Raw genomic sequence first — 113,807 nt, forward strand, 5'->3', positions numbered from 1 at the left:
CTTACATTTGTTCAGTTTCACAAGGTTTATTCTTAGTTTGTTGGCATTTTTTTTAAACTTCAACACATTTTACCTGTTGAGTGTTTCATTTCGTCATGGTTTCCAGAAAATAAAACATTGTGGCATATTTGAACAGAATCATGTGTGTGTTGTGTTTGCCTTGGATTCTAATCGAAAGGTTTGTGAATTGAATATTGATCATAGTTGTCGGAACAATACAGTTACATATGGATATTTATCAGCCTCAAAGTGCTGTGCAACACTCGGCAATAGGGTTGAATTCATCCTCTGCCAGGAACAGAGTGGAGGCAGGGTCAACCGGAGCTACGTACCGAGGGGAGATAAATCACAACCATTATCATGTGTAATGCCCGATGTCGTTCAGTTCGGAGGCAGGGTATGATTATTCGTTAGCATTGGGATTTGGTTGAAATTTTATGATCGATGATCACAGTTTTGTTGAACCAATCAATGATCAATTAAAATAGATTATATTTGACCGCATATGTTTTCCAGGAAAATTGTATAAACTTTCTTCTATAGGCTCACATGTTGCCATGTTCCAAGGTCGCTTATGTTTTCACAAATAAAATCATACTCCTCTGAACGTTTACATTAATTACTACATAGTGCTTATGTGCTCTTCAATTCCTTTAGACGCTTGACATTTGAAATGATATGAGCAACAACATACACAAGCGATTGATTGCGACAAGTTTTCTATGACTTTTCTTGCTTGTTTTACTGACTGGCTACTTAAACATTCTCGTTTATCATGATATCGGGCAATTTCGACGAAACTCGATTATAGATTTCTTAATCGATTAATTTTATAGTTCAAACACCCCAAACAAACGATGCTTGATGAACTCGATAAATCGGAACACCACTATTACGGTATTCGTTCTAGTTGACATTTATCTGTAAAAGAAATGCAGTATTGCCAACCTCTGATGAGGTCAAATCGGGTGATCACCCTTAAAAAAAACGTGTGAAAGGGTCAAAACAAGAGTCATGTGCGGAACCACATTTTAGTATAATTCTTACACATTTAAAACCCTAAAATATGCATATATTTAATATCTTAATATTTTTATTCAATAATATTTATGACATTTTTTGTAATGATATAATTAATATCTGAAAATTAATAAAAAAAAAATGTCTTTTTCAAAATATTAAATGAATAAAATCCTGATTTTTTTTTTGGTCTACACATATCCGGTTTCACTATTATCTTTGACTAAACAAAATACTGCAACAGGATATATACTGTTCATGTTGACTATGTTTTATTCATGTGAGTAAATCTTTGTCTGAAATCATAATTGTTTGTATTTTTGAAGAGTTTTGAAGAGATTATTTCTGATTTTGAACAGTATTAATTGGCCATGTCTGATTTTGCTAGCTGGCTCTGGCTAAAAACGATCATGGACATCGTGATGCATGACTGAACAGATTAATTGCTACAATTTCACACCTTTATGAAAGTTTTTGTAAACACAAACATAGCTACCTGCATTATTCAGTGGCCTGATATGAGTCTTAAGCCCTGAGGTGTTATTAAAATTGCACTTATGGCTTTATCCGGCGTAATTTTTGTAAGCTTTTTAACACTTTGGTACAAGTGCTGAAAATTGGGTTATTTGATGAAACGACGGGTCAATCGGGTTACGCATTCTAAAATGTCTAAAAAAAACGGGTCAACCCGGGGAAATCGGGTGAGTTGGCAATACTGGAAATGGTTACTGGTTGCGAATCCTGTGAAATATCAGTTTTAGCTGATGAAAACTGCTTTGATTTTTCATGTATTTAAAGGGACAGTCTTAAGACTATAGAGTGCTTTGATTTTTTACATCGTATCAAGTATTCGCCGTAATTAGCGCTCAGGCTATTAAAAAAAAGTAAAAGCCAAAGGGTGCTTATTGGGTATTATATTGTTACATAATTAAATGCTAAGTTGTAGACCTAAAAATCAACATATTCTTGTGATTCGTTACATTTTCACTGCAGCGCCCCACTATATAGTATATAACCTTAATACAGTGTTATAATTTCTTCACAAATGATACATATGCACTACATTAATATGCCTTTTTAGGTCATCTGACCCGAAGGGTCAGGATGACCTATTGTCATCATGCACCGTCCGTCGTCGTCCGCCGTCCGCCGTCCGCCGTGCGTAAACTTTTTATTCAAACGACTTCTTCTCAAGAACCAGAAGGCCCAGGGTACTCATATTTGGCGTGTAGGTTGCTGGGATGGAGGGCTACCAAGTTTGTTCAAATGAATGACCTTGACCTTCATTCAAGGTCACAGGGGTCAAAAAGGCTAAAAAATTTAAACAACTTCTTCTCAAGAACCAGAAGGCCCAGGGTACTGATATTTGCCCTGTAGGATGCTGGGATGAAGGGCTACCAAGTTTGTTCGAATAAATGACCTTGACCTTCATTCAAGGTCACGAGGGTCAAATAGGCTAAAATCCTTTAAACAACTTCTTGTGAATAACTAAGAGGCCTAGAGACCTGATATTAGGCCTGTGGCATGCTGGGATGAAGGGCTACCAAGTTTGTTCAAATAAATGACCTTGACCTTCATTCAAGGTCACAGGGGTCAAATAGGCTAAAAAATTTAAACAACTTCTTCTCAAGAACCAGAAGGCCCAGGGTACTGATATTTGCCCTGTAGGATGCTGGGATGAAGGGCTACCAAGTTTGTTCAAATAAATGACCTTGACCTTCATTCAAGGTCACAGGGGTCAAATAGGCTAAAATCATTTAAATAACTTCTTGTGAATAACTAAGAGGCCTAGAGACCTGATATTAGGCCTGTGGCATGCTGGGATGAAGGGCTACAAAGTTTGTTCAAATAAATGACCTTGACCTTCATTCAAGGTCTCGAGGGTCAAATAGGCTAAAATCTTTAAACAACTTCTTCTCAAGAACCAGAAGGCCCAGGGTACTGATATTGGGCCTGTGACATGCTGGGATGAAGTGCTACCAAGTTTGTTCAAATAAATGACCTTGACCTTCAATCAAGGTCACAGGGGTCAAAAAGGCTAAAATCTTTAAACACAACTGCTTCTCAAGAACCAGAAGGCCCAGGGTACTGATATTTGCCCTGTAGGATGCTGGGATAAAGGGCTACCAAGTTTGTTCAAATAAATGACCTTGACCTTCATTCAAGGTCACACTGGTCAAATAGGCTAAAATCCTTTAAATAACTTCTTGTGAATAACTAAGAGGCCTAGAGACCTGATATTAGGCCTGTGGCATGCTGGGATGAAGGGCTACCAAGTTTGTTCAAATAAATGACCTTGTCCTTCATTCAAGGTCACGAGGGTCAAATAGGCTAAAATCTTTAAACAACTTCTTCTCAAGAACCAGAAGGCCCAGGGTACTGATATTTGCCCTGTAGGATGCTGGGATGAAGGGCTACCAAGTTTGTTCGAATAAATGACCTTGACCTTCATTCAAGGTCACGAGAGTCAAAAAGGCTAAAATCTTTAAACAACTTCTTCTCAAGAACCAGAAGGCCCAGGGTACTGATATTTGCCCTGTAGGATGCTGGGATGAAGGGCTACCAAGTTTGTTCGAATAAATGACCTTGACCTTCATTCAAGGTCACAGGGGTCAAATAGGCTAAAATCCTTTTAAACAACTGCTTGTGAATAACTAAGAGGCCTTGAGACCTGATATTAGGCCTGTGGCATGCTGGGATGAAGGGCTACCAAATTTGTTCAAATAAATGACCTTGACCTTCATTCAAGGTCACGAGGGTCAAATAGGCTAAAATCTTTAAACAACTTCTTCTCAAGAACCAGAAGGCCCAGGGTACTGATATTTGCCCTGTAGGATGCTGGGATGAAGGGCTACCAAGTTTGTTCAAATAAATGACCTTGACCTTCATTCAAGGTCACAGGGGTCAAATAGGCTAAAATCATTTAAATAACTTCTTGTGAATAACTAAGAGGCCTAGAGACCTGATATTAGGCCTGTGGCATGCTGGGATGAAGGGCTACTAAGTTTGTTCAAATAAATGACCTTGACCTTCATTCAAGGTCTCGAGGGTCAAATAGGCTAAAATCTTTAAACAACTTCTTCTCAAGAACCAGAAGGCCCAGGGTACTGATATTGGGCCTGTGACTTGCTTGGATGAAGGGCTACCAAGTTTGTTCAAATAAATGACCTTGACCTTCAATCAAGGTCACAGGGGTCAAAAAGGCTAAAATCTTTAAACAACTTCTTCTCAAGAACCAGAAGGCCCAGGGTACTGATATTTGCCCTGTAGGATGCTGGGATGAAGGGCTACCAAGTTTGTTCAAATAAATGACCTTGACCTTCATTCAAGGTCACACTGGTCAAATAGGCTAAAATCCTTTAAATAACTTCTTGTGAATAACTAAGAGGCCTAGAGACCTGATATTAGGCCTGTGGCATGCTGGGATGAAGGGCTACCAAGTTTGTTCAAATAAATGACCTTGTCCTTCATTCAAGGTCACGAGGGTCAAATAGGCTAAAATCTTTAAACAACTTCTTCTCAAGAACCAGAAGGCCCAGGGTACTGATATTTGCCCTGTAGGATGCTGGGATGAAGGGCTACCAAGTTTGTTCGAATAAATGACCTTGACCTTCATTCAAGGTCACGAGAGTCAAAAAGGCTAAAATCTTTAAACAACTTCTTCTCAAGAACCAGAAGGCCCAGGGTACTGATATTTGCCCTGTAGGATGCTGGGATGAAGGGCTACCAAGTTTGTTCGAATAAATGACCTTGACCTTCATTCAAGGTCACAGGGGTCAAATATAGGCTAAAATCCTTTAAACAACTGCTTGTGAATAACTAAGAGGCCTAGAGACCTGATATTAGGCCTGTGGCATGCTGGGATGAAGGGCTACCAAATTTGTTCAAATAAATGACCTTGACCTTCATTCAAGGTCACGAGGGTCAAAAAGGCTAAAATCTTTAAACAACTTCTTCTCAAGAACCAGAAGGCCCAGGGTACTGATATTTGCCCTGTAGGATGCTGGGATGAAGGGCTACCAAGTTTGTTCAAATATAATAAAATGTCTTTTCTTTTAAAATGGTGTTTAAAGCTTGATGTTGCTTGTTATGTTCATGTCGTTGTAGTTGTAGATGTAGAGTTGAATGATGATGGAGGCGTTAATTTTCAGTTGCATGGTTTTTATTTGGTTCCATATGCATATTTAGTACAGTGGATAAAGGACCATATAGTCCTATACATCCTGACGGGAATTACAATCATAACTTCTCCGTCTACTAAAATACATGTACAAAATTATTTCCATGTTTCCTAATGTTGGTATCTGTAGAAGTGTCCTGGTGTGAAGTGTGCCATGTCTGTAGTGTCTGTGGAGTGTAGAGTGTCTATGGAGTGTCTGTGGAGTGTGTTTAAAGAATATCTCGAGTCTCTTATATATTCGATACCAGGAAGCAGGAATGGCGTAAAGGTCACGATTTCCTAAAATTATGCCAGGCAATGATTCAATAACAACTTCCTAGTTATGAACTGGCTTCCTATATGGGCTTAATTCTTAGACGATGTTCCTGAATCAACTGCCTGAAGACATATGCACATTGGTCAATCAAATTATCAAGTTATATATAGCTTACTTTCACTTAAATCTTTAAATTAAATTTCCATTCCAAGGCATCGTTATACTACATTCGCCATATACTCATATATGATTTCAAATTAGCTAAAATTTGAAATCATTATGCTACAAAAGTAAAATTAAATTTCCATATTAAGGCATCGTTTATACTAAAAACATCTGAAGAAAGTTCACTGTGAAATGTGCAAAAAAAAAAAATAAAAGATATTGTCAAAATTAACATAACTGTACACTATTCTTTTGCCATACAATGTAAAATATTTCAACAAAACACATTAAAATAAATTTTCGGGTAAATGTACAATGTAACAATGATGTTTGGATTGACATATGTTGATGATATTAAGTGGTATGTAAATTAATGATGTTATCAATAAAAAAAATCCTAACTTCTGTATGACTTTTAAGGTTCATGATATGCTGTTATCAGAAGGAACAAATGAAAATGAAATTGGAAGTTCTTTGTTATTGTGTAAAAAAAAATGTTGTGAATTGTGCGTGATATGTTATTAGAACGTCGGAGCAACAACAATTAAATGTGTGTGTTATATCACATCACTACTCCGCCTCTAACATAAAAAATGGGAAGTTTATGAATACGTTTCATTCTCCATGCATTAGCACGTGAGAGAAACTTCCCATAAGTATATATAATATGTAAAATGTGTAAAAGTGTCAACAAATAAAGTAAGATATAAATTGTTAAAAGAACTTCCATATAAATATTAAGTATATAACAACAGCATAATCATGAACAAGTCATTGTAAAAAAAATTAATGCGACTTGGATGAGTTTTTTTTTAAAAGTAAGATGTAACGTGTATTAGTTGTTTTTTAAAAATAAAATGTTATAAAACTTTAAACAAAAATTGTACTGTTAATATGAACAGTTAAGCTACCGTAATTATCAAATATATATTGATAAGATATCTATAAGTACTATTTGACCTGGGGCACAATTTGTCATAGCGGAAGCAGATATGTCTTCAGGCAGATACCTGACCAACCATTACAAAATGTGTTAACTGAAATGAATAACGTAATTGTTCCATATTGAAATGTCTTGATTTTGTAAAATATAGGATGATAACAGTTCGTAAGCAAAAATAAAAATCAATTATAAATAGTTATTAAATCCAAAAGAAAATAAAACAATTTATCCTGATCTAGTAATGTTAAGACTTGTGCTGTATAAAAAATGACGTTAAATGAGAAAAAAAAAATATTGTTTGAATTTGACGTTGAATCGTCTTAAAAACAAACGGATGAAATATCGCTTTCCAATTAAAGCTGATATCTTTAATAATAAAAATGAAATGAAAATCATTTTGCAAAGAAAGTTCCATTATTGTGTATTTGTGTATGTACACGTTGAAAGAAACATAAAAACTTGTGTGTGTGCCCGGCATTGAACTGCATCGGGTATTCCTCCCAACGTGAAATAATATATATAAACGTAAATATGTCATAAATAACGAGACAATGGGCCTTAATGAGATAGCTCACCACCCTATTGTACTCAAGACATACTGGTTGTTCCAATTTACATTTTAATACTGCATGTTAACCATGTCAGCAGAACAAACCAGACGTTTTAAATATATATTGTGTAAAAAATGTATTCGTGTAAATGAAAAATAATAATTTAAAACAAAAAGGTATTTTGAGGAACTTTCTCTGTAAATGACATTAACGAATAGCACAAGTCATAAACATATTAATAGAAATGAAATTAACTAAACATTATTTATCAAAAAATCTCAAAAATCTGTTAGCTCAGGAAAAAAATATAAAATTGAAATTGATAGTATGGTAATATTAAATATTTAAGTGTAATGAAGTAAATTATATTTACCATATTGAATTTTAAAAAAAAAGTATCACATTACTACAAAACGTTTTGCTTAGAACAATTATCATCCTGTTATATGTATGTAAAAAAAATAATGATAAACTTACTTATACGTTGTACTTTAAAACATATGATATTTAGATGGAAACTAATTTTTTTAAATGTATAATTATATCAGTTTAGAAAACAATAAAACACTATACATTACCAAAAAGTAAATTCCAATATATAAAACACATTTATAAATGTCAAAAATTTTAAGAAGTAATTACAGTTCCATTTTGTTTGTCTTCTGTCTTCGATCTTCTGTCTTTTAACTTTATGGCTCATTCACGGTGCTGGTTGTGTAGTGGTCAGTAGGGTGTTGTTGGTGGTCTCTGCATTTTGGTTCCTCTTGTTTCGTTCATTGTGTGGTTTGTGGTGATGGGTTTGGTTGGCTGTGTTCTTGTGGCACTGATGATTGTATAGTGGCGTAGCTCCGTTGGTGATATCCGCGAAACCCAAAATTCCATCGCATTGTCACGGCATCAGTATAATAAAATGTCTTTTCTTTTAAAATGGTGTTTAAAGCTTGATGTTGCTTGTTATGTTCATGTCGTTGTAGTTGTAGATGTAGAGTTGAATGATGATGGAGGCGTTTAATTTTCAGTTGCATGGTTTTTATTTGGTTCCATATGCATATTTAGTACAGTGGATAAAGGACCATATAGTCCTATACATCCTGACGGGAATTACAATCATAACTTCTCCGTCTACTAAAATACATGTACAAAATTATTTCCATGTTTCCTAATGTTGGTATCTGTAGAAGTGTCCTGGTGTGAAGTGTGCCATGTCTGTAGTGTCTGTGGAGTGTAGAGTGTCTATGGAGTGTCTGTGGAGTGTGTTTAAAGAATATCTCGAGTCTCTTATATATTCGATACCAGAAAGCAGGAATGGCGTAAAGGTCACGATTTCCTAAAATTATGCCAGGCAATGATTCAATAACAACTTCCTAGTTATGAACTGACTTCCTATATGGGCTTAATTCTTAGACGATGTTCCTGAATCAACTGCCTGAAGACATATGCACATTGGTCAATCAAATTATCAAGTTATATATAGCTTACTTTCACTTAAATCTTTAAATTAAATTTCCATTCCAAGGCATCGTTATACTACACAAATGAATTACCTTGACCTTCAATCAAGGTCACAGTGGTCAAATAGGCTAAAATCTTTAAACGATTATGTTGCATTGTACTAATAGTCAGATGACCGTTAAGGCCCATGGGCCTCTTGTTGTTTTTTTTAACAGTTATGTGGCAAGTTATTTAAAATGGACAAACTTTCAAAAAGCACCAAACGATTATTATATAACAAATTATGGATATCTGGGAAGAGGAAAAGGTTAAACGAACAATACAATCAGAAAGAATATGATAACATTACTTGTGAGTCTGATTCTTCAAGTTGTGACACTGACAATAATAAATATTATATGTCAAAAAGTTCTGAAAGTATACAATCTATTGAAGAAGCTGTACCTGCTGATCACACTCCTATTACTAGTGAAAAGGATAATAATTATGACGGTGATTCCAGATCTTCTCAATATTGTGATGAATGCAGTGATGAAGAAAGCTTAAATTCATTGGACATTTCTTCCGAGTCAATTATTAGTATTTCTGACAGTGACAGTAAATCTGACACTGAAAATTTGTCGGAAGATTTAAGGTCATGGGCAAAAAGTTATGAAATCAAACATAATAGTTTGGATTCACTTTTGCATGTTTTGAAATCACATGGCCACACAAACTTACCAAGCTGTGCAAAGACCTTACTTAAAACACCAAGAAATATAAACATGAGGATGGTATCTGATGTAGCATTTTATCATTTTGGACTGGAAAATATGCTTGGGCACAAGTTATCACAGATGCCTGCTCAGGCCCTTGAAGACGTTCAACGTTTTGTCTTGGCTCTGAATATCGATGGATGTCCTTTGTTCAAGAGCACAGGGTTGTCAGCTTGGCCAGTGTTAGCATGTGTTACAAATATAAAACCAAGAGTGATATTCCCCATATCTATTGCAGTAGGAGTATCAAAGCCTAAAGATTTAAATTTTTTAGTAGAGGCAATATCTGATTTAGACAAAGCTTTGCGTGAAGGTTATGTTTTCAATGACAAACAATTTACAGTTCATTTACAATGTGTAATATGTGATGCACCAGCAAAAGCATTTGTGAAATGTACTAAACAATATTCCGGATATTATGGTTGTGATAAGTGTTGCCAGAAAGGATTCTATATTGGAAGGATGACATATCCATTAATTTCACTATTCAACATGAGGACCAATACCTCATTTCGAAACACGTCTCAACCAGAACACCATAAAGGTCTCTCACCATTTACCAGATTGCCAATAGACATGATTGAGGATTTTCCGATAGATTATATGCACCAAGTTTGTCTTGGTGTAGTGAAAAAACTGATTTTGAGATGGATTAGAGGACCAATTGGAGATGGAAGATTATCAGCTACACAAGTTTCGCTGATCAGTTCCAATCTTCAAAGTTTACGGCCATGTATACCAAGGGAATTTGCACGTAAACCAAGAAAACTTGAAGACATTGATAGATGGAAGGCTACTGAATTGCGTCAATTCTTGCTATATACGGGACAGTTTGTCTTGAAAGATGTGCTAAGTCATCCATATTACAATAATTTCATGGTGTTGAGTGTTGCAATTTGCATTCTGGTGAGTGAGGAAATGGCTTTCAACTACCGTGATTATGCCCACCAACTATTACAACACTTTGTAAGCAAGTGTAAGGATATTTATGGTAGGGAATTTTTAGTATATAATGTACATAGCTTAGTTCATCTCAAAAAGGAAGTGGAGAAGTTTGGATGTCTGGACAAATGTGCAGCATGGCCATTTGAAAGTTATATGCAGACTTTGAAGAGAAAAGTCCATTGCGGTCAAAATCCTGCCAGCCAGATTGTAAAAAGGGTCCTTGAAGAAAATGAGTGCAAATCAGAATATAGTTACAAGTTGAACAATCAAATTTATACCAAAAAACCAGATAATGCATATAAGATAGCATCAGGAAAATACTGCGAAGCTGTGCGTAGAGTAACGGAAAACTCTTTTATGTGCAGAGTTTACCACTCTTCAGAAGCTTTGTTTGAAAGACCTTGTGACTCGCGAACTCTAGGATTTTGTATGTTTAACAAACATAACTATGCCATGAAGACAATACTAAGAAAGGATTTAGTGAAGAGGTGTTTGAAGTTTGAAATGGAAAATCAAAGTGTATTTCTTCCTTTACTTCATGACTTTTCACAGCAGAACCGTTAACCAACTTCATGTCAACTTGTATACATTATAACATACAAGCTAGACTATGGCAGGGTACGTTACACACTAAACAATACCACATTTACTTAAGCATGCGTAAGTATAAATATTTACAGTTTGCACTAGCGACATTGTTTCAATAACCATACTTTTGAAAAATATCATGATCACACTTTATCACACCTCTGACAGAAATGTCTCCATATGATTGGCGGAAAGCCGTCACGCGGTGACCCCGTAACACTTTATAGGTCAGTAAATGCAATATGGCGGCTTTCGTCCTCACTTCAAAATTGAAACACATTACTCTTCAACTAAATATACCGTTTCATTGTGGTATAAAATATATATATATATTACTTGTTATTTTTTTGTGTTTAATTACCAGGATTTGTTTTTACTTTAACACAAAGTGAATCCCAATTTCTAAATGCGTGTTGCTTCCCCTGGCTACACCATTTTCAAAGCCGGTGATGCTTCACTATACAAATTAACAAAGTCAGTTAGAGTCAGTCTGATGTTGTCTGATGTTGTCTGACTGTAAACTGACTTTTACTCTGTTAAAGTCAGTTTACAGTCAGTCTGATGTTGTATTAAATTGAGGTAGGCCAACTGTTGATTTATGAATTATTTATTATTAAAGTTGTATTTCTTGTAATTTCACTGAAACGACATGTCGTTTTAACATTTGATATTTGAACGTGGACATGTATCTTGATGATTTAGCTCCCCGAAACCATATGTCAGCCTATAAGAGAGCCGAAATCTAGGGATAATATATTCCTTGTTTTGAACAAAACGCCTTCAATCATCGCCATGTTCAGTACCTTCGGGTTTTGTCGGAATTCCGAATCGTATCACGTGACTGACGTCCACACGTCCTGCACGTGGTGATCCAGGTAACTAGCGTAAGCGCACATGTGTTTGTTTACGTTTTCCTTCTGGCTAATATGAGCAAATCGTGCTGGTATATGTCCACAGAGCGAGTATTTGAAACATCTAATTCACACATAGCCGTAATTCAATATTGTGTGTATCAAATATTGTAATGTGCTAGCATTATTTTCTTTGTAGATCCAGTCTGCTGAGGTCGACCACATGTTTTGTTTACGAAAAATAGTTGACATTTCTCTTGGTTTCACAACTCTCGTGTTACTTCGAGATTGTCGCGACAATGTTCGGAAGAATTCGGAATTATTCGGCCTCTTTCGAGCCTATTTTTCACGTGTACACGTTAAAAAGATTTTTTACTTTTATAATTAATAATACTTCCAGTGCTGCAACTTTATTATAAAAATTGGTAAAAAGTTTAAAACTCAGACAAACGGAGAAAAATATGTATAACACTTAAACAGTTTTTACTATGACAAAAAGAGCGAAAGTGATAGACCATACAACTTTAATACTCATTTTGCAGGTTCCTTAATACATACAGTGTAAACAAATATGTAGGCCTTACTTTTTAGCTCACCTGGCCCGAAGGGCCGGTGAGCTTATGTCATGGCGCGTCGTCCGTCGTCCGTCTGTCCGTCAACATTTCCTTTAAATCGCTATTAGTCATAGAGTTCTGCATGGATTGTAACCAAATTTGGCCACATACATCCTTGGGGGAGGGGGAACAGAACTTGTATAAATTTTGGCTCTGACCCCCCGGGGGCAGGACGGGCGGGGCCCAATAGGGGAAATAGAGGTAAATCCTTTAAATCGCTACTAGTCATAGAGTTCTGAATGGAATGTATCCAAATTTGGCTATAAACATCCTTGGGGGAGGGGGAACAAAACTTGTATAAATTTTGGCTCTGGTCCCCCGGGGGCAGGAGGGGCGGGGCCCAATAGGGGAAATAGAGGTGAATGCTTTAAATCGCTACTAGTCATAGAGTTCTGATTGGAATGTAACCAAACTTGACCACAAACATCCTTGGGGGGGGGGAACAGAACTTGTATAAATTTTGGACCTGTCCCCGGGGGGCAGGAGGGGCGGGGCCCAATAGGGGAAATAGAGGTAAATGCTTTAAATCGCTACTAGTCATAGAGTTCTGATTGGAATGTAACCAAATTTGGCCACAAATATCCTTGGGGGAAGGGGAACAGAACTTGTATAAATTTTGGCTCTGGTCCCCCGGGAGCAGGAGGGGCGGGGCCCAATAGGGGAAATAGAGGTAAATCCTTTAAATCGCAACTAGTCATAGAGTTCTACATGGATTGTAACCAAATTTGGCCACAAACATCCTTGGGGAAAGGGGAACAGAACTTGTATAAATTTTGGCTCTGATCCCCCGGGGGCAGGGGGGGAGGGGCCCAATAGGGGAAATAGAGGTAAATCCTTTAAATCGCTAATAGTCATAGAGTTCAACATGGATTGTAACCAAATTTGGCCACAAACATCCTTGGGGGAAGGGGAACAGAACTTGTATAAATTTTGGCTCTGACCCCCAGGGGGCTGGAGGGGTGGGGCCCAATAGGGGAAATAGAGGTAAATTCTATATAAATCACTACTTGTCCTAGAGTTCTGCATGGAATGTAACCAAATTTGGCCAGAAATATCCTTGGGAGAATAAGAACTGAGTTTGTATAAATTTCGGCTCTGGTCCCGGGGGTCAAGAGGGGCGGGGCCCAATAGGGGAATTATAGGTAAATCCTATAAATCGGTACTTGTCCTAGAGTTATGCATGGAATGTAACCAAATTTGGCCATAAACATCCATGGGAGTAGGAGAACAGAACTTGTATAAATTTTGGCTCTGACACTCCGGGGGCAGGAGGGGTGGGGCCCAATAGGGGAAATAGAGGTAAATGGTTTAAATCACTACTTGTCCTAGAGTTCTGCATGGAATGTAACCAAATTTGGCCACAAACATCATTTTTGGATGGGGAACAGAACTTGTTTAAATTTTGGCTCTGGCCCCCTGGGGGCAGGAAGGGTGGGGCCCAATAGGGGATTTAGAGGTTAATATTAAAATTGCTTCAGAAAAGAAACAATGAACCTGTATTCAGAACATTACTTGGCATTACAAACCAGGTGAGCGATACAGGCCCTCTGGGCCTCTTGTTTGTATCGTTTGCCAACATGATTCAAGTTTGATTTCCGATTCTTGACAAAATAAATTGTAACCTTTATATACTTATACTGTATAATGAATCAAACCTGTCCTCAATGCATACCGGGGGTAAATTCTTTAGTCATGCAGTTACTGACCACCTATAAAGGCATATAGAAGAGGGTCAGTAAGAAGTATAGGCCAGGGCTCAATTCCTGGTTGGGGCTGGCCGACAGGAAACATATCTGCATTTTCTACACTTATAATAACTTCATGATATGTTCTCTTTAAATTATTACTTCATGTAGCAGCCAATTGTTCAAGTTTTCTTTGAAGCTTAAGGCAATCCCTAATTTTGACTTAACTTAAAAGCATTGACCTTAAATGGTTTGTCCAAAATAGGGTGACATTAGCTCAATGACTTTTCATTTTGTCTGTGCCATCTTTGCAAGTCACAAGTTTCATTAGATCGGAACTACAGTACCAAACTTCTAGGTGTTCAGAAGAAAAATCTGCCAAAAATGTGTTTGCTTGTATTGTTTAGTACATTAAGAATCAAAGCTATCTTATGAGCTAAAATTGATATTTCACAGAATTCAGTAACTTATTATTTTAACAGACAGATCAAGGATCAGACGGCTATATTTGATTCTTTTAATTGCAAATGATATTAGCAATTAAACAGCTGTTTATCAAATAACCAAAAATCATTTAAAGGCCCTTAGTCTCGAACTACCTTTCCGAAACAAAAAAAAAATACCGGTAATGTTTCTTAAAAGAAAGTTATATTGATGGCCTAAAATGTGGTTACAACACTAACAAATGCACAATTGTCTTCATAATCCATTAATAGTAAATATTTATTTTGCTGTTTTATCATCTGGCGCAGTGCACGTGGTAGTCAACTAATGTGCGGTAATTAGGATGAAGGCGGGAAACGTAAGACGACCTGCGTTATGAAAATAAACATTTAATTTATTTTAATTAAATGGTTTAGAAGGTGATATGATAAGTATAGTATTAGCTAGTAGTGTATGCTATAAACTTCTGTGACGACAAAATTATCAATCTCGTTTCCGTCATTTGACATTTCCGTTTTAAAAATTAAATGCCGTTTCGGAAAGGTAGTGGACCTTTAAACACTAGACTAGAGGAGAGTATATACATTGTACCTAGTAGTCTGTAGTAATATTCAATACATATTGAGATGAACTTATCTAAAATTATAATTTATTATTCACTATTGCACTTAACTACTAGAAACTGTGAAATCTATATTCAAATGTTGCCTTTCAGATTTGTGTTATGGCATTTAGGATTGTCCATTTTGTTCGAGACGATTCCGTGGAATGTGTGCCAAAATCATGGCTAGAAGACACAGCAAATGGGGTAGATATATCTAAGTTGACTTATTGTAGTATCCTCAGTTGGAGTAAAACACAGCTAATTTCAACAATTGATAACATGATAAGCCTGTATACTGTTGTATCATTATTTATGCATACTTGGCTTATAATATCCATTGCGGGTCAATTTGGCTATTTCCATAAAAATTACTTCTTTTTGAAACTAAGCATGGGATAGCACTCATTATGCAATAGTAGCATCCTTATAAATAGTGGGGCTGACCCCCTGGGGGCCTGAGGAGCGGGGTCAAAAATGTCAAATTAGCTGTTTTCATATATAAACGACTTCTTCTCTAAAACTAAGCATAGTTTAGCGCATACTTATAGGGTGGGGATTCAAAATTGTACAAATCAGGGGGCTGACGTCCTGGGGGCCTGAGAGCCGGGGCCAAAGGGGTCTATATGATGACATTCATATAAACAACTTCTTCTGAAACATAACTTTGAATAACACTTGTAGACTGTCATATGATATCAAATAGCATCGTTATGTGGTTGGGATTCAAAATTAAACAAATTGTGGAGTCAATTTTGCTATTTCTTAGTTTTTTTTATAATTAATAAAAAAAAAACCAACCAGGTGAGCGATACCGGCCCTCTGGCCCTCTTGTTTACGTACCTCTTTTTAGGTTACCTGAGACGTAGTCTCATGTGACCTATTCTGATCGCCTTTTGTCCATCGTGCGACGATTAAACAATTTAAATTTTCAACTTCTTGTCCTAAACTGCTGAAGAAATTTCAATGAAATTTGTAATACTTAAAAGTAAAATTTGTGTAAAACATAATCCAGATGAAACATTTACTTATTAAGATATAGTTCTTCAAAAACTAAAGTGAGACATTTCTGTAGAATGTCTTGTTACAGGTATTTGTAATTATAGATGCATCTGTAACTAGGCCACATTTAGAGGAAGTAATGCAGCCGTGCCGTAATTCAGTCAAATGAGTCTATAAGATTGGCCTATTACAAATAATTTACAACTTACTGGGTATCTATATACGTAGTTGGAAGGTTTATATCTTTATTTATAAACATACAAAATGTTTTGTTTTTAGACTATGTGCTACTGGCCAGCAAAAGATAAAAAAAGATTGATAAAAAGCTTAGCTGAGCCAGATAGAGAACTTTGGAAGAAATATTCCATTAGGTGTCTGGGAAGAAAAGGTGAGTATAATTAATTTGTAAAAAATGTATGTATTAGAGGATCTTAAATGATTGTTCATTTCATATGAAATGTTATAAAATAAGTCTTTAGAAGTTTTTTTCACAAATTCTCGTATGAAAATGAAAACGGATGCAAGGTGTTATACAATAAGATACATTTTGTGACATAACTACATTAAACAACCTACATTTCAAAGAATCTCAGGTATTTTTAACTACTATTTTTAACCACTATTTTGTCCAGTTGTCCTCGCAGTCCTAACATCTTTATATTTTTTCTGTCGTCTGACATCACAATGAATTTCCAGCCAATAACTCCACATTAGATTAATACACTAATGACACATTCAAAAGTTTACATGGGCAAAATCAGACGAATTATGTGATAAATAGGAGTATTTCAGTTTAGGCCTATTATGTTTTGAGAAAGATTGGTTTTTGAAAAGTTAGACTGTATATTATAGAAACACAATTTTATTAGTCTATTAAATATAAGCTTCAGTTAGGTAAAAACAAAAATTGCCTGTTTCCGTTGACTTAGACTTTGTGATTAACTGACACATTTACTCATTTGTATTTGAATAACAGGCTATGAGGACTACAATACAGCACGATACTATCTAAAGAAAGCTGAGGAAACTTCAAATATTGACAGTGAACAAGAAGAAGTCAATCGCAAACGAAAGAAACCACATAGATTTTTGGAAGAATGTTCTTCGGAATCTGATGAATTCGAACCAAAAAGACCAGGTATTTCATACATTCTTGAATCTTGAGATTCTATCATTGAATTCCATGCTTTTAACTCACCTGGCCAAAAGGACTAGTGAGCTTTAAATACAGTTGTATATCAGGCAAAAAAAATTTTATTAGTTTCTCAGGCCCCGCCTGATTTTTTACGCGCCCACACCACATATTTTTATTGCTAAAATAAATAAAAATTAAAAAATGACCGGCGCATTAAAATTCCGGATTTTGCAGGTCCGGAAAGTCGTAAGTTTTACTCTCGTTTTTGCCGCCGGTTTAGCTAAGTTATACATGAAAATAATCTTGGTAAAAGTGTTTTAAAGAAATAATATGTACCCGAAATATAATAAAGATGAAAACTAAAAATATGTCTGTTAGACATTAAGTACTTGATAAATACTTCCTAACCTTATAATTAATTTCCTCTATGAAATCATCCTCTGCAACAGGTGTACGTAGCATTTTCGCTCATTATCCTTGGGACTATTGCAAGGAGATGGTTTACGTCCTTGGTGCATTGTATAAATACTTTCCTTTACTTCATCAGAACTTTCAATGTGAAGTTACTTTGAAGTTCTTTGTTACATTAAAGTGTGTTTATTATCATATTGATATTGATACGATACACTTGTTTCGCTGTTCAAAATAGTCGTCCACTAGAACACCGTCCACCGTCTGTACACGTGGTGACTTACCCGTGTCGTGCTTGAACGCCTTTCTTGGGTACATTAGATCTAGAGCTCAGACACACAGACTGATATTTTATAATGTGTTTTTTATTCTGTTTCTCTTACGCAAAGCTGTGTAATTTTATAGATATCAATTAGAACTGCAGCAAATGCGGTCTATGGTCACTAGTGGTGTTCCGATTAATCGATTTAGTCGACGTCGCCTCGTTTGCTCTGGAAAATCGATTAATCGATTAATGATTTCTGTAGTCGATTTCAAAATGACTAAAACGAGAGAAAAAAAATACGAGGCACAGATAAAAGATGAGAAATACTTCGAGGCACGCCGCTTTCTGGTGTGCAGCAATTATAGTGTTTACAATGTATCTGTCACATGATGTAACACGGTTTCTGATTGGTTACTGGATACGTTTCCGCTGTCGCTGCAAGCGCTTCAGCTTCCAGTAGCAACAAGCGATGATGAATGTACGACAGACGATCATCCGGGGGCAAAACGTTCCCGTGTGTGGAATTTTTTTGGATTCAAAAGAATAAAGGACATGTACAGCTGTCCTCCGAAACTCGACATGGAATTTGTCTTCTGCATAAAGTGTGGAAACAAATAAAAATTCAACAGTAAGTTGAATCGTCGGAACATTTTTTGCCCGGAGTTTTTATAATTACTGTATATTTGAAATTTTAAAACGTGTTAATGTATTGCCGAAATTCTGTATTCTTCACAAAATAGTCAATAATTTTGCTGTCTAGTGGTGAACTTCAGTGACATCATAAATATCCTATATTAAGATTAAGGAAGATGAAAGTAGAACCACGTTGTTGTTTTCGGTGGCTAGCATCGCTTTAAGTTTTATATATTAAACATTAAATTTAGATATGTAAAACGAAGTAATATCTGTTAAATCAGTCATAAGGTCATAAGTCTTAAACTCACTGAAAAAATATCAAATTTCTTTTGTGGAAATAGTTAATGTTAATTTCATTAAAATGACAAGTCATTAACTTTCTTTAGAGTTGATCTTGTTATGTCAATTTGTCAACAAATTCATAGTAAAATAATTAACACAAATATCTTGAAATATTTTGAAAACAATTTATTCAATGAATAATTAATTCATTATAGAATAAAAAAACAAAACAAACAAAAACAAAGCACATAGAAATTATCGGATACAAAATGGCATAAAAGAACACATATTGGAAACAGTATACAATTTAAAAAAGAAAAGAAAAAAGCAAACAAGAAATTTGATTTTTGTAACCTGGAAGCCCTACAAAGGACACACAATTAATCGATCATTAGTCGATGATCGATCGTTTTAAAAAGATGATGATCGATTGTGAATTTATGAAGTGATTCCCAACACTAATGGTCACAGGGTTTAGTAAGCGACAGTGCAACGTACACCTAGGACCTAGGATGATGTGAAATAAATTAAATATGTGGCGGTACTAAAGAGTATCCGTTTTGTCACTTTTTATTGACTGTATAAACCTGAATTGCATTGTATTGTTCCTGAAGTTTCCAAAGTCGAGCAGATGCTAAAAAAAAAAAATATTCAGACCGATGCAAGAGTTTGTATGATACGCCGCTTGAAGTTTACACAAAACAAATGCATTTAGCACTGTGTAATGTCACTGTTGTTAATTTATAGTAGATTATCGCTGACAAGTATATCTTAATATATGTTTTTGAAAGTTTGGTGTCACTAAATCATGGCGATATCTATTAAATGGTAAAAGACACTGACTTCCGGGACACTGACTTCCAGACTCGCGTGCGCAGTTGGAATCTGCGCATAGCGGATGTACACAGACTCTACACAGACAAGGAAAATAATAGTACGAGTACACTCGCACTAAAAATCACGTACCAGATGCATGTTGAACCATAAACTGGTTTAATTCACGGAAAATCGGCCAACTGAACTGTGGTTGTTTACAATCGTAACACAATGGCGGACTGATTTTCTGCGATATTGTTAATGAGAAAATAATAATAAAATTGTCAAAAATTATAAAATATCAAACAATAAGCTTAAAGTATATTATTTAAATATTATGTATGTGCAAGAAATGTCCACAGACAGTGGAAAAACGATCTTCTGAATGACTGCTATCTGCACACGTGTTGCACATAATGTTGTTCAACAGGTGTATTTCTCAGGATTCTGTCAAACAGTTCGCTGTATTTTCATCGCGAAAACATAATATGTACTTTGTACTTTATTACTATGAATATTGGAAAATATACTGCAGTAATTAGGGTTTAATTGAAATAGTTTTAAGTGTTTCACAATTATGAATAATGTACTTATTTTCATCACAACAGAAATACTTATTAATAAAATATTTTTAAACCTGCTTGTTACCGCAGTAGTCAAAATGTATCTTAATCTGATCTTGAGAGAGAAAACAAAACTAAATTTCTTTGAAATTTGATCAGTGATTTTCTTACTCAATAATTTCAGGGGCCTGTACTTTGACATCACGCTTGTCCGTCGGACGAGTGAAAAATTCTGACAATGACTATATGACCTACACCTTATTAATTATATCGTTTCTCGGTAAATTTATATAGGGTCTGACATTCGTAACGGTTTCTTAAAAATACGACGAAGCAATGATAAGCTTTCGTTTTCTGCATCATTCTAGGAATTCCCGACTTTCGTTTTCAATGCGCATGCGCATGTACAGCATTGTAACATGAATAAATCCGAGGTCTATTGATATCGTAATCAAGAGTCTAGAGGTGTATCGAAAAACAAGATGTCACAGCGAAATTTGCTTCAGTTTTTAGCGACATTCGCCTCAAAAAAATCTTACCAGTAAGCTAATGGAGTTAAAAATAATATATACCTACTACATTGGAAAGTAAGTTAAAATATCGACCCTTTAAAAAGATATCTTTTTTATAACACTTGCATACAAAATTGTTTGGGAATTAAATGTTTTGTCGGTCTTCTTGTAAAACTGTCTGTTAGTCATGTTATCCCGAATCGGCAATCAATGTACATCAACTTATTTTTGACAATATTGCAGCACTTGGGAGTACATTTCAAAAAAAATTTTCATTGTATGTTTTCTTGTAATATGTATATTTTAGAGAATTTTTCTTTATATGTGAAAATATTTACATAAAATTGGGAAAATACAATAAAATTTCTCTAGGGAAAGGTGCCTTTATTCTGCCCCAAATGTACTTAAAAAAATCACTGTTGGTTTATTTAAATTTTTAATTAATTATTAAATACTGTTAAAAATATCATAATGTAATTATTAATTACTATTGAAAAATATATTTTTTCATTTAGATCTTTTTTGAATTTACACCAAAATTTTGGAAAATAATGGATGGATCTTAATCATCAGGACCTGACAATATACATCTGAGATTTGCCAAGGAAACACTAAACCTACTACTTTTACCATTAAGCCTACTCTTCAACTTATCATTAGAAGAAGGCACACTACCAGCTGACTGGAAACAAGCCAACATCACACCAATCTTTAAAAAAGGGGATAAGCAGAAGTGTTCTAAATACATACTGACTCCTAAGTTTGACTTTTGTAATTGGAAAATTACTACAAAGGATAATGCGCAACAGAGTTGTAAATGATACGAAACAACTATAATTGTAACTGCCAAAACCCTGAACTCATTTAAATCTCGTCTGGATACAGCTTGGAAACAACACCTTCAAAATTCAGCCCATCATGCTACAATACAGGAACCATCCGAGTAACCTGGTATGATACCAGTGAAACCAGTGTATATGGGCTTCATTACTTTAACGTCCTACATGTATTAACACAGTCATTTAAGGACATGCCAGGTTTGTTGGTCGAGGAAAGCCGAATTACTCGGAGAAACACCATCGACCACCGGTCAGTACCTGGCAACTGCCCCACATGGGATTCCAACTCACGACTCTTGAGGTGAAGGGCATGTGGTAATATGTCAAGACATCTTAACCACTCGGCCACCACGGCCCCACAACTAGTAGTAGAAGAAATGTCAATAGTAGTCACAGTCTTTAATGGCATGATGTCAACAATGGTGAGTTTCGATTTTTCCAAACATGATTATTAGTGAGATCGATATCCTGAAATTGTATACCAATCTTGAACCCCTATTATAATTACCCAAAACGGCAGCCATTGCAAAGCATGTGACTTTCATCGAGTAGATATAAAGTTAGGCCTATTTAACATTAAAAAAAGTGGGTAAATCATTTTGATGTATTGTAATGCTCACTAGATGAAATCACAGAATATTGCTTCCTAAGCGGCTGGCCGATCGACTTCAGCTGCAATACACATTATACATGTACATGCACATGTGAAAGTGATACCACCAAGCCAAATCAGAAAATACAGCCCAGGGCTGCTTGCTAATTAATTAGGACCAGTTGGGTGCCGGTCAAGAAGTGTTCACATCTCTTTTGTTTGCTTTATTTATATATATATTCTGCCTGGAATGCAGGCAAGGCTAGGATTGGCAATTAAATGACACATTATACAGGTCTTGAATGGTATGTGAAATATGTGCAAAAAATGTGTCACGCAGATGCGTTATGCAGTTTTGTAACCAGTTATGTAGTTGACTTCCTGAGTTTCCGACGGAGTAAGTGCTTAAGTGTTGACAACCCTGGTTTAAAGGGCTGTAAATATTTGTCTAATTGCATTAGAAATTAAGGTACCATGTTTAATGCAGATTTTAATTTTGCTGTGCATTCTCATGTTATAATTTAAAAGTTGTGGTCTTTCAGGATCACATTTCTTTCCCTGTCTACTTTCTACCATGACCTTACAAGTTAGAACATTATACTGGAATCAGTTTGCCTTTTGGTCTGTCCACTGGCAGCCATCTTGGATTTTGATAATTGAAGTTTAAGATCCAGTGTCTTTCAATTGTCAGACATACATTTGTACATATAGATTAATCTTTGGTGGCTGCCAAGATCCCTCTTAGCCAAAATTATGTTTGTTATATGGAAACCAGGTCACTAGGTTTTTAAAATAAATAATAGCTCATTAGCTTCTGGATAAATTTTGTTCAAACTTTATCAATTGATGTAACACATATGTTTGTCATATAATTTAACACATCAAATTCTTTTCAATAAACATGTAAACATAATGGAGGTACTTTTAATTGTCCTGGTCTAGTTCAATTAGGCTTTGGCTTAATTGTTCTTGTTCAATTTCAACTTCAACTTCGAATTACCTTAATTATTGTAGAAGTATGGTATCTGGCTATTATTGAGTTACTGATACAAAAGTAATATAACAAGAATATAGGGAAGACAAATCTTGATGATGCTTACAGTTTTATTAATGCCAGTTGTAATAATTTCATATATATAGTCAATTCTAATGACAGCTTTACTTTAATTTTGATAAAGTTTCAGGTGCAAAACACTCAAATGACAACACGGAGAGATTTCCATTACCGCTGTCGCCCACTATAAGGATAAGGTCATCCCCACAATGTGGAACATCTTCCCCTACAACCACACCACACAGAATGACAACACCCAATAGAACACAGGTGACAACACCCAATAGACCATCGGTGACAACACCCAATAGACCATTGGTGACAACATGTACACCCAATAGAGCTTTGTCACCATTGCCCCAAGACAACAACATGCTTACACAAGGTATCTATGTTAATAATAAAGGGTAAAGTATAAAACATTACTCTCCATTTGAATTTCAGGTACCATATTTATTCCATTAGCCGTCCTGTCTCTAATAAATGCCCTCCCCTATTTTCACATACCTCCATGTGCACTGCATCAAGTGTAAACATATTGCATCATGGCGCCTTTGTTACCGACATGGCCTCCGACATGCTGATTAGCAAGGCAGTGATATATATGTTAGGAATTAAATTGACTGATGCTTGATTTTATCATTTTGTGGCAAAATACAAGTGATTTAGGAGAACAGAGTCATGAGCTAATTACTATTTTGTCAACCTCATGTCATTTCCTACACACATTAAAGGATGTTCAAGTGAATGCTTTTTCAAACATCCAGGCCAATTACTCTTTTGATAAATGTTTAACAATGTTTCAAATAGTGTTGTCCTGATGATCAATTATAATCAAAGTCTAATAAAAAAAGACAACCAATTTTGATTACCCGGGTAATCAATTATGATGTATCAACATCGATGATCGATATCAATACAGGAATGGGGAATTCTACTTTCATAACTTGGCTTCAGAGAGTACAGAGTTTATGCTGTTTCTCTTTAGCAATACCTTTTTACCAAACCTGCTGTTAAAACAAATATGATAACAAAATATATAGGCACTATTGGTTCATCAATAAAGATGTTACATCTGTTACCAATTGGTTTGCTGGGGTTTTGGGTATTTTCCCCATTCCTATAGTTTGGAGGTCCATCAGGATGCGGCTATTCAGTTTGGGGGAATTAGCGTGGTATCGCATACAAATTAAGGCACACCCTTCTGAAACCTCCGTGTTGGTCAACTCACTTGGTGAACTGTTATTTGTTGATGATTAAACAAAACACCATAAAATTATTATTGTCATTCAAACACATATTACATCTGTTTAAGTTGGGGTGCTGACCCATACTATAAATTGGTATAATGTCCATGGATCCTCTCAGGCCAGCACCTCCATTCACTCTTGGGTCCACCACTTTCTCTCTCCAACTGACTAACACACTCTGTATCATTATCCCATATATTTCAATTAATTACTAAGTTAGACTTTGATACAATTAATTAGTGGGCGGATCCCGGAGTTACCCCTAAAAATCCTACATTACTGTGATAATATAATATGCTCTAACAGTAAATGCCTATGGTCAACATTGTACAATAGAACCCAAATTAAATGGACATGTTTATTTTACTTATTAAAAATTAAACCTGGCTGAGCAAGCTTAGGGGCTTGTCACCTGTCGACTCCCTTTACATGCCAAGACTGGTCACTGGTCAACTCGGACTAATGAACACTATTCAAATCCAATTATCTAATCTTAGCTCCAAAATCTTGAATGTAAACCAATTATAATAATTTCCTATATTTGAAATACAATTTATACTGAAATGTTTGAAATATAAAAATGACTATTTTTGTACCGTGACACATCGACTAGTAGTGTCAATCTGATAATAAATTAGGATATGAAACTATGCAGAATAAAGTCGGTATAAAAATAAAATGCCTTAATGGTGGCCATTGATATCGTGAAGCTTTTTATTTCATATAGGCCTACATTTATATTGTTTCACTCATATTGAATTTTAAAAATTAACGTATCAAAGTATGTATATTGAATTTGAAGATTACTGGATTTTTGCTTTTTGTCAAAAATTTTGTTAATAATTCTTTTATTGGTTAACATCTTAAGCAATAGAAAACATAAAAAGGTTAAAAAAGACAACTAAAACCTGTTAAAGGAATGTTCAAATATGACACTTCTAAGAAATTACATAACAAAAGAGTAACCAATTAATAAGGGCTGTTCCAGAAAAGCATATATATATATATATGGTAGGGGGGGGAAGGCACTTTGAAATAGGGAGACTTCCTGATAGAAGCAATTTTCCATTTTGTTGACCCCTCCACATATCTATTTTTGTGAATGATACTTTGGCATAGAAGAGATTTAATTTTTTGTTTTGCTCCAAAATCTTTTTGAATATACATATTTTGATTTCTAGCATCACCGAAGAGTCCCAGGACAAAATTGTGCCGTATATGGCACAGGGACCAAGAGAAAAATGAAAATGGCGGTGATGGTTAAAGTAAAGGAGCTACACAATGTTTAAATGGAGATTCTACAAAGTACGGGTCATGACACCTCCAAAGGAGATTGTGGATGAACACAGTTATGGGTAGTGTTTACAGCCACAAGCGTAGATTTTGGCTTAGTTTTTTGAGGTACCCATTAGAGCCGAGACAACATTTCGACCGGACAGGGAAATGTCTACCTAGCATATTTTTCGTAAATTTCCCGATTCACCAAGCCATAACTTCGTCAATACTTGGCCAATTTTGTTCATCAAGCACTCAATGGAAAGATAAATTTTTTTCTCTTTAAGGTAAGATATACGCCAATGTTGTATAGAACCCATTTATTGAAATAATCACGGTTTTAAAAAAATAGGCCCGTTTTTCTCGGCCGCCAAGTTCATACCCTTGATACTATAATACATATATGTATACTGTTGGTTAAAAAATTTCGTGGTATTTGGTGCAGTGAAATATTGTTTGATGTGTTTACATCAATTACTAGATTTGTATAAAGGTACAATCTTCCTAGAATCAGAGGAAAATCTACTCAAGATACCGAAGTGTTGCACAAGTGTAATGCAAGAGTAGACATCTGGACATTCACACCTAAGCTTGTGAACTGCCACTTTCTCCACGACTTAATACCAGTGAATTAAAATAAAGATCTATTAATGACAACAGTATTTTGCCCATACTAATCCATTGTTTCTCTGTACCATTGCCAAGTTTGATTGAATATAATATGTTTTAGATAAATATTCTGTCATTATTATATTAAAACATCCAGAAAATAAAACTTTTTTTATTGAAGATGAACAACACATTGCTATTGTTTTCTCAACAGTTATTTTTGTAGTCAGGATGACTGACAACAACATTATAAAACACAAATTTTGCATTTTATTTCAAAAGGTTACAAATGCTTTTGATAGACCCACCCACAGAAGTGATCTTATTGAAATGCCACCCTGGCACAAAATTGATTTTATTTTGAACCTACCATGGCACATAGTATTTTTAAAGTGCCTTCCCTCGGTGCCATATATGTTTTGCTGGAACAGCCCTAATCGAAAATTGATCAGTTGACACTAACAGATTTTGTCTGATCATCGATGATGAAATTTTAAGCTATTCCCAACACAAGTTTCAAATATGAATTACATTTTTTGTCAAAGGTCACAGGGGTTATGGTCCTTAATCCCAAAAACCAAAAGGGTAAATACACCTCCAGTTGTGTATTCATATATAAACTTTATATATTTATTTTAAATTGTTTTGCATTGATTGCGAAACAAAGTTATATCTATATAAACTTATACATGTTATCTATATGTATGTTTTAGTTCTTGATCACCTTAAGCGTCTCGAGGCGAGTGTTAATGATATAAAGAAGGCCTTGAACTTGGATGATAAAGAAGAAACTACAATGGAGGATTTTTCTTCCAAATGGAAAACTAGATTCTCCACAAGAAATGGGGACCTTCAGTGCCAAATTTGAAAGCACTGAATCTAGGAAGGGTTTGGTGAGATTTATTTCTTTGAACTTTTTAGGTGACCTGTATATATATCGTACAAGTGCCATAGTTGTACCTTTTGCTATCGCAGACCTTCCTTTTTGGGAATTTTTTCTGTTACCATGGAAACTTAGTCAATATTGCCAAATACCTGAACTCCTTTTGTTTTTGGGCTATAACTCCAAAACCATTTAACACAGCTCCTTGAAACTTTCTGTATGTATCAGATAAGTGCCCTAGTTGTTGCAGATCTTCAATTTTTGGATTTTTTTCTGTTGCCATGGAAACTGTCAAAAAAAAACCAAATTACTGTTTCTTTCTCTTACCAGCTTTTGTTTTTTTTAACCCATTATCATCAGATGGTGAGCTTTTCAAATTGTTTTTTGTCCATGGTCCATCCTTTCGTCCGTTAACAATTCTTGTTATCTCTATTTCTCAGAAAGTATTGAAGGGATTCATATGTAGGTCCCCCTAGGGCCCTAGTTGTGCATATTGCATTTTGGGACCAATCGGTTCACAAGATGGACGCCAGGCAGCCATCTTGGATTTTGATAATTAAAGTTTGTTATCACTATTTCTCAGAAAGAACTGAAGGGATCTTTCTCAAATTTCATACGTAGGTTTCCCTAGGGCCCTAGTTGTGATTAGAAAGTACTGAAGCGATCTGTCTCAGATTTTATATGTAGTATGTTTGAAAAAGTTTGAAAAGCAGAGAAAAGATCCATTTTTCCATTGTCAGACATCGATCATTATCCCTCTGGGATATCTTCTTTAGTTTTACAATACTCACATACATTTAAAGTTATAATTCAATAATTGTTACTTTGACCTTGATGTATTTGGGTTATTATAACAACTGCATGGCGCGATGGATAATGCCACTCTTAGCGGCTCCTTGTTGTGATAGTTTTTTTTGTCTGTCTTGGTCTGTATTTTGCATTACATTTCCTTTTGAACGTGGTAACTTGTCAATTATATTAACCTAGTTATTGCCCTTTCTTAGAAAATCATTGTAGGATATTTCGGGGTCCAAAGGTCAGTTAAACAGGTCACTATAGCTAAAAGTAGATTGTTTTTCGCAAATGATATTGGTTTCTAAATGATATATAGGGGTTTTAAGGGATGGCAAAAACGTGCAAATATTTTCGTAAAGATTTTGGTATTCCAAGATGAAATGGGGCCTCTGATTGGTTAGCTATGAAGAGTCGACTTTTATAGTACTGCAATACAATTGTGATCAATTTGCCAAATCAATTCCTCTGAAAATAGCCTTGTATTAGGTATGCTCATTTTAGAAGACCCAGAATTCCAATAAAAAAGTACATCAAAATCTCTCCTCAAGATGTTCATACACTGTGCAACTGCATTTTTGATGTGTTGCAGGTGGGAATGGGGAGGGAAAGGGAGGTGGTCGTTTGGGGGACTAAGTAATTGTGTCCATTACAATGAGTACTTGTTTTATAGGTGAGATGGCTTGCAAGTCTGCAAGGAGGAGAAGACATAGGGCTTATTTGCCGGACTACAATGCGAGCTTTCATGACAAATAAGCTCATGAGCTTCTACAGTGTCAAAGGCCAGAAGGGAAAGCTTCCCTTCAATAAAACAACGGCATATTCCATTGTATTGAGTAAGTAAATGAATGATGTGACATTGCAAATTTTGATGTAACATTTTCTGCTATCTCTTTTCATGTGCATATGTGACATTTTAGAACAGTTTTAACTTCTAAAAGTAAATGTTTATTAAAAATTTATAATTATATAGATCAATCAAATAGAAATTACTCCAAAAGTTGTAAGTGCAAAAATTACTTTGGTGTAGAGTTGGAAAATATTTTTAAAACGATCTTCATTCACATAAATAGGAGTTCTTTTCGGTGGTAATTTTTGCTATATAAGATTTCTTTTTGTCTGAACTACAGAATCTGTAAAACGAGCATGCCGGGGGAAAGTCTCTCTCTCTGATGTCATGTTGGAGGTGGGAGATGTGCTCAGAAACGCTCCCAATAAGCCAGGAGGCATAAATTATATAAAGGTAGGTACATGAAGGTGACCTTTACCTCAGGATAACTTTTGATATATTAAGTTTAAGGAAATAGTATGAGGTGAAATTTTTGCAGTTAGAGTGTAAATAATGTATCTGGTTTATTACTATAGTCATCATGTTTCATCTGTTGTTGTCCATCGTGCGTTAGCTTTCACATTTTGAAGTTCTACCTTTGCGATTATTAAGCTGAAACTTGCATGATATGCTCCTGACATGGTTCTGGCAAAGTGTTGTTATTTTTCAGGCCAATCTGAAATCCAAAATGGCTGTCACAGCCGCCATCTTGAAAATACATTTTGAATTTCTTTTTAAGTTCTACAGGTGCAATTTGCCTGAAATGATCTAGACAAAATGTTGTTACATATCTTGTTGATCATACGTCAAAAATAGCTACTGTGAAACCATATCTAATCTATTTCCTATATGACTATTGTCAAGGTAGTCAGAGGACCGTTAAGGGCCTTTTGTTTGATTTATTATGATAATATATCATAGAAAGATGATCAAGCATGACATTGTATATTATATATGATGGAAGTTAGATGGTAAATAATTGTAAATATAAGTAAAACATTCTTTGCTCATGTATGACTGCTACTAGTGTTCCTATAATTCATTTTGTTTTCAGAAGCAACATCAAAACAAACAGAATAAAGAGTTTGAGAGGACCACGGAGATGGAGGGAGATGATTCAGATGCCAGTATCAGTGATTAGTGACTATATACACAATATATATATATACAAATGTATATTAGAAGTGATCTTTTGCATACATGTAGATCGTGATTATCTTCCAAACACAGTACTTATTCCATTAATTACTCAGATCATTAATTACTCAGATGGATTAGGACTGTGAAGATCAGATATTAGCAGTGACAGAAACATACATAGAGATTGGAAACTCCTTCTTTGTCTTAGTTGACAGGCAGCAGGACCTCCAGTTTATAAGCATTTTCCCTTGGCTAACTTCTTTTAAGTATATTTGGTTTGATGTGACTGGTTTTCCCGATTGATATGATTAATATGATTTTAGAAAGCATGAAAATAGGCAATTTTACCTGGTTTTTCAAAAATCCCACATTTAAAACCGGAAGTGCATTTTGTTTTATTAATACATAAGTTAAAATATTATTTTTTTCTATCCAAAATCGTACTCAAGCCATCTTAAAATTACTGAACTTTCATAACATATTAAAGTTATTCTGCTGTATTTAACTATTTAAAAGTTTATATCTAAAAACCCCTAAGCACATGCAGAGGTACATCTGCTGTTCGTGAAAATGGCGGAGTTGCCAATCTCTCTATATATATGTTTCTGGCAGTGATAGTTTGTGTATAGATCATTATTATCTTAAAAAATGCAGCGACTTTTCCATTAATTCCATGAAGTGGGGGGACATATTGTTTTTGCTCCGTTTCTTCTTCTTCTTATTATTATTTCTTCCACTTTCTTCCGCCACGCGGGTTTCCGCAGGTTTTTCTTAGAAACTACTGGGCCGATTATCACGAAACTTCACATACATACTCATTAGGGTGTGGGATTCTGCATAAAGGTTGTTTTTTTTTCCCAACCAGTCCCTGTTTTCAGGTTTCAGTCTCCGATCTCAATGAAAATTGGTCTATGGGGGTTTTAAGGGATGGCAAACATCATGAAAACATTTTCGTGAAGATTTTTGGTATTCCAAGATGGCTGCTGGCCCACTTCCTGTTTTCAGGTTTCGGTCTCCAATCTCAAAGAAAATTGGTATGTACGGGTTTTAAGAGATGGCGAACAACATGCAAATATTTTCGTTTAGATTTTTGTATTCCAAGATGGCCGCTGGCCCACTTCCTGTTTTCAGGTTTCGGTCTCCAATCTCAAAGAAAATTGGTATGTAGGGTTTTTAAGGGATGGCGAACAACATGCAAAAGTTTTCGTTAAGATTTTAGTATTCCAAGATGGCCGTTGGCCCACTTCCTGTTTTCAGGTTTCGGTGTCCGATCTCAAAGAAAATTGGTATGTAGGGGTTTTAAGAGATGGCGAACAACATGCAAACATTTTCGTTAAGATTTTAGTATTCCAAGATGGCCGTTGGACCACTTCCTGTTTTCAGGTTTCGGTGTCCGATCTCAAAGAAAATTGGTATGTAGGGGTTTTAAGGGATGGCGAACAACATGCAAACATTTTTTTCATAAATTATCAAGTGAAAAGTTGGGGTGGTCACTATACGCAGGTACAAGGCATGGCCAGGTCCTGGGTCATGATCACCAAGTTATGTAGTTATGTACATTTTAGGAGAACTTGATTTCCTAATAAAAGTACATCAAAATTCTTCCAAGATGTTTTATATACACTGTGCAACTGCATTCTTGATTTGTTGCAATTGGGGATGCGTTGGGGGAATATGTAATGGTGTCCATTACAATGAGTACTTGTTACTCGTATGAGTTGGACTGTGAAGATAATTAAGGCTAAAGTCTCAGTACTTTTAGTACTTTGATTTGACTCGTTTTTATTATCAAAGGTGTTTCTTAAATAACTAATAAAAAATCCACTTCATTCATCTTGTGATGTTCATGTACTGTATGAATAAAGACTTCCATCCTTTTGAAAAAAGCCACTGCCTCAATGTTTTAGTACTTTGGCACATTTGTGAAGAAAGAAAAGTAACAAGATATTGTGGAGAACATTAAGACATTTTTCCTACATTTTGAAGTATCAACTTTGAAATTTACAATGCCATGACAACATTTTAAGAATGTTAATCAAAACATTTGATTGTAATATTTTCAAAATGTTGTGCTTTGATGTTTTCCGAAAATGTTAAAAAAACAAATAAAAAACCATACAAAAAAATGTTATCTCAACATTTTTTACAATGTTTGCGAAACATGGGATTGTAATATTTTCAAAACGTTGTGCTTTGATGTTTTCCTAAAATGTTAAGAAAACAAATTGAAAAACCATACAAAATAATGTTTTCATAACATTTTTTATAATATTTCCAAAACATTACTAAAAACGTTTTAATTATATCATGAAAATTGAGAACCTTTCGCTACAGCTACAGACTTAGAATGTCGGTTGTAGAAGGCCTGCGTAACATGTACTACGACTATGCCCACCAAAAAGCTGAAGACATATCCGGATTACGAAGAGACCTGTATGGCGAAATTGTAGACGTTGTTTCCGGATCCGAAGACGATGATGAAGAGTGACCAAGAATCGAAGCAGTCTTGAATCCTATAGCAACGGCTCTTTTCAGAGCCAAACACTTTTCTCGAAAAGTGCCCATTAACCTCGAAAATATACGCAAAATAGTTGTGTTTTGTTGTTATTTATTTCTATCTATCGAAAACAAATAGTTGTATATATCTAAATATAAGCCGGGGTAGCTCGGTGATTTAGTCGCTAAGTAATAAGTACATGTATCTTATACGAGAATATGAGTTCGAATATTGCTAAAATGTTTTTCTCTTCAATTTATCAACGTCTTAAGATAATTTCAATAGTACAAAATAATACATATCAATTAAATTTCTGATTATTTCCTTAATCATAGCTACAAATGCGTGTAGACCCATGTTTATTCCTTGTGATCAAATGTATATTGGTAAATGTATAATGAACATGATAACACGAGTTACGTCCCTTGAATCAAGCTGGTATACATGTATAATTACTCGACAACAAAATCATTCGTATAATATGCTTAAATATACCACATACAGAGGTATAACTAAAGACGCGTCTTCACCTTTTTGTGCGTAAATACTCCTTTGTTTATGACAATGAAATAGCTTTTTGTGCGTAAATACTCCTTTGTTTATGACAATGAAATAGCCCCCCCCCCCCAACCCACCCCCGTTGTCACGATTCCGTTGATATAAATTAGATTTGATACATACACGTATAAGAGGCGCCCGACCAGTATAAAATACTGCTTTTCGATACATGCGACGGTATGTTGTAAATCGAACCGTCTCGCCCGGCGTACATTTTCATAATTAGCCGCGTGTAATTAACGGAAGTTCACTGCCTATAGTGTTCGGTTACAACCGTTAACTTCCGAAGACTGCCGACGAGATGTTGCGATTGTATCCCATTGTTCTATGACGTCATCAATAACGTTACCATGGAGCGTCACAATATCTTTCTCGGCAATTCTAAGTTATGTGGCTTATATATATATCACTAGTATACCATACAGTTATTTCTACTGTCCAGTGTCTGGTCAAGCCTGCAGTCGAGCGCACAGACCGTGACCGCGTAACGGTAAATGGTGTGTTTTTACAAGAGTCGGGCAGGTCGCCTTTCACTCAATATACTAAATGCGCTGACACGCGTCAGAATGTGTACTGGCAATGTGTACACGAGTTTCTCATTATGGCCTATGACACTTGAAGTCAGGGGTATAAATACCCGACGACAATCTACTGTCATCACTTAATCTTGAGACAATCATGAAGACGAAAGCAAGAAACTCCCGACTCGATCAACGATTCACTCTGCTGAATAGCGAACGTCGATTCCGAAGAGCCTGTGAACAGATCGTACAACTGAATTACAAGCTAGACGAGTTGCAGTCCCGTTACCTCGGTGCCAAGAGAGACGGACTGAGAACCTTTCGCTACAGCTACAGACTTAGAATGTCGGTTGTAGAAGGCCTGCGTAACATGTACTACGACTATGCCCACCAAAAAGCTGAAGACATATCCGGATTACGAAGAGACCTGTATGGCGAAATTGTAGACGTTGTTTCCGGATCCGAAGACGATGATGAAGAGTGACCAAGAATCGAAGCAGTCTTGAATCCTATAGCAACGGCTCTTTTCAGAGCCAAACACTTTTCTCGAAAAGTGCCCATTAACCTCGAAAATACGCAAAATAGTTGTGTTTTGTTGTTATTTATTTCTATCTATCGAAAACAAAAGTTGTATATATCTAAATATAAGCCGGGGTAGCTCGGTGATTTAGTCGCTAAGTAATAAGTACATGTATCTTATACGAGAATATGAGTTCGAATATTGCTAAAATGTTTTTCTCTTCAATTTATCAACGTCTTAAGATAATTTCAATAGTACAAAATAATACATATCAATTAAATTTCTGATTATTTCCTTAATCATAGCTACAAATGCGTGTAGACCCATGTTTATTCCTTGTGATCAAATGTATATTGGTAAATGTATAATGAACATGATAACACGAGTTACGTCCCTTGAATCAAGCTGGTATACATGTATAATTACTCGACAACAAAATCACTCGTATAATATGCTTAAATATACCACATACAGAGGTATAACTAAAGACGCGTCTTCACCTTTTTGTGCGTAAATACTCCTTTGTTTATGACAATGAAATAGCTTTTTGTGCGTAAATACTCCTTTGTTTATGACAATGAAATAGCTTTTTGTGCGCACGATTCCGTTGATATAAATTAGATTTGATACATACACGTATAAGAGGCGCCCGACCAGTATGAAATACTGCTTTTCGATACATGCGACGGTATGTTGTAAATCGAACCGTCTCGCCCGGCGTACATTTTCATAATTAGCCGCGTGTAATTAACGGAAGTTCACTGCCTATAGTGTTCGGTTACAACCGTTAACTTCCGAAGACTGCCGACGAGATGTTGCGATTGTATCCCATTGTTCTATGACGTCATCAATAACGTTACCATTGAGCGTCACAATATCTTTCTCGGCAATTCTAAGTTATGTGGCTTATATATATATATCACTAGTATACCATACAGTTATTTCTACTGTCCAGTGTCTGGTCAAGCCTGCAGTCGAGCGCACAGACCGTGACCGCGTAACGGTAAATGGTGTGTTTTTACAAGAGTCGGGCAGGTCGCCTTTCACTCAATATACTAAATGCGCTGACACGCGTCAGAATGTGTACTGACAATGTGTACACGAGTTTCTCGTTATGGCCTATGACACTTGAAGTCAGGGGTATAAATACCCGACGACAATCTACTGTCATCACTTAATCTTGAGACAATCATGAAGACGAAAGCAAGAAACTCCCGACTCGATCAACGATTCACTCTGCTGAATAGCAAACGTCGATTCCGAAGAGCCTGTGAACAGATCGTACAACTGAATTACAAGCTAGACGAGTTGCAGTCCCGTTACCTCGGTGCCAAGAGAGACGGACTGAGAACCTTTCGCTACAGCTACAGACTTAGAATGTCGGTTGTAGAAGGCCTGCGTAACATGTACTACGACTATGCCCACCAAAAAGCTGAAGACATATCCGGATTACGAAGAGACCTGTATGGCGAAATTGTAGACGTTGTTTCCGGATCCGAAGACGATGATGAAGAGTGACCAAGAATCGAAGCAGTCTTGAATCCTATAGCAACGGCTCTTTTCAGAGCCAAACACTTTTCTCGAAAAGTGCCCATTAACCTCGAAAATACGCAAAATAGTTGTGTTTTGTTGTTATTTATTTCTATCTATCGAAAACAAATAGTTGTATATATCTAAATATAAGCCGGGGTAGCTCGGTGATTTAGTCGCTAAGTAATAAGTACATGTATCTTATACGAGAATATGAGTTCGAATATTGCTAAAATGTTTTTCTCTTCAATTTATCAACGTCTTAAGATAATTTCAATAGTACAAAATAATACATATCAATTAAATTTCTGATTATTTCCTTAATCATAGCTACAAATGCGTGTAGACCCATGTTTATTCCTTGTGATCAAATGTATATTGGTAAATGTATAATGAACATGATAACACGAGTTACGTCCCTTGAATCAAGCTGGTATACATGTATAATTACTCGACAACAAAATCACTCGTATAATATGCTTAAATATACCACATACAGAGGTATAACTAAAGACGCGTCTTCACCTTTTTGTGCGTAAATACTCCTTTGTTTATGACAATGAAATAGCTTTTTGTGCGTAAATACTCCTTTGTTTATGACAATGAAATAGCCACCCACCCCCGTTGTCACGATTCCGTTGATATAAATTAGATTTGATACATACACGTATAAGAGGCGCCCGACCAGTATGAAATACTGCTTTTCGATACATGCGACGGTATGTTGTAAATCGAACCGTCTCGCCCGGCGTACATTTTCATAATTAGCCGCGTGTAATTAACGGAAGTTCACTGCCTATAGTGTTCGGTTACAACCGTTAACTTCCGAAGACTGCCGACGAGATGTTGCGATTGTATCCCATTGTTCTATGACGTCATCAATAACGTTACCATGGAGCGTCACAATATCTTTCTCGGCAATTCTAAGTTATGTGGCTTATATATATATCACTAGTATACCATACAGTTATTTCTACTGTCCAGTGTCTGGTCAAGCCTGCAGTCGAGCGCACAGACCGTGACCGCGTAACGGTAAATGGTGTGTTTTTACAAGAGTCGGGCAGGTCGCCTTTCACTCAATATACTAAATGCGCTGACACGCGTCAGAATGTGTACTGACAATGTGTACACGAGTTTCTCGTTATGGCCTATGACACTTGAAGTCAGGGGTATAAATACCCGACGACAATCTACTGTCATCACTTAATCTTGAGACAATCATGAAGACGAAAGCAAGAAACTCCCGACTCGATCAACGATTCACTCTGCTGAATAGCGAACGTCGATTCCGAAGAGCCTGTGAACAGATCGTACAACTGAATTACAAGCTAGACGAGTTGCAGTCCCGTTACCTCGGTGCCAAGAGAGAGACGGACTGAGAACCTTTCGCTACAGCTACAGACTTAGAATGTCGGTTGTAGAAGGCCTGCGTAACATGTACTACGACTATGCCCACCAAAAAGCTGAAGACATATCCGGATTACGAAGAGACCTGTATGGCGAAATTGTAGACGTTGTTTCCGGATCCGAAGACGATGATGAAGAGTGACCAAGAATCGAAGCAGTCTTGAATCCTATAGCAACGGCTCTTTTCAGAGCCAAACACTTTTCTCGAAAAGTGCCCATTAACCTCGAAAATACGCAAAATAGTTGTGTTTTGTTGTTATTTATTTCTATCTATCGAAAACAAATAGTTATATATATCAATATATAAGCCGGGGTAGCTCGGTGATTTAGTCGCTAAGTAATAAGTACATGTATCTTATACGAGAATATGAGTTCGAATACTGCTAAAATGTTTTTCTCTTCAATTTATCAACGTCTTAAGATAATTTCAATAGTACAAAATAATACATATCAATTAAATTTCTGATTATTTCCTTAATCATAGCTACAAATGCGTGTAGACCCATGTTTATTCCTTGTGATCAAATGTATATTGGTAAATGTATAATGAACATGATAACACGAGTTACGTCCCTTGAATCAAGCTGGTATACATGTATAATTACTCGACAACAAAATCACTCGTATAATATGCTTAAATATACCACATACAGAGGTATAACTAAAGACGCGTCTTCACCTTTTTGTGCGTAAATACTCCTTTGTTTATGACAATGAAATAGCTTTTTGTGCGTAAATACTCCTTTGTTTATGACAATGAAATAGCCACGATTCCGTTGATATAAATTAGATTTGATACATACACGTATAAGAGGCGCCCGACCAGTATGAAATACTGCTTTTCGATACATGCGACGGTATGTTGTAAATCGAACCGTCTCGCCCGGCGTACATTTTCATAATTAGCCGCGTGTAATTAACGGAAGTTCACTGCCTATAGTGTTCGGTTACAACCGTTAACTTCCGAAGACTGCCGACGAGATGTTGCGATTGTATCCCATTGTTCTATGACGTCATCAATAACGTTACCATGGAGCGTCACAATATCTTTCTCGGCAATTCTAAGTTATGTGGCTTATATATATATCACTAGTATACCATACAGTTATTTCTACTGTCCAGTGTCTGGTCAAGCCTGCAGTCGAGCGCACAGACCGTGACCGCGTAACGGTAAATGGTGTGTTTTTACAAGAGTCGGGCAGGTCGCCTTTCACTCAATATACTAAATGCGCTGACACGCGTCAGAATGTGTACTGACAATGTGTACACGAGTTTCTCGTTATGGCCTATGACACTTGAAGTCAGGGGTATAAATACCCGACGACAATCTACTGTCATCACTTAATCTTGAGACAATCATGAAGACGAAAGCAAGAAACTCCCGACTCGATCAACGATTCACTCTGCTGAATAGCGAACGTCGATTCCGAAGAGCCTGTGAACAGATCGTACAACTGAATTACAAGCTAGACGAGTTGCAGTCCCGTTACCTCGGTGCCAAGAGAGACGGACTGAGAACCTTTCGCTACAGCTACAGACTTAGAATGTCGGTTGTAGAAGGCCTGCGTAACATGTACTACGACTATGCCCACCAAAAAGCTGAAGACATATCCGGATTACGAAGAGACCTGTATGGCGAAATTGTAGACGTTGTTTCCGGATCCGAAGACGATGATGAAGAGTGACCAAGAATCGAAGCAGTCTTGAATCCTATAGCAACGGCTCTTTTCAGAGCCAAACACTTTTCTCGAAAAGTGCCCATTAACCTCGAAAATACGCAAAATAGTTGTGTTTTGTTGTTATTTATTTCTATCTATCGAAAACAAATAGTTGTATATATCTAAATATAAGCCGGGGTAGCTCGGTGATTTAGTCGCTAAGTAATAAGTACATGTATCTTATACGAGAATATGAGTTCGAATATTGCTAAAATGTTTTTCTCTTCAATTTATCAACGTCTTAAGATAATTTCAATAGTACAAAATAATACATATCAATTAAATTTCTGATTATTTCCTTAATCATAGCTACAAATGCGTGTAGACCCATGTTTATTCCTTGTGATCAAATGTATATTGGTAAATGTATAATGAACATGATAACACGAGTTACGTCCCTTGAATCAAGCTGGTATACATGTATAATTACTCGACAACAAAATCACTCGTATAATATGCTTAAATATACCACATACAGAGGTATAACTAAAGACGCGTCTTCACCTTTTTGTGCGTAAATACTCCTTTGTTTATGACAATGAAATAGCTTTTTGTGCGTAAATACTCCTTTGTTTATGACAATGAAATAGCCACGATTCCGTTGATATAAATTAGATTTGATACATACACGTATAAGAGGCGCCCGACCAGTATGAAATACTGCTTTTCGATACATGCGACGGTATGTTGTAAATCGAACCGTCTCGCCCGGCGTACATTTTCATAATTAGCCGCGTGTAATTAACGGAAGTTCACTGCCTATAGTGTTCGGTTACAACCGTTAACTTCCGAAGACTGCCGACGAGATGTTGCGATTGTATCCCATTGTTCTATGACGTCATCAATAACGTTACCATGGAGCGTCACAATATCTTTCTCGGCAATTCTAAGTTATGTGGCTTATATATATATCACTAGTATACCATACAGTTATTTCTACTGTCCAGTGTCTGGTCAAGCCTGCAGTCGAGCGCACAGACCGTGACCGCGTAACGGTAAATGGTGTGTTTTTACAAGAGTCGGGCAGGTCGCCTTTCACTCAATATACTAAATGCGCTGACACGCGTCAGAATGTGTACTGACAATGTGTACACGAGTTTCTCGTTATGGCCTATGACACTTGAAGTCAGGGGTATAAATACCCGACGACAATCTACTGTCATCACTTAATCTTGAGACAATCATGAAGACGAAAGCAAGAAACTCCCGACTCGATCAACGATTCACTCTGCTGAATAGCGAACGTCGATTCCGAAGAGCCTGTGAACAGATCGTACAACTGAATTACAAGCTAGACGAGTTGCAGTCCCGTTACCTCGGTGCCAAGAGAGACGAGACTGAGAAACCTTTCGCTACAGCTACAGACTTAGAATGTCGGTTGTAGAAGGCCTGCGTAACATGTACTACGACTATGCCCACCAAAAAGCTGAAGACATATCCGGATTACGAAGAGACCTGTATGGCGAAATTGTAGACGTTGTTTCCGGATCCGAAGACGATGATGAAGAGTGACCAAGAATCGAAGCAGTCTTGAATCCTATAGCAACGGCTCTTTTCAGAGCCAAACACTTTTCTCGAAAAGTGCCCATTAACCTCGAAAATACGCAAAATAGTTGTGTTTTGTTGTTATTTATTTCTATCTATCGAAAACAAATAGTTGTATATATCTAAATATAAGCCGGGGTAGCTCGGTGATTTAGTCGCTAAGTAATAAGTACATGTATCTTATACGAGAATATGAGTTCGAATATTGCTAAAATGTTTTTCTCTTCAATTTATCAACGTCTTAAGATAATTTCAATAGTACAAAATAATACATATCAATTAAATTTCTGATTATTTCCTTAATCATAGCTACAAATGCGTGTAGACCCATGTTTATTCCTTGTGATCAAATGTATATTGGTAAATGTATAATGAACATGATAACACGAGTTACGTCCCTTGAATCAAGCTGGTATACATGTATAATTACTCGACAACAAAATCACTCGTATAATATGCTTAAATATACCACATACAGAGGTATAACTAAAGACGCGTCTTCACCTTTTTGTGCGTAAATACTCCTTTGTTTATGACAATGAAATAGCTTTTTGTGCGTAAATACTCCTTTGTTTATGACAATGAAATAGCCCCCCCCCAACCCACCCCCGTTGTCACGATTCCGTTGATATAAATTAGATTTGATACATACACGTATAAGAGGCGCCCGACCAGTATGAAATACTGCTTTTCGATACATGCGACGGTATGTTGTAAATCGAACCGTCTCGCCCGGCGTACATTTTCATAATTAGCCGCGTGTAATTAACGGAAGTTCACTGCCTATAGTGTTCGGTTACAACCGTTAACTTCCGAAGACTGCCGACGAGATGTTGCGATTGTATCCCATTGTTCTATGACGTCATCAATAACGTTACCATGGAGCGTCACAATATCTTTCTCGGCAATTCTAAGTTATGTGGCTTATATATATATCACTAGTATACCATGCAGTTATTTCTACTGTCCAGTGTCTGGTCAAGCCTGCAGTCGAGCGCACAGACCGTGACCGCGTAACGGTAAATGGTGTGTTTTTACAAGAGTCGGGCAGGTCGCCTTTCACTCAATATACTAAATGCGCTGACACGCGTCAGAATGTGTACTGACAATGTGTACACGAGTTTCTCGTTATGGCCTATGACACTTGAAGTCAGGGGTATAAATACCCGACGACAATCTACTGTCATCACTTAATCTTGAGACAATCATGAAGACGAAAGCAAGAAACTCCCGACTCGATCAACGATTCACTCTGCTGAATAGCGAACGTCGATTCCGAAGAGCCTGTGAACAGATCGTACAACTGAATTACAAGCTAGACGAGTTGCAGTCCCGTTACCTCGGTGCCAAGAGAGACGGACTGAGAACCTTTCGCTACAGCTACAGACTTAGAATGTCGGTTGTAGAAGGCCTGCGTAACATGTACTACGACTATGCCCACCAAAAAGCTGAAGACATATCCGGATTACGAAGAGACCTGTATGGCGAAATTGTAGACGTTGTTTCCGGATCCGAAGACGATGATGAAGATAGTGACCAAGAATCGAAGCAGTCTTGAATCCTATAGCAACGGCTCTTTTCAGAGCCAAACACTTTTCTCGAAAAGTGCCCATTAACCTCGAAAATACGCAAAATAGTTGTGTTTTGTTGTTATTTATTTCTATCTATCGAAAACAAATAGTTGTATATATCTAAATATAAGCCGGGGTAGCTCGGTGATTTAGTCGCTAAGTAATAAGTACATGTATCTTATACGAGAATATGTGTTCGAATATTGCTAAAATGTTTTTCTCTCTTCAATTTATCAACGTCTTAAGATAATTTCAATAGTACAAAATAATACATATCAATTAAATTTCTGATTATTTCCTTAATCATAGCTACAAATGCGTGTAGACCCATGTTTATTCCTTGTGATCAAATGTATATTGGTAAATGTATAATGAACATGATAACACGAGTTACGTCCCTTGAATCAAGCTGGTATACATGTATAATTACTCGACAACAAAATCACTCGTATAATATGCTTAAATATACCACATACAGAGGTATAACTAAAGACGCGTCTTCACCTTTTTGTGCGTAAATACTCCTTTGTTTATGACAATGAAATAGCTTTTTGTGCGTAAATACTCCTTTGTTTATGACAATGAAATAGAAATAGCCCCCCCCCCCCAACCCACCCCCGTTGTCACGATTCCGTTGATATAAATTAGATTTGATACATACACGTATAAGAGGCGCCCGACCAGTATGAAATACTGCTTTTCGATACATGCGACGGTATGTTGTAAATCGAACCGTCTCGCCCGGCGTACATTTTCATAATTAGCCGCGTGTAATTAACGGAAGTTCACTGCCTATAGTGTTCGGTTACAACCGTTAACTTCCGAAGACTGCCGACGAGATGTTGCGATTGTATCCCATTGTTCTATGACGTCATCAATAACGTTACCATGGAGCGTCACAATATCTTTCTCGGCAATTCTAAGTTATGTGGCTTATATATATATCACTATATACCATACAGTTATTTCTACTGTCCAGTGTCTGGTCAAGCCTGCAGTCGAGCGCACAGACCTTGACCGCGTAACGGTAAATGGTGTGTTTTTACAAGAGTCGGGCAGGTCGCCTTTCACTCAATATACTAAATGCGCTGACACGCGTCAGAATGTGTACTGGCAATGTGTACACGAGTTTCTCATTATGGCCTATGACACTTGAAGTCAGGGGTATAAATACCCGACGACAATCTACTGTCATCACTTAATCTTGAGACAATCATGAAGACGAAAGCAAGAAACTCCCGACTCGATCAACGATTCACTCTGCTGAATAGCGAACGTCGATTCCGAAGAGCCTGTGAACAGATCGTACAACTGAATTACAAGCTAGACGAGTTGCAGTCCCGTTACCTCGGTGCCAAGAGAGACGGACTGAGAACCTTTCGCTACAGCTACAGACTTAGAATGTCGGTTGTAGAAGGCCTGCGTAACATGTACTACGACTATGCCCACCAAAAAGCTGAAGACATATCCGGATTACGAAGAGACCTGTATGGCGAAATTGTAGACGTTGTTTCCGGATCCGAAGACGATGATGAAGAGTGACCAAGAATCGAAGCAGTCTTGAATCCTATAGCAACGGCTCTTTTCAGAGCCAAACACTTTTCTCGAAAAGTGCCCATTAACCTCGAAAATACGCAAAATAGTTGTGTTTTGTTGTTATTTATTTCTATCTATCGAAAACAAATAGTTGTATATATCTAAATATAAGCCGGGGTAGCTCGGTGATTTAGTCGCTAAGTAATAAGTACATGTATCTTATACGAGAATATGAGTTCGAATATTGCTAAAATGTTTTTCTCTTCAATTTATCAACGTCTTAAGATAATTTCAATAGTACAAAATAATACATATCAATTAAATTTCTGATTATTTCCTTAATCATAGCTACAAATGCGTGTAGACCCATGTTTTATTCCTTGTGATCAAATGTATATTGGTAAATGTATAATGAACATGATAACACGAGTTACGTCCCTTGAATCAAGCTGGTATACATGTATAATTACTCGACAACAAAATCACTCGTATAATATGCTTAAATATACCACATACAGAGGTATAACTAAAGACGCGTCTTCACCTTTTTGTGCGTAAATACTCCTTTGTTTATGACAATGAAATAGCTTTTTGTGCGTAAATACTCCTTTGTTTATGACAATGAAATAGCCCCCCCCCCCCCCAACCACCCCCGTTGTCACGATTCCGTTGATATAAATTAGATTTGATACATACACGTATAAGAGGCGCCCGACCAGTATGAAATACTGCTTTTCGATACATGCGACGGTATGTTGTAAATCGAACCGTCTCGCCCGGCGTACATTTTCATAATTAGCCGCGTGTAATTAACGGAAGTTCACTGCCTATAGTGTTCGGTTACAACCGTTAACTTCCGAAGACTGCCGACGAGATGTTGCGATTGTATCCCATTGTTCTATGACGTCATCAATAACGTTACCATGGAGCGTCACAATATCTTTCTCGGCAATTCTAAGTTATGTGGGCTTATATATATATCACTAGTATACCATACAGTTATTTCTACTGTCCAGTGTCTGGTCAAGCCTGCAGTCGAGCGCACAGACCGTGACCGCGTAACGGTAAATGGTGTGTTTTTACAAGAGTCGGGCAGGTGCCTTTCACTCAATATACTAAATGCGCTGACACGCGTCAGAATGTGTACTGACAATGTGTACACGAGTTTCTCGTTATGGCCTATGACACTTGAAGTCAGGGGTATAAATACCCGACGACAATCTACTGTCATCACTTAATCTTGAGACAATCATGAAGACGAAAGCAAGAAACTCCCGACTCGATCAACGATTCACTCTGCTGAATAGCGAACGTCGATTCCGAAGAGCCTGTGAACAGATCGTACAACTGAATTACAAGCTAGACGAGTTGCAGTCCCGTTACCTCGGTGCCAAGAGAGACGGACTGAGAACCTTTCGCTACAGCTACAGACTTAGAATGTCGGTTGTAGAAGGCCTGCGTAACATGTACTACGACTATGCCCACCAAAAAGCTGAAGACATATCCGGATTACGAAGAGACCTGTATGGCGAAATTGTAGACGTTGTTTCCGGATCCGAAGACGATGATGAAGAGTGACCAAGAATCGAAGCAGTCTTGAATCCTATAGCAACGGCTCTTTTCAGAGCCAAACACTTTTCTCGAAAAGTGCCCATTAACCTCGAAAATACGCAAAATAGTTGTGTTTTGTTGTTATTTATTTCTATCTATCGAAAACAAATAGTTGTATATATCTAAATATAAGCCGGGGTAGCTCGCTCGGTGATTTAGTCGCTAAGTAATAAGTACATGTATCTTATACGAGAATATGAGTTCGAATATTGCTAAAATGTTTTTCTCTTCAATTTATCAACGTCTTAAGATAATTTCAATAGTACAAAATAATACATATCAATTAAATTTCTGATTATTTCCTTAATCATAGCTACAAATGCGTGTAGACCCATGTTTATTCCTTGTGATCAAATGTATATTGGTAAATGTATAATGAACATGATAACACGAGTTACGTCCCTTGAATCAAGCTGGTATACATGTATAATTACTCGACAACAAAATCACTCGTATAATATGCTTAAATATACCACATACAGAGGTATAACTAAAGACGCGTCTTCACCTTTTTGTGCGTAAATACTCCTTTGTTTATGACAATGAAATAGCTTTTTGTGCGTAAATACTCCTTTGTTTATGACAATGAAATAGCCCCCCCCCCCCCCAACCCACCCCCGTTGTCACGATTCCGTTGATATAAATTAGATTTGATACATACACGTATAAGAGGCGCCCGACCAGTATGAAATACTGCTTTTCGATACATGCGACGGTATGTTGTAAATCGAACCGTCTCGCCCGGCGTACATTTTCATAATTAGCCGCGTGTAATTAACGGAAGTTCACTGCCTATAGTGTTCGGTTACAACCGTTAACTACCGAAGACTGCCGACGAGATGTTGCGATTGTATCCCATTGTTCTATGACGTCATCAATAACGTTACCATGGAGCGTCACAATATCTTTCTCGGCAATTCTAAGTTATGTGGCTTATATATATATAATTCAATATTTGCTGGCCTACTATACCATGCAGTTATTTCTACTGTCCAGTGTCTGGTCAAGCCTGCAGTCGAGCGCACAGACCGTGACCGCGTAACGGTAAATGGTGTGCCTTTCACTCAATATACTAAATGCGCTGACACGCGTCAGAATGTGTACTGACAATGTGTACACGAGTTTCTCGTTATGGCCTATGACACTTGAAGTCAGGGGTATAAATACCCGACGACAATCTACTGTCATCACTTAATCTTGAGACAATCATGAAGACGAAAGCAAGAAACTCCCGACTCGATCAACGATTCACTCTGCTGAATAGCGAACGTCGATTCCGAAGAGCCTGTGAACAGATCGTACAACTGAATTACAAGCTAGACGAGTTGCAGTCCCGTTACCTCGGTGCCAAGAGAGACGGACTGAGAACCTTTCGCTACAGCTACAGACTTAGAATGTCGGTTGTAGAAGGCCTGCGTAACATGTACTACGACTATGCCCACCAAAAAGCTGAAGACATATCCGGATTACGAAGAGACCTGTATGGCGAAATTGTAGACGTTGTTTCCGGATCCGAAGACGATGATGAAGAGTGACCAAGAATCGAAGCAGTCTTGAATCCTATAGCAACGGCTCTTTTCAGAGCCAAACACTTTTCTCGAAAAGTGCCCATTAACCTCGAAAATACGCAAAATAGTTGTGTTTTGTTGTTATTTATTTCTATCTATCGAAAACAAATAGTTGTATATATCTAAATATAAGCCGGGGTAGCTCGGTGATTTAGTCGCTAAGTAATAAGTACATGTATCTTATACGAGAATATGAGTTCGAATATTGCTAAAATGTTTTTCTCTTCAATTTATCAACGTCTTAAGATAATTTCAATAGTACAAAATAATACATATCAATTAAATTTCTGATTATTTCCTTAATCATAGCTACAAATGCGTGTAGACCCATGTTTATTCCTTGTGATCAAATGTATATTGGTAAATGTATAATGAACATGATAACACGAGTTACGTCCCTTGAATCAAGCTGGTATACATGTATAATTACTCGACAACAAAATCACTCGTATAATATGCTTAAATATACCACATACAGAGGTATAACTAAAGACGCGTCTTCACCTTTTTGTGCGTAAATACTCCTTTGTTTATGACAATGAAATAGCTTTTTGTGCGTAAATACTCCTTTGTTTATGACAATGAAATAGCCCCCCCCCCCAACCCAACCCACCCCCGTTGTCACGATTCCGTTGATATAAATTAGATTTGATACATACACGTATAAGAGGCGCCCGACCAGTATGAAATACTGCTTTTCGATACATGCGACGGTATGTTGTAAATCGAACCGTCTCGCCCGGCGTACATTTTCATAATTAGCCGCGTGTAATTAACGGAAGTTCACTGCCTATAGTGTTCGGTTACAACCGTTAACTTCCGAAGACTGCCGACGAGATGTTGCGATTGTATCCCATTGTTCTATGACGTCATCAATAACGTTACCATGGAGCGTCACAATATCTTTCTCGGCAATTCTAAGTTATGTGGCTTATATATATATCACTAGTATACCATGCAGTTATTTCTACTGTCCAGTGTCTGGTCAAGCCTGCAGTCGAGCGCACAGACCGTGACCGCGTAACGGTAAATGGTGTGCCTTTCACTCAATATACTAAATGCGCTGACACGCGTCAGAATGTGTACTGACAATGTGTACACGAGTTTCTCGTTATGGCCTATGGACACTTGAAGTCAGGGGTATAAATACCCGACGACAATCTACTGTCATCACTTAATCTTGAGACAATCATGAAGACGAAAGCAAGAAACTCCCGACTCGATCAACGATTCACTCTGCTGAATAGCGAACGTCGATTCCGAAGAGCCTGTGAACAGATCGTACAACTGAATTACAAGCTAGACGAGTTGCAGTCCCGTTACCTCGGTGCCAAGAGAGACGGACTGAGAACCTTTCGCTACAGCTACAGACTTAGAATGTCGGTTGTAGAAGGCCTGCGTAACATGTACTACGACTATGCCCACCAAAAAGCTGAAGACATATCCGGATTACGAAGAGACCTGTATGGCGAAATTGTAGACGTTGTTTCCGGATCCGAAGACGATGATGAGAGAGTGACCAAGAATCGAAGCAGTCTTGAATCCTATAGCAACGGCTCTTTTCAGAGCCAAACACTTTTCTCGAAAAGTGCCCATTAACCTCGAAAATACGCAAAATAGTTGTGTTTTGTTGTTATTTATTTCTATCTATCGAAAACAAATAGGTTGTATATATCTAAAATATAAGCCGGGGTAGCTCGGTGATTTAGTCGCTAAGTAATAAGTACATGTATTTTATACGAGAATAATGAGTTCGAATATATGGCTAAAATGTTTTTCTCTTCAATTTTATCAACGTCTTAAGATAATTTCAATAGTACAAAATAATAATATACATATCAATTTTAAATTTTGATTATTTCCTTAATCATAGCTACAAATGCGTGTAGACCCATTCGTCGCTTCGTGCGTAAAGGGGTTTCCCACGTCTAAATGACAATGAAATAGCCCCCCCCCCCCCCCCAACCCACCCCCGTTGTCACGATTCCGTTGATATAAATTAGATTTGATACATACAAGAAGTGATGCCTGTGAACCGGATATGTAGATTGACCAAGCAGAAAAATCATCATGGTTACCCGCTACCGGTCCCCAGTGAGCGTAGACTGGTTCCCGCCTCAGTTAACTCCCTTGCGTACGCTTCACTGAGGACCGGTAGCGGGTAGCCATCTTGAGTGGGAATTCCAACTCCAGAGTAGTGCGCATCATTTCTGAGCATGATATGTCATCATGGAGACGGCTACATCCGTTAAGAGAAAATAACGTCATTAACGTCGTTCCTATGAACACTCTAAACTCTGTTAGCACGAAATGATTTCAAAACTTAAGATCTTATTTAATTTTGTTTATATATCGTTCAAATAAATTATTTATTCTTTACGTTAAGATCCGTCGCTTCGTGCGTAAAGGGGTTTCCCACGTCTAAAAAAAAGTGGTACCAGCGAACCGGATATGTAGATTGACCAATCAAAAAAATCATCATGGTTACCCGCTACCGGTCCCTAGTGAGCGGAGCGCAGCCTGGCGGAGAGTAGAGAACTAAGGGAAGGGAACCAGTCTACAGTGAGCGGAGCGCAGCCTGGCGGAGAGTAGAGAACTAAGGGAAGGGAACCAGTCTAGCTCCACTTCGGACCGAATCACTACCCTGACAACGATACCGGTAGTCGCTCCGCCTTGGTTATCTCAATTTTTATTCGAAATGGACATTATTGATACATTATCAAATTGTAAAAAAAATATAATTTAAAAATAATTAAAGGTGTCATTGTTATATTTCAAATCAAACTGCAGCTATAACATTCAACAATCGGAACTATATCTTCGGTCATCCTGACTACCGTAGTTACCCAACTTAGCAACCATCACCGTTTTAAATTTGACGTAAAAGTAGACTTATTTATGTAAATATAAAGATTGAACAGTGTTTTGATTGCGTTAAAGGTGGTATAAACGCAATGGGATACAGACATATTCTACATGTAGCGCTAACACGCTACATTGAATATGTCTGTATCCCATTGCGTTCATACCACCTTTAACGCAATCAAAACACTGTTCAATCTCTATATAAAACATATACCTCTAAATTATGTGAAAATTTTAAACTCTTCGTGAAATCTATGGAATTAATAAGGAACATATTTAATACTGTGTTTGCCTTACAAGGATGTTAGAATTGTACCTGTTGCTCCTTTTGCATCGTCGTAAAAAGGCGACTTTTAGGAACTTACTATCTAAAGCATCAATTAACAATTCATCGTCAACAAATTGATAATGGATTGATTTATTTTCTAAAGCTTCTCGTATTATGACCAAATATTATAAATATGATATGATATCTGATTGAGCGAATAGCTAGTTATCATGTATTTTAAAATTATTGTTTTCTTTTTTTACTTGCCATTGTTGGTTAATTTTGAAATTATATTACAGTGTTCCTACGTCTTTAATAGTAATTAGGAATTAGTATTTCATTTATCTAAAGTATTGGTTGTTTGTGCTATATATGCGGCAATAGGGTATGTCACAGCGATTTATTTTTCCCCGAATAGTTACGACAGCCGATACAGGTCTGACTTAAATCCATACTCACATAAGATGCTCATATTGTCATCGATAGCGGTAATATCAAAGATAGGGGATGTATATTATGTACTCAGTCTCACTGAGTCAGTACCCCCCTCCCCACACACACACACACACACATACACGCTCAATCACTCACCGAATCTTGTTACTATATCTCTTCTCACACCGTCACTCCCTCCCTACCACCGTCACTTCCTCCGTCACTCACTCACTCCCTCCGTCACTCCTTCCTTCCCTTCACTCACCCACACACCCACTCACTCACTTTCTTAGCTCACTCACTCACTTTCTTAGCTCACTCACTCACTTTCTTAGCTCACTCACTCACTCACCCACTTTCTTAGCTCACTCACCCACTTTCTTAGCTCACTCACCCACTTTCTTAGCTCACTCACCCACTTTCTTAGCTCACTCACTCACTCACTCACTCACTCACTCACTCACTCACTCACTCACTCACTCACTCACTCACTCACTCACTCACTCACTCACTCACTCACTCACTCACTCACTCACTCACTCACTCACTCACTCACTCACTCACTCACTCACTCACTCACTCACTCACTCACTCACTCACTCACTCACTCACTCACTCACTCACTCACTCACTCACTCACTCACTCACTCACTCACTCACTCACTCACTCACTCACTCACTCACTCACTCACTCACTCACTCACTTTCTTAGCTAACTCACTCACGCACGCCTATCCTCTACCTTTATCATCTACCCCTACCCTCTACCCCTACCGACTAACCATCTGCACACTTGCTATGCATTTATACATATATAATATAGCTGATTCTAGTATGATCTACACCCTATCATCTACCCTCTACCACACACCCTCCTACCTCTACGATCTACCCCTACCCTTTACCCCTACCATTTACCTTCTAGCCTCTACCCTCTAACCACTACCTTATACATTTTCCCCTCTACTCTCTACCTACTACGTGCTACCCCAACCCTCCATTCTTTACCCCTTACCCTCTCCCCTCTACTCTCTACCCCCAAACCTTTATCTCTACCCGTAATCCTCTACCCCTACGTTTTACCCTCTACTTTCTACACCAATCCCTACCCTCTATTCTTTACCCCATATCCTCTACCATTTACCGATCCTTTACGCTATAACCTCAACTACCTACCCCTACCTTTTATCCTCTATCCCTACGCTTTACCCTCTACCCTCTACCCGCAACCCATACCCATCACTTTCTACCCATATCCTCTACCATCTACCGCTACCCCTTTTGCTCTACCCCTACTACCTACCCCTAACCTCTACCCCTACCCTTTTCCACTATCCCCTACGCTTTACATTTACTCTTTACCCCCAATCCCTACCCTCTATTCTTTACCCCCTTTCCTCTACCATCTACCCCTACCATTTACGCTCTACCCCCTAGGCCTACTACCTACCCCTAAACCTCAACAACTACCCTTTTTCCACTATCACCTACGCTGTACCCTCTACTCTCTACCCCCTATCCTCTACCATCTACCCGTACCCTTTACGCTCTACCCCTACCCTCTACACTCTACTCTCTACCACTACTATCTACCCCCTAACATATACACCTACCATCTACTACCCTTTACCCTCTACCCTCTACTGTCTACTCTCTACTACTTCGTATACATTCTACGCTCCTTGTACACACGCCTGTGAGCGGACAAGGGTGATTTCAATACCAATATTACTATAAATTCAGCGCTCTGCTAATCTATTTCACCGAAGACTGTAGATAACAAAAATGCTTTATTTGGAACATAATAATTTATTGTTTATACATGTAATATTATCTTACTCATACATCACCAAACACAAGAATATTCGGTTAATATTACATGTGTACATGTTATCTAGAACAGAATACGAGGCCACAGTACAGTTTCCTCATCTACATTATTTTAAGTACATCATGCTCACATTTTAATAATCCGAATCATCACCTTCAATAGCCTACTCCTACACTACAACCTTAAACATATATATGCTATAATTTACACAATGATAATGAAATACATAATAAACTTTTATTATATGTGAATCAGTGGGTATTTTTACCTCGTCAGATATATTATCGTCATTATACAGGTGACAAAGTTTACAAATACATCTGTTAAGAAAGATACCGCTCCTGTATTAAAGATTTAAAACAAAGATAAGCCCATGAACCTTAACTGAAAATTTAGAAGCTATTTTAATTTTCCGGTGGGATCAGTCATGGCATGTGTTTGATGTCAAGCTGTCATCCCAAACTGATAATTTCAATTAAACATACACTAATTCCTGATATAATTAAAACAAACTTTGCTCAAAAGATTACATTTATTTTACCTATCTTGTAAAATAGTAAACTTATCCTATTAACTTTTACAGTATTTAAAAGCCAATACCATGCAATTTGAAGGTCCAGAAAAGATTTCAAAATTTACCAAATTAGCTGTGTAAATTGATAAAAAAACAAAAAGGTTTACAAATTATTTAAAGACCAACATTTTCATAGAATAGCTGAAGAAAGGACAACTTTCCGTCCAAAGAAATTAAATAACTTCCAAGCCGTATCGGAATATATCAAACTATCATAATTCGGAATATATCAAACTATCATAATTACGTGCATTATTTTTGCGATATTTGCTATCTTTCGGACTAACTGGTATTCGGATTATTGGGCCTTTGGACTAACGTACTTCCGGACTATAAGGCTTTCGGAATATAACACATTTGATGACGTATTCATATTTACGAAGTGACCTTATGCTATGTATTATGCTATATTAAAATGCAACATATATTCGGCACTGACAGAAAATATCTGTATTTTATCACGTGCACCGGACACTTGCCACTTTTGCAGCTTACATTTTAAGACACTGGTCATGTGTTCTCTGTATATTACAGTCATCAAATATGGATGCCGAAGATAATCTCATGATAACTACGAAGGGATTCCATTGGTACCACAGAGAATCATTTATACATAATTTCGAATACTTGTGAAAGCAACTAATTGTATCAATTTAGGGCGGTACATTGCCTTCCTATCTATGAGGTTACAGTTTTCCTCAATAAGAAATTACCTGTCGGTTGTAAGGCTTTTACATCTTGAGGTCGGGTTAACTAATCCTGTTGACAATTTCCATATAAGTAGAGTACTAAAGGGAGCACGTAGATTGTTAGGGGACTCATCCTGCCAGAAACTTCCGATTACTCCCATTATTTTAATGCAAATCTTACCCCAGCTTGATATTAAGTCCCCTCGTGATATTTGCTTTTGGGCTGCTTGCTTGGTTGCCTTCTTCTCCTTCTTCAGGAAGTCTAACCTTTTCCCCCCCCTCCTTGAAGGATTTTAATCCTAACATACATCTAAGTCGTCATAATGTGTCCTTTAGTCCTAATGGAGTGATCCTACATGTGCATTGGTCAAAAACTATTCAGTTTAGAGAGAGGTCACTCTCTGTACCTTTACCATTAATTCTTTCCTCTCCCCTCTGCCCCACCCAAGCCCTCCTTTTGCTGTTCAGGCTGTGTCCCTCAAAAAACTTAAAGATACCGGTCTTTATGTTCCCTACTCCAGGGGGATGTAGGTTGCTTAGCTATGATATTTTCCTCTCTCGTCTTCGAGAGTGCCTTGGACATCTCAGGATAGATCATTCAAAATACTCTGGGCATAGCTTTAGGCTGGTTGGAGCATCCTTTGCACTTGAGTGTGGCTTACCACATGAAATCATTCAAGCGCAAGGGGATTGGCGTAGTGATGCATATAAGAAATACATAGACACGTCTCTCGCATATCGTCAACACCTCAGTACTTCACTTGGGGAAGCTATAAAGAAAAAATTCTGAATTTTTAGATATGTCTGTGGTCAGCCATGAAGACCCATCTCTGTAGTGTGCATGTAATAACAGTGACTCAAATATATTTGTACAAACATTCTGAACAGTGCGTGGTCTGTTCGATCACAGACAGTACATGGACATCAATGGACCTCTTAAACCGAGTTCAGGAGAACATAATGTTAATCAGTGATTATTTATGGTGTCGACTTCCCGTGCTGCTGGTTATATCATTGAACTTCATATTGTTTCATGGATTGACTTTGGATTTATTTTGTGTTATACCATGTGGAACTGTGTATGATATATCGTGATGGATATGTGTACGTATATACCATGGACCTGTAATTATATGTGTCTTATCGTTGCAGTAACAGGCAGTACAGACTGAATTCATTAATGGTCACTGTGCCTACTCTCCTTTGAACTTTTTTTTTTTTTTTTTTTTTTTTTTTAAAAACTACTTTATACAAATATGTAATTTTACTTTATATACTTACCAACTCAGGTTTGGGTGTCTGGACAAATTACTACCTGGTTTATTACATGTGGTTCTTCCACTTACTGTAATCATAATTATAAAAAATATGTTATGCAATAATATTTTGCAATATTGTGTCATGATTATATCATCTATCTATAATTATGTAACATTACATAATACGATGATACAGTAATAAACCTTGGCTACATTATCACCCAAACCTGAACGACTTTAGTTTTTATTTATTGCTTTGTAAGGCAGAAAGTTCGTTTTATCAACTTTCTGCTTTGCAACATGACGACTGTACTATTAATGTATGTATTATCTAGATAATATTTTATTAATTGTAGGCGGAAGAATCATTTGTAATATGTATACAATATTACATGCAATACCTGTCTCGCTACACACCACACACAGGGCCTCGTTACCAATGATTATATATATAAGATAGGTCACGCCTACATACATGTATGTAAATAGACGTGACCTATCTTATATATATATAATCATTAGTAACGAGGCCCTGTGCACCACACTTGTTCTTCGGCAGTGTACTGTACTTACACACGTGTGTCGCGTCTGTGTATATTTACGTCTGTGTGGTGTAACTTCCGGTTTGGTGCGACTCCTCATTTTATTATCTTTCGTTGTACATGCCCCCCTTTTTAAATTTAGATTACAGTTTAGGAATTCGCTTTACATGTACACACTTTCTAGATATTTCCTTTTTAACGAAATTAGTGTTTATTAACAATGTTTTACCAAGTCTCGCAAGGTCTCGTTAACGTGGTTTACTGTCGTTCGAGTCTCTCGGACTTTTCCATGCGTCGTAGATATGTAAACAAATGGAGAGCGTGTTGTGATTCCCCTTGGGACACAACAACTCTACGATAGGGTAGGTAGCATCCAATCGTTTTTAAAACTTGCTCCAACCTCTGATATGTATAAAGAAAATTCAAAGCAAAGCGTCACTTTCAAATTTTCGGCCGTGCAGAACAGATCGCGCTTGTTCGCAGTGAAATTCAACAAAAATTCTCCCTTCCCTTCCCGCCCGGTATTTACGTTAATTGTGTAGGTTGTGTTAAACTTTGTACCTTTATATGTGTAGAATAGCTTAGAATAGATTACTTAGTTTAGTCCTTAATTAGTCGAGGTTAGTCGGTCCCTTAGACGGACAAATTACTACCTGGTTTATTACATGTGGTTCTTCCACTTACTGTAATCATAATTATAAAAAATATGTTATGCAATAATATTTTGCAATATTGTGTCATGATATATATCATCTATCTATAATTATGTAACATTACATAATACGATGATACAGTAATAAACCTTGGCTACATTATCACCCAAACCTGAACGACTTTAGTTTTTATTTATTGCTTTGTAAGGCAGAAAGTTCGTTTTATCAACTTTCTGCTTTTCAACATGACGACTGTACTATTAATTGCTATATTAAAATGCAACATATATTCGGCACTGACAGAAAATATCTGTATTTTATCACGTGCACCGGACACTTGCCACTTTTGCAGCTTACATTTTAAGACACTGGTCATGTGTTCTCTGTATATTACAGTCATCAAATATGGATGCCGAAGATAATCTCATGATAACTACGAAGGGATTCCATTGGTACCCAGAGAATCATTTATACATAATTTCGAATACTTGTGAAAGCAACTAATTGTATCAATTTAGGGCGGTACATTGCCTTCCTATCTATGAGGTTACAGTTTTCCTCAATAAGAAATTACCTGTCGGTTGTAAGGCTTTTACATCTTGAGGTCGGGTTAACTAATCCTGTTGACAATTTCCATATAAGTAGAGTACTAAAGGGAGCACGTAGATTGTTAGGGGACTCATCCTGCCAGAAACTTCCGATTACTCCCATTATTTTAATGCAAATCTTACCCCAGCTTGATATTAAGTCCCCTCGTGATATTTGCTTTTGGGCTGCTTGCTTGGTTGCCTTCTTCTCCTTCTTCAGGAAGTCTAACCTTTTCCCCCCCTCCTTGAAGGATTTTAATCCTAACATACATCTAAGTCGTCATAATGTGTCCTTTAGTCCTAATGGAGTGATCCTACATGTGCATTGGTCAAAAACTATTCAGTTTAGAGAGAGGTCACTCTCTGTACCTTTACCATTAATTCTTTCCTCTCCCCTCTGCCCCACCCAAGCCCTCCTTTTGCTGTTCAGGCTGTGTCCCTCAAAAAACTTAAAGATACCGGTCTTTATGTTCCCTACTCCAGGGGGATGTAGGTTGCTTAGCTATGATATTTTCCTCTCTCGTCTTCGAGAGTGCCTTGGACATCTCAGGATAGATCATTCAAAATACTCTGGGCATAGCTTTAGGCTGGTTGGAGCATCCTTTGCACTTGAGTGTGGCTTACCACATGAAATCATTCAAGCGCAAGGGGATTGGCGTAGTGATGCATATAAGAAATACATAGACACGTCTCTCGCATATCGTCAACACCTCAGTACTTCACTTGGGGAAGCTATAAAGAAAAAATTCTGAATTTTTAGATATGTCTGTGGTCAGCCATGAAGACCCATCTCTGTAGTGTGCATGTAATAACAGTGACTCAAATATATTTGTACAAACATTTTGAACAGTGCGTGGTCTGTTCGATCACAGACAGTACATGGACATCAATGGACCTCTTAAACCGAGTTCAGGAGAACATAATGTTAATCAGTGATTATTTATGGTGTCGACTTCCCGTGCTGCTGGTTATATCATTGAACTTCATATTGTTTCATGGATTGACTTTGGATTTATTTTGTGTTATACCATGTGGAACTGTGTATGATATATCGTGATGGATATGTGTACGTATATACCATGGACCTGTAATTATATGTGTCTTATCGTTGCAGTAACAGGCAGTACAGACTGAATTCATTAATGGTCACTGTGCCTACTCTCCTTTGAACTTTTTTTTTTTTTTTTTTTTTTTTTTTAAAAAACTACTTTATACAAATATGTAATTTTACTTTATATACTTACCAACTCAGGTTTGGGTGTCTGGACAAATTACTACCTGGTTTATTACATGTGGTTCTTCCACTTACTGTAATCATAATTATAAAAAATATGTTATGCAATAATATTTTGCAATATTGTGTCATGATTATATCATCTATCTATAATTATGTAACATTACATAATACGATGATACAGTAATAAACCTTGGCTACATTATCACCCAAACCTGAACGACTTTAGTTTTTTATTTATTGCTTTGTAAGGCAGAAAGTTCGTTTTATCAACTTTCTGCTTTGCAACATGACGACTGTACTATTAATGTATGTATTATCTAGATAATATTTTATTAATTGTAGGCGGAAGAATCATTTGTAATATGTATACAATATTACATGCAATACCTGTCTCGCTACACACCACACACAGGGCCTCGTTACCAATGATTATATATATAAGATAGGTCACGCCTACATACATGTATGTAAATAGACGTGACCTATCTTATATATATATAATCATTAGTAACGAGGCCCTGTGCACCACACTTGTTCTTCGGCAGTGTACTGTACTTACACACGTGTGTCGCGTCTGTGTATATTTACGTCTGTGTGGTGTAACTTCCGGTTTGGTGCGACTCCTCATTTTATTATCTTTCGTTGTACATGCCCCCCTTTTAAATTTAGATTACAGTTTAGGAATTCGCTTTACATGTACACACTTTCTAGATATTTCCTTTTTAACGAAATTAGTGTTTATTAACAATGTTTTACCAAGTCTCGCAAGGTCTCGTTAACGTGGTTTACTGTCGTTCGAGTCTCTCGGACTTTTCCATGCGTCGTAGATATGTAAACAAATGGAGAGCGTGTTGTGATTCCCCTTGGGACACAACAACTCTACGATAGGGTAGGTAGCATCCAATCGTTTTAAAACTTGCTCCAACCTCTGATATGTATAAAGAAAATTCAAAGCAAAGCGTCACTTTCAAATTTTCGGCCGTGCAGAACAGATCGCGCTTGTTCGCAGTGAAATTCAACAAAAATTCTCCCTTCCCTTCCCGCCCGGTATTTACGTTAATTGTGTAGGTTGTGTTAAACTTTGTACCTTTATATGTGTAGAATAGCTTAGAATAGATTACTTAGTTTAGTCCTTAATTAGTCGAGGTTAGTCGGTCCCTTAGACGGACAAATTACTACCTGGTTTATTACATGTGGTTCTTCCACTTACTGTAATCATAATTATAAAAAAATATGTTATGCAATAATATTTTGCAATATTGTGTCATGATTATATCATCTATCTATAATTATGTAACATTACATAATACGATGATACAGTAATAAACCTTGGCTACATTATCACCCAAACCTGAACGACTTTAGTTTTTATTTATTGCTTTGTAAGGCAGAAAGTTCGTTTTATCAACTTTCTGCTTTTCAACATGACGACTGTACTATTAATTGCTATATTAAAATGCAACATATATTCGGCACTGACAGAAAATATCTGTATTTTATCACGTGCACCGGACACTTGCCACTTTTGCAGCTTACATTTTAAGACACTGGTCATGTGTTCTCTGTATATTACAGTCATCAAATATGGATGCCGAAGATAATCTCATGATAACTACGAAGGGATTCCATTGGTACCCAGAGAATCATTTATACATAATTTCGAATACTTGTGAAAGCAACTAATTTTAACACACGAAACGCTAGACAAATATCTCCGAGATGAGCGTAAAATCTTATGTGTATTAATTGGCAGAGGATAAAGAGTAGATGGTAAGTGATAGAGGGTAGAGGTTAGAGAGTACAGGAGAGGGGTAGTGGGTACAGGATACATGGTAGAGGGTAGGGGTAAAGGGTAGAGAGTAGAGGGATGGGAAAGGGGTAGATAGTAGAGGGTACAGTGTACGGGGTAGGGGGATAGAGTGGGGCAGGGGTACGCGAGTATGTTCAGACCTTAAAATGACCGAACGTTTTGTCATCCTTAGGAAAGTAATTGAGAAATTGCTTTTGTAATGAATAATTCGAGTTTATTGAATTGATTCCTTTATAGTCTTTAGTAATTAACTCGATCATCTTAGACGTCGTAACTCGCGTAACATACAGGCACATCTGATAAAGACCGAAATAAAACAGCACTACTTACTAATAACACTGTAAAAATGTAAAATGAAATTGTAATAATAGTTACTGACAAAAATATGTTCAGCCCTTATTTTGTTTTTATCAAATTGGAACCTATGCATTGTACGTATTTTAATTCACAAATGTTGGCAAGTTAAATATCAAAAGCTCCTCTTTAGTACTCGTGAGTATGAAAATTACAGCACACATTACTTTAAATACTTTCAATATTTGCATTTAAGTAATCTTTGTTTTCATGTCCCTTTTTATGCAATTTGTTCAAATTGCAATCTTAAAAAGTCTATATATCATGACGCACACACTCATTCATTGTAAAAAGTACAATAGATGAGAGTGCATCTTGAGTTATCTTTCGGTTGACCAGTCTCATTATGTATAAAGGAATGTTATCTTTAGTTTCGTGTCTACTATTTGGATAACACAGAAAATAATTTGTATCAGGTTGCTTTATCAATTTTCTGAATTTTCACCTGAAATTTGTCTCTATATCATATATGTATTTTTAAATTTGTAATAGATATACATATATATTGTGTTTTGATGCATGAGTAAGCAGTGCTGATTATTTATGCCTGTATTATTTAGTACTTATTAAGATTATTATGTACAAAACTGAACAAGGAATTTCGGCGTGATTGATGTGACTTCGGAATTGTATATGCTACAACATTATCAAGTTGTAGATAATTTGTTCTGTACACAAATTGTTTGATATAGTAGGAATAATTTTTGAAATAATGGCATCAACTGCATTCAGGTTACTTAAGCTAATTTCCTTTAGAACTATTAGTACTTCACAATTACTTTCTCAAAACAATGGCATCAATTTGACATACTCTCTTTGAAAATGTTAATTTTCTAAGAAATAATTTCCAATTTTGTAACACTCGATTTTATTTTTGTTTTTTTTTTTTTCTCAATTAATTATTATTATCATCGTTCATAAGAATGGCCATGATCATATGAATCAAAAAAGAAGTATCTCCGTCCGTGTGTTTCTATCGCTTTATCAACATTTTCATATAAATATAATCTGCATCTCAAAGTAAGCTAGTTGTATGTACATTGGTTATCTCCCGGTTGACTATAAGGTATTTTATTATACGTGATGAGTTATCTCCCGGTTGACTAGTCTCATTACAAAAAAGGAATGTAAGTGCTGTAACTGCTATTCATCAGTTTTTATATATTAAGATAACCCATCTTTGATTACCCATAAAACTGACATAATCTGGTTCAAAGTGATAATTTACTAAAATTAATTTCCATTCATACCGCACTTGTTTTATAATAGTAAGATTTTAACTTTTTTTTCATTTTTTTCTCAATATATCATATTAATCATCTTTTATATGGATGGTCATATGTAGCGAATAACACGTAATATCCCTGCATATGTTGTTATTGATTTATCAACACTGTCATATAACAGTAAACTACAAACTAAGGAAGCTAGTTATTTGTGAACGGTGTGTGTGTGTGTGTGTGTGTAGGTAGGTAGGTAGGTAGGTAGGTAGGTTGACTATACAGCAAACGTTATTCATAATGATACTTAGCGATTATCGGTGTATAAAGTATTATATTTGTATTAATCTTAAAACATCTCTATGATATATTATATTGATATCAATATGACGAGCTAATTTTCTTATGTACTCTTTATGCGATTCATTCAAATATACAAAGTTAAACAGTTTATAATAAATGATTGTGCGTGTTGAGTTATCTCCCGGTTGACTAGTCTCGTTACATATAAAGACATATTAACGTTAGTGTTGTGTTTATTTTATTTATAACACAGGAAATAAGCTGTATAGGTTTGCTTGCTAGGCTTCACCTTTATATGTCTCCGTAGTCGGTTTTGATTTTTTTCTTAATAAAATAGCTACTCTTTTGATAAAATAGAAAAGAGTTTGCTCTCTAATTTTTATCTCAATTTTATTTATCTCCTTAGCATATATGTGCCTTTGAATTGGTCACTGAATTATATTTTTATGAATAATTAGTACAGATTATGTTTGCTTCTATTACTAAAAGTGTATGTGCTCAAAAATTGATAGGACCTAATATCCTTTAGGACCTAATAACTTATCAGATAACACACACTTTTTCTAAATGTTAATTTTCTAACAATATTTTAATAATATCTCGTTGCTTAGTGTGTTGTCTCAAAATAACCATTCTAATCATCTTTCATGTGGTTGATCATCTTAATAGATCTGCAATAATAATAACTGTTTTCACTTATTGGCATATGTATAAGGTATTTGATGTAAACTTTTAAATAAAATTCCTTATGTCATTTTTATGTCATTTGATTAAATCTAGAAATGTTATTTACAATTTTTTTACTTAAATTTCTTCAGGTTAACCAATTAACCACACTCACCTGTCGGTAAATGTTCATTTCTAGAAATAATTTTCAATATAGCAACACTAATTTCATGATATCAAACTTTTATTTTTATTTTGTCTCATTAAACAATACTGAATCAATTCTAGTATGGGTTTATCTTGGTAATACCTGTAGGTACTTTCCTCTCTATTAAATAGATAAACTTTAAAATTTGGATTACAATTTTTATTTGTTTTAATCACCTTTTTGTACTACACGTCTTTCCGTGATTTATCAAGAGAATCAACAAGAAATGCAATTGCAACTTCAGCCCTTCTTAGGTACTCAATCCGTAGATATTGCTTTCTGGTAATCTATGTTGTCGGTCCTCAAAAAAATACGATGCAATTTGTATTCAACATAAAATGTAACATTATGTGCGTTTATATCCAAGCGTGTGTGTCGTTTGAAATGCGACACACACACATGCTTTTACAGGGAAGGGATTCTTATCATGTATATACGTAGCCTTCGTCGTAGCCCAGACGAAGGCTACGTAGCCGAAAATTTGGAACAGAGCCTTTTTGTACTATTTACAATATGTTGGCTCGCCTGTCACCTAGCTACATGCTTGCCAATAATGATCGCATCGGTTTTGACAATGCTCGTATAGTTTCTCTTTGGACTCAAAATTGAACTTAATGAGACCCCATACTCCAAACAAATATGATTCCTTAAAACGAATATTTTGGCCCAAACAGAATAGACGAGCCAGGATATAATCCTGTTGATTAGAAAACATGAACATAGATCGTGCCTCTGCCATTATAAGGCGAATCTTTGTCGCCGATAATGTTTTCTTTGTTTGTAAATCAAATGGAATCAGAATTTATTGAATCCAATTGTCAAAGTTACCAAATACAGATGCTTAACCTTTTTTGATCATATATGCTTACGACACTGTTTTGTTCTCCGAAAATATTGATGATCCACAAAATATGCTTGTCTTTCTGAAACGATATTCTGTTCTATGGAATTTGTTCGTAAATATAGATAAAACACAAATTGTAGTATTCAGAAAAAATAAGCGTTTATTACCAAATGAACACTGGAAATATGATGGTATAGATATTGAGGTGTGGTAGACCAGTTTTGTTATTTAGGTTTAGTTTTTAATTACAATGGTAAGTTTACAATAGCGCAGAACAACATTGCTATAAAAGGCAGAAAATAATTTTATCTTCTTAATCGTAAAATGAAAAAGTTTATATTGAATGAAAATACAAAAATTTTCTTTGTTTGATACTTTGATATTTTGAATTATGCTTCCAAATTCTGAAAAACTACATTTGATGGTTTTAAAGTCAGTATTGGGTGTTAAAAAATCTGTTAACAATCCCATGGCTTATTTTGAATTGGGACGTTTTCCTTTTCACATTACGAGAAAGATTAATATTGTGAGATATTGGCTTCATTTATTGAAGACCGAAAACTACATATTGAGGGCTTGTTCTGAGGAATTAGTTGAACTTAATATTAAAAAGCATAATTGCAAAGATTAATTGGGTATGTCATTTGAAAAAAGATTTTATGTTCATTTGGTTTTGGTGATATATGGTATGCACAGAGCGTTTAAAATGAAAGATATTTTTGTTATTGTATAAACAACGTTTGCAAGACATTTTTATTCAAGAAATGAGAACTAGTTAAGAAAGTTCTTCAAAGTGTATTATGTACAAACATATCGTTGATAAGCTTATGACACTAGATTATCTCAGTAAACCATTTACTTTCAAAATAAAGCGAATAATATCCAAATACAGATTAAGTGTCCATGCTTTGAACGTTGAAACTGGTAGATACACCGGTATCCCTAGACCACAAAGGTTGTGTACTTTTGTGATAGCCATGAGGTTGAAGATGAAGCCCATTTTATTTTATTATGTCCAATATTTTTAAATTTAAGGGTAAAATATTTAAAACCATATTTTTATCGTCGATCATCTCTTTTCAAGATGATTGAATTGTTTAGTAGTACCCTTGTAAAAACTTTAAGAAATTCTGGTAAATATTTAATTCAGGCAACGGCAAATAGAAAGATACTATTAAATAGTTAAGCAGTTTATTTATATAATACATGTATTGAACACAAATTTATCTTAGCAAATTGCACACAAGATCTCTCATTACCAGTACCTATTGTCTTTTCTATAATTCATGTTGTTTGAAAACTGCAATTGCAAATTAACTGTAACTGTATGATGCACATATATATTTTGTTTCTTGTTTTCTTCGAAATGATCAGATATATTGCATTTACATATATACTCGTACCACGCCGACATTTTAGAATGCTTATTCCTTCGCTATTTTTCAACTGCACTATATATTAACAAAGTTATTACAATATTCAAATACGGTTTAACATAAATAGGACCTTAAATGAGAGTGTATTTCATATTAGATCTAATCAAACGAGTGATGGAATTTTTGGTTTTTGCGAGACTTGGCGAGCAAAATTCATAATTTGGAAACGAGTGGAATTGAATGCAAAATTATATATGTTTATCTACCTACATTTTTAAGACCTTAAATAGAAAAATGTACTACAAAGTTTAAACTGTCTAACAGCAGTTTTTTTCTCTCTGCCCTCTAGATTCTGACGTCATTTTTTGTTTTTGTCATGACGTAACAAACAATGAAAATCGCTTCAGTTTATATTACACTAGTAACATATACAAAATATTACATGAGGTAATTCAATCTGTGAGAGGTACTGGTATTATAGCTTATTTTTCTTCTCAACTCAAATGGACTTGACGTATATGGAAAGCTTCATATCACATTGAAGATTGGCGTCTAATCCACGTACTTCATGGCGTAACTCCACTTTTCATATCGTATTGCATTCTTTTAAATTATTAGACCTGTATGCAGCCGTTTAATCAATATACCAATGAACGTATATCTCTAGTATAAACTGTCATATACTTTGTGCATATACCAATGCACGTGTATCTCTAGTGTAAACTGTCATGTACTTTGTGCATATACCAATGCAGGTATATATCTAGTGTAGATTTAAAATCATTTCTAACTCATAGATGATAAATGGACGGCTGATGCGGGCCTTCGTGGCGACGAAGTGACGTAATCCGGTCTGTCGTTGCTGTCGCACACACTCTTTCGATCACCATGGCTGAAGCAGTCGCATTTATTATCTATGATTCCTCTAATGACTTTGCCGAGGCAAATCTGTTTTGTTTCGACCGTGGCATAGAATATATGGAAACAGTTATCATAGGTGTCCATGCGTATAGTTTTGTATGACTATGGTGCGATTTTCAGATTTCAATCTTAATAGGGGTTTCGTGTGCAATGTATTTGTTGTAGTTTAGCCACAGTTATCTCCTAAGATATTGCAGAGTCTATTGTAAGTATGTTCATTGTTAAAGTTGATACTTAGTTTTTGATATTAAAATATCACCCTTAATTAGTCATGGTGATACATTTGATTAAAGCCTTCCAATCAGGTAGGGTTTAAATCCAACTTAAAGATAGACTTCTGAACACCCACCCAGCCACACATATATGGAGAATGAGATTTCAAATTCGAGGGCGTGTATCCTCTACCCTATACCATATATACCCCTACCTTCTACCTTCTATACCCTCTAACCCCTAACCTTTAACCTCTACCCCCTAAATCCTAATATATAAAATGTACCAACTACCCCTACCCTTAACCCTCTACCCCTACCGCTACTCTCTACCATCTACCCCTACATAAGTCGTTATTGCAATATATCCGGCAGAAGAGTAGCTGCCTTGAGGCACTGCAGGCACGTGCCTGCATAAGATTTTTCTAAAGTTGTGTTAATTTTCACGATGTGATTTTTTAAAGAATTTTATAAAATATTTACTTTTATGCAATAAAACATCTCCTTTATGACGAAAAACCGCACAATTTCTCTTGAATTTAGTGAACTCTTCAAATTGTATGGTGTGCCGAACGTTGCAAAATTCAATAAGTAAAAACATTTGTGCGAAAAAAATGTGTTTGTAATATATCGTAATATGTGTTCATTATTTTTAATTTATGTTTGTGAAAAAAATATTTGTGTGTATTTTTTATATTTGTGTGAAAAAAATGGTTTGTGTGTAAAAATATATATTTGTGTGTGATTTTGTTTTATATTTGTGTGAACAAAATTTCTTCGTGTGTGTGAAAAATACATTTGTGTGTAATTTTTTTTATATTTGTGTGTGAAAAAAAGGTTTGTGTGTGTAAAAAATATATTTGTGTGTGATGTTGTTTTTTGTTTGTGTGTGAAAATCACACATAAATATATATTTTACACACAAATATATTTTTCACACACACAAAGAAATTATTGAACAAAAATTTTATTTTTACATATAAATATTAAAAAAATTACACAAACATTTATTGTTTTTACACACAAAATAAACATATTGAACACATATAACGATATATTACAAAACAATTTTTTTCTTTAAACATTTTATTCTACTTAATTAATTTTGCAACGTTCGGCACGCCATACAAATTGCAACAAGTTAGATTTTGTGGAAGAAATGTAAGACATCATGATCCAATGTGTTTTAGGAAGCATACCCTCATATCGAGAAAATCATACTTTTTGTTCAACAGGCTTTTTATTGTTTATGCACCCAGATATACAGATAGTATATTATCTAAATCTCTGATGTACCAATGCATCAATGGTAAATGTTTACAGTCATGAAAACAAAGATTACTTAAATGCAAATATTGAAAGTATTTAAAGTAATGTGTGCTGTAATTTTCATACTCACGAGTACTAAAGAAGAGCTTTTGATATTTAACTTGCCAACATTTGTGAATTAAAATACGTACAATGCATAGGTTCCAATTTGATAAAGGCAAATAAGGGCTGAACATATATTTTACAGTAATTATTATTACAATTTCATTTTACATTTTTACAGTGTTATTAGTGATTAGTGCTGTTTTATTTCGGTCTTTATCAGATGTGCCTGTATGTTACGCGAATTACGACGTCTAAGATGATCGAGTTAATTACTAAAGACTATAAAGGAATCAATTCAATAAACTCGAATTATTCATTACAAAAGCAATTTCTCAATTACTTTCCTAAGGATGACAAAACGTTCGGTCATTTTAAGGTCTGAACATACTCGCGTACCCCTGCCCCACTCTATCCCCCTACCCCGTACACTGTACCCTCTACTATCTACCCCTTTCCCATCCCTCTACTCTCTACCCTTTACCCCTACCCTCTACCATGTATCCTGTACCCACTACCCCTCTCCTGTACTCTCTAACCTCTACCCTCTATCACTTACCATCTACTCTTTATCCTCTGCCAATTAATACACATAAGATTTTACGCTCATCTCGGAGATATTTGTCTAGCGTTTCGTGTGTTAAAATTAGTTGCTTTCACAAGTATTCGAAATTATGTATAAATGATTCTCTGGGTACCAATGGAATCCCTTCGTAGTTATCATGAGATTATCTTCGGCATCCATATTTGATGACTGTAATATACAGAGAACACATGACCAGTGTCTTAAAATGTAAGCTGCAAAAGTGGCAAGTGTCCGGTGCACGTGATAAAATACAGATATTTTCTGTCAGTGCCGAATATATGTTGCATTTTTAATATCAGCAATTAATAGTACAGTCGTCATGTTGCAAAGCAGAAAGTTGATAAAACGAACTTTCTGCCTTACAAAGCAATAAATAAAAACTAAAGTCGTTCAGGTTTGGGTGATAATGTAGCCAAGGTTTATTACTGTATCATCGTATTATGTAATGTTACATAATTATAGATAGATGATATAATCATGACACAATATTGCAAAATATTATTGCATAACATATTTTTTATAATTATGATTACAGTAAGTGGAAGAACCACATGTAATAAACCAGGTAGTAATTTGTCCGTCTAGGGACCGACTAACCTCGACTAATTAAGGACTAAACTAAGTAATCTATTCTAAGCTATTCTACACATATAAAGGTACAAAGTTTAACACAACCTACACAATTAACGTAAATACCGGGCGGGAAGGGAAGGGAGAATTTTTGTTGAATTTCACTGCGAACAAGCGCGATCTGTTCTGCACGGCCGAAAATTTGAAAGTGACGCTTTGCTTTGAATTTTCTTTATACATATCAGAGGTTGGAGCAAGTTTTAAAACGATTGGATGCTACCTACCCTATCGTAGAGTTGTTGTGTCCCAAGGGGAATCACAACACGCTCTCCATTTGTTTACATATCTACGACGCATGGAAAAGTCCGAGAGACTCGAACGACAGTAAACCACGTTAACGAGACCTTGCGAGACTTGGTAAAACATTGTTAATAAACACTAATTTCGTTAAAAAGGAAATATCTAGAAAGTGTGTACATGTAAAGCGAATTCCTAAACTGTAATCTAAATTTAAAAGGGGGGCATGTACAACGAAAGATAATAAAATGAGGAGTCGCACCAAACCGGAAGTTACACCACACAGACGTAAATATACACAGACGCGACACACGTGTGTAAGTACAGTACACTGCCGAAGAACAAGTGTGGTGCACAGGGCCTCGTTACTAATGATTATATATATATAAGATAGGTCACGTCTATTTACATACATGTATGTAGGCGTGACCTATCTTATATATATAATCATTGGTAACGAGGCCCTGTGTGTGGTGTGTAGCGAGACAGGTATTGCATGTAATATTGTATACATATTACAAATGATTCTTCCGCCTACAATTAATAAAATATTATCTAGATAATACATACATTAATAGTACAGTCGTCATGTTGCAAAGCAGAAAGTTGATAAAACGAACTTTCTGCCTTACAAAGCAATAAATAAAAACTAAAGTCGTTCAGGTTTGGGTGATAATGTAGCCAAGGTTTATTACTGTATCATCGTATTATGTAATGTTACATAATTATAGATCGATGATATAATCATGACACAATATTGCAAAATATTATTGCATAACATATTTTTTATAATTATGATTACAGTAAGTGGAAGAACCACATGTAATAAACCAGGTAGTAATTTGTCCAAACACCCAAACCTGAGTTGGTAAGTATATAAAGTAAAATTACATATTTGTATAAAGTAGTTTAAAAAAAAAAAAAAAAAAAAAAAAAAAAAAGTTCAAAGGAGAGTAGGCACAGTGACCATTAATGAATTCAGTCTGTACTGCCTGTTACTGCAACGATAAGACACATATAATTACAGGTCCATGGTATATACGTACACATATCCATCACGATATATCATACACAGTTCCACATGGTATAACACAAAATAAATCCAAAGTCAATCCATGAAACAATATGAAGTTCAATGATATAACCAGCAGCACGGGAAGTCGACACCATAAATAATCACTGATTAACATTATGTTCTCCTGAACTCGGTTTAAGAGGTCCATTGATGTCCATGTACTGTCTGTGATCGAACAGACCACGCACTGTTCAGAATGTTTGTACAAATATATTTGAGTCACTGTTATTACATGCACACTACAGAGATGGGTCTTCATTGGCTGACCACAGACATATTTAAAAATTCAGAATTTTTTCTTTATAGCTTCCCCAAGTGAAGTACTGAGGTGTTGACGATATGCGAGAGACGTGTCTATGTATTTCTTATATGCATCACTACGCCAATCCCCTTGCGCTTGAATGATTTCATGTGGTAAGCCACACTCAAGTGCAAAGGATGCTCCAACCAGCCTAAAGCTATGCCCAGAGTATTTTGAATGATCTATCCTGAGATGTCCAAGGCACTCTCGAAGACGAGAGAGGAAAATATCATAGCTAAGCAACCTACATCCCCCTGGAGTAGGGAACATAAAGACCGGTATCTTTAAGTTTTTTGAGGGACACAGCCTGAACAGCAAAAGGAGGGCTTGGGTGGGGCAGAGGGGAGAGGAAAGAATTAATGGTAAAGGTACAGAGAGTGACTTCTCTCTAAACTGAATAGTTTTTGACCAATGCACATGTAGGATCACTCCATTAGGACTAAAGGACACATTATGACGACTTAGATGTATGTTAGGATTAAAATCCTTCAAGGAGGGGGGGAAAAGGTTAGACTTCCTGAAGAAGGAGAAGAAGGCAACCAAGCAAGCAGCCCAAAAGCAAATATCACGAGGGGACTTAATATCAAGCTGGGGTAAGATTTGCATTAAAATAATGGGAGTAATCGGAAGTTTCTGGCAGGATGAGTCCCCCAACAATCTACGTGCTCCCTTTAGTACTCTACTTATATGGAAATTGTCAACAGGATTAGTTAACCCGACCTCAAGATGTAAAAGCCTTACAACCGACAGGTAATTTCTTATTGAGGAAAACTGTAACCTCATAGATAGGAAGGCAATGTACCGCCCTAAATTGATACAATTAGTTGCTTTCACAAGTATTCGAAATTATGTATAAATGATTCTCTGGGTACCAATGGAATCCCTTCGTAGTTATCATGAGATTATCTTCGGCATCCATATTTGATGACTGGTAATATACAGAGAACACATGACCAGTGTCTTAAAATGTAAGCTGCAAAAGTGGCAAGTGTCCGGTGCACGTGATAAAATACAGATATTTTCTGTCAGTGCCGAATATATGTTGCATTTTAATATAGCAATTAATAGTACAGTCGTCATGTTGAAAAGCAGAAAGTTGATAAAACGAACTTTCTGCCTTACAAAGCAATAAATAAAAACTAAAGTCGTTCAGGTTTGGGTGATAATGTAGCCAAGGTTTATTACTGTATCATCGTATTATGTAATGTTACATAATTATAGATAGATGATATAATCATGACACAATATTGCAAAATATTATTGCATAACATATTTTTTTATAATTATGATTACAGTAAGTGGAAGAACCACATGTAATAAACCAGGTAGTAATTTGTCCGTCTAGGGACCGACTAACCTCGACTAATTAAGGACTAAACTAAGTAATCTATTCTAAGCTATTCTACACATATAAAGGTACAAAGTTTAACACAACCTACACAATTAACGTAAATACCGGGCGGGAAGGGAAGGGAGAATTTTTGTTGAATTTCACTGCGAACAAGCGCGATCTGTTCTGCACACGGCCGAAAATTTGAAAGTGACGCTTTGCTTTGAATTTTCTTTATACATATCAGAGGTTGGAGCAAGTTTTAAAACGATTGGATGCTACCTACCCTATCGTAGAGTTGTTGTGTCCCAAGGGGAATCACAACACGCTCTCCATTTGTTTACATATCTACGACGCATGGAAAAGTCCGAGAGACTCGAACGACAGTAAACCACGTTAACGAGACCTTGCGAGACTTGGTAAAACATTGTTAATAAACACTAATTTCGTTAAAAAGGAAATATCTAGAAAGTGTGTACATGTAAAGCGAATTCCTAAACTGTAATCTAAATTTAAAAGGGGGGCATGTACAACGAAAGATAATAAAATGAGGAGTCGCACCAAACCGGAAGTTACACCACACAGACGTAAATATACACAGACGCGACACACGTGTGTAAGTACAGTACACTGCCGAAGAACAAGTGTGGTGCACAGGGCCTCGTTACTAATGATTATATATATATATAAGATAGGTCACGTCTATTTACATACATGTATGTAGGCGTGACCTATCTTATATATATAATCATTGGTAACGAGGCCCTGTGTGTGGTGTGTAGCGAGACAGGTATTGCATGTAATATTGTATACATATTACAAATGATTCTTCCGCCTACAATTAATAAAATATTATCTAGATAATACATACATTAATAGTACAGTCGTCATGTTGCAAAGCAGAAAGTTGATAAAACGAACTTTCTGCCTTACAAAGCAATAAATAAAAACTAAAGTCGTTCAGGTTTGGGTGATAATGTAGCCAAGGTTTATTACTGTATCATCGTATTATGTAATGTTACATAATTATAGATAGATGATATAATCATGACACAATATTGCAAAATATTATTGCATAACATATTTTTTATAATTATGATTACAGTAAGTGGAAGAACCACATGTAATAAACCAGGTAGTAATTTGTCCAAACACCCAAACCTGAGTTGGTAAGTATATAAAGTAAAATTACATATTTGTATAAAGTAAAAAAAAAAAAAAAAAAGTTCAAAGGAGAGTAGGCACAGTGACCATTAATGAATTCAGTCTGTACTGCCTGTTACTGCAACGATAAGACACATATAATTACAGGTCCATTGGTATATACGTACACATATCCATCACGATATATCATACACAGTTCCACATGGTATAACACAAAATAAATCCAAAGTCAATCCATGAAACAATATGAAGTTCAATGATATAACCAGCAGCACGGGAAGTCGACACCATAAATAATCACTGATTAACATTATGTTCTCCTGAACTCGGTTTAAGAGGTCCATTGATGTCCATGTACTGTCTGTGATCGAACAGACCACGCACTGTTCAGAATCGTACACTGGTAGCCCTGTTCTGTTAATTTTCGTTCTTAAACTGTTATTTTAACCATATTCGTGAGTTTTTAAATATTTATGTTGGTTATATCTGTTTTACTGTTATTATCAAAATTTTAGTTATCTTTAACTAAAAGCATGTTATTTTGTTCTAGCACACGTTATATTTTTGCTGCTGTGTTATCTCTATCTTTGCATGCGTTTGTCTTTTTTAAATGATGTTAGATTTAGTGGCTAATGTTATTATTTATTTTGCATTGTTATTCATTTCATTTCACGTGTTAGTGTCAGCAATGATTGTTAATGATTTTGTTTCCCATGTTATTGCCAGAATGTTACGTGATTTTTATGTGAAACTTTGTTAGCATCAACAGAACTTGTGATTATTTACGTGACCACGTTACGAGTATCGTTGGAAATGTTATTTTTTTTTGAAAGCGTTATTTTTTTCGTGGAAATACCACTGCCTATTGTTCTCATTGACCCCCTACGACGACAGCGCAGTGAGCCGGCGTGCGAGCTTCGCTAGTGTGTTGACCACTCACCCATAACGAAAGCACGGCTCCCAATTATATAGTCGACTGGCGGTATCGCTGTCACTGTGTCGCTACCGTATTCGCATGTGCTGTGCAACTTAGCATGGAATATATATAGTTTTCAGTTACTATATTTACAGTTCTAGCTAAGTCTCTGCGAAAATATTCCTGTATAAATAGACCCTTAGTACTACTTACTATATGTTACATCCGTATTCTTAGGTTAGTAAATTTCCTAATTCTTAGGTTAGTAAACGTCCAAATTTGTCAAGCTAACCAGTCACTTCTAGTTGTGTTCAAGTACCTAACACAAATGCGGTCACTCCATGAGCTAGCTTTGGACCATATCAAATCGATATGTTGCATCATCAAGGTCACTATGTCATCGCGAAATATCAGCTCTTAAACAGTATGAGACAAATCTTCTTGGTCGTGTTAGAAGTCCCCCTTCAAAATTATGAAGATAGACGACTAAGCCCACAGAAAAAACAACCCCCAGGTCATTAAAGGGCCGCTTGTTACTGAAGTCGGGTCGGAATAAAATGAATTGAAAAAATTGTCAATTCAAGATTCAGCGAGAGAAGTGATGACAAGGGGTGGAGTCAATCAATACCTTTCAAGGTACGCTTCTTATGTGATTGGGTAATACAAGGATTTATAAGTGAGAAGGATTCGTGACTGTCTCTTTACATTACTAAACACCACGCGAGACGCCTATGAACCGGGAATAAAAACCGTTTTTCTCAACAAATACTTGTCTTATCGAGTCAAACGAAACACCATTGTAAAGTTTATTAAATTTCACGACGTATATTACTTGCTTTAAAGACGGAATATTTAAAGGATATGTCTTAAATTTTCGTTAAAAATAATCAGAAAGTAAGACGGTAACCCTCGCACCCACAAGCTACATCAAAGGTTGCACCGGCGGATATCAAAGGAAAATCAGTCGTCGCCCAACGTCACGGTCAGTGCACAAACACAAAAGCGCCTGCCTTGGACTTCCCCAAAACTCAGTGTGACTTATCCTTCTCATATACGTCCTTGGGTAATAGTATTCATGACATAGCCCATGAGGCACGGTGACATTTTTCATAAAGAATAATGTTCATTTTTCAGACAATTTTAAACATTATAGCCAGTCAGGTGATACGACTTCTTTAATTGACTATTTGTAGACTTCTTTCAATTAACTGTACGGATAAGCAAAAGATGTAATGTCGTCCACGTGTTCTCACAGCATGTCATCACTCAACTACTGTACTAAGCGATACTGATTTAACGGAGCAGTGGTTTTAAAAGTAGTATGCAGTTTTGACAGAAACAATAATGTTTCATGGACTTTATGCAGCAGATTTTGGACCTAGAAAATATGACGAATATGGACTCACACAATTTTTTTTACCGTGAAAGGAATTTTAGCACGCATGCAGATATTTATGGATTGTATCGATTGATCTACAAAAAAAAGTACGGCTAAACGACCCATGTCATCTGTTTTAATTATTCTCATTAATTTGATGTGTTTTTATTTTGTCGATGTACATGAAACACTAAATGCTTTTGAAACCACTTTTTACCTGATTGTTTATAATCGGCCCGCAGGTTGAATCAAAGATCGTATTAAACTTGAAATAAAAAAAATGAACAAATGAACTTTGTATATCAAGAATGTATTAAAAGGACCCCATTCAATCTGAGGACCTCAGTTATGGAACACCAGCGCAAACCCAGTAATGATCTATATTATTTTATACTCGGCCGTTATGTCTTTTGGTCAAACTCATTACTTTACAAAATTCTTTACTATTCATAAAATCTATTGTTTCGTGTGCATTTATGGAACTATATTTTTGGTTATATACATATTTTTAGCGTGAATTGCCTGGTTAATTATATATATATATGATATAAAAAATAAAAATCGATTTCTCACAAAAATGTTATTTAGCAAGAGGGATTTTTAATCCAATCTTTCACTAACATTTCTCTTTTAACCTCATGTTTACGGACCATGGACAAAGATTGGCGATTAACCGCCAGCGGCAACTCTCTAAATCACACGCGTGGCCATTCCAACGAACCCATAACGAAAATTGGCGAAGTCGTACCCAGAAAGTTACCTGAGAACTAATACGGTTGCGTGGCTTGGCATGTAAATCGCCGCGGGGTTCTAGCGTGACCAAGACAACGGGGTCATACCTCACGAAAACACGTTGAAAGCCCACCTGTCGTGCTTTTGATTCACAGACTTGCCTAGGTACAGTGTTAGACGGTACTACACTGGTAGCACTGTTCTGTTAATTTTCGTTCTTAAACTGTTATTTTAACCATATTCGTGAGTTTTTAAATATTTATGTTGGTTATATCTGTTTTACTGTTATTATCAAAATTTTAGTTATCTTTAACTAAAAGCATGTTATTATGTTCTAGCACACGTTTATATTTTTGCTGCTGTGTTATCTCTATCTTTGCATGCGTTTGTCTTTTTTAAATGATGTTAGATTTAGTGGCTGATGTTATTATTTATTTTGCATTGTTATTCATTTCGTTTCACGTGTTAGTGTCAGCAATGATTGTTAATGATTTTGTTTCCCATGTTATTGCCAGAATGTTACGTGATTTTTATGTGAAACTTTGTTAGCATCAACAGAACTTGTGATTATTTACGTGACCACGTTACGAGTATCGTTGGAAACGTTATTTTTTTTTGAAAGCGTTATTTTTTTCGTGGAAATACCACTGCCTATTGTTCTCATTGACCCCCTACGGCGACAGCGCAGTGAGCCGGCGGGCGAGCTTTGCTAGTGTGTTGACCACTCACCCATAACGAGAGCACGGCTCCCAATTATATAGTCGACTGGCGGTATCGCTGTCACTGTATCGCTACCGTATCGCAAGTGCTGTGCAACTGAGCATGGAATATATATAGTTTTCAGTTACTATATTTACAGTTCTTTTTCTCCAAAGTTTGCATTCACTGTATAAACTTATTGAAAATTCCTGACATATTAAGGTGCGTGACGTAATCGACCCTTTGCGAGGCAGAGCAGCTCATCACTATCAATGCTTGCATACGGCGCTCGACACACCTACCTGTGATTTTCAAAAACGTCTTTTCAGCGATTGGGGATTGTTGCTACGTTTCTCTGATTTTTTTATTATTAAATAGCATTGTCATGAACTTTCGTTTTCTTATAAAATGTTAAGCAATGCGGGACGAAAGCGTAATTGTGAGAACCGCGATGAACAACGTAACCCTGTACAATTTCACCTGGATGCGAAGGCTGGGGGATAATTATGTATATTTAATGAGGGTAAAACTTTCGTGTAGATTTCTTACTTTTTTCAATGATTTATGCATTCTTTCTAAAGACTGTAGTAAAAAGTAACACATACTTGTATTCATCTTAGCGATTAACATTTTTCTACATATCTAATTCTCCCTCTCTCTTTCTTTCTTTCTTTCTCTGCCTTCCTCTCTGAGTGACAGGTCACAGCACTTATAGGTTCTCGCCATGTCTGCTAGTGTGATTATCCTGTTTAGACAGGAATTCACACTAGACCTATACACGATGGAGAAGGTTAACGGAATCGTGATGCGCCCTGAGGCTCGACTTACGGGGCGCTTTGAATATTAAGGCGGCACTAGTAGGAGCACGAAGCGAGAAAATGGCCGACAATAATTGTATACACTTTATAGACAAAGATATTGAAAGGGAACATTAACATTGAAAGTTGCTAGTAGACGTAAAAATTTCTCTTTATGAGTTGCAAATTGGTTGAAATCTTAGCGAAGTACGGGATAAGCTGGGCGGATGGTTACGTTATGTATAGTAATCTTCAGAATGTGCACAGAAGTCATCTACAAGTATTTAAACCAGAGACTTAATAGTTTTACTGTAATTTAGTCTGGGAGACTATAATGAAATCTTTGAAACTATTTTCTGAGTTGCAGTGACATGGATTAATTACATATTAGACACTGGTAGCCCTGTTCTGTTAATTTTCGTTCTTAAACTGTTATTTTAACCATATTCGTGAGTTTTTAAATATTTATGTTGGTTATATCTGTTTTACTGTTATCAAAATTTTAGTTATCTTTAACTAAAAGCATGTTATTTTGTTCTAGCACACGTTATATTTTTGCTGCTGTGTTATCTCTATCTTTGCATGCGTTTGTCTTTTTTAAATGATGTTAGATTTAGTGGCTGATGTTATTATTTATTTTGCATTGTTATTCATTTCATTTCACGTGTTAGTGTCAGCAATGATTGTTAATGATTTTGTTTCCCATGTTATTGCCAGAATGTTACGTGATTTTTATGTGAAACTTTGTTAGCATCAACAGAACTTGTGATTATTTACGTGACCACGTTACGAGTATCGTTGGAAATGTTATTTTTTTTTGAAAGCGTTATTTTTTTCGTGGAAATACCACTGCCTATTGTTCTCATTGACCCCCTACGACGACAGCGCAGTGAGCCGGCGTGCGAGCTTCGCTAGTGTGTTGACCACTCACCCATAACGAAAGCACGGCTCCCAATTATATAGTCGACTGGCGGTATCGCTGTCACTGTGTCGCTACCGTATTCGCATGTGCTGTGCAACTTAGCATGGAATATATATAGTTTTCAGTTACTATATTTACAGTTCTAGCTAAGTCTCTGCGAAAATATTCCTGTATAAATAGACCCTTAGTACTACTTACTATATGTTACATCCGTATTCTTAGGTTAGTAAATTTCCTAATTCTTAGGTTAGTAAACGTCCAAATTTGTCAAGCTAACCAGTCACTTCTAGTTGTGTTCAAGTACCTAACACAAATGCGGTCACTCCATGAGCTAGCTTTGGACCATATCAAATCGATATGTTGCATCATCAAGGTCACTATGTCATCGCGAAATATCAGCTCTTAAACAGTATGAGACAAATCTTCTTGGTCGTGTTAGAAGTCCCCCTTCAAAATTATGAAGATAGACGACTAAGCCCACAGAAAAAACAACCCCCAGGTCATTAAAGGGCCGCTTGTTACTGAAGTCGGGTCGGAATAAAATGAATTGAAAAAATTGTCAATTCAAGATTCAGCGAGAGAAGTGATGACAAGGGGCGGAGTCAATCAATACCTTTCAAGGTACGCTTCTTATGTGATTGGGTAATAGTATTCATGACAGAGCCCATGAGGCACGGTGACATTTTTCATAAAGAATAATGTTCATTTTTCAGACAATTTTAAACATTATAGCCAGTCAGGTGATACGACTTCTTTAATTGACTATTTGTAGACTTCTTTCAATTAACTGTACGGATAAGCAAAAGATGTAATGTCGTCCACGTGTTCTCACAGCATGTCATCACTCAACTACTGTACTAAGCGATACTGATTTAACGGAGCAGTGGTTTTAAAAGTAGTATGCAGTTTTGACAAAAACAATAATGTTTCATGGACTTTATGCAGCAGATTTTGGACCTAGAATATATGACGAATATGGACTCACACAATTTTTTTTACCGTGAAAGGAATTTTAGCACGCATGCAGATATTTATGGATTGTATCGATTGATCTACAAAAAAAAGTACGGCTAAACGACCCATGTCATCTGTTTTAATTATTCTCATTAATTTGATGTGTTTTTATTTTGTCGATGTACATGAAACACTAAATGCTTTTGAAACCACTTTTTACCTGATTGTTTATAATCGGCCCGCAGGTTGAATCAAAGATCGTATTAAACTTGAAATAAAAAAAATGAACAAATGAACTTTGTATATCAAGGATGTATTAAAAGGACCCCATTCAATCTGAGGACCTCAGTTATGGAACACCAGCGCAAACCCAGTAATGATATATATTATTTTATACTCGGCCGTTATGTCTTTTGGTCAAACTCATTACTTTACAAAATTCTTTACTATTCATAAAATCTATTGTTTCGTGTGCATTTATGGAACTATATTTTTGGTTATATACATATTTTTAGCGTGAATTGCCTGGTTAATTATATATATATATATATGATATAAAAAATAAAAATCGATTTCTCACAAAAATGTTATTTAGCAAGAGGGATTTTTAATCCAATCTTTCACTAACATTTCTCTTTTAACCTCATGTTTACGGACCATGGACAAAGATTGGCGATTAACCGCCAGCGGCAACTCTCTAAATCACACGCGTGGCCATTCCAACGAACCCATAACGAAAATTGGCGAAGTCGTACCCAGAAAGTTACCTGAGAACTAATACGGTTGCGTGGCTTGGCATGTAAATCGCCGCGGGGTTCTAGCGTGACCAAGACAACGGGGTCATACCTCACGAAAACACGTTGAAAGCCCACCTGTCGTGCTTTTGATTCACAGACTTGCCTAACCAGTGTACGGGTACTCTAATATGTAATTAATCCATGTCACTGCAACTCAGAAAATAGTTTCAAAGATTTCATTATAGTCTCCCAGACACATTAAAATGTGTTACATGGATTATACAAGTTACATTTTTAACTGCACGTGGCAGGATGGACAACAATATATATCATTACCAATTACTAAAATATGGAATATTAATTTGAAAATGAACAATACTTATACCGTACTACTATCATAGCTTTTATTCACATCTACAAAAATACCATCATTTTTCTAATGAATAGAGACACCTTCTTCAATAATTGTATATTACAAATACCTATAAAGCCACCCATCTTATGAAGACTGGGATTACTATAATAATACTGTGGGATATATTTAATACGTATATTTTTTTTATTTCTTCGTGTTTACATACAAAAAGTTAGTGAAATTCATCCCCGATATTTTCATTGCATAAATGGCATATTCTTTCACGTTTCTCAACATTACGCCATCTTCCAGTCTCAATTGGAATTTTTAAATTTGATGTACGGAATTTAGTTATGTATACTCTATTCATTTCCTATAATTTTATAAGATAATTTTCAAATCCAAATTCTTTTTTTATATATTAGATAAGTCTGTCTCTTGAGGAGTTTTCCACACCTGAGAACCATTTTTGTATAAACTGATCTTGAAGGCGCTGTTTCATAAAACTTTTATAAAAACTGTAAATCATTTGTATTTCATTGAGGAAGATATTTGACTGACCAGATTCGTCAAAAATATTTTTAATGAAAGATATCCATTAAAATGTGTATATTCCTTCGAAATGTAACTTCGAGATTAGTTTATAAAGTATGCTACTTAATTTATTTTCATTTTGTATAAGTCTATTCCAAAAACACAGCATTCTCAGTTTGATATTTACTTCGAGTGGGAATCTTCCCAGTTTCTCATACACCATAAAATAGTAGTCGAAGAACATGTACCATAAGTACGACCACACAACTGTACACGGAACGGAAAATTATATTTTGATATGTTATTCTGTCTGATCTCCTGACAAGAATATTGAAAACCGCATCAAAATCGGCCGCTTCAGTACCGAGATACCGCCCTCCGAAGTGCTCGATTTTTACCTGTATAACGACTGCTAAACAGGGTATCGGCCGCTCACCCTGATTTGGGAAATAACAGGATGTGACGTCACGAGGACAACGGCAGTGTGAGCTGTATATGTTTGGTAGCGGGGTTATAGAACAAAGGTGGACATATATATATATTCCTGAAATGGGGTTACGATAATTTGACAAATATATATACAGTTATGATGACGATTTGATCATATTATATTAGGAAATATTGCAACTGAAATAAGGCTAAAATACATATTTATAATCAGTCTAAAAGCATCACTTTGTGTACCTTGTGTAAACTTTTATACGTGCACGCCTCGGTACATTTTTACTAGAGATCTAATCTCTGTTTCAACAAATCACTAAATTATCAAACTTCGGGAATATTCAATTTTCACTATGTAATCTTAAAAGAGACAAATTCGGAAAATGATGGTCATATAATTATCCATTTGAATATGTTTCTGTATAAATAAAAATTCACTGCTATGAATTTCAAGAACCAACATAACAAAAAAGAAAATGTGTTGAATGTATTTTATAGTTCAATACACGTAGCCATCATAGACATAAATTTGGGGGTAAACAATAAAACAAAACTTGAGAGTTTGAATTTTATAATATAAAATTCATTTATAGCTATAACGTGTTTCTCTTCTCTTTTAATCTACAATGTATGTCGACATGTGTTATTTAAACAATCTTCAACAGTACATTTATTGATCATATAGATTATTATTTTTGGTATCATAATAATGATCGATATTGACCAAAATTCACAAAGAATTGGACATCTGAAATCTAGTAACTATCAGATGTATCAAAATTCTGACATTGTGCATTATATTTGCATTAATCTTTCTCTATATGTCATTTGTAAATAATTTTGCAGTTTTTGTTATAAAAATACATATACATGTAACCAGAAACATTTATTATGTACAAATGTATGCATGGGTGTTTCTGAAGTATATACATGTAGTGCTTGACACACTTGTTATATGTTACGTACAAACGGTATATTTTACTTTTATTTTTAAACCAAAATTTTTAAGTGTTTACAAATATGACATTATCCAACAATAACATGATGGCCTATCGCTAACTTACCTGTGAACTGATATTTTGACACGTGACGTGTGCTAATCAACTAAGCGTGGCAGGTCACTAACACCTTACTTACGTAATCCCCTCGATAGCCAGGGTTGATCACGCGCTTTCGTTACTGCAGTATACAGGCAAGGACGTATTGAGAAGGATAAGTCACACTGGGTTTTGGGGAAGTCCAAGGCAGTTAAATACAGGTAAAGAGATTAACGCGGCACGACATTGAAAATATTTTGATTTTGAAACTTGATATCTGATATTTGGAAAAGACATAGACATCTTCAGTTCGTCTGACCCGTGCATGATTTATTGTTCTAGTAAAGACACTAATGAATGAATTTGAGCGAAATATCAACAAGTCGTCGGATTGTTCCGTATTACGTGTATATGAAAGTTAAATGTATTTCGTCAAAAAAACAATTAGATCGGAAAATATCACTCCGTCTAAATTCTAAATATGTGTTACGGTTCTCAAAACTTAGTATATAGAATGAAATCCACCAACTCACAGTAGAATTAAATGACAAACATATTTACTGGCAATTAGACAATGGTATTAAATGTGTATTAAGTCACACGATCGATTTCAGACAAAACACAATTAGTAGATGCATTTGCACATATGCAAAAAATATGTTTAGAATCATACCTTAAGTCGTATGGGCAGGTTTTATGAAAAAGTCGGAATTTTGTAAAGTGGGTTCAAGGATTTATTTGACCAGTTGACATTAGACGACCCGAGTTGGGTTTTGGGTAACATAATCAAGAACATATACGTTCTTGATATAATATTCGTGTATATGTGGTCCCAAACACCGCGGATATACAACGTACATGGATTATTATGTACATTTTATTGTGTATAATTATACAGTAATCGCGCAGAGATGTTCATTTATCTACGACAGGTACATCAATATATGTATGGTATAAATCCCTATTTCCATGCATATTCCAAACTCATATCTGTGATTGAGGATAATATTAAATAGGTATCGGACATGTACACAAGTATTTGTGTCTTCAAAATCGATTTTTACAAACGGATTGTTCACATTAGATGGCAGACACCGAATATCGCCACTCTAACTTATGCGAGTAGAGTCGATCCCGTTGTCCTCGTGACGTCACAGGTCAGGGGTCCTGAATCGGGGTCAGTGGCTTGGGGCTTCAGGTGTGTTCTAGAGAAACGGCGCATTATCTCTAATACCGTAATCGCTATGAAACTCGTACTTTCGGCATTCTAAATTTTATCCAATGACGCTTTTATCAAGCCTTATATACCAAACCATTCCGTGTACACTTTATTTTATCTAATTCTTATCGGAACACATCGTCGTACCTAAATGAATAGTCAAGGACTCCAAAACCCAAAACTGTAACTAGATAGAAAGTTTCTTTTTAATCTGTTAAAATCGTTCGTATATCTGGGTTTAGTGTAGTAAACAAAGACGTGCGTGTCCTGAAAAGTTGTATATTAGAACGTGAAACTTTTTTTTATTTTGAAATATTACCATATAGTCTTTATATAAAATATCTCATAATACGTTGACTTGTATTTTGAAATGAAAAGTTGTTAAATTCTGTTGGTAACTCGATTTGGTCCGCAGTCACTGAAATAAAACACCATATTACAGTTTACGCGTGGCTGAACACGTGATGACCAGGTACTGATAAAATTGACAGGAACAGAAAGGTCGTCATGGTTCACGCTGGGTGGATAGTTATTTCATGACGGGGAGGGGTGTGCGGTCTGTATACATGGGGCGGTGGCGTTTGTGTGACATGAGTGAGTCGAGGATGCAGACATTTCTTCGATATTTTTAGAAATTGATACTGATTAATACGTTCATAAAAATCACCAGAACTCAACTGTATGTAGTAAAAAAATCTTTGTATTATTACTCAATGATATGTCGAGCATTTAATTACGCCCCTTATTGTTTTCTAAAAGGTATTGTTCATAGACGGCACTGATTAAGATATACACTTAATTCATTAATATTAAAATATGATACTTATACATAATACTTGTATATATGTTATCTGTAATTTGATGTATGGATAAGCAGTAATAAAATGCAAAGTTTGCAGAGGTATCACTATTTTAATTACTGATCAAATTAGGAACATAGTCTAAACCAGACTGACAGATGTTGTAATGGATTTGATGATCAGATATGGGTCTGATGAAATCCATTGTTAATCGTTGGAAGTTTCGAGTGGGATTGGCATTCGGGTGTCGACAGATCGGTGAGGGGTTGAAAGTTACCTGTGACCACATCAAAGGAACTTTGTGATTGGTGTTACAAAACGCCATTTATAGGGAAAATATATCAAAGTTTTTCAGGGATGTAAAAAAAATCAACACGATCAATTTTATTGTCCTCTTCAGCTTTTCAACAGTTAACACAAGTGATGACGTCAGTTTGGTATTTCCTTCGATCTTCTCTTGTCCTACACTATGATATCTGAAACGAGAACCTCAGGTACATTTGTATACTATATTAATTGAATATCAATGATCTAGAACTACAGAAACGTCTTCAATCGCAGATCAAAGCCATGTATACAAGGTGTGTAGACAAGCTTTACAAATTGGAAATTGGTAAAAATTAACACGTGAACTTATGTCGTATAATTTCATTTATTTCAAGATTAATCCTCTTCAGCTGATAAGTTTTGCATCATAACGTCAGCCTGGTATTTTCTTCGATCTTCTTCTCTGGTCTTACGATATCTGAAACGAGAACCTCGAACAGCATTTAGTATCAACACAATTCACATCAGTACAAACAGTAATTCATATTTTACCGCTCGTATCGGAACTCTCCCGAAAAAAAGGTTGAAAATGCATGTTTCGCCAGGTAGCAAGAATGACGAGAGCAAAACAAGTAACTGTATTAGTGCATGCATGACGTAAACATAAATATCACACGGGTAGTCTACAATCAGATAGCTTGGCCCGTTCCACAAACCTAATGTTTACCTGTGCAAGCCGTGTGTACTCGGCCGTCACGGCTCGGCGCGTCCGCTCGATAATTACCAACGTCAGTCAGAAAATCTGTTAATCTTCGCGCAGAAAGTATTAATATAACCGACGACATATTTAATTCTATCGCCGAATGTGTTAATTTCACTGTTGCATCGGAAAAATTTGACCACGACTATGTAGCAATAGATAGCCGTGCATGTAAACAAAGGTGGGTACTTGTAACTGATAGCCTCTGATGGTTTGTTAGTCGGCCGTCACGGCGGCGACAGCGGACAGAAAAATACTTAATTTTACGGCAGAATACTTAATTTTTCTGATCGAATTGGAATTCTAAGGAAAAGTCCTAATATTAAGGGTTAACACTGAATAAAAAAGCACATAAGCTAATCCTGCCGAAACTTGTTAAAAATTTAAGTATTCTGCCGTTATTCTAACAAATTCTGAATATTAGTGCTGGAAAACAAATCTTTCTTTGACACATAATCGGATAAAAATGTCAATTTATCATAAACCAATACATTTGTACATGTTTCTGTTGTCATACATACATAAATAAAGCATCGACTTGTTTTCATGTATATATGGTAATATCACAGGGATCCGAAAATTAGCTACATTTGATATATTTTATTTATGGACCCACCAGAGACCATTTATAGACGTTTAAGAGGTTTAGATCAAAAATCAGAAACCTCTAAAATTGGTCTTAGGGCCCTCTGTTGGATCCGTATAAAACTGTATTTATCAACAAAAGGAAGCGAATGTCTTACGTCCTACAAAGTACAACATAAAACTTGTTCGATGTCATACTTGTAAATGATGGCAATTAGTACTTAAGGTTCCACTTGAAGTTTGGATCGATTCAAAGCTCACGAGGAAAGATCATCCCAATGTCTCCCGGGAAATATCGCGGCCTGTTTATTTATTAGTTTAAACAATACTTTTTACTCAAGTAAACTTCTTATAAGCATACACATACAAATGGATTCAACGATTACAGAAATTTCCCAAGATGTTCTCAATGGGATGCAGAACCTGGAATGGAAATATTAATATCTGATCAAAATCGTGATTTTTATTCATTCCTATAATTCATGTACATAGTTGTGTTTCTTAAACCGTTCTGGAATTCAAAAGACAACATGAATTTTGACACGTAATAGTTTGTGTTTGTAATGCACTAAAACAGATTGACAATTAAAATGTTTCTGACAACATGAATTTTGACACGTGTAGTTCCACAAAATTTAAATGTTATAATTATCTGCAGTTTTTGCGTGATTTCAATGTAGATCTAATGTCGATACGTATAAACCCCCACCCCCATATACAATATATGAATCAAAATTTATGATAGAATATTACATGTCTACTAAATTACAGTAAAACTATTAAGTCTCTGGTTTAAATACTTGTAGATGACTTCTGTGCACATTCTGAAGATTACTATACATAACGTAACCATCCGCCCAGCTAATCCCGTACTTCGCTAAGATTTCAACCAATTTGCAACTCATAAAGAGAAATTTTTACGTCTACTAGCAACTTTCAATGTTAATGTTCCCTTTCAATATCTTTGTCTATAAAGTGTATACAATTATTGTCGGCCATTTTCTCGCTTCGTGCTCCTACTAGTGCCGCCTTAATATTCAAAGCGCCCCGTAAGTCGAGCCTCGTTAGTCAGGGCGCATCACGATTCCGTTAACCTTCTCCATCGTGTATAGGTCTAGTGTGAATTCCTGTCTAAACAGGATAATCACACTAGCAGACATGGCGAGAACCTATAAGTGCTGTGACCTGTCACTCAGAGAGGGAGGCAGAGAAAGAAAGAAAGAAAGAGAGAGGGAGAATTAAATATGTAGAAAAATGTTAATCGCTAAGATGAATACAAGTATGTGTTACTTTTTACTACAGTCTTTAGAAAGAATGCATAAATCATTGAAAAAAAAGTAAGAAATCTACACGAAAGTTTTACCCTCATTAAATATACATAATTATCCACCAGCCTTCGCATCCAGGTGAAATTGTACAGGGTTACGTTGTTCATCGCGGTTCTCACAATTACGCTTTCGTCCCGCATTGCTTAACATTTTATAAGAAAACGAAAGTTCATGACAATGCTATTTAATAATAAAAAAAAATCAGAGAAACGTAGCAACAATCCCCAATCGCTGAAAAGACGTTTTTGAAAATCACAGGTAGGTGTGTCGAGCGCCGTATGCAAGCATTGATAGTGATGAGCTGCACTGCCTCGCAAAGGGTCGATTACGTCACGCACCCTAATATATCAGGAATTTTCAATAAGTTTATACAGTGAATGCAAACTTTGGAGAAAAAGAACTGTAAATATAGTAACTGAAAACTATATATATTCCATGCTCAGTTGCACAGCACTTGCGATACGGTAGCGATACAGTGACAGCGATACCGCCAGTCGACTATATAATTGGGAGCCGTGCTCTCGTTATGGGTGAGTGGTCAACACACTAGCGAAGCTCGCCCGCCGGCTCACTGCGCTGTCGCCGTAGGGGGTCAATGAGAACAATAGGCAGTGGTATTTCCACGAAAAAAATAACGCTTTCAAAAAAAATAACGTTTCCAACGATACTCGTAACGTGGTCACGTAAATAATCACAAGTTCTGTTGATGCTAACAAAGTTTCACATAAAAATCACGTAACATTCTGGCAATAACATGGGAAACAAAATCATTAACAATCATTGCTGACACTAACACGTGAAATGAAATGAATAACAATGCAAAATAAATAATAACATCAGCCACTAAATCTAACATCATTTAAAAAAGACAAACGCATGCAAAGATAGAGATAACACAGCAGCAAAAATATAACGTGTGCTAGAACATAATAACATGCTTTTAGTTAAAGATAACTAAAATTTTGATAATAACAGTAAAACAGATATAACCAACATAAATATTTATTTAAAAACTCACGAATATGGTTAAAATAACAGTTTAAGAACGAAAATTAACAGAACAGTGCTACCAGTGCTCATTTTTTTTATTTCAAGTTTAATACGATCTTTGATTCAACCTGCGGGCCGATTATAAACAATCAGGTAAAAAGTGGTTTCAAAAGCATTTAGTGTTTCATGTACATCGACAAAATAAAAACACATCAAATTAATGAGAATAATTAAAACAGATGACATGGGTCGTTTAGCCGTACTTTTTTTTGTAGATCAATCGATACAATCCATAAATATCTGCATGCGTGCTAAAATTCCTTTCACGGTAAAAAAAATTGTGTGAGTCCATATTCGTCATATTTTCTAGGTCCAAAATCTGCTGCATAAAGTCCATGAAACATTATTGTTTCTGTCAAAACTGCATACTACTTTTAAAACCACTGCTCCGTTAAATCAGTATCACTTAGTACAGTAGTTGAGTGATGACATGCTGTGAGAACACGTGGACGACATCACATCTTTTGCTTATCCGTACAGTTAATTGAAAGAAGTCTACAAATAGTCAATTAAAGAAGTCGTATCACCTGACTGGCTATAATGTTTAAAATTGTCTGAAAAATGAACATTATTCTTTATGAAAAATGTCACCGTGCCTCATGGGCTCTGTCATGAATACTATTACCCAATCACATAAGAAGCGTACCTTGAAAGGTATTGATTGACTCCACCCCTTGTCATCACTTCTCTCGCTGAATCTTGAATTGACAATTTTTTTCAATTCATTTTATTCCGACCCGACTTCAGTAACAAGCGGCCCTTTAATGACCTGGGGGTTGTTTTTTCTGTGGGCTTAGTCGTCTATCTTCATAATTTTGAAGGGGGACTTCTAACACGACCAAGAAGATTTGTCTCATACTGTTTAAGAGCTGATATTTCGCGATGACATAGTGACCTTGATGATGCAACATATCGATTTGATATGGTCCAAAGCTAGCTCATGGAGTGACCGCATTTGTGTTAGGTACTTGAACACAACTAGAAGTGACTGGTTAGCTTGACAAATTTGGACGTTTTACTAACCTAAGAATTAGGAAATTTACTAACCTAAGAATACGGATGTAACATATAGTAAGTAGTACTAAGGGTCTATTTATACAGGAATATTTTCGCAGAGACTTAGCTAGAACTGTAAATATAGTAACTGAAAACTATATATATTCCATGCTAAGTTGCACAGCACATGCGAATACGGTAGCGACACAGTGACAGCGATACCGCCAGTCCACTATATAATTGGGAGCCGTGCTTTCGTTATGGGTGAGTGGTCAACACACTAGCGAAGCTCGCACGCCGGCTCACTGCGCTGTCGTCGTAGGGGGTCAATGAGAACAATAGGCAGTGGTATTTCCACGAAAAAAATAACGCTTTCAAAAAAAATAACATTTCCAACGATACTCGTAACGTGGTCACGTAAACAATCACAAGTTCTGTTGATGCTAACAAAGTTTCACATAAAAATCACGTAACATTCTGGCAATAACATGGGAAACAAAATCATTAACAATCATTGCTGACACTAACACGTGAAATGAAATGAATAACAATGCAAAATAAATAATAACATTAGCCACTAAATCTAACATCATTTAAAAAAAGACAAACGCATGCAAAGATAGAGATAACACAGCAGCAAAAATATAACGTGTGCTAGAACAAAATAACATGCTTTTAGTTAAAGATAACTAAAATTTTGATAATAACAGTAAAACAGATATAACCAACATAAATATTTAAAAACTCACGAATATGGTTAAAATAACAGTTTAAGAACGAAAATTAACAGAACAGGGCTACCAGTGAAACATTCTGAACAGTGCGTGGTCTGTTCGATCACAGACAGTACATGGACATCAATGGACCTCTTAAACCGAGTTCAGGAGAACATAATGTTAATCAGTGATTATTTATGGTGTCGACTTCCCGTGCTGCTGGTTATATCATTGAACTTCATATTGTTTCATGGATTGACTTTGGATTTATTTTGTGTTATACCATGTGGAACTGTGTATGATATATCGTGATGGATGTGTGTACGTATATACCATGGACCTGTAATTATATGTGTCTTATCGTTGCAGTAACAGGCAGTACAGACTGAATTCATTAATGGTCACTGTGCCTACTCTCCTTTGAACTTTTTTTTTTTTTTTTTTTTTTTTAAAAACTACTTTATACAAATATGTAATTTTACTTTATATACTTACCAACTCAGGTTTGGGTGTCTGGACAAATTACTACCTGGTTTATTACATGTGGTTCTTCCACTTACTGTAATCATAATTATAAAAAATATGTTATGCAATAATATTTTGCAATATTGTGTCATGATTATATCATCTATCTATAATTATGTAACATTACATAATACGATGATACAGTAATAAACCTTGGCTACATTATCACCCAAACCTGAACGACTTTAGTTTTTATTTATTGCTTTGTAAGGCAGAAAGTTCGTTTTATCAACTTTCTGCTTTGCAACATGACGACTGTACTATTAATGTATGTATTATCTAGATAATATTTTATTAATTGTAGGCGGAAGAATCATTTGTAATATGTATACATTATTACATGCAATACCTGTCTCGCTACACACCACACACAGGGCCTCGTTACCAATGATTATATATATAAGATAGGTCACGCCTACATACATGTATGTAAATAGACGTGACCTATCTTATATATATATAATCATTAGTAACGAGGCCCTGTGCACCACACTTGTTCTTCGGCAGTGTACTGTACTTACACACGTGTGTCGCGTCTGTGTATATTTACGTCTGTGTGGTGTAACTTCCGGTTTGGTGCGACTCCTCATTTTATTATCTTTCGTTGTACATGCCCCCCTTTTAAATTTAGATTACAGTTTAGGAATTCGCTTTACATGTACACACTTTCTAGATATTTCCTTTTTAACGAAATTAGTGTTTATTAACAATGTTTTACCAAGTCTCGCAAGGTCTCGTTAACGTGGTTTACTGTCGTTCGAGTCTCTCGGACTTTTCCATGCGTCGTAGATATGTAAACAAATGGAGAGCGTGTTGTGATTCCCCTTGGGACACAACAACTCTACGATAGGGTAGGTAGCATCCAATCGTTTTAAAACTTGCTCCAACCTCTGATATGTATAAAGAAAATTCAAAGCAAAGCGTCACTTTCAAATTTTCGGCCGTGCAGAACAGATCGCGCTTGTTCGCAGTGAAATTCAACAAAAATTCTCCCTTCCCTTCCCGCCCGGTATTTACGTTAATTGTGTAGGTTGTGTTAAACTTTGTACCTTTATATGTGTAGAATAGCTTAGAATAGATTACTTAGTTTAGTCCTTAATTAGTCGAGGTTAGTCGGTCCCTTAGACGGACAAATTACTACCTGGTTTATTACATGTGGTTCTTCCACTTACTGTAATCATAATTATAAAAAAATATGTTATGCAATAATATTTTGCAATATTGTGTCATGATTATATCATCTATCTATAATTATGTAACATTACATAATACGATGATACAGTAATAAACCTTGGCTACATTATCACCCAAACCTGAACGACTTTAGTTTTTATTTATTGCTTTGTAAGGCAGAAAGTTCGTTTTATCAACTTTCTGCTTTTCAACATGACGACTGTACTATTAATTGCTATATTAAAATGCAACATATATTCGGCACTGACAGAAAATATCTGTATTTTATCACGTGCACCGGACACTTGCCACTTTTGCAGCTTACATTTTAAGACACTGGTCATGTGTTCTCTGTATATTACAGTCATCAAATATGGATGCCGAAGATAATCTCATGATAACTACGAAGGGATTCCATTGGTACCCAGATAATCATTTATACATAATTTCGAATACTTGTGAAAGCAACTAATTTTAACACACGAAACGCTAGACAAATATCTCCGAGATGAGCGTAAAATCTTATGTGTATTTAATTGGCAGAGGATAAAGAGTAGATGGTAAGTGATAGAGGGTAGAGGTTAGAGAGTACAGGAGAGGGGTAGTGGGTACAGGATACATGGTAGAGGGTAGGGGTAAAGGGTAGAGAGTAGAGGGATGGGAAAGGGGTAGATAGTAGAGGGTACAGTGTACAGGGTAGGGGGATAGAGAGGGGCAGGGGTACGCGAGTATGTTCAGACCTTAAAATGACCGAACGTTTTGTCATCCTTAGGAAAGTAATTGAGAAATTGCTTTTGTAATCAATAATTCGAGTTTATTGAATTGATTCCTTTATAGTCTTTAGTAATTAACTCGATCATCTTAGACGTCGTAACTCGCGTAACATACAGGCACATCTGATAAAGACCGAAATAAAACAGCACTACTTACTAATAACACTGTAAAAATGTAAAATGAAATTGTAATAATAGTTACTGACAAAAATATGTTCAGCCCTTATTTGTTTTTATCAAATTGGAACCTATGCATTGTACGTATTTTAATTCACAAATGTTGGCAAGTTAAATATCAAAAGCTCCTCTTTAGTACTCGTGAGTATGAAAATTACAGCACACATTACTTTAAATACTTTCAATATTTGCATTTAAGTAATCTTTGTTTTCATGACTGTAAACATTTACCATTGATGCATTGGTACATCAGAGATTTAGATAATATACTATCTAAATATCTGGGTGCATAATAAAAAGTCTGTTGAACAAAAAGTATTATTTTCTCGAAATGAGGGTATGTTTCCTTAAACACATTGGATCATAATGTCTTACATTTCTTACACAAAATCTTACTTCCTGCAATTTGTATGGCGTGCCGAACGTTGCAAAATTAATTAAGTAGAATAGAATGTGTAAAGAAAAAAAATGTTTTGTAATATATCGTTATATGTGTTCAATATGTTTATTTTGTGTGTAAAAACAATAAATGTTTGTGTATTTTTTTTAATATTTATATGTAAAAATAAAATTTTTGTTCAATAATTTCTTTGTGTGTGTGAAAAATAAATTTGTGTGTAAAATATATATTTATGTGTGCTTTTCACACACAAATAAAAAACAACATAACACACAAATATATTTTTTACACACAAACCTTTTTTTCACACACAAATATAAAAAAAATTACACACAAATGTATTTTTCACACACACGAAGAAATTTTGTTCACACAAATATAAAACAAAATCACACACAAATATATATTTTTACACACAAACCATTTTTTTTCACACAAATATAAAAAATACACACAAATATTTTTTTCACAAACATAAATTAAAAATAATGAACACATATTACGATATATTACAAACACATTTTTTTTCGCACAAATATGTTTACTTATTGAATTTTGCAACGTTCGGCACACCATACAATTTGAAGAGTTCACTAAATTCAGGAGAAATTGCGCGGTTTTTCGTCATAAAGGAGATGTTTTATTGCATAAAAGTAAATATTTTATAAAATTCTTTAAAAAATCACATCGTGAAAATTAACACAACTTTAGAAAAATCTTATGCAGGCACGTGCCTGCAGTGCTTAAAGGCAGCTACTTTTCTGCCGGATATATTGCAATAACGACTTATGTAGGGGTAGATGGTAGAGGGTAGAGAGTAGCGGTAGGGGTAGAGGGTAAAGGGTAGGGGTAGTTGGTACATTTTATATATTAGGGTTTAGGGGGCAGAGGTTAGAGGTTAGGGGTTAGAGGGTATAGAAGGTAGAAGGTAGGGGTATATATGGTATAGGGTAGAAGATACACGCCCTCGAATTTGAAATCTCATTCTCCATATATGTGTGGCTGGGTGGGTGTTCAGAAGTCTGTCTTTAAGTTGGATTTAAACCCAACCTGATTGGAAGGCTTTAATCAAATGTATCACCATGACTAATTAAGGGTGATATTTTAATATCAAAAACTAAGTATCAACTTTAACAATGAACATACTTACAATAGACTCTGCAATATCTTAGGAGATAACTGTGGCTAAACTACAACAAATACATTGCACACGAAACCCCTATTAAGATTGAAATCTGAAAGATTTTCAATCGCACCATAGTCATACAAAACTATACGCATGGACACCTATGATAACTGTTTCCATATATTCTATGCCACGGTCGAAACAAAATAGATTTGCCTCGGTAAAGTAATTAGAGGAATCATAGATAATAAAGGCGACTGCTTCAGCCATGGTGATCGAAAGAGTGTGTGCGACAGCAACGACAGACCGGATTACGTCACTTCGTCGCCACGAAGGCCCGCATCAGCCGTCCATTTATCATCTATGAGTTAGAAATGATTTTAAATCTACACTAGATATATACCTGCATTAGTATATGCACAAAGTACATGACAGTTTACACTAGAGATACACGTGCATTGGTATATGCACAAAGTATATGACAGTTTATACTAGAGATATACGTTCATTGGTATATTGATTAAACTGCTGCATACAGGTCTAATAATTTAAAAGAATGCAATACGATATGAAAAGTGGAGTTACGCCATGAAGTACGTGGATTAGACGCCAATCTTCAATGTGATATGAAGCTTTCCATATACGTCAAGTCCATTTGAGTTGAGAAGAAAAATAAGCTATAATACCAGTACCTCTAACAGATTGAATTACCTCATGTAATATTTTGTATATGTTACTAGTGTAATATAAACTGAAGCGATTTTCATTGTTTGTTACGTCATGACAGAAACAAAAAATGACGTCAGAATCTAGAGGGTAGCGAGAAAAAAACCTGCTGTTAGACGGTTTAAACTTTGTAGTACATTTTTGTATTTAAGGTCTTAAAAATGTAGGTAGATAAACATATATAATTTGCATTCAATTCCACTCGTTTCCAAATTATGAATTTTGCTCGCCAAGTCTCGCAAAAACCAAAAATTCCATTACTCGTTTGATTAGATCTAATATGAAATACACACACTCATTTAAGGTCCTATTTATGTTAAACCGTATTTGAATATTGTAATAACTTTGTTAATATATAGTGCAGTTGAAAAATAGCGAAGGAATAAGCATTCTAAAATGTCGGCGTGGTACGAGTATATATGTAAATGCAATATATCTGATCATTTCGAAGAAAACAAGAAACAAAATATATGTGCATCATACAGTTACAGTTAATTTGCAATTGCAGTTTTCAAACAACATGAATTATAGAAAAGACAATAGGTACTGGTAATGAGAGATTTTGTGTGCAATTTGCTAAGATAAATTTGTGTTCAATACATGTATTATATAAATAAACTGCTTAACTATTTAATAGTATCGTTCTATTTGCCGTTACCTGAATTAAATATTAACCAGAATTTCTTAAAGTCTTTACAAGGGTACTACTAAACAATTCAATCATCTTGAAAAGAGATGATCGACGATAAAAATATGGTTTTAAATATTTTACCCTTAAATTTAAAAATATTGGACATAATAAAATAAAATGGGCTTCATCTTCAACCTCATGGCTATCACAAAAGTACACAACCTTTGTGGTCTAGGGATACCGGTGTATCTACCAGTTTCAACGTTCAAAGCATGGACACTTAATCTGTATTTGGATATTATTCGTTTTATTTTGAAAGTAAATGGTTTACTGAGATAATCTAGTGTCATAAGCTTATCAACGATATGTTTGTACATAATACACTTTGAAGAACTTTCTTAACTAGTTCTCATTTCTTGAATAAAAATGTCTTGCAACCGTTATTTATACAATAACAAAATATCTTTCATTTTTAACGCTCTGTGCATACCATATATCACCAAAACCAAATGAACATAAAATCTTTTTTCAAATGACATACCCAATTAATCTTTGCAATTATGCTTTTTAATATTAAGTTCAACTAATTCATCATAACAAGCCATCAATATACAGTTTTCAGTCTTCAATAAATGAAGCCAATATCTCACAATATTAATCTTTCTCGTAATGTGAAAAGGAAAACGTCCCAATTCAAAATAAGCCATGGGATTGTTAACAGATTTTTTAACACCCAATATTGACTTTAAAACCATCAAATGTAGTTTTTCAGAATTTGGAAGCATAATTCAAAATATCAAAGTATCAAACAAAGAAAATTTTTGTATTTTCATTCAATATAAACTTTTTCATTTTACGATTAAGAAGATAAAATTATTTTCTGCCTTTTATAGCAATGTTGTTCTGTGCTATTGTAAACTTACCATTGTAATTAAAAACTAAACCTAAATAACAAAACTGGTCTACCACCTCAATATCTATACCATCATATTTCCAGTGTTCATTTGGTAATAAACGCTTATTTTTTCTGAATACTACAATTTGTGTTTTATCTATATTTACGAACAAATTCCATAGAACAGAATATCGTTCCAGAAAGACAAGCATATTTTGTGGATCATCAATATTTTCGGAGAACAAAACAGTGTCGTAAGCATATATGATCAAAAAAGGTTAAGCATCTGTATTTGGTAACTTTGACAATTGGATTCAATAAATTCTGATTCCATTTGATTTACAAACAAAGAAAACATTATCGGCGACAAAGATTCGCCTTATAATGGCAGAGACACGATCTATATTCATGTTTTCTAATCAACAAGATTATATCCTGGCTCGTCTATTCTGTTTGGGCCAAATTATTCGTTTTAAGGAATCATATTTGTTTGGAGTATGGGGTCTCGTTAAGTTTAATTTTGAGTCCAAAGAGAAACTATACGAGCATTGTCAAAACCGATGCGATCATTATTGGCAAGCATGTAGCTAGGTGACAGGCGAGCCAACATATTGTAAATAGTACAAAAAGGCTCTGTTCCAAATTTTCGGCTACGTAGCCTTCGTCTGGGCTACGACGAAGGCTACGTATATACATGATAAGAAACCCTTCCCTGTAAAAGCATGTGTGTGTGTGTCGCATTTCAAACGACACACACACGCTTGGATATAAACGCACATAATGTTACATTTTATGTTGAATACAAATTGCATCGTATTTTTTTGAGGACCGACAACATAGATTACCAGAAAGCAATATCTACGGATTGAGTACCTAAGAAGGGCTGAAGTTGCAATTGCATTTCTTGTTGATTCTCTTGATAAATCACGGAAAGACGTGTAGTACAAAAAGGTGATTAAAACAAATAAAAATTGTAATCCAAATTTTAAAGTTTATCTATTTTATAGAGAGGAAAGTACCTACAGGTATTACCAAGATAAACCCATACTAGAATTGATTCAGTATTGTTTAGTGAGACAAAATAAAAATAAATAAAAGTTTGATATCATGAAATTAGTGTTGCTATATTGAAAATTATTTCTAGAAATGAATATTTACCGACAGGTGAGTGTGGTTGATTGGTTAACCTGAAGAAATTTAAGTAAAAAAATTGTAAATAACATTTCTAGATTTAATCAAATGACATAAAAATGACATAAGGAATTCTATTTAAAAGTTTACATCAAATACCTTATACATATGCCAATAAGTGAAAACAGTTATTTTTATTGCAGATCTATTAAGATGATCAACCACATGAAAGATGATTAGAATGGTTATTTTGAGACAACACACTAAGCAACGAGATATCATTAAAATATTGTTAGAAAATTAACATTTAGAAAAAGTGTGTGTTATCTGATAAGCTATTAGGTCCTAAAGGATATTAGGTCCTATCAATTTTTGAGCACATACACTTTTAGTAATAGAAGCAAACATAATCTGTACTAATTATTCATAAAAATATAATTCAGTGACCAATTCAAAGGCACATATATGCTAAGGAGATAAATAAAGTTGAGATAAAAATTAGAGAGCAAACTCTTTTCTATTTTATCAAAAGAGTAGCTATTTTATTAAAAAAAATCAAAACCGATTAAGGAGACATATAAAGGTGAAGCCTAGCAAGCAAACATATACAGCTTATTTCCTGTGTTATAAATAAAATAAACACAACACTAACGTTAATATGTCTTTATATGTAACGAGACTAGTCAACCGGGAGATAACTCAACACGCACAATCATTTATTATAAACTGTTTAACTTTGCATATTTGAATGAATCGCATAAAGAGTACATAAGACAATTAGCTCGTCATATTGATATCAATATAATATATCATAGAGATGTTTTAAGAGTAATACAAATATAATGCTTTATACGCCGATAATCGCTAAGTATCATTATGAATAACGTTTGCTGTATAGTCAACCTACCTACCTACCTACCTACCTACACACACACACACACACACCGTTCACAAATAACTAGCTTCCTTAGTTTGTAGTTTACTGTTATATGACAGTGTTGATAAATCAATAACAACATATGCAGGGATATTACGTGTTATTCGCTACATATGACCATCCATATAAAAGATGATTAATATGATATATTGAGAAAAAAATGAAAAAAAGTTAAAATCTTACTATTATAAAACAAGTGCGGTATGAATGGAAATTAATTTTAGTAAATTATCACTTTGAACCAGATTATGTCAGTTTTATGGGTAATCAAAGATGGGTTATCTTAATATATAAAAATTGATGAATAGCAGCTACAGCACTTACATTCCTTTTTCGTAATGAGACTAGTCAACCGGGAGATAACTCATCACGTATAATAAAATACCTTATAGTCAACCGGGAGATAACCAATGTACATACAACTAGCTTACTTTGAGATGCAGATTATATTTATATGAAAATGTTGATAAAGCGACAGAAACACACGGACAGAGATACTTCTTATTTGATTCATATGATCATGGCCATTCTTATGAACGATGATAATAATAATTAATTGAGAAAAAAAATAAAACAAAAATAAAATCGAGTGTTACAAAATTGGAAATTATTTCTTAGAAAATTAACATTTTCAAAGAGAGTATGTCAAATTGATGCCATTGTTTTGAGAAAGTAATTGTGAAGTACTAATAGTTCTAAAGGAAATTAGCTTTAAGTAACCTGAATGCAGTTGATGCCATTAGTTCAAAAATTATTCCTACTATATCAAACAATTTGTGTACAGAACAAATAATCTACAACTTGATAATGTTGTAGCATATACAATTCCGAAGTCACATCAATCACGCCGAAATTCCTTGTTCAGTTTTGTACATAATAATCTTAATAAGTACTAAATAATACAGGCATAAATAATCAGCACTGCTTACTCATGCATCAAAACACAATATATATGTATATCTATTACAAATTTAAAAATACATATATGATATAGAGACAAATTTCAGGTGAAAATTCAGAAAATTGATAAAGCAACCTGATACAAATTATTTTCTGGGTTATCCAAATAGTAGACACGAAACTAAAGATAACATTCCTTTATACGTAATGAGACTGGTCAACCGAAAGATAACTCAAGATGCATTCTCATCTATTGTACTTTTTACAATGAATGAGTGTGTGCGTCATGATATATAGACTTTTTAAGATTGCAATTTGAACAAATTGCATAAAAAGGGACAAAAGAAAATCTTTCTTCGTTGTATTGAAACCAATATTGTTTCATAGAAATGTTTAAAGAGTAAAAATAAAAACTTAAATGGCTCATATGTCAAGAATGGTAAAGTATCATTATGAATAATGTTTGCTGTATAGATGTAATATTTATATGGAAATGTTGATAGAGTAATAAAACAAATGGAAAGAGATTACTTCTTACGCGATTCAGAGGATCATGATCATCTTTATGAAAGATGATTGTAATGTTGTATTGAAAAAATAAAATCTTGCTATTGCAAAAGAAGTATTGCAAAATTTGAAAGTATTTCCTAGAAAATAAAAGAGAGTACATGTATGTCACATTGATGCCTTGGTTTTGAGTAAATCATTGTAAAGAAATATTAATTCTTAAGGATAAAATTGATCTTAAAAAATTATCCCTACTATATCAAACAATTTGTATACCGAATACATCATTTGCCAGCAACGTGATAATGTTCTAGTACAGGTAACTCCGTATGTATACAAGTTTTATTATAACCAAATGCGATACAACATATAGGCAGCAATAGACATAATTAAATATAATCAAAATTCACATATAATATAGAAGATGGTGGAGGACAATCCCATACACATAAATATATAACAAATCCATTGACGGTAGGTTAGTTACAAACATCTTAATAAAAGAAGAACAAAAGAAATAAAAATATTTGTGACCTCACCACATACGTGAAGTCATGAAATGATAAGATCTACATTTCGTACACTATTGAACAAAGGCGGATTGCAGCAAAATAGAGCGTCATTAAGTACTCTTCAAAAATAAATATAATAATAATTCATCAATGATTAAATAGCTGGGTGTAAAATAAATGTACAGTTAAGTCAACTTTCGTTACAACGTTACACAGAGGAGATTTGTCCTCATTTTCGAAGCATGAAACAAATATTTACTTCATTTATTTAAAGTTTTAACACTTTTACATGAAAACAATGCTATAAGCTTGTAAACACTTGGATGTCGTTAATAATACTGCTTGATATAGGTCCTTCTTAAATCAGAATATGCAGGACAAAGTAAAACAAAATGGACCTCGTCCTCAATATCATTCTTATCACAAACTGTACATAATCTCTGACTCTCAGGAATGTTAATATAGCGCCCATAATCTATATTAAGGCTGTGTCCTTGTATCCAGAATTTACTTAATTTTTTTTTTTTGCTCAGATATTGGCTCATTACACCTGTATCTATTCTCATTCATATAGTCTCAGGCGTATATAAAACAAGTATTATATTTTCCGTTTTGACTCTTGGATTTTACACATTCATTTTCAATACAATTCTTATACATACTTCCCAGCATCCTCTCTACTTATCTCTCTCCTCTCATCCCAACTAACATCTCGTATATGTATCAACCACTATCTCACCATTTCATTTTATTCATCCCGTTTCAGCCGCCATATCACTCCACCATCTCGTCTCAACCGCTATCTCACTTCTACAGCCATATTACTTCTACCACCATCTGGTCTCTACCACTATCTCACTTCTACCACTATCTCGTCTCAACAGCCTCTCACTTCTACCCTCATCTCGTCTCAACCGATATCTCACGTTTACCACTATCTCGTCTCATCTACCGTTTCACCTCAACCACCTTCTCTCCTTTACAACTATCTCTTATCCACAACTACGAACTCATCTCGACCACCATCTTTTACATTTAAAATCTATACATTATAAGCGTTATTATATATGTTTATAACTACATTTTAAGCGCGAAGCGCTCAGAGCCCCAAGGTTTATCATCATTGCACAATGTTTTATTCATTTATTCTTTTAATCATCTTTTTAATTATTTTGTTCTTCATTTAAGTACATTGACATATTCTTTAATAATTTCATATCTCTGTATCGTTGTAACAGTAACTTTCTATCGAGATATAGTTTGAATAGGGAAACAATAGAACAATTGTCAACTCTTCTGTTAGAAATATGATAATGTTTGTATATTGTATAGCCAATTAAGGACAAAAGAACATTAAATTCGCTGTAATTCTGATCAGCAATCTTATAACCTATAATAATGAACATCATTTTCCTTAATTGTACATTGTAGTGATATTTTTCTAAAAATATATGGATTAAATTCCACAAAGCATCTGCACATCGACATTCAATAAAATAGTGTTGATAATCATCCTTAACTTTACATATCAAACATGTATCATCCTCAATAATATTCCATCTTTTAAGCAAAATTCCATTTGGAAGGATATTATTAAATAGTTTCCATTTGTATATTTTTTCATCATTCTCTATGATGTTATTATTGATAAATTCAAATAACCCATGATAAATCGAACCAGTATTTTCTAGTTGAAAAATACCTTCCCACATACCTCTACAGTACGAAAGAGATTTCTTTTTTCTAATAAAAGCAGAATAAAGAAATTTATTATTCACATTTTGTAACTTAACACCGACACCTTTATCAAATACCAGAAGACCATAACACGTTTGTACAGTCGCACGTGCGTTATCTCCCTTCAGCTTATCTTTCCATTCTTTCGGAACAGCTTTCTTTATCTGAAATACCTTAATATTTTTCTAAATCTAGGGTCAATTGGCTAAGATAAATCTATAAAAAGCAGATCTATGTTATCACAAATTTAAAAATACAGCTTTAGAGACAAACTGCAGGTGAAAAATAAAAAGTAAACTTATAAAGAATCCTTGCTGTGTTATCAAAATAGTAGCCACAACACTAACTTTAACATTTCTATTTACTTCAGTCTTGCGACTAGTCAACCGGGAGGTAACTCATTTTGCACACTCGTTTATTAAAAATATGTATAGACTTGTTTTAGATGTGGCTGCATGAATTAGAAAGACCATACGGAAATATTGACTCAATTCATATGACACAATATAATATATTATGCAGATGTTCTAAAAATACTAAGATACATGTACCTTACATGCTGAGAAACGTAAAAGTACACTATAAATTGTTTGTTGTATAGAGAAAGAGAGTGTCGACAAAGATATTATTCCTACTATATCAAACAGTTTGTATAACGAACTCATAATTTGCTTACTTGATAATGGTGAAGTACAATATGTATCTCCGAAGTCTCATAATTCGCGCCGAGATTTCTTGTTTCGTATGTGGACATGTAAACTTTTAGCACCAAGTTTTACACGCATAAATAATAAGTACTGAATATTCATGCATAAAACACAACTGTTTTATTCCAAACTTAAACACAACTACACTAAGGAGATCAATTACAGAAAAAAATAGAAAATCGTGTACTGTGTTACGAAAACAGTAGTCACAGCACTAACGTTAGTATTTAGTTTTACGTAATAAGACTAGTCAACTGAGAGATAACTCATGACGCACAAGCAGTTTTTCTTCGAGAAAATGACAATATGATATAATAATAAACAAATATTTCATTTGAATCATATATATAATTTTATCACATAAAATATATCTAATAACGAACTTCTGATTACTGATCAGTTCATTTGCCAACTTAAAAATGTTCTGCTACATGATATTTCTTCTTGTTTCAGTTTTGGACATATGAACTGTTCATATTGGCTCTAAATACGCCGGAAAGTGACAACAAAGTTATAATTAACTTCTATAAAATAACACTATAAACAATTTTATGTATGGTTATCCGGGAGATAACATATGTACAAACATGTAGCTTCTTTCGAAACATGGTTTTAGTTATATTAAATGGATATTAAGCATTAAGAACGCATGTAAAGATATTACGTGTTACTCGATTCAGATAAACATAAGAATGGAAAAACTAACATTATGAAATAAGTGTTGCAATATTTGAAAAAAAATAAAACATAGAAACAGTGTAGTATCACGTTGATTCCTTGTTTTCGAGAACATCTTTGTAAAGAACTAAAAGTTTTAACGGTGTTTATTTGCCAACAAGGTTATTTACTAGGACATGCAATTCCGATGTTTAATGAATTACGCTGGGATCTTCTGTTTGTTTTAGTTTTGGACATATGACCCTTTAGAACTTAGTAGCACATGTATATGTAATCATCACTGACTAATCAAGTATAGGCGTGCAGTTAATTAGTACCAAAGGGAGAAGTAATACAGACACTGCCGGTCCTACTTATCGAGGCATAATGTGTCTCAGATGATGTTATTCTCCCTATCGATAGATTGTTGTTAATTTGTGGAAGTTTGTTGATTATTTTGAGTATACTTTATATCGTGTTATATCTCCGTTATTAAAGTAGTGATGTACATGGTACAAATTACATGGAGTCATAGGTATATAAATAGTTTATTGAAGTTTAAAATATGCCAACTTCCATCCAATTACAATGTATATTCACTATTTAACAACTTTACGTTATTTTTTAATGATGCAAAGACGTGTACTTATGTTTGAATGGTGAATTGTAACCTTCACATAGGAAACAATTAATGTTGGCATAAGATGAATCTTGAATTAAGTCGTTCTTTTTTAATACATAATACAATACATTTTATTTGCATTTTAACATCCACATACAAGGATCGATAGCAAATTGATAAAGAAAACGTACCATGTATCAAATAATTAAAATTAAACAAGAACAACTTATGTATTCAGCATGCCCGCTAGCCTCAGTTCAAACGACTTTTAATAAATAGACCCAAATACTGCAGAAGTTGTGGCACATTACATGAACATAACATTACTTAAAGGGACAATTCAGTCACATTAAAATTTGCACATATTTCGAAAACAAACCAGTTTTAATAGAGATTAGTTTAGTTGGTTTTACTATGGTATGCCAGAAAAGCCCACTGTAGTGAAATGTAGGTAAAATGTTCAATCTCGTTTACTGTCCGCCATTATGCATAGTGGTCGGCCCTTGCCAGTGTAGTATAGAATTGTTTGTCTAGAACTTCTCAAATCGCTCTTACAGTAGTGTGTTTACTACTGTATTTCATGGCCCTGAGATCGTCTTTTAAAAAAAATTAATGAGAACCCATTTTATATACATTAACATTATTTTCAGACATCTTCTATCGCATTCTGTTTTATTTACGCATATTTTCTTTGGAAAAAATAACAATAAAGGATCCTTGAAGTATCCGACGTCAGTAGTTATACTGAATACCTAAATTACTTTGACTTATATAATTAAAGTCAGTCAGCGAATTATCTAAACAATAAAATTCAGAAGTTGTAAACACATGTAGTCTGTGTATTTCCCTCCTTTTCTTTTGCACTGTGATACTATTCAGAAGTTCACAAACACATTGTTGTACTGTAGAAAATTGTATCCGTTTACATGTATGGCGTTGAGATTTGATAATTTCTAAGGATATCGGGATATTTCCTGCCAATATCAACGACAATAAATTAAATATATAAGCATGGGTTACAGAGTTTACATTTTTTATGTAAAAAATACTCGAAAGGATTTACCTTTTTAATGTAGAAAATAGAGCTTTCTGTCTCGTTCTAACTTTTTATCTCATTTTATTCTTTTCTTTTCCTCAACCCTCCGATCCACGCCTAATTTTCACATGCACGAATTAGCACAGAAATTGGAAAAATCTTTAAAATCTTTAAAATCTTTATTTAAACATTATATTGGAATATGCATGCCTTATTTGCATAAGACAATGAAAATATTCACGTAGAACATTATGTATCCAATGTTCTATCATCTAGTAAAATCATGATCTGCAACAATCCACGACCAATTATATAAACACTTATTGTTAATTATTCATGGTTGTATAAGTGCCAAAAAGATCTTTATTTTTCATATATCTCCATAATGTGAACAAAAAGCAAAATTCTTACCTTACATAATTGATATCTATGGAGAAACTATCATCCGTAGGTAATAACATATTTATATATGTTATATCACTTATGAGTCGCAACGACCTTGTCAAACATTTTTTATAATACACACATCATACAAGGTCTTAAAATAGATGACAAGTACAACATCAAATTATGTATAGTATACATCGTTACTTTTATCACACACATACCCATTCATGTTTGCTTGTTTGTTTGTTTGATTTATTAACGTCCTATTAACAGCTATGGTCATGTAAGGACGGCCTCCCATGTATGCGGTGGGTTGCGTGTATGTTGTGAGATGTGCGTGTTTTGGGAGACTGCGATATGTTAGTGTTGTGTCTTATGTACATAGTACAATGGACATACGCATTTTAATACAGGCATTCTTGTATAATTGTACAATTAAATAATATTCTTATGATGCTCCACCGCCAACAGAGCATAAACGATACTCATTATTTTAACAATAATTGGTGTTTAATTGTGTATATATGTATCTAATTAACACAAAAAAAACATTACAAAAAATAATTAAGTTTGCCTCTGATGCATGCACAATCAGTACTTCATACATATAGGACACAAGGGCCACGGATATTTTTCGGGATGTAATTGATTATTTTTAATAGTTTCATCTTGAAGTAAAATCAGAAGCTCAAACTTTTCAATTGTGGTAATGGTGTAAAGGAAGTAAGTTTTTTAATTGAAGAAAAAATCTTATTTGTCTGCTCCTATTTTTGATAGAGAAAGAATACCATTTGTCAGCGGTGAAGCATCTTTAAAGCTGAAATATTGTTAAAGTTTCCAATAGAAAAAGTGTTAAAAATTATTTGAAGATGTTCTTAAAACATGTAGTAAATCAACATTGTAAAGGTCTAAATAGCTGGTGCATTAGACTGTTTAGCAGTCTCAAGAACGTGAATGTGAAATTGTGAAGTAAACAAAACTTATTACATGTTTATTTTTAATGGATATCTTTTCATATTTCACGCTTAGACTTACCATGTCTTCAATACAGTAGCAATAAAACACCATCATCGTTTCGCATGATTAGTCAATAAAATTAAATTCCTAAATTTATTTAACGTCCTATTAACAGCCAGATTCACGTAAGGATGGCCTCTCGTGTATGTGGTGTCCTGCGTGTATGGGATCCATGTTTTGGGAGACTGCGGTATATTTTTTTTGTCTTGTATAGTGGTACTCTTGCACCTTTTATAGCGCTATATCAATTAAGCATGGAGCCAAAGACATCACGCAACACAACCCACCTGGCCACATTATAATGACAACGGGCATTCACTGTTTTGTAGACATACATATCACGATGTTTGACAGTATTGTTTGGTGGTTCATAATATAATAACTGCTCTTCTTCTTCATTATATATGCTCTACATGGAATTAAATACTGAGTGTGAATGAACCAAAAAAAAAACTTAATTACTTATAGCATATGCATTATTTTTGTTAATTTGACACATATCAACACGATTATGCAACAAGTATTCAAATTATGGGTATAGTTATTCTCTGTCATTGGGAATAAATAAAAGTATATATACGTACCAGAAGCTAGAAATGGCCTCCTATGACGTCTACACTACTCGCAATAGTCAGAGAGTAACGGTACCAATGTACCCAAAATTCCTTTTAGTCCTGATGTGGTGTGAATATTTAGGTCGCTATTCCATTAGATGTCTCGGAGCTTAAGGTTGTATTCTTCTGAGGTTTCAGTCCCGTTGAAGTCTCGTTTCGACATAGATCAAAGAAGTTATGAGATTTTAAGATAAAATCTATCAATATCTTTAGCAAGTTGGCAGTTGCAAATTCTGTCAAAAAATTACATTTCTATTTTTAGTAGATTTTTTTATACGGGGACTTTAAGAAATGGTCCATTTGGCGGCCATTTTGAAATTGTGTCTTTTTTCACTTTGAATAGCGCCACAGTTTTACCATTTTTTACTGAAATTGTTTTTACGTAAATCATCACTGCGCCAGTATTTTTAGCTGTATCGAACTAATTTTTGCTGTAAATCGTTACTGGGTTCGTGGTAATTAAAATAATTGAGCATTAATGTGTGAAATGATACACTTTTGTCACTTTATTTTGACATTTAATGGTAATTTGGGCACTTTTATTTTTTACTCCAAAATACTGAAAAATAACAAATATTCAAATGGGGCAAAAAAGTAAGCACACGGACCCCTTATTTTTCTGCCTGATTTAGAAAGAACAACCCTTTCCCTGTTGATATGCAAAATATGAACAAAAGTTTAATACCAGAACTTTTTCTATAAAGGGTTAAATTTGGCAAAAATGGCTGAAAATGGTGCATTTTTTAGCTCAAAATTAAGGGGTAGAGGTAGCATATGTTGTTATTCTGAGAAAAAATATTAGTCTTATTAATCAAAACTGGTATGTTTTTAAAGAAGACTACTGGAAAATAAATTCTACAAACATCCATACATATCAAACACCTCGATAGGAAATTATGGCTTTAATCTCTTGTGTATATGGTCAAAACCGCAAAATTCCCATAAAATCCAATATTTTGTCAACTAGGTATCTTTGAGTGACAATATCTCAAAAACGAGCACACGGACATATGTTTTTTCTTCCATTTTCGTTTATAACATGAACTCCTATTTCCAAAAATCTATATGAGAAAAAAAGTTTAATACAAGAAAATTTTGACTTCTCAGAGGAGTACATCCTTAAGATGTTTTAATACAGGTATTATAAGAACAACCGATAAAGATATGCTTGAATGAACATCGCGATGTTATGCTGTGTAGTTGTGGTACAATATCATGATATATTTCAGTGTATGAACGGAACTGTCGAATCACGCTGATTTTATAAGTCGTCCAAGATCTTTCCAATGTTATTCTTTATATATTCATCTTTGTTTTGGTTTTAGATTGATGCTAAGGGCACACAATAGTTCCACAACACTGCAGGTAGGTTGTACGAAATATATCTGCTGCCTCAATTGCATGATCAAAAGGACAATAGTTTCACTATACAAGAAGACACAATACGGATATACCAGTCTTCCAAAATACGCACCACACGCTTCATACACACTTCACACCACATTCATGGGGGCGTCCTTAATTACATGACCATGGCTCTTACTAGGATGATAATTTAATCAATCAAACAAAAACATAGTTTTACTTCCGCGAAAAAAAGCTAAGAGCAATCCCCTCGAACCCGTGTTGACACGCATACAGGTAAGGGAGCTGGGCGTAGTTTGTCGACATAAAATACCTTTCAAATAATGTTGATCTAATTTGTATTTTAATGATTATATTTCTGCATTTACATGATTTTCTATTAGTTTAGAAACAGTGACATTTCTCACAAGTATTATGTATTTAATATGTCTGTTTCACAAAAACTTTACGAAACAAATTTGACAACGTTATTGTAGTATAATATGTATATACTGCAAAACCGCATGCATGAAAAATGTATTTCACAATTGTTCACCAATTCACAATCGGATAAAAACATGAATAATTATGACGTTTGTAATATACACAGAGGATGTCGCTATTCAAATATATTGCGTGACAGTGTCAAATTAACCATATTACGTGTTATACTGAAAGAGACTAGAAAGCATTACACACTAACAATATCTGGCTATATTATCAGCAGTACGCACAAACAAGCACACGAACGTCACATTTTACCCTGTATATATATTTTTTCTCATATCTACACGTGTAATACTGGCTATTCTAGGGCAATACTATATTAAATATAAACATCAAAGTTTCCATTTTACTACAACTTAATCCTTTTTATTGCTTTTTCTGTGCAACTAACATATGTAATTGCTTTAAAAGATCAATTGTTTTGATAATTCCATTGTAATTGTTGTAATGTTTTACAAAGTTTTGAATATTGTTTTGCAAAATTTTCATTTGTTTTTTTATTACATTTTTTATCTGTTTTTTTAAACTTGAATTCTGCAGGTTTTGCTATTTATCATTACTATTTTTCCGTTCAGTTTTCTGCATATTTGACAGACTTTTTGCAGAATTTTGAATATATTTCTTTGCAAAATTCTCAACTGAATTTTGCATTTTCTAATCGTTTTTTTTACAACAAGAATTCTGCAGTATTTACTATATACAATGTATTATTACTTTTTTTCCGTTCAATTTCTGCATGTTTGACATTTTGTTTTTTGCAAATTTAGCATATTAACATGTTAGCAGTGTTTTAGTATGTTAAATAGCGTGTTAGCAGTGTTTTAACATGTTAAATCCAGCAATTAAGCATGTTTAATAGCATGATACCATGTTAAAATCGGTAATCTAAAAAAATCGCTGTAAATATCCAATTGAACATGGCAAACTAATATAAAAATCACACGATACCTTACGCAGCCTCGCTCTGAGAAAATTTCGAAAGCAGATTTTTACGAAAATATGGGATGCTTAAATTGTAAACGTGCAAAAATGGCTACCGTTGCAACACAGACGGTGAGAAAGACCTCAGTTGTGGATATATCTCTAGATATACAGGAGGTATGTAAACAATTTTCTTAAACGTTTCATAATTGTTCTTTTACAATAGTTTTTTTTTTATAAAAATATATCTTTTTTAATTATTTTTGTAGAACCCCATTCCATCTCCTGAAATTGTGGATGTAACAGTGCATCACAGACCCATAGATCGCCTACACAAGCTTGCTATAATGAACAGCTACAGGATAAAGACTGGAAGTTAGTATCTTTTTTCTTAATAGTTTTATATATCGTTTTCTTCTAGATTTTTTTACATAATCCTTAAAGTGGCAAAAAAATCTTTTTTTGTTTTTCACAGACCTTTACTTAATACTGTTCAGGGAGTTGGAAGACGACGAGAGGGCCCTTGAAAATTTTGAAACGTTTCACAAACATTTTTTTATGTAAAATAAAATAAAATAAAAGATAAGAAAAACTGATATATTGTTTTTTATTTTTAATAACAAAACATGTTAAACATGAGTTATTGTCAAAATGATTGACGATGACAGTGAGAAATCCAAATGGGTATGGTTTGGTCAGAAATTACCCCGAGGAGAAATTGTTTACTTTTGTCAAGTTTTCGCTATCTTTACTGTCATCTGCAGTAGCATATACAATCTGACCGTCGACGATCACCTAGACAATCTGAGTACAGGTGATCCCCTAGACTCTGTATGGATTTCTCTGTTGAGCAGTAGCATAGGATATCTGATTCCAGGTCCTACTATGAAAAGAAGAAATGTTTTACATACTAGAAATTGTCATAGACAATTTGGCGGGCTTTTCACTATATTTAGTTTACAATACCGTCATTGCCAGGTAAGTTAAGAACTAGGTAATGCATGGGTTTTGAAGTTGTAACCAATAAATGACCTTGACTTTCAGTCCTGAATAAAAGTGTTTTAGTGAAGATCTGCATGAAGTTTGATCAGCCGAAGAGAACTCTCATCTTAATTCAATATTTCCAAATTCGTTCGAGCAAATGATAATGAGATCGAATGCGCCTTAACGTCATCTGACTTGCGGTGTTGTTAAGTATATATACCCCGGTATGTATATTTAAACTCTGGACCCCTGTGACCTTTAACGTATGAAGACTCTTATCATTTAGGTTATTGTTGAGTCATTTAAAGATTTGAACATATTTGACTCATGTGACCTTGAATATGGGTCAAGGTCATTCCTAGTATCTGACATTATAGCCCATCCCCTGGACATCTTATATATGAAATATGAAGATCCTAGACCTTACAGAACTTCAGGAGAAAGTTTTCAAGTTTATTGTTGAAAACAGGACCTTTAACATTTGACCCTTACCGAAAACCGGAAGTTGCCATTTTTTGTAATAACATGTAGAGAGAAAAAGTTTACGCTTAAGATTATCTGCAAAAAATATTATTGGATGAAATCTGTGAAAAGAACTGTTAGTGAGTTATAAGCGTTTTTAGATTTTAAGATATGACGTCATAGCGGCCATTTTGTTTTTTGATGAAGATGAAAATCATATCAAACGTTAGAGAACATTAGAGGGGTCTTTTCTATAGCAATTGCAGACTATATTAGTCATTCAGTTCGACAATATATAATGTTAAACATTTTGGCGGGAATTTAGCAAAGATCAAAGGATTGTTCAAAATGGCATACGGCATTAACCGGAAGTGCTATCGAAAAATAAAAGACACCAAATTCATCAGAATGACATTCTGCATCGATATATAAAATGAAATTTCGCAAAATAAAAAAAATAAAAATTCGTGAACTTTGACCTCATGGCGAACTTTTTAGTTTGACCTTTGACCTAATTGCTGTAATTGAATAAAAGTTAGTCTTTTATACGATCTACATAAAACATCAAAAATATTTGCTGTATCTTAAACGGTTTTTTGAGTTATGGCTGTTTTAAACTTTTTAGGTATGACGTCATGGCGGCCATCTTGGATTTTTGACCTACTTAAAAATGTTGCGGTCACCCCTTCAACTCATGCCATACAATATAACAATAAGACCATTGGCATACCTCTTACCATTTTGAAGATCTTTTGGACACAAAAAAAAGTGTAGAAGAATAATAATAATAATAATAATAACTAGAAATTGTCACCGGGACAATTTGACGGGCTTTTCACCTAAAAGCTATTTCGTTCAAGGTCATTTATAAAACACTTGGTAGCGCTTAGTTTCAACGTACCAAAAGTCCAATACCAGGTCTTAGGCCCTTCAGAACTTTACAATAAGTCATTTGAAGATTTTAGGATTGTTAGCCCGAGTGCCCTTTGATATAGTTCAAGGTCAGTCACATTAACGAACTTGGTAGGCATTTATGTTAGCATGCTTCGTGCTTAATATTAGGTCTCTAGGCCTTCTAGAAATTGAGAAGAAGATTTTTTAATCATTTTGTCGAAAAATTGCATTTTTGAACTTTGTCCCTTATTTCCAACCAGAAGTTGACGTTTTACAGAAAAGTGGTAAGTAAATAAATTGTTCCATTTTTGATTCTACATAACATATCCAAATATAAAAGTAATTGGCTTTGTAGTTAACGAGCTACGGCTGTCTCAATGAGCTGAATTTTCACTGGATCAGTTTCATAGCTCTAAAATCACAAGCACTCTGTGACCTTGGATGAAGGTCAGGCTCGTTTATTTTTTCAAACCTGATAGTCATCTACATAAGCATGCTTCATGCACAATATCAAGCCTCTATAACATGTAGAACTTGACAAGGAGTTGTTTTCGTGATTTTCACCGAAAACGGCGAATTTCCATTATGAGTCAATGATCAACCGGAAGTTGACATTTTAGAGAAAAATGTACGATTACAAAGTTTCTCAGTATGTTATTCTACATCACATATAATAAAATGAAAGAAATTGGCTCAGTGGTTAACGAGTTATGGCTGTCTAGGTTAAACCGGAAGTGATGTCATTGCGGCCATATTTGAATTTGAATCAACACCATATTAACAAAAAACGGTCACGGTGATAAGTTAAAGATTTTGTGTGAGTTTAGGCTTGAATCGGACAGGTGGAATCAGAGGAGATGTTTAAAATATAATTGTCGAAATTTGCAAAAAAATCTTAGTTAAATATTAATTACGTCATAAAAAATTAATTAGTGGACCAATTTGATTTTTGAAGACATCCAAACCTTCAAAATGACATCCGGAATCGATGTATTGAAAAAAGTTGGAGAAAAGAGGAAGAATGAAAAATAATCTAAAAATAGTCACTTTTGGTAAACTTTGACCTAATAGCGAGCTTTTTAACGAGACATATTTTGTGGAAACATGTCATGGGTAAAAAGCTAGATATGTTCATTCCCTACAATAAAATACCTTCAGATTTGAAAAAGCTTTCATACTTTTTGAGTTATAGCATTTTTTGTGTTTTATGGTTTTACGTCATGGCGGCCATTTTGGATTTTTTGACCTACTTAATTATGTTCGTGGAACACCTTCAGATGCATGGTTTAAACATACTGAAATCATTTTTATCCTATGTCTTACCGTTTGACCGATAGAGCGGTCACAAAAACAGGAAGAAGAATAATAATAATAAGAATAAGAACTAGAAATTGTCACCGGGACAATTTGACGGGCTTTTCACCTAAAAGCTACTTCGTTCAAGGTCATTTATAAAACACTTGGTAGCGCTTAGTTTCAACGTACCAAAAGTCCAATACCAGGTCATAGGCCTTTCAGAACTTTACAATAAGTCATTTGAAGATTTTTAGGATTGTTAGCCCGAGTGCTCTTTGATATAGGTCAAGGTCAATCACATTAACAAACTTGGTAGGCATTTATGTCAGCATGCTTCATGCTTAATATTTGGTCTCTAGGCCTTCTAGAAATTGAGAAGAAGATTTTTTAATGATTTTGTCGAAAAATTGCATTTTTGAACTTTGTCCCTTATTTCCAACCGGAAGTTGACGTTTTACAGAAAAGTTGTAGCAAAATGAATTGTTTCATTTTTAATTCTACATAACATATCCAAAAATGAAAGTAATTGGCTTTGTGGTTAACGAGCTACGGCTGTCTCAATGAGCTGAATTTTCACAGGATTATTTTCATAGCTCTACAATCACACGCACTCTGTGACCTTGGATGAAGGTCAGGCTCGTTTATTTTTTCAAACCTGATAGTCACCTACCTAAGCATAATTCATGCACAATATCAAGCCTCTATACCATGTAGAACTTGACAAGAAGTTGTTTTTGTGATTTTCACTGAAAACGGCGAATTTGCATTATGAGTCAATGATCAACCGGAAGTTGACACTTTAGAGAAAAATGTACAATTACAAAGTTTCTCAGTATGCAATTCTACATCACATATAACAAAATGAAAGAAATTGGCTCAGTGGTTAACGAGTTATGGCTATCTTCGTTAAACCGGAAGTGA

General features: G+C 35.2%; 4 protein-coding genes and 1 pseudogene across 5 annotated transcripts; 4 read left to right on the forward strand and 1 right to left on the reverse strand.

The window, feature by feature from the left end:
- Positions 1 to 9,331: 9,331 nt before the first annotated feature.
- On the forward strand, positions 9,332 to 10,831 carry LOC138310184 (uncharacterized). Its single transcript, XM_069251305.1, has one exon. The coding sequence runs from the start codon at positions 9,332 to 9,334 to the stop codon at positions 10,829 to 10,831; it is 1,500 nt and encodes a 499-aa protein (XP_069107406.1).
- A 10,403-nt stretch (positions 10,832 to 21,234) lies between these two features.
- LOC138311094 (uncharacterized) lies at positions 21,235 to 31,808 on the forward strand. Of its 2 annotated transcripts, XM_069252533.1 has the most exons (6): positions 21,235 to 21,933; positions 23,282 to 23,542; positions 27,005 to 27,184; positions 28,640 to 28,802; positions 29,097 to 29,209; positions 29,850 to 31,808. In XM_069252533.1, exons 3-6 carry the CDS (start codon positions 27,068 to 27,070, stop codon positions 29,934 to 29,936), a joined length of 480 nt encoding a protein of 159 aa, XP_069108634.1. In that variant the 5' UTR covers positions 21,235 to 21,933; positions 23,282 to 23,542; positions 27,005 to 27,067; the 3' UTR covers positions 29,937 to 31,808. The 2 variants fall into 2 exon arrangements, with proteins under 2 accessions (XP_069108634.1, XP_069108636.1); XM_069252535.1 differs by lacking the exons at positions 21,235 to 21,933; positions 23,282 to 23,542 and having other exon boundaries at positions 26,953 to 27,184.
- On the forward strand, positions 30,912 to 54,853 carry LOC138310185 (uncharacterized; annotated as a pseudogene).
- Positions 54,274 to 57,857, forward strand: LOC138310187 (uncharacterized). Its single transcript, XM_069251306.1, has 2 exons — positions 54,274 to 54,283; positions 56,131 to 57,857. The coding sequence occupies exons 1-2, from the start codon at positions 54,274 to 54,276 to the stop codon at positions 56,970 to 56,972; spliced, it is 852 nt and encodes a 283-aa protein (XP_069107407.1). The 3' UTR covers positions 56,973 to 57,857.
- An 11,207-nt stretch (positions 57,858 to 69,064) lies between these two features.
- LOC138310188 (uncharacterized) lies at positions 69,065 to 73,009 on the reverse strand. Its single transcript, XM_069251307.1, has 2 exons — positions 73,006 to 73,009; positions 69,065 to 70,398 (listed from the first exon to the last, which is right to left on the reverse strand). Exons 1-2 carry the CDS (start codon positions 73,007 to 73,009, stop codon positions 69,557 to 69,559), a joined length of 846 nt encoding a protein of 281 aa, XP_069107408.1. The 3' UTR covers positions 69,065 to 69,556.
- Between the last annotated feature and the right edge of the window lie 40,798 nt (positions 73,010 to 113,807).

This window comes from Argopecten irradians, chromosome 16 (genome assembly GCF_041381155.1).
Source record: "Argopecten irradians isolate NY chromosome 16, Ai_NY, whole genome shotgun sequence".
Taxonomy (NCBI): Eukaryota; Metazoa; Mollusca; class Bivalvia; order Pectinida; family Pectinidae; genus Argopecten; species Argopecten irradians.

What these genes read in the sequence shown, in the direction of transcription:
- LOC138311094 (XM_069252533.1), top strand. Translation starts at nt 27,068, where the DNA reads ATGATAAAGAAGAAACTACAATGGAGGATTTTTCTTCCAAATGGAAAA. An exon ending in GGCATATTCCATTGTATTGA is followed by an intron (nt 28,803 to 29,096) that starts GTAAGTAAATGA and finishes TCTGAACTACAG; the next exon opens with AATCTGTAAAACGAGCATGC. An exon ending in GAGGCATAAATTATATAAAG is followed by an intron (nt 29,210 to 29,849) that starts GTAGGTACATGA and finishes TTTTGTTTTCAG; the next exon opens with AAGCAACATCAAAACAAACA.
- LOC138310184 (XM_069251305.1), top strand. Translation starts at nt 9,332, where the DNA reads ATGAGGATGGTATCTGATGTAGCATTTTATCATTTTGGACTGGAAAAT.